The sequence below is a fragment of the Pyrus communis genome, chromosome 3 (genome assembly GCF_041283825.1).
Source record: "Pyrus communis isolate YQ-2024b chromosome 3, ASM4128382v1, whole genome shotgun sequence".
NCBI classification, from domain to species: domain Eukaryota; kingdom Viridiplantae; phylum Streptophyta; class Magnoliopsida; order Rosales; family Rosaceae; genus Pyrus; species Pyrus communis.
The window spans coordinates 22,897,387-23,022,659 of NC_142567.1; the positions used below are offsets into that span (position 1 = coordinate 22,897,387).

The following is a 125,273-nucleotide window of genomic DNA, read 5'->3' on the forward strand; positions in this document are numbered from 1 at the left end:
AAACAAAATTGATTTGTGAATTTCAAAAATAAGCTCATTGGACAAAGCAATGTGTCAGCGATGTACACAAGTTTGAGCTCTCTCCTAGTATATTAATTACAACATTTTCGAATATGTCATTGTTCAAATATACGCATTGTTATAGAACCCCAACTTGGTTTTTCTGTCCTAATGTTGTTTAGCAAGCTGACATTTTTGTCTATGTGACCTAATTAGAATTATACGTAATGCTACTAATTCATTGTTTTATAACAATACATTAATTAACCACATTCAATAGTTCATAAATATATGAAACCGTATCATAGGATAAAATCAACATAATCAATGATGCATATAAAACGCTCTAACAAGAAAACACTTTTCTTAATCCATGCACCTTTGTCAGGTTAAACAATTTTAGCCTGCAAAAGTGCAATATCGAGCCCAGATCAGATCAAATACTAGCTCAAAAACCATATCTTGTCTTTTTGCTTTGCCCAAAAATTTAAACAAATGTAATTAAAATCTGCTTCTATTGAGGAAGGTTCTTGATTTCTGCAGCATATCGCCTTTAATTACATGTGTTTGTGTGCTAACAATTACACACTCATCATGAAAGTATACAGTTTAATTTTCTTTCCTTTTCCCAGTCAAGTGTGTGAGACTTGTCTGTTTTCTTGAAATCAATGCCTCATTCTCAATGACCTAGCTGAACTCGATACACCGTATCACTATTACAGTGTTGTCTTGATTTAATATCATCATGTCATATGAAGTGAGATTAATGTGACATTATGTTATTAGATCAAAGCGCCAACTGGACGGTTTACCTGATCCAAATAAAGTCGCTCTTCTCACTCTCACGAAACACCAAACAAATTCTTCTTTGTTTTGTAATATTCTTGAATAGTAAGCTTTATTGACATCAAAATCACATATGACTAAAGCATGTTTGGATGCTACGTATGTAAACGAAACAATTTTTTGTCGTTTTCCACGGTCTAACATCAACTTTCTTGCTCTAGAATTAAAATCTAGCTAGATCATCATTCCTTAAATGTAAATTATTAGCTCACTAATTGGCTTGATTTATTAAATAAATTTAAATTAAGCTCATCATTATCCCGATTTTGTTATCCACATGCAACCCACTTATGATGGTAAGATCGATCATCCAATCAGGTGATGATCTAACGGTTCGTATCTAGCCATCTTTACATGTGTAGAAATATTTTCCATTTATGGAAAAATATTCTTGGAGTAGCTAGCGGGAAACACAATGTTCAAACAAGATTTCAAGTATATTGTGCATGTTAAAATCTGTCAGAAACAATATAATAAACAAACAATGATTGCGACCACCATGATTTAACCTTTGGATCCCATGAAACAAATTTTTTGGCTTCAATCGGCTCCAACCATCCATTCCAAGAAAGAACATTGATCACCATTTTTATAATTAATTAAGGTAATTTAAGGTTGAATAGGATAATAAATTCGATGAGAAAGGAATTTAAACATCGGATTTTCAGCGTGATTGCGAATGAATAAATACGTTTAATCGCTTCAGTTGCAATTTGCAAATATGTTGCATTTGATATTGATTGATGATGTTGTTAAATAAAAAAATTCAACAAAACTTCAGTATATGACGTACGACAAATGAATGAGTGTTGAATGTGTTTCATAAAAAATTCAACAACCTGAAATATGACAACTAAACATCTCGTACTATAAACCAGTACATACTAATAAAATATAAATCACTGATTTGAAAGTTTTATAAACTAGTTTGAATAATATAATTTTTTTTAGAAACAAAAAAGGACTGGCTGGTGGCTTTTCATGGTAATTCACTCTTTTAGTAGCCTAGAAGACTCATAAGGAAACTCAGCCTCCTTCTGACCATTATTATGCAATTCACTAGAATCAGAAATTAAACTTAGAATGTACCCTACACACTTAAAATTTGTCCCCAATTACCAAGTCACCAGGTAGTTTGAAAATTACGATTCACAAGCAAGCATTAGCACTCTGTGGGTGTAAATGCAAACATTGCGATGGGGCCGGGGAAGGAATGTGGGGCTAAATTTTGAAATGAATATCAGTCAAGTTAGTTGACCGGTCAAATGGAACGGTCAAAGAAAATGCTGAAGGGAGCAAAATTTAGAAAAAAAGAAGTAAAGTGGGATAGGAAACTGTGCCTGCAGGGACAAAAATGATAGATCGTAAAAATATAGGAGGAAGAGGAGGTGGAGGAGATTGCATCTCGTGTGAAGAAAAGAATCTAGCATGCATTCTCATTTGTCACTTAAAGACTTTGTTGGTTGAAGAACAATTGGCAATGAACACGTTTTGGGGCTACGTTTTCAAATGGTGAGACTTTTAATTCGATTGGCTATGGAAAAAAATTTTAGTGATGATTTGTGATACTAATTGATATTGGATTTGTTAATTAAGTTCATCTTTTCACGATTATGTATTTTGATTTAGCCACGGTGATTTTAACATTATCTTTAATGGTTTTAAAACTTTGAGATTGTTACCGTCTTTTTAAAGTTATGAATTTACGTGCATTATCAATTAGTCTACCGCACTCAATTTCTATTGAGCAATTTAGACGTTTTGCTTGACATTTTGGAGAACCGTTGCCTTTGGTTTGTGACATAACTGAACATTGATTTCTCGATTTAGCACCACATTGTTCTTAATGCAAATGATATCCAATGAAATTATGATTTGCTTGACTTATCCTTCTCCAAACATTACCCGTTCAAAATTAGTGCATGCAATTTATAGTACACACGTCACATCTTAACCCGAAACCCAATTTCTCCGTAAATTTTATAAACGTGAGCGTGATTATACTCACTAAAGCAGATGTTCTACCAAAATTCAAATTCCTTTTTGTAATATAAACTATAATACTTTGGAATATAGTTTATATAAATAATTGAAAAATAACGGAATCTTTTTTGGTAAACTTGGAAGTAATGCAATGGAAGTTGGAAGTGTGAACAAAGCAGAGTCTCGTTGCTGGAAAATTCCAGATGCGGGGAAGCAAAGAAACAAGTAGGGACAGCTATAAGTGATATGGTCGGCGTAGGTGGGTTCCACCGGATACTATCCCGCCCCCTTGATTCTGACACGTGGCACCAATAATGCGGCTACGAGACGAATATTTCGGTTTACGAGGAAAGTACACCGCACCGCACTGTGACACACAGCAGTCCTTACGCCTCATCTGTCATGCCCTACTGGGCCGCCTTAGTGGGCTTTGCCTGTAGGCCCCACACTTTTCCTCCCTTATCAAGGAAAGAATGTGTGATTCCACCCAATTCTGAACTAGGATTCTCTTCTCCTATCTTTTCATCCCATTACATCCACTTTTCTCAAATATTTTAATTTTTGTCTTTCTTTTAAAAAAAAAAATTAATATAAGATGTTAACATAATTTAACCGTGACCGTTTAAATAAAAGGAGAGGGAAGATGAGAGAAAAACAGAGGGGAGAGAATCCTACTCCTTTTTTATGCTAATAAGCTGTTTTCAATTTTTGAATGTCGGGTTGAATTTATTAGTTAGAGTGTGGGGAAAGAAAAAAAGATATGTGAATAGCATCATTCAAAAATAATTTTTCACCATTTATCTGTTATTCATATTTTTTTTCTTCTATTTCTTTTATTAATTCTTATGAGTTATTCGATTTTGGACTATTGCTGTCTTAAGCTTAGTTACATTGTCATGCGCTTCACTATCCAAATAGCATAACGTAATTAGTTTAAGATACTTTTAATAAAATGTTGGTGATAAAACAAATCAACTAATTTAAATAACTATTAAGATTTTCACGGCCATATGTTTGAATACATATGAGTGACTAATTAATATAGAAGTTGATTATTTTGTTGGAATATAATACCTAATAACGAGAAGTAAAATGAATAATTCCGATTATAAGTCGTCGAAAATAACAAATGTATTTATCCTTACGGTTTTGTGATGGACCTGATGGTAGAGAAGAGGTTTTGGTTGGTTATTTGGCACGTGGGAATAACAGTGGGAAGTCACGCGGGTCACGAGAACGGAAAGGGTAGACGTCATCATGGCCTGAATGGAGCTGAGAATCTGAGATCAGAGAGGATTCGGTAAAGGATTGGGTTTTATCGGACTCGAAGGAACGGGTCGGTTTTGGAATATGTTACGTGCAAGAGTCCAAATTTGATTTAACTTACGAGGTTTTGCTAACGTATAATTCAAGGGAACATTTTTATCAAGTCCATCAAGACATATAATCTGGGGAGTGTATTTAATTAAGAGTTTGAAAGATTGTTATGGATTTATAAATCTATGAATTTTTATAGAGTTTAATTGTTTTGTAGAGATTTCATATAAAATTTTGATTCAATTCCCTCGAAATCTCATAGGAAGAGATGAAATTTGTGGATACTTAAAATATACTACGAAATCTCTCAAACTCCCTCTAATTCCTCAACTTTCTCAAATTATTTAAGGGGAGTGTATTCCATTGGGATTTTGAGGGATTTTAATTCTTTTAATGAATCTAGTGGTATTCAATCAGGATTTTAAGTAATTCTCTTAAATTCAATGTGTATTCAATCAGGATTTTAAAATAGCTTATTAAAATCCTTAGAAATTTAGGTGTATTCAATTAGGATTTCAAAGAAGTTTTCAACATTCTAGGTATATTCAATTAGAATTTGATTGTAAAGAATTTCAAAAAGTTGAGGAATTAAAGGGAATTAGAGAGATTTTTTAGTGTAATTTTAAGCATCCACAATTCTCACATTTCCCATGAGATTTCGAGGGAATTGAATCAAAATTTTACATGGAATCTCTACAAATCAATTAAACTCCGTAAAAGTTCATGGATTTATAAATTCATTAAAATCTCTCAAATTCTCAATTGAATACACCCCTCTAAAATCAATTTCTAATTGAATACACCTAGAATGTTATAAACTTCTTTAAAATCCTAATTGGATACACTCGGAATTCTAATAATTTTAATAACCTATCTTAAAATTCTCATTGAATACACCTTAAATTTTAGAAAATCACTTAAAATCCTGATTGAATATCCCTAGATTCATTAAAAGAATCAAAATCCTTCAAAATTCCAATTGAATACATCCTCCTTAATCCAATGGCTACAAATAGGGATCTACTTTGAAAGTTATAATAACTTTAGTCGTTGGATCAAATTTCAAAGATCCAGATTGTGTGCCTTGGTGTACTTGGTAGAAAGAATCCGGAGAGAATCATTTCCCATAATTCAATACATGCATTTCATGATCTTAGCTCAATCTTGATGCATGCATGGACATCATGCATGTTACTATAGCCAAATTCATCCCCGTCCCTCACAAAAAAATGGCAACCCTAAATTGCATAAATCATAAATGTGATGCGTGTAACGTATAATTTTACTTATACGGTAAATAAAATTTGAATAATACGTGCGTGGCTAAGTTCGTTGTTACTCGTTAATGTTAATTCAGATCGAACTTTCCATTTAATTTTCCTAAAATTTAAACTAACTAGAGTAATTGACGTGATTGATCATAAAATGCTCAAAGTTTACAGCTGAAAATTCCAAATTTTTTTCAGTCCGTCAATTTCTTTCTTATCATTTTCCTTTTCATTCCTTAAGTATTAAAATTGTCCCATCAAGTTTTAAAGAAATTTTCACGTGATTAAATGCAGTTCTTTAGAGGACTTCATAAAGAATGTGAAGACTACAACACATATAAGCATGTGAATGAAAAATAATATAAATTCAAGTCAAGTGGACAACATATATAAGGTAGTGATATCCACACACTTATTTTTACTTCTCATATATTTTTCTTAATTTTTCGGTTGTCGAATAAGATGAATTAAAAATTAAAAAATATCAATGACAAAAATTTAACAAAGATATGTGAGAAGTAAAAATGAATGTGTGAATAACACTATTTTATATATATTCCCTCTTTTTGCTAAATTAAATAAATAAATTTTCTTATACGTTCAAAAAATAAACGGGAGAGCATGGATAACGCATGGATAACTAGACGATCTGATATAGGATAGACTTCAAGAATATTGGGTTAAGGGAAATAAAATCATCACACCAGTTTTGTTGAAACTTGTCACATAATGCGCACTTTCCACAAATTAATATATATATATACTGCTAGATAAACAGTCAAAAGGCACAAAAGAACTAGAAGGGAGGATGAATTGTATCATTCTTCGTGATGCTATCAATTTCTATATTTTTTTTGTAGGTAAAATGAAAATCCGTGATTTAAGACATTGGAGGTAACTAATATTAAGCGTTCAACGATGAGCAAAAATCGGTTGAATTTGGCTGGATTCGTTTGTTATATATTTCATTGTGCTAAACTAAAATCTTGCTAATAATCATATTCGGACATAATAAAATAAACAAGCATTGATATTTTGCAGACAATGGATACGGTTGTTAAGAAAAATCTCGCATAGTAATAACAAAGTCATTCTAATAACACTACTAAGTGAGATGTTTTGATGGACTCTTGGTAAGTGGGATCTGCACTTATTATTGTAATCATGAACCTCAATTTTTTGTTTTGGCTAGTGATGCTCTTCGTGGTATAAAAGTTATTGTGAGTATCTGTTGATCCTAAAAATTACAAAACCTACGTGGCGCGCAGGCCGAGTAACTAATAAGCTAACTACGTCCTTCGGTCGAATGCGGGGCGTGCCAACTCGTCGGTCGAGCCTGGCCGAGGAGTAAAATCTGTTGATGTAGCTTTGAGCGCGTTGCGGACTTCTTTAACTTGCGATTGCGACCGAGGAAGGAACACTCTCGGTCTCTGGGTTCTACAGCCTGAAGACAAGGCTGCTACTTCTGCGGAGTTCACAAATCGTCCGAGCCCGATTCGGTCACTGTGATTATATTCGTGAGAGTATAAGCACGTCGAATCGAGACCAAGGTGTATGGGCACAGGTACTCGAACGTGATATATGTCTTGATGGTAAACGTAGTTCGGCCGTCGGAATGCCGAACCCTGAAACTCACCTGTGAGTATCCAATCATAAAACCACTCGGCAACCAGTACGCCGAGCAATGTAATTCGTAACACCTAACTATGCCGAGAAAGCTTAGTAAGGTGACCTCTGCCAACAAAGGTTCGAAAACCTTCCTCGACCGAGACTTGGATAGATAATCGGTCGGCCTCGACGCAGTGCTGTTTATCCAAACTGAAGATGCTTCTTGGTCGGCTGATCCTGCGGCAGCAGTGCTGTTTATCCAAACTGAAGGTGCTCGCCGGTTGCTTCCACAGTGCTGTTTATCCAAACTGAAGGTGTGTCGGCAGGAAAAAGAAAAGGAAAAATCTCAAGGTGATTGAGAGGTTTTGCGCAGGGCAATTGTATGCTGAGTTGAAGGTCCTTTTCCGTTTGCATGATTTCTTGTATTTATAGTGCCCCATTCCTTGAATCCGGCTCCGATTTGGATTGGGAGTCCTTGTCCCACTTCGCCTCTTCCTCGAACAAACCTACTCCCACTGGGATTCTGAATTTTCCTTCTTTTCGGGACTTCATTCCTTGCTGGTCGAGAATCCTAGTTGTACCAGGACTTCCTCGACCTTTCTATTTATCTGGACTTTTTAGGATTTGGCTGACCCTGCCAGCTGGCCCGGGCCTTATTATTCGGCCCATATTATTTGTCATCACCTTGGGCCGAGCGCATCCTGCTGCTCGGCCCAGCAATAATATTTTAGGCCCAAACATTGCCCCCTCGCTTCTGAGGTCGCCGACCGTTAACTCTTGGTCGGGCCTCGACCTTGAAGAAGCGAAAACGTTTATTGCTTTTTGGATTTTACTTCCTTAATGACCGTTATTCCTGCGCATTTATGAGACATGATTGCACTTTCCTCGTTGCCCCCAACGCGTGGCCACGTGTCGATTCTCCGCTGCTCTTAAAACTTTCAATCGTGAGCCTCGAAACCGTGCCCTAACTGGAACGTCTTATCCTCATTAATGCTTTGAAACTGGCGCCGCACGCGATCGTGCGTCCTGGATTTTCGACTCCTCGATCCCCTCTTCGCAGGTTCCCAACATATCCGAAATGATTGGAATCTTTCCGGGTTAAGTTTTCCCCAAAATTAAACCAGTGCTTTTTTAATTCCAGCGCCTTCCGAATTTCAGACGTTTGATATTCATTCTGAAAAGCCTATAAATACCCACTTTTCCACCATTCGCATCTTACGCTTTCAGAAACTCCAAAATCCCAATTCTCTCAGACCTGTTCAAGCCAAAACCCTTCCCGTTCTTCCTTCTGCGATTTCTTCACCAGTTTTCCAAACTATCTCCTATCACCTTTCCAAATGGCCTCCTTTATCTCGAAGCTCTCTGACGAGATCAACAAATGCAAAGATTTCATTGATCGGAATGCGATCAAAACACTACGCTTTGAGAATGACATGGCTACCTCTCATCAGATTCTGGGCCCCCTCTTCAGGGATGCAGTGCCGTCGTGTATCACCAATCTTCTCAAAGAGCAATGCCTAACACCCCTGCTCCAGGGGTTCGACTGGTCCAAATGGTGCTTGGCTCGGCCTCAAGGAGCTTGGCCTTCGACCACTACAGCCTGGGCTGCCTGGGTGGATCGAATGAGATCAACCTTCGGTGAGGAATGGAAAGCCCTCGGCATCTATGATGCCATCCTGTTATCGACCATGGAGATTACCATGGATAAGGAGCTGCTTATGGCGGCCTTGACTCTATGGTGCTCGGCCACCAACACCATGGTCCTTCCATTCGGACCCCTCGGCCCTACTATCCTCGACATCTCGGCTATTCTTGGGACTCCACCATCCGGCCTCCCAATTGACGCTGCTCTTTCTGGATGTCCCTCCCTTCTTGACCTGAAGGCACTTTTCGACGAGCGGGCCGTCGAAACGCTCAGCCGAGGAGATCGAGAGCCTTCCAGAGAAGAAGTTCAGAAGCTTCATAAGAACTTCTTCAACTACAACACTCTGATTCTCCACTTTGCCGGCCGAGGCGAGGAGAGTCTCAAGAAGGGAGAACACGAAGCCTTCCTTTTCTATTGGTACAACAAATTTATTTGTTGTACCAAGTCGAACAAGTGCTTGGTCGAGAATATGCCGGTGGCCCAGGCCCTGGCTAGTGGTCATTCTCTGGCGCTCAGCTCGGCTATTCTTGCCAACCTCTTTCGTTGCTTGGCCGAGACGACCATCAACAAGATTGACCCGCACCAGAATGGGCCCCTCTGGGTTTTCCAACTCTGGCTGCAGGTCTATTTCTCCACCCTTCGGCCTGAGGTCCCCGCCTTTCAGCGCTCGGCCGCCCTCGGCCCCCAACTTGCCTCTCGACCGGCTCCTCCTCACCGGGCTGACGAGGTCCTCAAGCACTTTTTCGGCCTTGACGTCCTTTCGGACGACGAGTTCCTGGTGTGCCGGCGCCAGGAGTATCCTGCTTCAATCGGGCTCCCGACGGCAACTTGGGCCGCGGCCGAGGACGCAGGCCTTCGTCAGTCCTGGGGGTCAATCGTACTGGCTCGCGACCTTCCCCTTGGTTGCGATGCCCGCCGAGCCGGTTGGGAGGTCTACCAGCCTCACTTTGTTGCCCGACAGCTCGGCTACCTCCAAGGTTGCCCCGTACCCCTGATCGTCTCTCGTTCCCTCCTGAGCCGGGGACGTCTTTCTGGTTCTTCCGAGAGGGAGTGCCGGTCGATGGAGCAAGAGTTTCAGGATCGGTGCAAGAAGTTCCGTCTTCGGCCAACCGTTCCGGAATCCTTGGGCACCGACACATTTGGGGACTGGTGGGACGAGTACACTGGCGACTTCTTCGGTGCCTCGGCCGAAGACGTGGTGAGCAAAGTGTTTGGTGACCGGCCAAGACCAGCGCCCTCGACTCAAACTAAGGAGTCGGTCCAAGGTATATTGTTGACTAATTACTTTGCTACCCCAGAAACAGAGAAACTCACTTGTACTTGTTACTAATTACTTTGCTATTTCAGGGGGTCGCGGGTCGAAAACGGTCGAGGTGGTCGCCGCGGTGGCAAGGGCAAAGAAGCTTGTGCCCAAGAAGAGGACCCTTATCACCGAGCGGACGGTCCCTTCCAAACGCCCCCACCGAGAGGCCGAGCCGGCGGAGGAGGCCCATCGCCCTTCTAAACGCGTCAAGAAATTTGCGAAGAAGGGCGACCGGGAAATTCATGTCGTCCCCAGTGACACTACTGGGACGCCTACTCCCGCCGGCTCTCCTTCTGTGCCGGCTGCCCCAGCCGATCCAATCGTTGCACTTGCTGCAGCTTCGGAGCCGGTCGTGGCGCCTGAAACGGGGAAGTCGGCTGCGCCTGCCGAAGCTCCCTCGACTCCAACGGTCGTTTTGGAGGTATAATTCTGCTCCTACTCTTGGTTGGTTAGGTTTCCGGTCGTAATGCTAAATGATCTCTTTTGTTCAGGATGTCGAGAGCGAGAGTGATGAAGTTCCGTTGGAATGCCGTCGTCGACCAGTCAACTCTCTTCCCGTCCATCCTCCTTCGGTCGTCGAGGCGACCGCTCGACCACGTCCTACTGCGGCGGATCGTGGCAAGAGACCTGTTGTTGATCTTGAGGCCACGGCTGAAACGCCGATCCACCCGCAGGACGAAGACCCTCCCATTCCTCCGCAGGAAGTCTCTTCGGCCTTTGTAAGTCTTGCTTTTTTTTTTTTTTTTTTTTTTTTTTTTTTAACTATTAAATGTCAGGTGCCCGAACATTCATTTCACCGGCAATTTTACGCGCCGAGGGGCGTTGTTTACATTTCTTGGCCGCCATCGTGGCCATCAAATGTAGATGACCTCCACCGGCCGCGTGAATTGCGTAGCGGTCTAAGGCACTGGGCTCGGCCATTAAGTTCCCTGGGTTCGAGCAATGACCCAGAGGGCATGGCCGAAGTCTCTTCTCGGCAGGTCTAAAACACTTCCCTTTTTTATGCATTATATCACGTTTTTCTTTCCTTCACTAAGTTCTCTTTTTATGTGCAGCCGTCGTGGGAAGTGGAGCTTGACGCTCTTCTTCAGAGCACGACCGGTGAGGCCGGCTCCTCTGCAGCTCCGGCCGAATCGGCGGGAGCCACGCCCGCCGAAGTCTTCGTGAAGCTGTACGAAGTCTTGTCTCTGACTGCCTCCCAAGCTCTCCGGTGCAAGGGCCTTGACTCTGTTGGAGAATGTCTTAATGACCTCGCCAGTGGTGGTCACCTGAGCCCGGAGGGCATCTCTTTCCTAACCGACCTCCTGGAGCGGACTCGGCAACACTTTCTTATCTTCGAGCGTGCCCTACAGGCCGAGGACGATTTGAAGGTGGCCAAGGTCGCGCATGAGGCTGGCCAAGTAGAGATGGAGGCTTTCAAGGCAAAGAAAGCAAAGCTGACCGAGTTTGATCGCCAGATCTCTGACCTCCAGCGTCAGATTTCTGACCTTCGACGCCAAAGGTCGGCTGCTGCTTCCGAGCTTGAGAAGGATTTTGAGGCTAACAAGGCTCGGCTGACGGCCTTCGCTGCCGGCGCACGGCGTATCCAGCAACTGCAGTGCAACAAGAAGACGCGGCAGGCTGAGATAATTTTGAGCGAGGCGAAGTGGCTGGAGCTGAAAGCTGCCCTTGAGACTTTCCTCCCCTCGACCCCCTAGGAGTTTAAATCATTGTATTTGTTCTCTTGTAATGATTCTTTTTGTTATCAATACAATGGTTATTTTGCCATCAATACAATGGTCGTTTTGCTGTCAGTATAATGGTCTTACTCTTGCATTTCCCATGTAATTGGGTAGTACTTCTTTAAAAACTTTCCATTAATCGGCAATTTGTGAACTGAACCCGTCCGATCTCGTAAATGATATGCCCCCTTGCCGAGGACTTTGTGAACGATGAATGGCCCTTCCCAATTTGGCGACCACTTACCAAACCTGGGGTCTTTGATTCCAATAGGCAACACAGTTTGCCAAACCAATTCTCCTTCGCCGAACGTTTTTTGTCTTACACGCTGGTTATATGCTCGTTCGGCAATTTTCTTTTGCGCAATCAACAAGTTACCTGCGTCGATTCGACTTTCTTCTAAGTCTTCCAACTCTTGTCGCATCGCTTGACTGTATTCAGTACTGCACAAATCATTCTGCTCGATTACTCACAACGAGCTTATACTCAACTCGACCGGTAACATAGCATCGTGTCCATAAGTTAACGCATAAGAAGTGGTTCCAGTGGCCGACCGGGGTGAAGTTCGGTATGCCCATAATGCTTCATATAACTTTAAATGCCACAAACCAGGTTTCTCTTTTACCATTTTTTCAAGGATGCCGATCAACACTTTGTTGCTTGCCTCGGCCTGTCCGTTTGCCTGTGGGTAGTACGGCGTAGATTGCTCGAGTCGGATATTCAAACTTGCCGCGTATTCCCTAAATCTATCGGCCGTGAATATAGTGCCATTATCAGTTATGATTGTTTCTGGCACGCCGAATCTGGTCACAATATTCTCCTCTACGAAGTTGCATACCTCTTTAGCAGTTAATTCGGCGTATGACCTTGCCTCGACCCACTTAGTGAAATAGTCGGTTGCTACAATTATCCATGCGTGCTTCGCTGCCCCTGATGACGGCGTGATTTTGCCAATTACATCCATTGCCCAACCCCTGAACGGCCATGGTTTAGTAACCGAGTGTAGCAATACGGCCGGGGCTCTTTGCACGGGTCCATGAATTTGGCATGATACGCATCTCCGTGCATATTCGATGCAATCCTTTAATATATTGGGCCAAAAATAACCGTGTCGTCGGAGCAACCAGTGCATCTTTCGTCCAGATTGGTGTGCTCCGCAAATTCCTTCATGTACCTCGGCCATTACTTGGGCAGCCTCGTGTGGGCCGAGGCACAAAAGTAGTAAACCATCCTCGCCCTTGCGATATAATTCATTTTGATACGACACATAATTCGTGGCGAGCACCTTCGTTCTTCGTTCGTGTTTCCCATTGGGGTTATCGAGGTACCGTAACATCGTCTTTCTCCAATCATCTGGTTCTACTTCGACGGCACATACTTCCATGGGATCTCCTCGTTCTAGTAGGGATGGGAGCGACATTACCCTTGTACGTATTACGTGAGCGCGTTGGAGAGTTTGTTGATTGATCAAGGCGGGGTACGATCGTTGACCCGTGGTCGCAATTCCCACAATTCGACCTAGCTTGCCCCCCATGAGTTGTGCTCCGGAGGCGATCTGGGCGAGTTCGTCGGCGTCAGTATTGTGAATACGTGAAATGTGTTCAAATGTGATTCGTTCGAATGACTCGGCCAGGTAGGTGGCGACCATGTGATAGGGAGCTAAAGTACAACTCATGCAGCGAAACACGCCGTTCAGCTGGTTAATCACAAGTTCAGAATCACCAAGGACGAGAATGCGGGGGGCCCGCAGATCGTGTAAAACATGGAGGCCGATAATGAGGGCTTCATACTCGGCCTGATTATTGGTGCAGCTGAAATCTAACTTGAGAGAAAAATACCATCGGCAGTGGTCCGGCGACTGAATTGCGATACCGACCCCGGCCGAGGTCGAAGTACTGGAACCATCAAAATGCATAGTCCAATGGTTATCGCGTGTGGTGACGAAACCGATGTCGACGTCGCCCCCCTCAAAACCATAAGGGGATAGGTGTTGTGCCAGGAAGTCGGCGAGGGCTTGTCCCTTGACGGCCTTTTGTGGTACATACTGAAGGCTGAACTCGGATAAGGCGAGTGTCCATTTCCCGATTCGGCCTTTGACCATAGGCCGAGTCAGCATGTAGCGAATTACGTCGGTTTGGGCGATGACCTGCGTAACTGTGGGGAGCATGTAATGCCGAAGTTTGGATGCGGCAAAAAACAGCGCTAAGCAAAGTTTTTCGACAGGTGCATAATTAATCTCTGGGGAATTCAGGTTTCGGCTAAGGTAAAAGATAGCTTGTTCACGCCCGACATTATTATCTTGCGCGAGGAGGCAACCAATGGATTCCTCGGCTGCCGAAACGTATAACTTAAGGGGTTTGTTGCGACAAGGTGGAACGAGCACTGGTGGAGTGGAAAGGGCCACCTTGATCTGCGTAAACGCAGTTTGATGCTCTTCGCGCCATTCAAATCGGTCGGTCTCCTTCAGTTTAAGGAGCGTAGAGAATGCCTTCATTTTACCGGCCGAATTGGCGATGAAACGCCGGAGGAAATTTATCTGCCCGAGTAACGACTGGAGCTGTTTCTTTGTCGTCGGAGGTGGGGCGCTGATGATGGCGCGGGCTTTATTTTCATCGACCTCGATGCCACGATGGTGTACCAAAAATCCTAGGAAATTACCGGCCGAAACACCGAAAGCACACTTGGCCGGGTTCATCTTGAGGTTGTTTTTGCGCATGCGAAGGAACGCTTGCCTTAGGTCGTCCAGGTGTGTTTGACGACGTTTGGATTTTACGACCACATCATCGATATAAACTTCGACGATTGTACCGATTAAGTCGTGGAAGATCATATTCATGGCTCGTTGGTATGTGGCGCCGGCATTCTTGAGGCCGAAAGGCATGACTACCCATTCGTAAGTACCAAGTTCCCCCGGGCAATGGAAAGCCGTCATGTGGACGTCAGCTTCGGCGATGAAAATCTGGTTGTAACCCGCATGACCGTCCATAAAAGATAGCAGTTCATGATTAGCTGCGACATCAATTAATAAATCTGAAATCGGCATCGTATATTCATCCTTGGGAGTAGCCAGATTTAGATTACGGAAATCGATGCAAATGCGAAGGGCACCGTTTTTCTTTAAAACGGGGACGATATTGGCCAACCATTCGACATACCGAGCGGTCTTAATAAACCCGGCTTTCAGAAGCCGAACTAATTCTTCCTTAATGCCGAGTTGTACTTCGTTTGAAAATCGGCGAGGAGGTTGTCGAAAAGGCTTACACCCCTCCTTGATGCGTAGCTCATGTTCTACAAGGTTTCGGTCGAGGCCAAGCATTTCATGATAACTCCACGCAAAGCAATCTTTAAACTCATGGAGTAGCTTACGGAGTTCGACCTTCATGGACGGTGGGAGTAACGCACTAATAAATAATGTTCGAGGATCCTCGGCCGTGCCTACGTTAACTTCCTCTAACGGGTCCTTGACTTGAGGTCGATGGTCTTCGAGTTCGGCCGGCGCAGCCTGAACTTTATCGAACGATAGAACGGGGCCGTTATCTGCTTCGGCCAGAAATTCGATCAAATTGATGCCAGAATGTGGTTGCTTGGTAATGGCGTACCAATGGGCCAGCAAACGTTCCATTGTAGACGAAACCGCGGCCTGACGCCGTTCTTGCGTGGTGTGCTCAATCATCGGCACTGATGACCAAGTTCGCCAAGCCAAGTCTCGCCGAATCCTGTTGGACAGTCTCGGCGCCGACCTCAATCACTTTTTGTACCGAAATTCTCGTCGGCCGCCCATCCTCGTTAAGGCCTTGGAGGGTGATGTAGCCGACGTGATCATCATAATAGCGAGCCTGAATCATGTTGGTTTCAAATGGTTGGTTATCGGCTGGATGGACTACGACCGATTTGCCATCCCAAAAGATGAGGACTTGGTATAGTGAGGAAGGAATGCAACTGGTTTGGTGGATCCAGTCGCGGCCAAGTAATGCGTTATAATCGGTCTTGGAATCAATGATAAAGAATGCCGTCATGTGTTGACGGCCGGCAATGCTAACTTCCAACGGGAGTACCCCTTTGGTCTGAGATTTGTCACCAACAAAGCTGCTCATAGTGATTCCTGATGGAATGAGTTCATTATCAGAACGACGTAAAGCCTTCATGACGGATATCGGCATAATGTTGACTGTGGCTCCACAGTCGACAAACACTTTAGAAATGGGAAATCCTTCGATGTGAGCCGTGACGTACAACGGCTTCAGGTGTTGGAGATTAACCGAGGGGGAGCGGGGAAATAGCTCGGCCAAAACGGCTTTAAGGTTGTCCCCGCTCTGGTTTTCTCTATCGTCGTCGTTTGCGACGAAGTCTACTTGTGTTGCTTCCTCGGCAACTACGTCCCCGTCCAAGAAACTTGACTGGTGGGTACTCGGTTGGAATTCAGCCGGTAGGACGTGGACCATACTGATCTCCATATGTTCGAGGACCGAAGGGCCCATGGGGTCATGGTCGTCGTCTTCCGGAGAACTATCCTCTGTAGCAGTCGTCGGAAAATCTTCGATCAAACTTTTGAGTTCCTCGGTAAAAGCCGGTATCCGAGACGTGGGAACCAAATCGAGTGCGGGTGAGCCATTTCCTTCGGCGATGTGTACTGCCGAAGATTTTCGTTGGTCCTTTGTTACACGGGCTCGTTCTTCATATGCAATACGGGCGTTTCTTGTGTCTAAATAGGTATCCAATCGTGCTATCCGTTTTTCCTCGTCGGCCGTGAGGCCGAAGAGCGATACAGCCGAGAAGACTTCGAAATGATATCGTAAGTGCTGAAGGTCTTCGAGCGAAAAGGGTAATTCGGCGGCGTCGATATCTGTATAAGGATCGACCTCAAAACCAAGGACCCGAGCCTCCCGGATATGTTGAAACCTAGCTTTAATGGCTGGATCAGAAGTTTTCTGGATAATTTGCTCGGCATCAGGGCAAGTTAGCGCCAAGTCGAGGGCTTCCTGACATGCCTTGGGGAGCCCGTACAAGTCATTTGCGGAGTACTTCTTATGAAATTCTCGCATGTATTCCATGGATGCACCGAGGAACGGAGGGTGTAAGTTGCGCCGTATTTTGATAAGCGGCTCGCGCGGTGGTAACGGAGAAAGTTTCCTTTCGGCCTCTTTTGTAAAGTACTCTAGACGAGCTCTCGTTTCCCCAGGCCGGAGAAGGATCTTAATACGTTTCTCAGCCTCCTCAATGGTGGTTTCGAAATCAGCTTCCGCTACTTTCTTCCCTTCGGCTAACTCGGTCATGATAGTCGGGGTTGGCCGTTCGCTACTATCTTCCACGGCCTGTTTTGGTTGCCATTGATTGGCCGGGCTGGCCTGCGCTCCTCGTCGCCGAGCCATGCAATCTATTCGTTGACGACGACGTTTTTGGGATTTGGACAGTGCCGTATACAAACCAGTCGGAGAATTGTAACTGTACCAGCGTTGATCCGATGTCCTTGGTGGTTTGAAAGTTTTGCGATTGGCCGGTGAGGCCGAACTATTAGCATTGCGCGAGTAATAATCCTCATTGTAGAAAGGTGCGTCGAAATCCAGACGCCGCCTGACCGAGGTCTGGTCTTTCGGCCGTACTTGTGGGCCGAGTCGATCAAACACTTGATGCCGTGGACTTAACCCTGTCGACGATGTTGTAGGGGCCGCAGGTGGTGTTGAAGATATCTTCCTTCCAGGCTCCACTGGTGTTTTACAATGGTCACATAACACCTTCGATCCATAAGTTCCGTCGGATTTTGACCTTGTCATCGGCTCATCGGCGGGTTGCGCCGATTGTTCCGTTGGTGGTGCATTTGAAAAGATATCAAGCTTTAGTCTTGTTTGACCATTTGGTCGACGGATATGCTGCACCGGGACATATTCGGCCTTCCCTTTGTTTTTGGGAAGGTGAGCATCCACCATACCAATCGTTGTTGAAGGGAAAGGACTAACGTCGACCGCCATCTTTTCCGGAAATTTCAACTTTCCTTTTTCAATCCAGCTTTGAATTGTGTCCCGGAACACAACACAATTATTGGTTGCATGCTTATTAGAATTATGATATTTGCAGTATATCTTTCCTTTTAATTCATCGGCCTTAGGGATAGTATGCCCCGGCCGAAGCTTGATGATTTTTGCTGCCAATAATTGATCGAAAATTGCGTCAGCTTTGGTGATATCAAAAGTGTATACTTTTGATGACTTAGCCGTTTCCTCGGCGGTCAAACGTGTTTTGGCGTCTTTGGTATTTACTTGTGCCAAAGCCTTGCAAACATAGGGTTTGTCTATTATTATCTCGGCTGCATCCACGCTAGCGTACTGAGGGTCTTCACTTTCGGCCGATGCATAGCTCACCGTGGGGTTCTTATACAACGTCCCCCGGGATGGTGACTTTGATATCTTCTCTTCTCGGAGCAGATACTCATATTGTTCGACGTGTTGAGCAAGTTCGTACATATCTCGAATATTTGCCCCCAGAAACTTCTTTTTGTATTCCACGTCTAATCCGTTGAGGGCGATCCTGACGAATTCGACTTCGGGGAGTGGTACTCGGCACCAATTCCTGGCCGATTTAAACCTTGTTAGGTATTCCATTGGAGATTCATCAGATGCTTGAGCCATCCTGGCCAAGGAGGATACGGACATCTCCATCCCTGGCCGATAAAATTGTTCATGGAACTTTTCGACCAACTCTTCCCAACTCTGCACGGAGTTGGTTGGGAGATTAATGTACCAGGCGAAAGCTGAGCCTGTCAGTGAAAAGTTAAACAGTCGTAGTTTGTAAAAATCACTATTGACGTCCCCACACTGCGCTGTGAACCGAGCCACATGTTCTAGTGAGGATAATGATGATTCCCCGGCGAAGAGGCTGAAATCGGGGATCTTAAATCCTCGTGGGTATTCAAACCTTTCCACATAAGCCGGGTACGGGTGAATGAATTTTGGAAACTTCGGCCCTTTTTTTAGGGCCGAATCAATCATTCTCTGGACTTCGGTCACGTTTATGGAGGCGACTTCTTCTCCCTGGCTTGGTCCCTTGGCTCTATTCCCTGGTCCTCTTCTTTCTAAGGGGACTGGTTGTGGCCGAGCGGACCCTCTCTCGGCTGGTATGGGCACATTCGTCGGGAGCTGCCGCGGTTGGCCGACCTGGCCATCTTCGAAAGCTTTACTGACTAGTAGTTCAAGCATTCTGGTCTGTGTATCGCTATTACTACGTATTGCGTCTAGCAAATCATTCATCTTCTGACCAATCGACTGCTCGACCTGACGATATTGTTCATCCAGTCGTCTCCGAAGGAATGTCCTAGTTGGTGGATCGGAACCTTCTCCACCATCGTCATCACAATCTTCTACAATCCCTTCCATGAACATTCCAGCTGTTTGATTCGGGACTGTGGGGTTGTAAGGTTGTCCGCCGAGACAGACTTCACTCTCCCGGCGTGTTATACTAGTGGCCTCGGGCGGCGCAATTATGATCGGATTTTTTGTAGAATGCAAATCCTGCCCAAGGCCTTGCACTGGCAAGTCAGTTGTTGACTTTCCCATGGTTGTTTTCTGCTTCGTAGACCGTGTCTCAATGGTCATGAACTCCGAAGGTTTAGCACAATGGTCCCACTGGGCGTGCCAAAATGTTGATCCTAAAAATTACAAAACCTACGTGGCGCGCAGGCCGAGTAACTAATAAGCTAACTACGTCCTTCGGTCGAATGCGGGGCGTGCCAACTCGTCAGCCGAGCCTGGCCGAGGAGTAAAATCTGTTGATGTAGCTTTGAGCGCGTTGCGGACTTCTTTAACTTGCGATTGCGACCGAGGAAGGAACACTCTCGGTCTCTGGGTTCTACAGCCTGAAGACAAGACTGCTACTTCTGCGGAGTTCACAAATCGTCCGAGCCCGATTCGGTCACTGTGATTATATTCGTGAGAGTATAAGCACGTCGAATCGAGACCAAGGTGTATGGGCACAGGTACTCGAACGTGATATATGTCTTGATGGTAAACGTAGTTCGGCCGTCGGAATGCCGAACCCTGAAACTCACCTGTGAGTATCCAATCATAAAACCACTCGGCAACCAGTACGCCGAGCAATGTAATTCGTAACACCTAACTATGTCGAGAAAGCTTAGTAAGGTGACCTCTGCCAACAAAGGTTCGAAAACCTTCCTCGACCGAGACTTGGATAGATAATCGGTCGGCCTCGACGCAGTGCTGTTTATCCAAACTGAAGATGCTTCTTGGTCGGCTGATCCTGCGGCAGCAGTGCTGTTTATCCAAACTGAAGGTGCTCGCCGGTTGCTTCCACAGTGCTGTTTATCCAAACTGAAGGTGTGTCGGCAGGAAAAAGAAAAGGAAAAATCTCAAGGTGATTGAGAGGTTTTGCGCAGGGCAATTGTATGCTGAGTTGAAGGTCCTTTTCCGTTTGCATGATTTCTTGTATTTATAGTGCCCCATTCCTTGAATCCGGCTCCGATTTGGATTGGGAGTCCTTGTCCCACTTCGCCTCTTCCTCGAACAAACCTACTCCCACTGGGATTCTGAATTTTCCTTCTTTTCGGGACTTCATTCCTTGCTGGTCGAGAATCCTAGTTGTACCAGGACTTCCTCGACCTTTCTATTTATCTGGACTTTTTAGGATTTGGCTGACCCTGCCAGCTGGCCCGGACCTTATTATTCGGCCCATATTATTTGTCATCACCTTGGGCCGAGCGCATCCTGCTGCTCGGCCCAGCAATAATATTTTAGGCCCAAACAGTATCACTAACTATTAATTAATTCGCTTAATTTTTGAGTAATCTGTTATTCAATTGACTTTTTATAGTGAGAAATTACTTGGTTAGCCTTTCATTAGTCCTATTGTAATTTTTCATTTGATGTTCTTCTAATTTTCTAAGTGGCCTTTCAGTAATTGCATTTACATGAATGAATTATTATTGACCCAAAAAAGGTTTTAGATAAGGAAATCAGATGAAAATAAAAGGGTATAATAGGATGTGGAATGGATTTGATTTTAGCAAAAAAATTTAGCAAGTTTTACTTAAAATTATCAAAATATTATTTTAGAAGCTATCTAAAATAGTTGTACTTCAGTCATGTTTCCTACTTCTTACTTTAGAGAGTCATAATGACTATGAGTCAATATTTAGCCAATAAGAATTAATTATCTAAACTCCATATTGATAAAACCCCATTTGTCAACAAAAGTTCCAGCAAAATACAACTCTAACCCTTACACACCCCGACCTAGAATGTCCACTTGGACATCCGAATCGCGATGTGCTAGCAGACACCTGGAATGCGACGAAGCCATAAAATGTAGTGATATGGAAAATGTGAATAAATTGAAACCTAAAAGTGACTAATTTAGAGTGTGCATGTGAGCGGGATTGAACTTATATCACATAAGCAATGTCAGCATAGATAAATTGCAGTAAAAGAAGAGTAAGGGCATTTATACCGAAAGGAGAAGTCTCCTACGTGACAACTTTTACCAACAATCATTGTCGTCACGAAACCTCTAGCACTAAAATTCTTGAGGGGAGAAAAACAAGGGTGAGTGGGCCTGAAAATAAAGTTTTGTAAAATATTTTCGAAAGGTGTAACCCCTCGCTGTAAAATAAGTATATGGTTTCCCAAAAATATTATAATAATAGTATGTAATAGGTACCCTGCAACACAAGTGAGCTAAATGACGTAGGCACAACCACAAGGTATCTCAACATCAAATCTTAATTCGTTATTATAAGAAATCAATGCTCATTAATTTATGTCGGCACACAAGTCCACTGCAAATATATTCAAATAATGAAACATGATGGATGTATGTTTTACATTCTAGTACTACATCACGTGAGCTACGCTAATTGCATCACATACGAGTCCAAAACATTACACAAAAAGACAGGCTAGCACATAACTCTGAATACAAAGCAAATGTAAATGGTGCATGTAAACTACACGTGAAGTTGATCCTTAGCCCATGACAGTACAAATAACTAAGAGACACCGTGCAAACATGTAATAATGAGCAGATAACACACAAGGATATCATCCCACAAGTTTATGCTCACAAATAATATTCAAAACATAAAGTGTATGAAAAGCCTATTTGTAAGGCTAAACATGACATATCACATCATAATATATAAAAACAGTTATTGGAAAAATCACATATATATATATATATGTAAAAACGAAAAGACCCACTCATAGGTACTTGCGATGTCACATCCTTTCAAGCTAAGAAAGTCGTAGTTCCCGATAGTGGTCATACCTAAACATAATATTGAGACCCATTAGTAAAACTCAACTTAAACGATCAAATTTGAGAAAACGGTGTGCAAATTAGAAATCAGAGCGTTGAAATACTCTAAGAGGGGTCTCAAGCAAATTTTGTAAAGATTCAACGGTCAACCCTAAAAAATCAATCGAGATGCCCCGATGGTCAACTATGTTAAAACTTCAGCATTTTCCTAAACAGATGTCAAAAATAGACTCGGAACATCGAAATTAGCCTAGAAGGGTTTCTGAGAAAATTTCATAAAAATCAACACAAAAAATATTCCAGGCAATGAATATTCTTAGAGCATTCTGAAATATTCCATATGCATTTTATAACCGGGCGGGGCCGGATCCCAGATTCGGATCTTGATCCGGGTCGCGGATCTGGGCTTCCCCATTTGTTTTTTCTTCTCCAACAGGTTGCCTCTGCAACCGCCGGAATTTGGAAAAGAGATGGCCGGGATAAATACCAGCTTCGACCAATCAAAAACTTCACTAAATCTGGCCTTCCAATATGTCAAAGCGAACCTCAGAGAACAAGGAATCGGAATATACCAATGGGGTTCCCGTCCGTGATCGCATTTGGCCCGAAAATGGCCTGCAAGGGTGGAGTTTCTCGCCGGATTCTGGAAAAATTCACGGACAGCATGCATGCAGGTCAAACTCAATGATCTTTAATCAAAAACCGAATGCAACAAGGTTACTAATTACCTGGGTTCGATTTCAAAGGGGTCCGCGCACCCACAGTATGAACTAGCCGGAGTTCGTCCATTCACGCTCGTCGAAAACTGGAAAAGGGATATAGATGTGCATGCAGAGGTTAGGGCTCGAATGCCACTTCAACATTTCACCCAATTTATCATAGAGACAAAGAGGAAGAAATTTGATGTAATAGGGACACCCACCAACTTTGAACTCGACGGCATTGCGCCGGAGTTCGTCGTCGGGGTTGGGCTCGAAGTACAGAAAATGACAGAGGGTAAAACCCTTGAGTTTTCTCATGAAATCAACTTAACAGATCAAGGAACAACAACACTATCCCAGAAATAATGAAAAGGAGGCATAGTTTCACCTGGGTTCAAGTTTGAGAGTTATGAAGCTCTCGGTTTCGATGGTGGATCACTCCACGATGACCCTATGATGCATGCAAACACATATTCATGTTCCTTGAGTCACAAAGATGTTCCATATTCGCGAAGGAATTGAGGTCGGATTAAAGGTTGAGCTCTCGGCTTAGAAAGAGACGGAAAATGTCGAGAGATAGAGAGATGTATTTCAGAAATAGTGAGGGAGGGTTGAGTGGGGTAGAGAGAGAGAGGGAGAGAGACATGAGATAGTGGGAGAGAGAAAAAAAATGAAAAAGAAATGATGTCTCATGAGATAGTGGACAATTCAATATTGTTTTATTAGGGGGAGTTGAGTTCAACGGATGACGGCTCAAGAGTGGGTTTTCAGAACCTAATAAAACCATATTAAATTATCCACTTGCTGCACACTTAAACCAACTTTCTTGGTTTCCAACGTACACAACCCACAAGGCTAATCAGAAAATCTAACCAAAGCAGTGGCACACTGCACAAGATTTTTGAATTTGAAATTACCTCAGGTATTTTTACATAATTTTAAACATAACTTATTCGTTATAACTTTGAATGGAGTTTTGTCGCGGCCACATGTTCCAAAAAAAATAAGTGCTATTTGAAAATAGTAAAAAAGACTGAAAAAGTGAAAAGAAAATTGAGGTCTACGTAGAAGGCCTACGCGACATCTTAATGGTATTTTAATAATTTCACTATTATTGAGAATAAAATATAATAAATCTTAAGACGGGATATCACAAACCTTCTCACCAGAACTGGACCAAAAAAAAAGACGTGGACAATTTAGTAATTACGATAACACAAATTTTACCAAGATCACAACCGTATGTAAATATAGCGGATCATATTTAAAAATTTAAAAATAAACCCCAATGTTCTCCTCCTCTTCATGTTTCTACGTTCCCCACGTTCTCATACCTTTTCTTTTTCCGTTTTTTATTTGTCTTTTTCGTTTTTAATTGTCATCCATGCTCATTAATGATAAGTCGTAGTGAAAAAAAAAAAAAAAGCAAATTTAGTTGCACACGTGGAGTATGTGTGCCGATTGCTAGTTTGTTTTAAAGAGCGACTAGGAGCTCCTTACAGGTGAACTCTTATCTTAGGATATGGATATGGAGCATGATTGAAGTTCATTTTTTTTATTCTTTTTTTAAATGCTTCCTAAATTCTAGTTAAGAATTCATTTAGGGAGCCCATTGAAGATAAACGACCATCGATATGTACAACATTAAAATCTAAGATAAATTTAAAAAAAGAAACTTCCTATCACAAACACAAAATAGGATATACAGTTCAATTCCAGCATATAGTTGAAAGCAAAATACTAAGGGTGTGTTTGTTTCACCTCCTTAGGAGGGACTGACTTGAATTGCCTTAACCGAGATTATTATCTTACGTTTGATAAGGTATTGGACTGCAATAAATGGGACTCGCCTCGACTACGAGGCCTTCCCCACTTTGCTAAAACCCATTATCTAGTCCCATACTTTCGCTTGGAATTAAGCGGGACTAAAAGAAAATTGAGGCCGAGATTCAGACCCCAGCTTTTGCTTGCTAAACAACAACATTCAATCCTTGGGCTTCCTTCTTCTTCTGCGGCGTCATCACCATGGCCAGCAGTTTGCGGTGCTTGTTCTTCCTTTTTCCTAAAAAAATCCCAGATGGCTAACTTTGTGGATGAATAGAAAATTTCCAAAAAACCCTTGGGCTTTGCGTTCTTCTTCTACCCATCTCTAAAAAACCCTTTTCTCTGTTTCAAATAATGCTCAAAGCTTTTTTCTTTCTCGATCGACACTTTGACCAACTCATCAGAAAAGGAAAATCAAGAAATTGGAAAAATTAATGGAGTTAGTCAGATAATTGATAGAGATGATGATTGATTGGTTATATAGATTATAGAGTTCAAAGGAAAGATGGGAAGGATCTGGGTTATGTAGGAAAAAGAGAAAGAAAAGGAGAGATGTGATGGAGCTAAAGAGGGGGAAGAGGAAAGAAATTTCTAGAAAGGGGTAGAGATTTTTAGAAAAAAAAAGAAAAAAAGAAAAAAAAAGAAAGATGTTGAATTAATAATGATATATTATAAGAAATGTGTTAAATAATATAATATTATAATTTGTTAATTATCCAGTTTTTTAGTTCGACGCTGCACTAAAATTTTCACTAAGTATAGTCTAAGCCTGTCCAACTTAGTCCCTGAAGCTAGTCTGGTACAACAAATGCATCCTAATAGTATTGGGTTGGAACCTAGAGCAAGTCCTATTCATTTTTTTAAGTTAGATCCAAAGTGGTTAGATTTATATTAGACTCGTCATCTATAATATTCAAATCTAAGATATCTTATTTACAAGAGAATTATTATTAGCACTTCAAAAATCTCATTTTACACTCCTCACAAATATATTTCTTTTTCTAATTACAGAAAATTTAAAGTGCTAATTGAAATTTTTGGAGTTCCAATATTAATTGTCATTTACAAAAGGAATTATTAAACCGTAATATTACGAGAAAACCCTTATCAGTGTGGTTTGATTCAAAGAATACGGTCAATGAAGGCGAATATTGGACCTAAATTTGGTATGGGCACGACGTCCGTTTGATTTGTTTGGGCTTTCGGAAGCCGAAGCCCATAACAGTTCAAGCCCAATAGTTTTCTCATTCGTTATTGTTTTTCTGAATCAAGAATGAATAAGGAACGGGATATCGGAAATATATATATTTTAAGCAAGCGCATCCAACGGTCTTTAAAAATATCTCAGACGCCGTCTGAATCTTCCCAACCGGCGCGCCATGGAGGCATCTTTGGTTGCACGATCCGCCACAACCCCACTCCCACGGCACGTGGTATCGAAACCCTCTCACGCCGATCACCTCCCCAAAACGACTTTAAGCTTCGAATCTCGCTCCGGACGCCGTCGTATTGTCCTGGCCCTGGCCTCTGATCGGTCAGACGACAACACCAGCAAAATCGACGGCGGCGGTCACAGAAATCCGGTTGGAGGTGCTAGCGAATTAAGGAGCGCCTTGGAGGACTTCCCCTATGACGTAGTGTCGAAAGACCTCCACACTCTGCCGAGTACCACTTCTGCCCCTTGCGACCTGCCATTGTTGTCCTTGCTCTGTAATTTTGTGGAAATCGGGTGTCATTTTTATATTTCGTTTGTTGCTTGGTTCAGGACCTTTGTCTTCAACCGACCTCTCCAATCCGGTCTCTGATGGCTCCCGCCTTCGCGTTGCGTATCAGGTAGTACTATGTAGCTGCAACAAGTATTCAATTCACACTGAAAGTAGCAAACTTTTTTTTCCTACCTGAAAGTTAGTTAAGTTAGTTATTTAGAACAACTGATATTCAAATTCTGAAATTGGGTTTGTTATAAAAAGAAAAACAATTAAAGATGGATGAACAGGAACGGATTTTGATATTTATGGATGAGTGAAAGATCATGATTGTATTATATATATATATGTGTGTGTGTGTGTGTGTGTGTGTGTATTGTGTATTTTATTTTGATTAAAATTACAAAGTGCACCTGTTGTAAAAGTAGCTGACTTTATACTTATATCAGTAACTTTTATGTTGTTGGTTTTATTAGAAACCAAGCTTTGGTTGAACATTCTTCTTATATCGATAATGTTTTTATTTTTATTTTTTCAGATGAGGAGCTGTCTTACCTAAATGTGTATGACATTGTTGTTTAGTAACATTTTTTTTTTTTTTTGTTATATAGATAGGTAAAGTTAGATTGGTAGCGGTATCCAATTTGACTTAAAACTTGCTTCTCGTTCATTGGAACAAATATGGACAGCCGAAGTCTCACCTATTGTGTTTCTGAAGTTATTAACTATCTAGATTTGATGTAATTGCTGAGAAATATATCCTTACTTAAGGCTTTTGTTATCTGAACGGTTGATATAGACCACTAGGGTCGTCATTAATTTATTGGCCTGAACTTGAGAGTCTTCAGTTTAGGTTCTCAGTGGATCTTCTTTATGTGTGTATGTATGTGTAATTAATTTGAATAATGCTAATTTTTGGCCTTAGTAATTTGAGTTTGGAAGTGGTTTTAGAATGAAATTCTGACAATTGTTTTGACATAGTTGAATGTTTAAATTTCAGGGGGTTCGTGGAGCATACAGTGAATCAGCTGCGGAGAAAGCGTATCCAAATTGCGAAGCAGTGCCTTGTGAACAATTTGATGCTGCTTTTGAGGTCAGTACCTACTCATTTTTCATCATCACCATCTTTTTCTTATTTTTGGATTAAATTGTGCAATTAATTTCACCAGCATTACATTCTATTTATGTTTGCAATATTTGTTGATGAATAAGACGGACTTGGATTATGGAAATAAAATGATCACCAGGCTCTCAGTTATTTATTATAAAGAGAAACTACATTTGTAAAATTTTATGGATGTGGTTCTCGTAATGCACATATTTCATGAACCTGAAGCCATAGGACCTTGCTAAGTTGGGCTGCAGGCAAAATGGTTTTCTTTAGGGGCATGATTTTGGGAGAAGTAATTGATAACGTGATTTTAAAGAATAGTGAAAATTTGCTTATCCTTTTCTTTAAATTACCATAATTTCCAATTCTGCCATAAATGTTGGCTAGAAGCCTTAGATTATTTGAAATATGGGACCATTGTGTATTCAAAATGATTAAGATTTTACGTCAATTGTTAAAGTAGGGAAGGAGCTTTGACAACATTATTTCTATGCTCTATATTTCTTCCCTTTCTTGTGTTTTTTTTTACTTGTGCATATTTTGATGGCACAAGGAGTATGGTTAGTAGTTTCGTCTCTGATAGAAACACTGTTAAACTGTCTATGTATTTTCAGTCTGGAATGTCGAATCTTTTGCTTCTTAATTCTTTTTCAATTCAACTCAATGCAGGCTGTTGAACGCTGGCTTGTGGACAGAGCAGTCTTACCAATTGAGAATTCATTAGGTGGAAGCATCCACAGAAACTACGATCTTTTACTCAGGCACAGGTTGCATATAGTAGGGGAAGTGAAACTTGCCGTTTGGCATTGCTTACTGGCCAACCATGGTGTTGAAATTGAAGACCTGAAAAGGGTTCTTAGCCATCCACAGGTGTATAAAGCATTTCTCCTAGATTCTCTGTTCATACTGTATTTTATCATGGTTCTCCCCTGTAACTAGTCATATTTCAGGCTCTTGCTCAGTGTGAGAACACGTTAACAAAGTTGGGATTGGTCAGAGAAGCAGCGGATGATACTGCTGGTGCAGCGAAGGTAAGCCCTTGATCAGATAGTTGGACAACTGATTTTCTTCTCAGTAAGTCCTGATGTCAAGTATACCTCACGAGTCAGGATATGCATGTAGTATTTGCTTTTGGTCGCAACTCCCTGAAGAATGTGGACTTACATATATAAATTGTAACTATCTTGACTTTTTTATTAATCTAGCTGACCATGCATTTTATAAATTGTAGCATGTTGCTTTCCACAAATTGAAAGATACAGGAGCTGTTGCCAGCTCAGCTGCTGCAGTCATATACGGTATGCAAATACTTGCGCAGGATATTCAGGTTTGTCTCGGAGAGCATTTGGTGTTTTCATGACTTATGCCGCACTCTCGTGGTTACTTATTTGAAATGTACAGGATGATTCTGACAATGTTACTCGGTTCCTAATGCTTGCAAGAGAACCAATTATTCCTGGCACAGATAAGCCATTCAAGGTTAAGCCCTTTCAAGATTAACAAGTCTTGGCTGTTGTATTGTTTACCTCCTTTTTGTAAATTGATTTTTTTTTGTTTTGTTAATAACATGGTTATTGGATTTTAGACAAGTATAGTCTTCTCACTAGAGGAAGGTCCTGGGGTCCTTTTCAAGGCACTTGCTGTTTTTGCTTTGCGTCAAATCAATCTTACGAAGGTGGGTCCTGGGGCTTTTCCTTTCCCTGTGCCCTTCCTATAGTTTGTTTTGCAAGTGTGGTGCACCTAACAATTACTGAATTTGTTTCGTTAACCAGATTGAAAGCCGTCCTTTGCGTATGCAGCCCCTGCGAGCATCTGATGATAGTAATGGTGGATTATCAAAGTAAATACAGTAACCATATCAACTGAATTATACGTCCATGTTAATGAAATACACACTCACACAGAGTCTATGGCATGAATATTATTGACAGGCCTCAATTCCCTACCCAATTTGATTTTGGCACCAATACATAACTGTTTTGATCTATTTAAGAGTTGTCTAGTTTCACCTTTTATATCTTTTCCTGATCATGTCCCATATTTTCTTACAGGTACTTTGACTATCTTTTTTATGTGGATTTTGAAGCATCAATGGCTGATCAGAGTGCACAAAATGCCCTTCGGCATCTGAAGGTTTTTGTTTTTGTTTTGCTTATCTTATGTTTAGGGCGGTTTTAGCCTTAGTTGAACAATTTCTTTAAACTACGAAGGAAATAAATCTTAAAACAATATACATTTCCTTGCAGGAGTTTGCCACATTCTTGCGGGTGCTAGGGAGTTACCCAATGGATACAAGCATGACATGACTGACTGACCGACCTACATTGTGGTAAGAAACTTGTGAATCTATCATACATATTATACACAAAGTTTGAATCCCAACAAGCTTTATTAGCACCACAAAGTCACACAATAAAAACAAAATCAAGACTGTATAGTCCTCACATTTCGTTTTGATACTTATCATTTCAAAGTGTTACCGGCAATTATAAGAAACTTCCTCCAATTTCAGTGTTTTTCTTCTTGGTGCAAGTGGTACAAATTACAATACATGTTAGTTGAAATTTTGTCACTGCCATCTTTCTTCTTTGTTTTTATATTCCATAGATGTCCAAGTTCAAATAATTGATCGTATGCATCAATGTTTTAAGTATGTTATTGTAACTATTAAAATCTACGTTGACATAAAAAGTTCATGTAGTTTTTGGAAACGGTAAGAAGTTCCTTATAATTTTCCTAAACCTGGATGTAGCTTGATGTAATTACTATATATAAATATTTACAACAGAGACTGTCTGTAAAAGAAAGCAGCAAGTGTATTTTTTCTTCTTAATAGCGACCGTCTGATGTACTTTCATTCTGATACTATTTTTTTCTCTATTGATCGCTGGTGTTGCTGTACAGGGTTTATATTTTCGAAAAGGTTGATTTTCGTTGCGCAGTTTTATCTTCCATTATCGTCAAATTTGATGAAAATTTTCCAAATAAGAGCACAAAATTTCTAAAGTTCGTTTTACTCGCTGTTATGCGTCCCTGCAAGTGCAGAAGTTGGGAAATATCTTGTATTCTCTTACATTTTTTTTCTTTTCTTTTAATTGTTGGAACTACCTAGGTTTTCATTTCATTAAATTTCCCCGTTCTTGAAAATTCAGTTCTCTCCCACCCCAGCATCATTTTCTTCTCAGTTTTTGTTATGGTGAATGCCGGTCGTATGACGTCTGTAATTTATACTTCTGACGTCAACAGTTTTATTGAAATGTACGGCGAGTTGAATCCCAATCAAAATCCATGTGGATGGGACAATGGAAGATATAAATCGATAAATATTTCATACACCAATGGATGTTATTGCGAGAAGTATTCCCCTGTATTCTACTATTCTGTTTGTAAAAATTCCCTTTAATTTGTTTTTATATAAACTTGCCAACCACAAGTTATTATTAACGTGCCTTGAATTGCAAGTAAAATGCTCCAAAGTCACAGGGCTTGTTATGAAGTACTTTTAAAATGACAAAACGTTTTTAGTGAAAATGTTTTGGAACTAGTCCTTAATACAAGTGCAAGTTACGTGTCTGTTGCGGGAAGCACTTGTGGGAACACAGAAACCTCTTCTCTAAAAGCTCTTTCAGTCGTTTTAAAATTACTCCCAAACGAACCCTATGGCTGGTGCGCCATGTTTTCCAATTTTCATTTCTCCCTTTGTATCCTGGTCAGTTTCTGGAAGTAATCCAAAGCCAGAGGCAGCCGGAAGTCAGTTCGCCTGGGGCCATGGATGCTGCCAATTACCGGAAGATACATCATATGGTGGGTGCGCTGCCACACCGCACACTGAGTCGTGTAACCAAGAAGCATGGACCCGTTATGTACCTTAAACTGGGTCAGTTAGATGCTGTGGTCATTTCATCCGTCAACGCCTCCGGGAGGTGTTCAAAATGCATGAGCTTACATTTACTCAAAGGGCTCTGGTTTTGGCAACAGAGGTTATGTCCTTTAGGTCAAGGGAGTATTTTCTTTGCTCTTATGGACATTTCTGGTGGAAGCTGAGAAAGATTTGTTTTTTTGAGCTACTGAGTGAGAAGCGCGTGCAGTCATTCAGTCCGTAAGAGAAGAAGATGCGTGGAATTTTGTTCAGTCCATTGAATCAATAACTCACAAGGGAGTTGCCTTCAATTTAAGTGACAGGTGCAGCAGCTTCACAAGTGCCGTAGTGTCAAAGGGCAGCATTTGGGAAGAAATGCAAAGACCAAAAGGAGTTCCTTTCACTACTAGGCGAAAGCATCAAACTTGCCGGTAGATTTTACATTGCCGATTTGTTTCCTTCATTCAGATTTCTTGAGTTCGTTACTGGGACGATCCCTGCTATGAAAGACATACAAGAAAGCTCAGTACAATTTTCGAAAGCATCCTCGACAATCATAAGATCAAAAGGTCCAAAAAGAACGTGATGATCACTAGTACTAGTACCAGTACTACTACTACTACAACAGGCAACGACAGAGCGGAGGAGGGCGAGGATGTCTGAGGAGGAAGATTTTGTCAACGTACTTCTAAGACAGCAAGAGTCCATCAGACGGGGTTCAATTTCACAACCAATCAGATCAAGATATCATTCTGGTAAGAATATAGGTTTTATTTGTAGTGTTACTAACTGCAGATATTTAAGTTTAATCACAAATGGTCGCTTATATTTCGAAAACTCATGATTTTTGTCCCGCCGCACATTGAAAATCAATCATTGTCATCCTGCACTTGCACGTGTCAATATCATCCTTGCCGTCTAACTCGGTCAAAATTTCTGTTATGTGCAGGACATCTTCTTTGCGGGAAACGTGACTTCAGCTACTGCCATAGAATAGGCAATGACCGAGTTGATGAAAACCCCAAAAATCATGGAGACGGCCCAAGCTGAAGTGCGACAATTAGTTGAAGGAAAGAAAAGCAAAAAATGGACCACTTGAAATCAGTGGTGAAAGAAACTCTTGAGGTTCCACTTTTCCAGTCCCTTTGATCCCACGAGAAGCAAGGTAAAAGTGTTGAATCGCCGGATACAAAATACCAGCTACATCAAGAGTGATCATCTGTTGAGTTTAAGGGTTTCGAGTTAATGGCCACCTTAATCCAAGCACAAAACCATATTACAGAGAAGAGTAGAATGATTGGAAGTCATGGAGGGAAAAGTTCAGAAAGAAAAGGCATGAGAGAGAAAGAGTAGGTTGATGAAACCACATAAACAATAAGGTAACCTTCAAATCCATATTACCCAATTACATCAAGCTGTGTTTGTCGACTGTAACATTCATAACTACCATCATTACCGGCGGCAACCCTCATTTCACCTCCCAGAAGCTGTCCCTGCACCAGCACCACCAACTAACTGTCACAATTACCACAAAACCGGACAATAAACCCTCCGGCAATACTAGAAAGCACCCATGAAGATTATATATAAACATTCATACTTTCATGGTATCAAAGGGGCAGCAACTTCAAACTTCATTGTCACATATGCAAATCAACTTCACCATGGCCGTTTTATAAATGCTACCAAAGCATGATCCACTTAATCGTTACACAATTAATCAACAACCATTTCCGTAGTCGATGCATCTACAGAGAAACGCCTCTCCACCATTTCTGTGCATCTTGTATTCTCCCCATCTTGCAAAAGCCATCCATAAGAGTGTTGTAAGTAACTGTGTCCGGAACAACTCCCATATCACACATCTCCAGAACAAGCATTTGGGCCTCATCTACCCCTTTATGCTTGCAATAGCCATTTATCAGTACGTTATAACTACGAGCATCAATCGTGGAGCCCTTGCTAAGCATTAGATCAAAGACTTCTTTTGCCTCATCCATTTCTCCTCGCAAGCAATAACCATCCATGGGCGAATTGTGAGTAACCGTATTAGGTTCAATATCTCCTAGAGTCATCATTTCTACCATGTTTTTAGCTTTCCCGACCAAGCCCTCCGTGCAGAATGTATCAATCAAGACATTGAAGGTGTGCAGATTTGGAAGGATACCTTTGCTCACCATTTCATCGAACAGTCTCGCAGCTTCTTTCCGCTCCCCTAATTTGCATACTCCATGAATCAAAGAAGTATAGGTAATGACGTTGAGAGCAATACCTTTGCTCGTCATTTCTGAGGACAGCTTCAAGAAGAAATTGTTAGTGGTTAGAGGTGTGGTTAGAGGCCGGTGCCATAACAAGAAGAAATAGTCCGCAGCATCTCTGTGAGTTCCAGCGAAAATTGAGTGGTTAGAGGTGTGGATAGAGGTTGAAGGGCCACAAGGGAATCCATTTCTATATTTTGTAAAGGCTAAAGGCCCCTAATGTGTTAGGAAAAAAAAAATTTGTTAGTTTTCCAAATCTTTTGAGAATAGTGAGGAATTATCTTAGGGACGGTTTTATAGCCGTTTTATACTAATGTCCGAGAGAGAGAGGGTTACGATGAATAAAACGATAATTCAACCCCCCTTGTTTGCCACCGGAATTCAAGATTGCAGCTTCTCTGTCAACAATAAAGATGCATCCATGTCACAACTCAACTGCAAAAACTAAATAATTCAATTTGAAATAAGAGGGAGTTATAACATCTTGAAAGGGGATAGAAACTGCTTCTCATGAGCAATTATCTCTACTAATTAATAAAACTCTATTTGTCAATCAAAAGAGGATGAAAGGACAAATTAGTCTTCTATCACAAAAAAAACATGATGGGCAATAATGTAATTTCATAGGTCCAAATTTTACTATTTTTATTGAAACCTTACCTACAGGTGATGTTAAAATATCTTCAATATTAAAAAAAAAAAATTAAAAAACCAAAATAAAAAACCTCCCGCTCCCCCCACATTTTCTCTCTCCCTTTTTCCTTCTATAGACAAAGTGTGTAGACAAATGCTAATATTCCTATAAAGACATGTTTTTGTCTCTCTTCTCAGTTTATGTTGTTCATTACGTGCTCGTCCTATTGAGAGCAAGGACTACGTTGAAACAAAGAGAAGAGAAGAGCAAAGTTTGAATTGAACCACGTTGAGTTCTTTTGCAGTTACGGGCTAATATCAATCTAGGTTAATTTTTTAAGAAAAACTAATTAAAAGGGCTTGAAAACTTTGAGTTTTAATGATAAGAACAAAATAAAGGGTAAAGTGAGTAGTATTATGATTGACTTTTTAGTGTAAAAATATAATTTTTCGTTAAAATGAACAGTACCGTGAGTTTTTTATTAAAGTTCCTTATTTTTTATTGGATATTATGACTAGTTGAGCATGGTTTAATGGCTTTGTTGGTTTCGATACGGCTCAGTAGTGTTGATATTTGGTTTTCATGTTGTATCAGAAACAATCAATCAAAGCATTAAACTCGTTATTTACGCTGCATTTTATTTATCCAATAATTCTGCATGCTTCGTATTGTATCGTTTGTCGTGATGTTCATATTAACTCTCAATCATTTTCGTCTTGTAAAAAATCGTCCTTATAACTAATCGGTGAGTTCTGTCTTGTCATCAGGATACTGGATTGGTTTTTTGTTAATATGGATGATATTGTAGACCATAATTCTGCACGGTTCGTATTATATCGTGTGCATGAACATCCTAAATATATAATGAAAAATATATGCAATATATACATATACATACATATATATATATATATAATAGTAAAACTATATAATAATGTACTAGGATTTATGCATTATGGTGAATGCTTTTATGTAATCAGAGGTTGATAAAATATCAATCTGTGTTTTAAAAGTACATGAGTTGCTGGAAACAAAAGAAAGCTTTTGAATGTTAGTTTTAGAACATCTTTATCCAATGTCGGATTTTCATCTTTAATGCATTGTATCACGTTTAACATAAAAGAAGAAATTGAATCAACATCAAGTATATTACTTTAATAAAAATAAAAAATTAATCATAGTGTGAATAATTGAAACCTAATACTCCTCTGATTGAAAATTGACAAAGTCTTTTTATTGCAGCGCACAGGACGTAGCCTATTTTACTAAGGAATTTAATACAAAGAGAGGGAAGACATGCAGAGAGAAAATAGAGAATCAGGTGGATTATGTAGTGTAATTTTTCATACTTTATTATAGTCGTAAAGAAGGAAGCAAACATTACAATCAGAAAATTATCTAAAAAATATTATAGAATCTCATAAAAATTTACTCGAATTTACACATTTCTTAACTAAATTAAGAATGTAACATTTTTTAAATAATACTAAAATGTAATAGTTTGTCTATTAATTAAAATATTTAAACTAACATGTTCACTTTAACGAATATAGGAACTTTTAACGAAAATTTTTAATACTATCCACTTTAACAAAAAAATTTTATTTTTACATTAAAAAATTAATAATATACTATTCACTTCATATTTATTTCGTGTGATAATATATTCAACTCCACAACGGGGCATGAAAGTGGTGCGATTTCTCCCGATTCCATTGGCAGTTGCCAAAAACACAGCGAAAACCAGGAAATGAAAGTCTCCGAATAACGCACTTCCAAAACACACACTCTCTCAGATAGAGGCACTTACAGATCTGAACGAGGAGTTTCGGATCCGGAGGCAAAGAGAAACGAGCCGAGAAAATGGAGAAGTTCATCGACAACTTACCCGCCATGGATCTGATGCGCTCCGAGAAGATGACCTTCGTCCAGCTCATCATCCCCGTCGAGTCCGCCCACCGCGCCATTTCTTACCTCGGCGAACTCGGCCTCGTCCAATTCCGAGACGTAAGTTTTCGGAAACTCAGATCCGACTCGGTCTTTCGTGAATTCGGTTTGATTTGGCATTGTTCAGTAACGGGAAGTTGGGATTGATTGATTGGCTTAGGATTGATGATGATTTTTACATCAGCTTGTGCGAACGCGTGCTCTAAGTAGTTGAGTTGATAGCGGGAGTTAGTAATTGAGGAACTTAATTTTGGAATTCATGATTTATTTAGTTGAATTCATCCTAAAGTTTTATTTTTTTGGGGGAAAGATTGCGGATTTAGATTGATCTTAATCGGAACACACACACATTGTATTTGATCGCTTTTCGTTTAAATTTTCTTATGCTGGTAATACTTTAGATATCGGTGTGCTGCATGAATTTCACTGAGGGGTTTCCATGGATGCCAATTGTGCTTGATATTAAGAAGAATAATAACCCCTGCATCCCAACTGATGATTTTCTGTGTAGGGTTGAGAAATGCTCAGTTTGTGCTAAGTTGTTGATTAAGAGACCCTCTCCGTAAGGATAGAAGATCATTGTGTACGATATACAGCCGCATGTTTTTCTTACTTGGATTAATTTCCTTTTAAGTTTAAGTTTGTGTACTTGTCATTTGTCAATATTAAGTTTCTATACCAGCTTACTCTATTTACAATTAGATTTGAGGGATTATAATTTTAGATCTTTATTCCATTTGAGTTGACCTAAGTCCTTTATGTTTATATCCTATTATCATTTAGATCAGGTTAGCTAACTTCATGTGATTGACAAAAGTAATAAAGTACTTTTGGGTCTGTGAAACATTAGAACCATTGTGGCTTTGGCTCAATTGCTATGGATTCACATTTCCTAGTTGCCAAGTTTTGCCGATTTTCGGAATTGATTTTTTTTACAAGCCTAGTTTTCCCAAAGGTTTTATCCTGTCATGTAGATGGTTCCCTGCACATCCACATGTATTTGTCGAACTAATTTGAATTATAATCTTTTTGTATCTAGGTTTTTCTCTATCGATCATGTAATTAGATTTATTTGGGTCCCCATATATTATGCAATTAATTTTGTGGATAATTTGAACGATTAGCTATACACGTTATAGTTCCAAATGTTATAGGAAAATTGAGGATGTACATGGTTGGTTGTTAATATTTTAGAAGTATATTATGCTCATAGTCATAACTAATAAGTGGTTTAAGAGTTTATTTGTCGTTATCTTTAGAGATTTACTGGGCTTTCTGTAGCACCTAACTATTCTAAGACTTCAGATTGGACATTGTCAAAATTTATCTTAGTCATTCCAGGGAACCAATTCTCGATTCTTTTGAGTGTTGTGGTATGTTTTTTCAATTTTAATAGCAGTAGGCAGGAAAAGAAAAAGCAAAATCCTGAAACTGAAAACTTTAAATCATATGATGTCCAAATTATAAGTGGTTTGAGATTTCTTTTGTTGATAAAGCTTCAAACCACACGTGGTCTAAATGGTAAGTGGCTTGAGAATTTTTTTTGATATATCTCTTTGAAATCAAAGAATGTACCGGACCATTTGAAGACTTAGAAATAGTTAGTGAAATTTGTCTAGTTTGACCTCTGTTTTCAAGGCTTGAAACTGAATAATTCAAAACCACAGCAGCTTGCAATGTCATAGGAGAAATAGGATATAAATTCCAAGTTTTAAAGAACCCAATGCCCATGAGGAAGAGAAATGATTTTAACATTCCCGTTTTCTCCTTGTGCAGTCCTCCCTCTTTTCCTGGCCTTAGGATTGAATAGAACAATGAAGAATCAACTGACATAAAAAGGAAAGGAGTGTAGAAGGAGAAAATGGGAGTGTGAAATGGAATAGTACTTAAAACTTTCCTCAATCTCCTTAACTGGTTATGTTTAAGAAAATTCTAACCACAATCATTAATGATGCCAAACTGTTTTAAGTTTAGATTATGAAGTAGTGTTTGGCTATTCATACTTTGCTGAGCAACAAAGAGAGCATATAATGTAGTTTTTAGCACTATATGGTGTGTTCCCAGTTTCAGCTTTGCTCTGCTCTGTTTTTACTATTTATTGGTGAAACACCTAGATTGTGTATTGGATATAAGCAATGTTATGATAGCATTGAGATTATTGGTTATTTATTTTCTGGTCTCTGCACATACATATAAGTTCTTAAAATGAATATGCAATATAGTCCTTTTTTCTAATTTTGGTATCTACTGATTGTCATATTTCTTTTCCTCTCTTTTATGTTTTTGCAGTTAAATGCTGATAAAAGTCCTTTTCAACGAACATTTGTTAATCAGGTATATACTCGGATTTGATTAGAACTACAATTGCATTGCAATCTGAATGTTTAGGACTGCAGCATCTATCTTTCTTGAATTGTGGTGGAAGATTTTGCTAATTTAATATTTTAATGTTTAAACCCTTAAATTTCTGATGTTTTAGAGCCTTTATGCTTTCAGTTTTTAGTGTGCAATGTGCATATTCTTAAATCCTGGGTAAATAAAACCTATGCCCCCCTCAACTTTGTGTTCCGTTCCAATTTGTTCCCTGAGAAAATGATTCATTCATTTGCCCTCTGTTTTGTGAATTTGTTGCAATGTGGCTTTTGTGCAACCTCGTCCAAAATTCTTTAAAAATGTGGAAGTTTAATGCAAGGGCGCTGACAGAATCTTGGACGGGGGTTGGACAGAAGATCTACATTGCAGAAAATTCATAATATACTGGGTAATTGAGTCAATGTCTTTTTAGGGAATAAAATAGGATCGATTCCATAGTTGAAGGGGCATAAGTAAATTTTTACCGTATGATTGTAAATTTAAATGCCTGGTCTTTCCACTTCTCAGTGTATTGTGTATGACATGTTTTCATAACTTCATTATTCAACATTAAGACTCGATTGTGCATGCCCCATTTACTTGTTATTTACCAGAAGATAGAAAGGTATGGATCTTACACTAGAATAGTATTCTACGTTAATCCTATTCTCTGCCTAGAATCTGTACAAATTACCCTGTATAGTTGACCTCTATATATTCTCAAAGTGACGAAATTTGGAAGTTGGAATTTAAATTCTTAGAAGCTGGTGATTATAGTTTTATTCTTATAATTCTATAGTTGATAGTGGTGGATCACGGTAATCAATTGTCATTAATTTTTGTTGTATATCCTCTTGAGGAGTTCCGCAGGTAAAGCGATGTGCGGAGATGTCAAGAAAGCTGCGGTTTTTCAGAGATCAAATTAGTAAAGCTGGTCTACTTTCATCTGTACATCCTGTTTTACAACCAGATATTGACTTAGAGGAATTAGAGGTCTGTTTCTATATCAGCACTCTTGCATTTGTTCGTAATCTGAAAATTAAAGTCTAAAATTGCACCGACCAATTGTGCCCTTGTTTAGGGAGCATTTGATTCAGTAAACTTGATAGTCTGAATTGTACGTTGCATGAATCATTTCCAGATACAATTAGCTGAGCATGAGCATGAGCTTATTGAGTTGAACTCTAATAGTGATAGAATTCAACATTCATACAATGAACTCCTCGAGTACAAGATGGTATTGCAAAAGGTAACTGGCTTTATCTTCTCCCTTCAGTATTCGTGATGTATTAGCAGCCTTTTATCAGCTTCCCTTTCTTTTAGTATATTTCATTAGGTGCCTCTTGTGCATGCATGTGTTGTGTTGTTTGAAGCTTGGCCTGTGGTCAGGTTTTCTCCAACACCATTTCGTTCATGAATCTCCTGTATATTGAATTTATTATTTTTAGAAAAGAATTAATTATAAAATCTTACTCCCTTACTCTAGTTTCAATGCTATTTCTGTGCCTTCCTATATGTTGAAGCCACCAATTTTAGAAACGAATCAAATTATGATTCATGAACCCTTACTCCCTAATTCTAATTTCATATGCTTTTATTCGGCGTCTTCTTATATAAATTTATGTGGACATTTTCAGGCAATTGGCTTTCTTGTTTCAAGTAATAGCCATGTAGTTTCGGAGGAGAGAGAACTAGATGAGAATATTTACTCAAATGATCATTATGGTGATGAAGTTTCATTACTTGAGCAGGTACTTGTTGATTATCCCTTACTAGCTTTGATGTGCTTTTGGTGCAAAACCTTTTACTGTGGTTTCATTTATAATTGATTTTGTATTTTACAGGATATTAGACCTGGACCATCAGACCAGTCTGGTTTGAGATTTGTTAGTGGAATTATTTGTAAATCCAAAGCTCTCAGGTTTGAGAGGATGTTGTTTCGTGCTACAAGGGGCAACATGCTTTTCAACCATGCCCCAGCAGATGAACTGATGATGGATCCTTTATCTACTGAAATGGTTTTTTTTTTCCGCCTCTATAAAAAGTCTTTTATTTATTTTTTCATGTGGTTTCTCTTAGTTTTTTTTATTTGTAGAATGAGAATGTCGATGCACTTCTTTACTAATTCCTCAAAGTTGTGCAGGTTGAGAAAACAGTGTTTGTAGTGTTCTTCTCTGGGATGCAGGCAAAAACAAAGATTTTGAAAATTTGTGAGGCCTTTGGTGCAAATTGCTATCCTGTTCCTGAAGATATAACTAAGCAGAGGCAAATAACTAGAGAAGTATATATTCTGTTAAGAATGTTGGAGGTTCATTTATTTTTATATTGGAGACAAGTTTCAAGCTTTAAGAGGGAATCCATTTCTTTTGAACATGTTTACAAAACTTTAATATGTTTCAATGTGTTTTTTTGTATCTGATGTGTGTTTGATGGCATCATTAGCAACTACTCCCCTTAATATTTTTTGTGGTGTTTTAGCCTATACTTGCAGGCCGTGCTAATTGTAACAACAGAAGCTCTATTCTGTTTTGTTGAAAGTTGAGGTTTTGTGTTGCAGGTTTCATCACGTCTTGCTGAATTGGAAACAACCTTGGATGCAGGGATTCGTCACAGAAATAAGGCCCTTGCATCTATAGGGTTTCACCTAGCAAAATGGATGAACATGGTAAGAAATTTCTGCGGCTTGTCTCTGGTTAACTGTTATTTCTGACAAAAAATATTTTGCTAATGTATGACTAATGGCTGCACGAGTGATTTAGTTTTATCCTGACAACTTTGTCATGTTTTCTACCCTCTCTCCTAGGTAAGAAGGGAGAAAGCTGTATATGATACATTGAACATGCTAAACTTTGATGTTACAAAAAAATGTCTTGTTGGAGAGGGCTGGTGTCCTATATTTGCAAAACCTAAGGTAACTTGTGTTGCCTTCTTCATCAAACATTTTTGTTATAAAGTGGGTATAATATATCAAGTTCTATATTTGCAAAAACTGAGGTAACCTATATGTTTTATGGTTCAACAGATTCAGGAGGCACTGCAGCGTGCTACATTTGATAGCAATTCGCAAGTGGGAGTAATATTTCATGTGATGGATGCAATAGATTCACCTCCTACATATTTCAGAACCAACCGCTTCACAAGTGCATTTCAGGAAATTGTTGATGCATACGGGTTAGTTAAAATATGCTGCTCACCACTTTCTTCTGTTTTTTGAAAGGACATTGGCTTTAAATTGATGCTTCATTTTCCTCGTAAGTGATGGATATTCGGGATTAAGAATTACATTCTGTTTTTACATGGTTCACAACTGGTAGGTGTTTATGGTCGACACATTTGGAAGGAAGCCAATATGCTGGTACAATTGATTTAGTACACATCATAGTTATTTTCAGTTGACATTTGAACTAAGAAGTAGAAAATATCTGCTGTACAACGTACTAAAGGGTGGAGCTTTGATTGTTAGGGTTTTGTTTAGGTATGGGATGGGAGGGAGGGGGAGGTGGTGATTTTGCTGCAAATTGTTAAAGAAAATATGATTAGGCAACAATTCTCCTCTTTAGTAGCAGTTCTGTTAGCATTTTTCATACCCTTATGAAAATTGTAAGTGAATCAATTTAAATAAATCAACCCAATAGTTGTTTTCCGCAATGGTTTGTCAAAAACCCAATAGTTGTTTAGCTGCCCAGCAATACCGGAATTGTGGTCTAGCAATAGAACTGATATTTGTCTAAAAATTTGGCAGTGTTGCAAGATATCAAGAAGCCAACCCTGCAGTTTACACTGTTATTACATTTCCGTTTCTTTTTGCTGTGATGTTTGGGGACTGGGGTCATGGAATATGCTTATTGCTTGGAGCATTAGTTCTTATAGCTCGTGAAAGTAAACTCAGTGCTCAGGTGTGTCCTTACTATCCAAAGACATTTTATTTGATTGTAATGAATCATTATTGCTATGGTTAATAAAAAATATTATTCTTCTAGATGCTTCAATCATGAACCATTTTCCAGTTCACAAATGTTGACTATTAGCTTCTATTAAAAATTTAAAAGTACATCTTTTGCACTCTCTGGAAGCAGTCGAATGATATGTTGTAATCCTAACCACTTCACTATCGCCCTGAGCTTTTTCATGGCTGCCAATGTTACTGTGTCTGTACTATTCAGCAACAGAAACAGTGATAGCCACTATCAATATAACAGAGCCCGCATTTATTGGGGTCCAAGGCAACACTGCAGCTATGGTTTAGTTAGCAACCTACCACCAATATGATATCTTGACTTAGATTTGCATATCCCGCATCTTGGCCATTCTTATAGAGGTACCGATGATACAGCAAATAAAAGCAGTAACAGCAGCAGTGGTAATAATATATTTTCTATGGGAGCAAGTAGGATAAGCTTTCATTTCTTATCAAGTGAATTGCTGAAACTATCTCTAGTACTTGTAGCTATTGTTTGAGAGGAATGACCCTAAAAGGACAAGGACTTGATGATAATGCTGTGATCTTTTAACACATGATTTTGATGTTTCAATTTTCGTCTTAACGAAAATATTCTTGTGTCTCAAATGCAAGGAAAAAACATGCATTTAACATGTGAAATAGAAATATAAAATTATCTTTCAAACTTTTATTAACGAAAGTTTTCATATTATTTCCTACCAGAAACTTGGGAGCTTTATGGAGATGTTATTTGGTGGGCGATATGTACTACTCTTGATGTCCCTATTTTCAATCTACTGTGGGTTGATTTACAATGAGTTCTTTTCTGTTCCTTTTCACATATTTGGCGGGTCTGCTTACAAATGTAGAGATACTGCTTGCAGGTAGTCTCTCTAATTTAAGTCTTCTACTTTACAATTGTCTTAATATGTTGTATCTTGTATTAAAGTCACCTTCAACTGGGTTGTATGTTTGACATTGTACTGCTCTGTTCTATTCTTTTAGAGAATTGAGGTTTCTGGAATCTATGTGCTTATACCTGTCTGCTTTTGCACTGCTTGCATTGGCTTAATTACAGATCAATGCTTATAGAATTTTCAATATTTTCCACGTAATCTGAAACTATCAAAATATTCACAAAAATTAATTCATTAATCTAAAGTTATGCTTCACCATTGTTTTGGATGGATTTGGGGTTTCATTGCCTCATCGAGGGGTCATTTCTAAGGCTGAAAGGGGTCATCCCTTGTTTGATCCATGGGGGTTCTCTCCACTTTGATTGATGGAGTTTGGTGGTGTTCTTTTGGAGTTTTTGTCTGGGCCATGGTGCACTATTGCTGTGTCCTACAGAATGTCCAACTGGTTAATGTGCGTCACTGTGGCACTTGCACTCCTTTCTCCCCTTTTACACCCCTGCACTTCTGTTCAAATCTATTACTGACTTTTGATATACTTAATTATAACTGTTAATTTGTTAAGCATTTCTAGCGTTCTATTTGTTTGACATTTTCTCTCTCACTTTTATGTGTAACACTTGAAAACTATCCCATCTTTTATGATAGATAAATTTATGACTTTCCTCAGAAAACTGTATACTTATCATCAATTTGTCTTCTTGTGAGCAGTGAGGTGTACACTATTGGCTTAATCAAGTACCGAGATCCATACCCATTTGGTGTGGATCCTAGTTGGCGTGGAAGTCGTTCTGAACTGCCTTTTCTGAATTCTCTCAAAATGAAAATGTCAATTTTGTTGGGTGTTGTGCAAATGAACTTGGGAATACTACTAAGTTACTTCAATGCAAGGTTTTTCAGCAGCTCGCTTGATATAAGGTGCTTCTCTGCTCTTCAAATGATTTTATTTTATTTTATTTTTTTTTCATTTTGCCATGTGTTTACACTTTTACTTCGAAATGAAGTGTACACAAGTATGACTTATTCTCCATCCTGTTAGGTACCAGTTTGTCCCACAGATGATCTTTCTTAACAGTCTTTTTGGATATCTTTCACTTCTTGTTGTCATCAAGTGGTGCACGGGATCTCAGGCAGACCTCTATCATGTAATGATTTACATGTTTTTAAGTCCAACTGATGATCTTGGTGAAAATCAATTATTCTGGGGCCAAAGACCACTTCAGGCATGGATTCTGCTCCTCTTTTTTTGTTACTTTGTATGTGCAACTTCTTATGTTCGTATTGTGGTTAACAAACCTCTGGTTTTGCAGATCATTTTGTTGCTTTTGGCTTTAATTGCAGTTCCATGGATGCTCTTTCCAAAACCTTTTATTTTGAAGAAGCTTCATACGGAGGTACTGTGGAGTAACTTGCTTAGGCATTTGTTCTTGAGTTTTAAGATGGCAGTGGGATAAAATTACTAGTAAAATTCTCTTTGACGTTTCTGCATTTTTAAATATTTTTAAAATTTGATTAACTAGTGATTAGTATTGTCAACTGGTTATGGGGGACTCAGTTTACTTATGAGAGGTATACTTGTCTTTGACTCACATAGGTATTTGAGGCGAGATATAAGGAGCTTGAGAAGATATGATACGTAATGTTTTTCTTATATTTGTTTCCAGAGGTTTCAAGGTCGTGCGTATGGGATGCTTGGCACCTCAGAGATGGACCTTGAGGTGGAACCTGATTCTGCTAGGCAACGTCACGAAGAATTTAATTTCAGTGAGGTATTTGTACACCAGATGATACACTCCATAGAGTTTGTTCTGGGTGCTGTTTCAAATACGGCTTCATATCTACGACTATGGGCTTTGAGGTATACCTATGTTTATTTTTCTTCTTTTTCCGTGGTTTTCTTTCATCTATGGGGTAGCTTTCGTTTCATATCTGTTACTGCTATTACAGCTTGGCACACTCAGAATTGTCAACCGTTTTCTATGAGAAAGTTCTCCTTCTTGCTTGGGGGTGAGTTCCAACCCTCTAATTCTTTATCGTTGCATACATGTGCATATGAATGGTAGTTCTCCTCTTTTTTTTTCCTGCTTTTTGGATGCACGAAACCTAATCCAGGTTGTAGTCTAGATCTACTGTGATATTTGACTCACACATTATGGAGCTCCAGAGTTTGATTCCCACCCCAAAATCATCTCCCCGGGCCTTAACTACATGCTAGCCGTAATCTGACTATTGCATTTTCCTCAGTTTCTTAGTGAGCATGTTATTTGTCTCACCGTCTTATAGGCTTACTCAAGTTCCTTTTTTCCATCTGGCACTGTACCATATTTTAATTCTAATTTGGCTAGCCATTCCCCAGTGTGACACAGACTGTATTGCATTTGATGCTGCACATATTGGTCAATTGTTAACGTAATTCTGAAAATTTATAACAGTTATGACAGCTTCATTATCCGGTTAATTGGGTTATCAGTTTTCGCCTTTGCAACTGCATTCATACTACTCATGATGGAGACACTAAGTGCTTTTCTCCATGCCCTGCGTCTTCATTGGGTAGAATATCAAAACAAATTCTACCACGGAGATGGCTACAAGTTCAAACCTTTTTCCTTTGCCTCCATAGCCGAGGATGAAGATTAGTCCACTTGTATGTCAGTTTTCTTGTTCTTCGGAAGGAAAGGTATTTAGCGCAAACAAAGGCAGAGCTCTATCTCCAGCCTGAAATGGAATTTGAGAGAGCCATATTTCCTCTCAGGCGGTATAGAGGAGGAAGATGCTCGATTTTGACCTAGAAATGTAAAGTCGTGGCTCATATTCTTCGGTGTAATATTGGTGCAAAAGGTTCCAGATAAGAGTCGCGGTTAGTTCCCTTCATAGATGTAGTTACTTTGTTTTGTATTTCGTTTATATCTAATCGAGGAGGGAAATTAGATTCACCGATTGTAAAGAGGAGCTGGGGAATCGTCTTACAGTGTAGCTTTTACGGGACTTTAGTTTCTTTAGCTTACACACACATGCACAGTAAGTGCGGATTTTGCTGGGAATTGGTCCTGGACCCTTTACAGTTTCATGAAAAATCACAGATTCAAGGGAATTGGTTTTGTAAGGATATGTATAATTTGGATAAGGGGTGTGCTATCCATACACCCTATTTTACTTCTCACACACCCCTTGATAATTTATGTTCGTTGATCTTCAATTCATCTGATCCGACGGCTGAAAATTAAAAGGGTGTGTGAGAAGTCAAATGGGATGTGTGGATATCACACCCTTTTGGATAATTCCAATCTCAAATAAATCTTATTGCACCTGAAAATTGATAGCTTATTGTATTTGTCCATTCTTAGTAGTGACCAAAAGGTCATGGATTCAAGTTGTGGACGCACTTTTTGCAAAACAAGGGTAAAATTGCGTATAATAGACGTTCCTCCCAAACTCGTAAGTTTCATGAGAAGTCATGCATGCTAGTTATAACCAATGAGTTTCGTATCTGGACCGAAGCTTATTTGTTGGCACCCAACTATATAGTTGACATTCACTTTCAATCCAGTGTTATGGGTACCGTCTCTCTTTCGTTTAGTAAAGTTTAAAGCAATAATATCGTTTATATTAAAAAAAGGTTCATGACCCTTTAGTTTTAACCAACTCATTTAAAATGAAAAGGAATTTGAAGCGAACCGATGCCTCCATCAAGTCGCGACTTATGATTGCAAAGCTCGTCTCTTTCTTCTTTCCCTTCATACTCTAAATTTAAAAATTTTACGAAATTCATAATTCTTAATTGATGAAACATATTGGGTAATTTCAATGATTAATATGCCGTGTTCCTTAGCTTAATGGGTTGTGGTTGCGTAAATTCGTTAAGAAAACGGATCATGTCACCACGTTGGAATAAGAGAAATGACCCGATGGAATGATCGATATAACGATCCGTACTTCCATGTTGGCGGTGAAATCACACTTATGCCTAGATTGATCGTCTTCGACTCAAAGTTGACCACAAGGGCGCTTTCGTCATTTCCTCTCAGTAGTCACGTGCTCGCACGGTCTATTTGTCCCCACCCCTCCCCGTTCAGACTTTTGCCGCTCGTCGACCCTTTGAAAAATTGAAGATCCACAAACAAACACACACTCTGCACACTCCATTACTCTACTCTGCACACCCATTTGATTCGACCGTTTCTTCCATCCGTAACAACTTCCTCCAATCATTCGATCTTTCTAGATATCCACACAGAGAGGGAGAGAGAGAGAGATGGAGTCCGACGTCCCACTCATCGAAATCGCAGGAGAAGACGACTCGCTGCTTCAATTGACCCACGGTGACGCCGTTTCAAGCAGCAGCACCAGAAAAATCTCCAAAGACGACGCCTTTTTCTTCTGCTCGCCTCTCCAAACCCGCAGATCCAAGCCACTCGGTTAGGGTTTTCTCTTATACTTTCGTTGAATCTATGCTTCGTCTCTTGTACTTTGTTTTGGCTGTCTAGGGTTTATTTTTCCCCTTTCAATTTGAATAATGTGGATTCAATTTGACCTCTGATTCGCTCAGTAGTGCGAAATCTGTCTGCTTATTGATCAATATTTACTTGTTTATATGTATATTTACATAATTGGACCTACATTGCATGACATATAATGAAAAATCATTGAATTGTATTGCAGAAGGTGTGGTGGTGAGTAAGAATTCCAAAAAGCCGAGTTCTACGCTTTGTAGAGAGAGTGTGAATGCGAATAAAGAGAATACAGATGCAAATAAATTAGAAGAGCAAAAACTCAGCCTCCTGCCGCAGCAAATGAAGAGGAAGAAGAAGGGGGGTGGATACAATTTGCGCAAAAGCCTTGCTTGGGATCGAGCCTTCTTTACCGATGAAGGTTTATATTTTGGTTTATGACCTTGAGAAATAATTTTTGATAGAAAAGAAAATTAAAGATTGGATTTTTTTTCTTTCCCATTTTGGTATTCTGTCAGGTGTACTAAATTCCGAGGAACTATCCATGATTAGCGGGAATGCAAATTCTAATGGGTTGTTGTCAGTTATTGAGGAAGACACAAATAGCATTACTGATTCAGCAGATCTACATGTTATTGAAGAAAATTTATTCAAGGTTTTGCCAGAAAGTCATTCAAGTAAGAAGGATAGGACTGTTGCCAGCAGTCCATTACCAAAGCATGACTCATCAGCTAAAGATAAAGTAGCACCAGGTTCCGCGGTTAGTTCTCAAATCTCTTATAGGATGGCAAAGTTTTCTTTTAAGTGAAGGTTGTTTGATTGGAGTTGTGTGAAACTAACTTCCTGAGTGTTTCAAAATTTTAGGCCAAGCGGAAGGTGCTTTCAGCTCGGGATATTAATAGAAGTGGCTCAAAACGCAGTGGTTGCCCTCGACCTGTGGCCTCTTCTTCATATCCTTTTGATTAATTTTCTTTTTGTAGGAGTTTTGTTGAATCTTTTGTTACTAAGATGAGATTTAGGGAAAGTTGGCCTTGACTAATGTGAACTGTTAAAAGGCCTGCAAATGTGAATACCATGAAATCACCAATTAAAGAACCAAAAGTTTCTAAAATACCGGTTCCAAGACCAGATTCCAGTCTGCTTTCTAGGACTTCCAAGAATGTTACAGTTGGTGCAAATGATTTAAAGCGGAATCAGATTGCTCATCCTGGTAACATTTTTATAGACATTGTTACTACAATTAATTACCAAAAATATTTTGCTGTGGTGAGATATCTGAAGAAGATTTGTATATTTGACTACTTCTAGAGGGCTTTGTTGTGTAATATGTTTCTAGTTTCTTAAAAGTTAAAGAAATTAAATTTTCACATTTGAATAAGAAGTAAATTATTTGTTTATATTCTGTTAACTACTACTTTCTCATACAGCAGTGAAATTGAACAACACCAAAAGTGGGCCAAATAATGCGAAGGTCACTCCTAATGGAAATTTTTTAACTTCCCAAAGTTCTGTTCGACAGGCCAGAAGGAATGTGGTGAGAACTTGTAACTTATTGTAGTAGTCTGTGTAAATTAACTACTAGATATATTTGGGACTATAACTGGCTGACATTTCCTTAGTATTGTGTGCTGTTTGTTATTTATAAGGATTCATATGCTTCTTGTGTTGTGAATTTCCATAATTTTGCAGGCCAGCTTGGTGAAGGGTTCTCCAACCAAAATATCCTGTCCACCAACTTTTGAAGCAAATAAGGGCTTAGAGGGGATATCAAAACAAGCAGTTCCTTCAAATGGTCATGCAGCATATGGCCTTGGTGACAGATCCAGAAAAACTGCAGTTCCACATATGATTCCAAAGCAAGCCCTTCCTTCTACTGCTCATGCATCACGTGGCCGTAATGACAGATCCAGAAAACCGGCAGTTCCTGAGGTGAACTCAAAACAAGCACTTCCTTCGACGAAGCATGCATCATATTGTTGTCATGACAGATCTAGAAAAACTGTAGTTCCTCTCCCTCTTTCTGGTGTGGTACATCCTCAACCCCCAACATCAAAGCCATCAGGTTTGCGGATGCCATCACCATCACTGGGTTTCTTTCATCAGGTATTTTTCTAACTGCTCTATTGCTGCATAAAAGAATTATGATACTTTCAAATTTCAATATGTCTGATTTTTATTTGCTGCAATTTTGATTATTTGTTTGCAGCCAAAACCTTCTTCTTTGCCTAGTCCTTTGAAGGCAAGCTCTCAATCATGCATTATTCCTAATTTGAGTCAAGCGGGCCCTGTAGATCCAATTCATGAATTTCAGCTGCCCTCTTCAGTTGGAGAAAAGAAAAATGTGACCACGGATGGCACAATAACGGGATATAATGATGTCACAATAACAGGAAAGAATGATGTCCATTGCTCAAGTTTGGATTGCTCCATTTTATCTATTGTGAACCCTGCCACAAAGAAGATAGTGGAATCATTCTCGCTAGTAACAGATATGCAGAAGGCAGATCTGAAGGTTAGGTCTAGCTCAAGTAATTGTGATATGACAGATAATAAGCAGAAGTTCGGTAGAATTCCTGTTCATGAAGACCAAATATCTATGGGACAGGCAGAGCCATATATTTCTGAAAAGGTTGTTCACATGGAAGAGGTAGAATTTCAGAGGAATGACAATAAACTTCTTTCACAAAGGGAATCCTGTGAACAATTGGATGAAGATGATAATAGCATGAATGCTGCTTTTGTACTTCCTCCAAAAATTAAAGATACTGATAAATCGCAGGTTACATCCCACCTTAGTTCCACGGTGAAATTTCCTGGTGTTTTTGGCAGAGTCATAACTGACCATCAACTTCTTGAAGACAAACCCATTGTTTCTCTCCAGAAGAATTGCTGTGTTTTTTCAAAGTCCAAGTCTGAAGATGCAAGTTCTGTCAATAGTACTTCAGTATCATATGTTGATCAGTCTAGCGGTGATCATGACAATAAATTGCATGGGGAACAAGTTGATGATCTGTCTAAACCTTTGACCAGTGAAGGAGATCCAATGGTATGGGAAAATAGTGGTAGTTTCACCAAGGAATGTCAAACTTCTGAAGAGATGCAGACCTACAGTTGTGTGAAGGTTGCAGATGTCAGTCCAAAAGTCCAAAATTCTAGTGCAACTGACTCTGAAGCTTTGTGTGACTCTGGATTTGGTGACCGCTCAAATAATGGTGGTACATTTGACAAAATGAGTGAGAACCCACAGGAGGAAGATGCACCAATGCTGAGTCTAAGTGGAAGATTAACAGATGAAATGGATGACGCTGACCGGAGGACTTCTGCTCCAGATAATTGTCAATTGGTGATAACTGATTGTGGAAACAAAAAGCCTGAACAGCTAGACCTTTCAAATTCCTGCTATACCAGAGAACAGGTTTTCCAGGAAAATATATTGCGCTTAGATGATTGTGTATTGGATAGATTCAGTACTATCCCTGAAGAATCCCAGCAGAAAATTGCTCTTCAATGTGTTGATTTAAAAGAAACACAAGGAACTGGTGCCTGCAGAAATGAATCAGAAGTTTCTAAAGCCCTTTCTCTAATGCCACCTGCTATGCCAGATTGCAGGTCCAATGGGGCAGCAATAGTGGAGTCCCAGGACAATTTTGCTTCAGTGTCGGAAGACAAAGCAATGGTTGAGAGTTGCAACCTTGACTCTAGGAATGGCTCTCAGCTTAATTGTCAAGATTGTTTGGAGTTGGAGAGTGTGGATGAAGTTCAAGCCATAGGTGCAGTGACTGCTATGGATGCCAGTTTCTTGAAAAGTGCAGATTTCACATCCCAGCTAAACCTGAAAGTGCTATTTCAAGATACTTCAGTAGAGCCGAATAATTTGATGGGTGATAAAATCAATTTCAGTGGAGAGGAAATTGGTGTGATGAGTGCAAGTTGCTTAACTGCAGAAGATAGAATACTGAATCAGAGTCCAGAGGTTCATGTGAGTTCACTTGAAGGTAGAGAATCTTTTGAAGAGCCCCTTAGAGATAACACTGGGAATTGTGCAGATATCAGCTCAAAAGTGAATGATTTAGTTGGAAGTGGTTTGCAAAGTCCCCATGGTTTATCTAAGCATAAAATCTTGGATGAAGAAAATGAACAAGTTGATGAAGGTAGTGACATAATTAAGGAACTAGCTCTTGGAGATCTGCGAGAACATACCTCAGTCTCAAACTACACATGCTCAGCAGTTGTTAATAATGTATATGAAGAACTAGCTGAATGTCTTGAGCTTCATCATCCAAATATTGATGTTATACGAGTGTCCCAGGATATTAACCCTGGGTCTTGTTTGAATGGTACCTTGCTTGCAAACAACAGTTCCTGTAAGGATTTTGTGGAAACTGTACACGAGGTTGTTTTTAATGACTATAATGCTTGTGGAAGCGAAAGAAAGAGTTCCAAAGTAGGACCAGCAATGCATGATTGCACACCTGATTTGGAAGAAAAGGCTGACTACTTACAGATGGAAGTTGCAGAGGGTTTCAGTCATGACTATAAGCTAAGCAACCAAGCTGCTTCTCTGGAGGCTGATTCGTGTGCAACAACCACCACTGGAGAAACTTCAGTGTCAACTTTGGCATTAAATGCCTGGGGAGGAGAATTATGCTCATCTGTCATTTCTGATCGGACATCATCAAGTGGAAGTATTCTGCAGGATAATGAAGTTAATGCACTGAGAGGCAATTTAGCAGAGGAATCCGAAATTGTTTTCAATAATCATACTTTTAACAGTGAACTGCAGCATGAATTAGAAGATTCCTTGCACCCCGCAGAAGATAAGGAGGCAATAAACGAGCTGTAAGTTCCAAAAAAACATAGATCAGTTTATCTGCTTATATTTGTGTCAGTGTGTTGTCCTTGTGTTCCTTTAAGCCATTTGGTGCACAACTTTTATAGATTGAAATTTCCATGCGAAATTCAGTTATCCCGTCTCTTTTTGCAGTAAGAAGCCTGGGAGTGATAGGAAGCCAGAGGGCCTTGTAATAAAGCCTCCATCAGATGCTGTTCCATTCTCTGACGAATGGTTAGCTGCACTTGAAGCAGCCGGAGAGGTAATACTTGTACTACTAGTCTTTCATCTGCACACTATAACTTATAACATGCAAACTGCTTTTATTATCCATGTCAGCATTTTATAACTTCTTGTTTTGACAAACCAATTGTCCCCTGAGACTACAACTACTTAATTTGGTTTGGATCTTCAAATGTACGTGATAATGTAATTATTGCTTTTTCTTCAAACCAATAACATTACACACTACTAACCACATTTATGAAGACGAAAACAAACCGTAGCAAGTAGTTCTGAACTTCCGGTTGATCCAATGCCTGTGGGTTTTGGATGCCTCTATTTCATTCTGACCGAACATTTTGATTATTCTCTAGTTCTCGGTTTTGATACAATACACATTTTGTAGTCTTTAGCATGATAGTAGTTATCTTATACCATGTGTTTCTGCAGGAAATTTTGACAAAGAAAAGTGGCGCTGTACAAAATTCACCCCCCAACAAATCTCAACCTCAACTGGGTCCATGGTCTCCGGTATGGTTTTGCTTCCTAGACGATCGTCTATTGATTGTTTACAGATGTACCAATGAGCTGATGCGCTTACACTGTTTTTGAATTTCAGGTGAAGCGAAAAGCTAATCAAGTAATCGGACCATTTGATTGTACAAAACATACCAACAACGTCCCCTCTAATTCTCAATAACCTTCGAGAGTAAGAGGATTCCATCCGCCTAATCATTCCATGTCACACTAACCATTTCGCACCATTCTTTTTCTTTGATCCTCTTCTTTTGTTGTAGTCGTGCTAACTATCTATACAGACATTTTCTTGTTCTGAAAACATTCAAAATCTAGAAATTGTTTCATTTCTTACCTTATACCGCCATGGTTTTGCCTTCATTTTATCGATATAATGTTAGTTGTACACAATCATGTTACTCTCGTAAACATGGAGTTCAATTTTGAACCTCTTCCGAGGGAGGTTGCCGATCTATCTGTGTACGTAAGTAACAAGTAGAGTGTCCTTTTTAATGCCACGGATAATGCGCTGCTTTATTTGAGCTTCAAACACTGATTCAGCTCGATGTAACAAGGAAATTTCTGAACACTGATTCTTAACCTTAAAGTAAAATTTAGAGATTGAGAGGTCACCTTGAGTTGAATTTGCCAATTCATTTTACAACATTTGTCCCCTTTCGATGTCTCCCGTTATCCGATATATCCATATCATAAGCATGTTCAAACAACATGTGAGAAACAAATCTCTTCAGCACAACCTTGGCTTTTACTTACAAGAATCTTTGCTATTACCATACTAGTGAACTAATTGCAAGAATCCGTGATATGAAAACAACGATATAACCCCAGACATTACTAGGTGGACAACCCAACACACCTTTGTCATTCGCAACTGCTGAAGTGGACCTTAATTTTCAAGGGTAAAAACGTCAAACTGCAAAACAGAAAATCCATTAAGTTTAAGGGAAGATTAGCACCAAAAAGGGTCTTCACAAAACTAGATCTATAACATTACAATAAAGCAATATTAAGCAAATTTTTAAGTACTTTGTTGAAAGCCAAGCTCATAAAAAAAAAAGTAAAATGATTATTAGAATCGTTAAATCATGTGTTCATGTGAGAACAACAACACTCAAGTCATATTGGGATCAGTGTTCGAAAAGTCGCCCTAGGCGCTAGGGGGTGGCTAACCGCCTCGATTTTTCCATAAGCATTAGGTGGGCTTATGTGCAGAATTGAATCTAAAAAAATTTAGTTGCAAAGCTGCGGCAGACTCGCTAAGAAGATGATGATTTACCTTTGATATGACTAACCTAGACAATGTCGTTCCTCTCTTAGACTTATCATTTTGTATGTCTCTATCCTCTGTAAATGGACTCCACCATCTTCCTCTTTGCTAACCTTTTGTTTTGGATATATTTTTGCTCACCACCCTATTGATTACCATTGGATAAATTTGATTTAATTTATCAACTGCACAATTCTCGAAATTTAAACTAATCTAACAATAATTAATAAGGTGGTTAACATCTAACAATAATTAATAGAGTGGTGAGCAAGATGAAAACTAAAATGAAAGAACTCTCCTAGAGAGAGAATCTAAAATCAACAAATTCTGAGTGAATTTCTTGTAATTATTGAAAGAAATCAAAATAAAAATGGCAAAATAGTGATGCCGCTCCACATCTTCCCGGCTAGGTTCTCGAAAAGGGATTTGGATCCTCTCCTGAGCTAATGAAGAAGATCCTCCTGACCAATCATCGTGGGCCGTTAGATTTTTATCCAACGGTTACAATCATTATAACTTTAAAGGAACTCCCTGTTTGTAGCCATTGGATAAAAATCCAACGATCCACGATGATTGATCATGAGGATCCTCTCCATTAGCTCAGGAGAGGATTCGAATCCCTCGAAAAGCGCCATGTCTCACAGTTCCAAATCTATAAAATACCGTGACAATATCCCTAGTGTTAGTTGTGTGCGTGGGCCAAAAGATAGGAAGAGAAGGAAGAGAGACGCATAAGGATTTTCGCAACCTCAAGGCTGAATGTAGGGCCGACCACAGAATAATTTTCTTTGTTTCCTCTTCAGACGTCTAGTTTTATTTTTTATTTTTTATTTTTTATTAAGTGATTAAACATTGGTGTTAGCTTAGATATTGTTTGGGAACCAAAAAGTTTAGGATAAATTATATAAAACTACATTAACTATTAAGTCATTAACAATTTCATATCTTGTCTTTAAAAAGTTTCAATGTCATATCTTATATTCGAATTTGTTGCAATGTCATACCTTTCGTTAGTTGTCTGTCAATTCCTCTATTAAATGTTAACGTGGCATGAGATATGCCCCATTTTTTATTTAAAAAATTCATAAAAAATTAATTTAATATTAACTAAATATTAAAAAATTAAAAATAAAAATACAAAACAAAACCCAGATTCCATCCCTCCCCCCCCCCCCCCCCCCCCCCGCGTGCGCGGGGGGAAAACCCCATCCCCTTCATCATCTTTCCCATCCGTCATTCCCCACCCCCCTCCCAAAGAAAGCCTTCCTTCCAAACCCAGAACCCCACCCCCACCTTGCAACCCACCCTTTTCTTCCCCCTCACGTCTTCCCCAAACCCACTGCACACCCATCCTCCACCTCCTCATCTGCACCCACCCTTGACCCATCCTCCCCCTCCTCCTCCGCACCCGAACCCATCCGCGGAGGAGGAGGTGGAGGATGGGTGCACGGTGGGTTTAGGGAAGACGGGAGGGGGAAGAAAGAGTTGTAGAGAAGGGGGGTCGGGGAAGATGAAGATAGTTTTTTTTTTTCTTCTTCTTCTTCTTCTTCTGGGTTGTAGGTTGGGCTCGGGTGGGGTTGGGGAGGGGGGGGTGGAAGACGAACTGGGGTTTGGGAAAGACGAGAGGGGAAGAAAGGAAAAGGAGGGAGGGTCGGGGGGGGGGGTGGGGTGGGGTGAGGGAATGATGAATGTGCAGAGGAGGGAGGGAGAGGGAGAAGGGCAGAGGGAGAAGGGATGGTCGGGGAAGATGATTGAGATTTTTTTTTTAGGGTAATTTATTATTTTATTAATATTTTAATAGAAAGTGGATCCCGTCTCAAGCCACGTCAGTATTTAACAGAAAAATTGATAGACAACTTACGGAAGGTATGACGTTGCACCAAATTCGAAGATAAGGTATGACATTGAAGCTTTTTAAAGACAAGGTATGAGACTATTAATGACCTAATAGTTGAGGTAATTTTATGTAATTTACCCAAAAGTTTAGTTAACAATTTGGGGATTATAGCAGTATACTAGAAATAGTGCCCGTTGCTGCGGGATTACAAAACGTGCAAGCATAATATATACAGATATTTAAAGAATGATGAAGCTTGAATCAAAGGTGTATAAGGGCTTGTGAAAATGATGTCATTCAAACAAAACTCTGAATGAAAGTAAAGGAATAGAAAGAGAAAAATATGACACATACCATTTGTTTGGTGTTAACCAAAGTCATTCAAGAATGTCCATTAAACCGTAAACGACAATAGAAATTGAGGATCAGAAATAATTAGACAAAATCACATATTTGAAATGAAAGATCAAAGCTATCCAAATACCAAACTATTCATTAAAAAGACTGAAAATTTAAGAATTAGATGAGTACATCAGTGAGTTTTGTAAAATCAAAGCAAAAAAACTTTTTCTTACTTCAAAATTTGATGTCATTGAATTAAACTGAAAGTATAGTAATGTTATTAGATTTTTTTACTTCAAAATTTGATGTCATTGTTTAGGAAACCACTTTTATATGTATGAACTTCATCCGATTACCAAATAGTTATTGGAAATGGTTTGAGTTATAAAACCTGACTCTTATCAATAGCTAGGAAAAACTTGAAATCATATATGTAAGAGGTGTGTTCCTTTTGGCAGATAAAACTGAGAAAGGCAAAGCTTTTCAAAATTCTAATAACTTTACATATTATCAATTTCCCAACAAAATACATAGATTCCAGCACTAACAGCATAAAAACTTTTAAAATTGCAATCTAAACTAATGTTTTCTCTCTTCCTCTCCCTGTCCGTATTCCCTTTGTCACATAAAAGGCAGAAAGACAAAGCTTTCTAAAATTCTAATGACTCCTCTCATTTCTTCCCAAAAAATACAAATCCATTTTAATCCAACAATTATCAGTGCATCCCCAAACTGGAAAAAAGCAGAAGGACAGAAAACGTACCCAAAATATAACAGCAGTGTCATAGATGCTAACAAATCTCAGATTTATTAACTGAGCAACCAAAAATACTCTTTTAGCCAAGAAAGCCCAATAAAGCCCCACAACTGACAGCATAACGAAAGCATGTGTGTGCGCGTGCATGTTATTTATGAATACTTAAATATCCATAAATGTATAAAGAGAGCGAAATCGTTAGGGTTTTATCCAAATTAGCAAAAATCCAAAATAAAAATTGAAAGACAACCATTGTAAAATACACCTTAGCTGAATAACATCTGTTCTGCAGCATCTGATGACAGGCCGCGACCAAAATAGGCTAGAAATCGTCCAAAAATCCGGCCACAACCCAGAAATCTCAGACGGAAAAAAAGACTAACACTGTGAATTCTTGGCCCCACCCCGATCGCAACTTTGGAAACCTTGGAAACCACTTTTGTGAGTCTCCTAAAAAAACTCCAGGTTTAAATAGATGAAGAACAATCGTCGAAGCAGAGACCACAAAGAAAATCCACGAAATTAGGAACTCTTCCTGCGAAACAAAGAACAGAATATCGGAGAGAATCAAGGATTTGAAAAAACAATGGGCAAGACCAAAAGGGTAGAGCAGAAATTAGGAAAGCAAACCAACAGAGAAAAGCTTTAGTGGGGAAGAAGACTCTCGAAGTCGAGAGAATAAGGATGACGGACACGCGGACAACACGGGTAAAAACGTCTTTTCAGCGTACGAAGCAGGCCAGACAAAGGAAAACAAAAGATTGACCCAGGGGCAGTTCTGCTCTTTTACTATTTCTGAATAGTGCTAAAACTCAGTTGAGTTTTAATATATATAATATCCAAACAACTACGAAATATAAAAACCAAAATAAAAAGGACTGGGAACTACCTGTCGATATTTGGATACTAAGGGCATTGACACCCCAATACAATAGTAAAAGTGCAAAGCACTTTAGCACGTGGAGAATTTAATTGGGTCACAAATTATAGTTCCCCTTTTTGGTAGCTAATTAGAATTATTATATAACAAGGTGCGCTGAGAGGGAAAACCATGCTTATCACTGCAACTTAAAAAAGAACACAACCATTAGGCCGAAGGACCAACATCGAAGGCCTTTGAAACCGTAACCAGCCCTATGAAAACCAAACACTCCAAGAGCACTGGCACTTACATCATCATGCACTTATCGTCTTACAGAGCCTTTGAAGAGCTAAAGCTATTCCATTCAATCGATCCCACAATATATGTTCGACTGCTGGGTTTACGTTTTGATCCTAACCAATATAAGCTTGTCACAGCCTTTAGGTATTTTCTGGACACAGAAACTCACTACAAGTTTATGGCGGGCACGTCAGATTTATATGACTCGGACCTGTATGCTTTAGCGTGCGAGTCGATCATGTACTTACACTATCTGCATTCAAATTACGCTCCTCTGGCGTCGGAGGAAATTGATTGCCAGTTCCGAACATTGTGTCTTCTTCTTCTTACCAAAAATATTCCACTTCAGTTTGTGTTTGAGAACACGGAGAAGGCCAGGGAAGAGATGAAGAGATTTATCGACAATGTCTTCGACAGAGCTTTTTGGGATATAATTATAGTCCCATCATATCCATATTTGGGTCATATACCCAGTGGTTTCCAGCTAACCAATTTGTTGAATGGTCCAATATATAGTACAAGAAGGGTTTCAGCATAATTATTCACTTAACCAGCAGGGTGATAATATTGTTGAGGCTTAATTAACCTCCTCTATTGCCACCCCAAGAAGCATATGATGATGTGCATCAACCTAGTGTTGACAACAATGATAGAACTTTATTCTTGACATTCTCAAAGGGTCATCCTGTTTCAAAAGAAGAACTCAAAAGCTATTTAAGAAGACGACTTTAGTCTAGTCTCATTTTTTCATTGATTACTCTAACTTTTATTGAATGGTTATACATCTAATTGCACCAAGGGTTTTTGTGATAGAAATTCAGCAATCGCCGAGATGTGCATGTAGTTAAGTTTGGACAATATCGGTGTGGGTTAGTAGTTGACTGTTGACTAGATATTGAAATTTAAACAGTTTGTACCATCTTAACCGACCATAACATGTCGAATCTCTAATTCAGAGATGGCACAACATATGGTTAGTTGAGATGGTACGACATATGATCAGTTTTATGTGTCAAGATATGTATGGCTTTACTATTGATTTATTATCATCATCTTCAACAATATTTAACCCATCATGTATATGCAAGAAATGTGGAGATTGTATAGAGTCAATCTTTATGAAGAAGCCTGTTCATCCGAATGATCAATCACTGTTTGCTCAAGTTGTTGTTCAATCTGCGCCAGACGCTACAAGAATTCTTGATAAACCGGACAACGAGGGCAAAGTCAAATTCTCAGTTAATGGGAAAAATGTTAAAGCCAGGCGACATAAGTCATGTCAGAATAAGCAAGGACGACGGAACCAGTCACAAGACTCGAAGGGCTTTAGCAGCCAAACCCAACAAAACAACCCGGAACGGCTATAGACAAGATAAGGCAGTTGGACTTGAGATTTTGTTCAGAACATAGAGATACTTTTTGAGAGAAAAATAACTTTCTGGTTTTAGTCTGAAGATAGAAGTAATAGATGCCAGTTCTGCAATTGATCACGCATCAACGTTCAAAATTAGTTTGTTGTATATATAGACTAGATGATATTTTTGGTTTAGAGAAACAAAGGCAGGTTGGTTGTATATGTCTTATTATTATTATTTTTTTTGGTAAATAGTGTATACTATCAGATTTATATGTTGTGTGACTTTTTTTTAGTACAACGATTTAGTTTATTGCATTTCCGACATTCTTTGTTTGTTTTCCAATTTATATAATATTTCATTAATTTGGAATCAAATTGTTTACATTAGCTTTCAATGCCATAGCCAGCCACTCGACTCTTCCTATCTATGAAGGCCACCCACACGTGAAACAAAGACGTCGCTAGATATATTATCCTATTATATTCTGGAAGAGAAAAATAAAATCTTTTGACCTCAGTTGTTTTAAAAAAATTCTAGCTTAAGGGCTGATTTGATATTGATGTGCTTTGAAAAAAGTTGTTTTTGCTGTGCTGTGAAAATAAGCAGCTGTGAAATAAATCAGCAGAGTGTTTGGTAAACTTTTTTGTAAAAGTGCTTTTGAAAAAAAAAAAGTAGTATTATAGTGTTTGCTAAACTTTTATGTAAAACAGATGTGAAAAAAAGCCGGTTTTTCAAAGCTGGGTTTTGTAGCTTCTTGTTTTTGGTTTTTTTTCACCCAAAACTGTGAAAAAAAGCTGAAGCTGAATGTTTACCAAACACAAAAACAGCTCCCAACTTTTTTTTTATACTAACTTTTTTTAGAATCGCCTCAATACCAAACCAGGCCTAAATATGAAACTAGCTCTTTGGTTCAAATTATGTTTATTACTTTCTCAATACTTGTAAAAATGGGACATATCAGACAACTTATAACCAAGATAAAGTTTCTTTACTCACCAACGAACGCTAATCACTTATCACTAGCTATCAGGGTCAGGACTACCATTTGCACCCTTTACATTTTGATACTTGTACAACTTAGCACACACCAAATAATAGCCAAAGTTTATCACCCCCAGCACAGCTAGCATCCAATAAACATTGTCCAGCTTCCCATTGTTTAGATTGTTTGGTAACCATCCAGTAACCCTTTGGACCATATTAACCACACCTGTGCTTAAATAATATGCAATCCCAATAATCAATGAGATCATGGCCGTCGACGTGCTTCGCAGCGACATGGGAAATTCTTGATAATACAATGCAACTTGTCCTGGAAAATGAAATGCTTCTCCAATGCCTACCAAAACTAACTGTGGGAAAAGCCAAAAGATCGACATTGGAACAATAGTACCAGGCTGGTCTTGGAGTTGGTGTTCTTGCACTATTTTGAGCCTTTTGGACTCCATCACTGCTGAAACAGCCATGCTGAGAATGGTTAACAAGTGTCCTACTCCTACACGCTGGAGGGGCGACGGAGACTGACCAGTGAACTTCTGCCACATGGGGCATAAGAACCTATCAGTTAGGGTTAGAAAGATGGATGTGGAGAATAAAACAATGACTATAACAGAACTAGAAGGCAATTTAAAATGGGGGCCAATGTGACGGTCCATGGTTAGAGCTTGCAGGACTGACATGCTGGATTGGATTGCTATTGGGGTAGCTAAGAATAAAGCTGTAGACCATAGTGGAAAAATTCTTATAACGGTCTTGAAATCTTCCACCTGTTGCGTTGTGCATAAGCTCCATGGTTTCGCAATTGAGCCATCTGATTTCATGTCTCCTTCAATTTTCTGTGCTGCACGGTTAAGGAATCTGCATGCAAATATTAAGTCTTTTAATGTCGTTTTAAATAGAACTCAACTTTACTTTTTTTTTTTTTTTTTTTTTTTTTGTACTATAGCGATGGTGAGGGAGAGGGAATGGTACTAGGAACATCAAATTCATTGGTAAATGGTTTTAGCCAACTCAGCTTCCAGGTTTCAATTTTACTTTAGTAAGCAAGCAAAGAGCAGAAAAAATAAGTATCAAATTGAACCAAAAATAGGTTGAAAAGAATGTCAAATTTCGTAAAATTTGATCATAACCTCTAAAGAAACTGGAAGTGGGTAGAGAGACTCATTATTACATATACTAAGTTAGGCTCTTTCATCTCCTATAATGTGGCACAATAATCTCAAAACACCTTTCACATGTAAGTCTTCTATGCCTAACATGTGTCCGTTTGGTCTCACACATGGATAACTTGACTCTGTGACCGAGATTGAATTTGAACATATAATTTGAAAACAATAGATATCGGTGGTAAAAACCATCATATTATATTTAACCTGTATTTCCATGAAATCTCTACTATTGTTCCATATTGACAAAGGCGAAGTTTTTCTTTTTTCTTTTTGAGGAACGAAAAACTAAATTTAAAGAAAGATCAACAAACTAAAAATAATATTAAAATACATATGATAAGAAATGCACTTTTGTTATACTGATCTACTATATTGATTATATTGATTCTTGCGCAGGAGAGGTTCTTAGGTAGGAAACCAAATTGCGGCTGGTGTGAGGAGAGGGTGGGACTAAATTGGGATAAGGTTAGCATAACAAATCAGGATGGTTGAGGTATGTGGTGCTGTGTTTGGGTCCGCACGGACACATGGTTCGATTGTCAGATCTCAAAATTTATCCTTGCGCAAAGGTAAATGCTCATAACTAATTGTTTGACAAGAAAACACTATCTAGCGTATATAATTTGGTTTTGAAATCGCGCATGTTTCTCTCTCTATCTCTACCTTGCGTATATATTAACCTATACTGTTTGTACCTGAAACTCTTGCTAAGTGTTGCTGCAGCCACATTGTTAGTCACTCCATCATGTCCATAATGATAATCCTTTCTTTCAGTTGATAGCTGTAGACTAGTTTTCCGAACAGAGGCAACAATAACACGACCTAAACCAACAAATGGACTCCCTTGTGGCTTATCAAATTTATAGAAACGGCTTCCAGAGAAGAAAATGGCCATTCCGATTAGGTTGGCGATGACACAAAGGCCAAACCCCCATTTAAAACCGACGTTGTCTTCAATGTAGACAATGACTGTCAGGGCTACCACTGTACTAGAGTATAGAGTGAAGAAGAACCAGTTGAAGAAACTTGCTTGATGCTTAGGCTTATCAAATTGATTGGCTCCCAGTGTTGCCAAGGTATAGCGGGTACCTCCCAAGCCAAGAGATGCGAGAGTTATGCCGGTGTAGAAGACTGCATACTGTACTGCCGAGGTCGGTTGGCATAACTTTGAGCCGGTAGCACAAGGTTGAGGCTTCAACGAATTCAGCGTTGCGGTTAAAACTAAGAGAACGATGCCCTGCAACGAATTTATTAATTATTTGGAATGCTAGCCTAGATCATATATGTATGGGAGATTATCTAGTAAACATTCGTATATGATATATCAGCTAGCATGCTATATTGTTGGCTTGCCAATCTAATATTGAAGGACAGTTCACATAATCAGTGGATGAACAATCTACATGATCTCAGATCAAATTGACAAGAAATTGTATTATCCATAACCACAGAAATCATGTACGTTTTAAATAGGGTGAAAGCATGTAGTAAAGAAATTGACTTTTTATTACCAGCAAGGAAATGCATGAGGATATTGAGATAACGGAGAACGAGCCAAAGAAAGAGTCAGCTATGATTGCTCCAATGATTGGGAAAAAACTGAAAGAACCGTTAACCACGTTTGCGATCTGGGCAGCATCAATGCTGTTTATATTGAACTCTTTAATTAGAAACACAATCAAATTTGAGATCCATCCCCCAGCTGCAAGTGTCAAGCCTCCCAAAGCCCCTGCTCAATAAACCAACTATTTGAGACTGCTTTATGTAGGGAGCAATTACTCGTAAGTGTTTTTTCTAGAAACACTTTTATTAGAAAAGAGTTGAAATTTTAATTAAAAATTCAAATGTCACTTGTAAGTGTTATCTGAAGAAACATCTAGCAGGTATTCTCTATAAAACGCTTCTCAAATTTTCCATCAAACACTGTTAAAAGCGTTTGTCGCTATTACAGAAGCAATCACAAAGAAGCCCATAAATATATGACCTGTCTTATTTCTGTGTCCATTCTCATCCTGCACGTAAAGAATGAGACACATGTAGGCAATGCAATTGAAAATCGACCATGCAAATTAATTGATTAGTGATTAGGACGTGTGTGTGTGTGTGTGTGAGAGAGAGAGAGAGAGAGAGAGAGAGAGAGGGAGGGAGACCAATGATGAACGGGAAAGTGACCCAACCACCGCGTCTTTTACCAGAATCTGATGAGATATGTGCTTTATCAGTGTGGGAGAGGGACTCATCCATGGCGGAGGGTCATTTACTAATTAAGCTAGCTCAAAGTGTGATATTCAACATGAACTCACTGCATCGGTTTATATAATCCTTCAATTCTATTTTTTTTTTTGGTCGAAATATAATCCTTCAATTCTACGCGACCATAAACCACGTGCGTTTGCCATCCTCCATTAGTGAAGAAATTTAAATTCTTATTTTTGTATGTGAACATATACTCTCATACATGTTATCATACTTCTTTCATTGATTAAGAACTTCATCACTTGACAAAATTTTTTTTTCCGTTAATATGTCAAACAATTCAATATTATCTATGTCTTCATCCATTTTCCTCCTTAAACTTTAGATGCTTCTTATGAAAATGAAAACAATGTGCTCGTGGAAGGGACTCATACAAAATATTGAGTAAATATTATAAGCATCAAAGCAGATCCTACATCTCTAAAAGTGGTGAATAACCGTGGCTTTCCACCAGTTGTCCCTATTTAAAAAAAAAAAAATCTAGATTTTTAGACACCAACTGATGTGGCGAATGAATTTATTTGTTCATATTTGGACCTTGCTTTTCATCTTATTTACTTTTATGTAATAATTAAAACACTCTCATGTCATTTTGTCCAAAACTTGAAAAGCATGCATTTGCTTCTTGTAGCATTTTCATGTGAAATATTTGCATACTAATTGTACCACTACTTTCAGCTTAAAGTATTTACTACTGTATAACACTAGCAATATAATTTCAAGCCAAATGGATGAAAGGAATTTTCAAACACCATAGGGGTACGAAGGATTTGAAGTTGGGATATGTTCTAAAGGTTTAATTGAATTCTAAAACTTGGTCATTAGATAAGTTGAGAAGCCTATTTTACGAATCAATATCAAATACAACATTAAAAATTATTGACGGATTCAAGATTTTGTCTGTGTACATGAAAAAAAATATAATGTAGATAAGTTCACAAATCCTTTGGCAATCTGCTTCACTATTAAGAAATACAGGGAAGTAAACTCAACATCTCTTTACTTAAATCTTTTTTATTTGTAAAGCGTATAATTCATTTCATTCTAAGTTGGTTTCAAATCAACGTTAGGAAAAGTACGTGACAAAACATTGCTCAGTAGAGGCCATCATCCCCACCAACAAAAAGTTGCTCAGTAGGTCCCTTCAGCGGAGCCGTCATTGTTAATAGAGATTATAAAGAACTAACTTAAAAGATGTTTTAAGTCAAAATTCATCAATTACTTTTGATTTAGTAATGTTTTTTTTTCTTTTCGTGCTAGAGAAGTCTAAAGTTCGAACATCTTTTGTCATTGATTAAAAACACACCAATTGATTGTTAAACTTAGTTTAAAGCTACATATCATGCATGAAGAATATTGCCCATGGAAGAAGGTGGCAATATTCGTTGATATACTAAGATGAAGTCTTAAACACGTATTGCAATTTGCAAATAATTAAAGGATGCCATACCTAACATACCGGAAACATGTTTTGTTTATTTATTTCATGGAAAGATAGAGACTCAAAGAGTCCTCAGACATTAGTCCCACCTCGTCATTGTGTTTAGAAAATGATTAAGCATGTTTTGCAAGACAGGGATTCAATGAGGGAGTATTATAATTTGAAGGGTATTTTAAAGTTTTTTTAAAATTGACTGGCAAGACGGGAAGTGCTCCAACTTTTTTAATTTAGGAAATTTTAACGAAAAGTTACCGGTACTGTTCATTTTAATAAAAAATCATATTTTAATACTAAAAAGTCAATCCTGAAACTATTTAATTTACCTTTTATTTTTTCTTTATCGTTAAAACTCAAAGTTTTCAAATCATTTTCATTAGTTTTCCTTTTAATTCAAGCACAGTCAACAGGGTTATTTCTTTTATTTAACCCAACATTTATGTTGTTTGGATTTAACCCAAAATGATGAGTTGTGGCCCGGTGCTGTGCCGCCGGACCTGGCTTGGCCTGAAGCCGAGCCGCGCCGCACCACTTCATTGAGCCGAGCCTACAGCTCTGACCGCTGCTCCAAAAGGACACCGTTTGGTGTTTCGAACTGCATCCCTATGTTTGGGCTTGTTGTGTGAGCTGAGCCCAAACCTAACCAATTGGGCTTCTCCCAGCAGCCTGCAACTGCCATGCTGGCCACCTGCCTCTCGGACCGCCCTGTCTTATGGGCCACCTTCCTTTTCTTCAGCCCGATGCTGCTGGCCTGTCCCTTTCCTCGGCCCAAGCCAATCTTTTGGCATGTTTTGCTTCCACACCGCACCCAACCATGTTGAGGTGCCCACGACTAAGCCCATTTTTGAGCTCTATTTCTCACTTGTTTGGCCCGCAGCCATCCAAAATCAATATGACCTGAATGTCCATATTTTCTTGCTTCTACGCCACACTTCTGTTTTGTCTCAATCCATTGACAAAAAACAAATTCCTGGCTAGCATCTCGGGTGTGTAAATTAACCATTAAAATTTTTATTATTTATATTTGAAGCGTTGACATCTTTTGTTATTCCGAAGCTACTCACACTAGGTTTTCGAAGCAACTCCAAATTCACTATACTAGGATTGTATATTGTATTATGTGTTCTTGTAGGTACCCTTTTATGAATTGAAGCTCATCTAAAATCGAATTATGTAGTTTCGAATTTAGTGTCTTTGAAACTCGAAGTTTTCACACAAAACATACACCCATGAAATCCGAAGTTTTTCATGAAAATTAAACCAAAACATATATGTAGAACCTGAATGTTCTGCTTTATGTCTATGGATCTTTACTTTTTCATAAGACTAACTACTTGTTTCCACCATTGCAATGACGTGTCGAACTTGAACAAATTCGACGTTACCCTTCTATAAGTGTCTGGCAGAAACTACCTAACGTGAGTTCAAGATGTGAAGCTCCATCTAACCGCCAAAAGTCTCAAAATGACTTTTGAATGTCGATGTAGAATAGATTAGTCAAACTGGAAACAAGCAATCTAGGTTGAACTTGATCGATCACTTGCAAAACGTAAGGTGTTTGGGCAGTAGCTCTCTAAGCAATTGGGAAGAATGTATGTATAAATTGTGTGTGGATGGTATGGTTGTCTAGGGGTGGGAACGGGCTGGGCCGGGCCCAAGTTTGGAGGGACGGGACCTAACCCGGCCCGTTAGTAACAGGCCGGTTCGAGGTGGGTCCACGGGTCCTTTTTTTTTTTTTTTTTTTTGAAGAAGAAGAACAGTTTAACAATTATAGAACTTTGAACCTTGTAAACAATCTCTAAATTACAGAACTTGCTAACAGTTTCCACTATCAATAAATACTCAACGTTCCTTCCAGGTTTGTGGATTCAACTCAAAGATTGCACATGCTTCTGAAATGCCCAATAGGTTCAACACAAAGCTTGTAGATTCAAGCAAGTCTGCAAATTTAGACAAAACATAAATAATAAATTCCCATTTCAAATTTCAAACAATATGAAATGCCCAATAGAGTGAACATTTGAATCCTAATCCCTAAATCCCAAATTCCCAATTCCTATGAAGGCAAATTTATGAACTGGGTTTGGGGTATTACGAACTGCTTGATAAAGTGAGAGATTGCAGAAAACCCTAACTCCAAAATCTAGAGAATTAATCAGAGAATCAGAGATTGAGGGAACCCAAAATCCCTAAATCCAGAAAATTAACAAGAGTTCAGAAATTATATTACCTTAAATTGGGAGGAGATGAGAAGATGGTTGTTGATTTCGATTCGCAATATGGTGGCGTTCTTGATAGCGGTGATGGGGGTGGTCGTAATATGGAGAGATGACGATGATGATGGTTGTTGATGGTGGCTGCCACTCACGATTTGCCAGAAAGAGGGAGACAAAGACGAAGTCGAAGGCTGTGGTCAGAGATGGTGGTTGTTGATGGATGACTGCGGTTGAGGACTCGACTGGGCTCGAGTCGTGAATGAATGGAAGAACGGGTTTGAGACTCAGATTCAGAGTCTGAGATGAATGAAAACTTCTAATCATAAAATCCCATCCAATTACCTCAAGTTAGAAACGGGCCGGGTCAGGGGCCCGTTCCCTCATATTTTTAGATCCGCCCCGTCCCGTTAATTTTTTATACCCGTCCCGTCCCGTCCCGTTTTGTGTTTTGAAATTTTGGACCCACCCCGACTCGCGGGTACATGACTCGTTTGCCCACCCCTATGGTTGTCTCCCTTGTGGGAGAATTAACCCTAATTTTCTCCTGCTACTGCTAGTCTTCTCTTTTCTTGAGTGCACGTACGCAAGGCTCCTTAATCATAGACTCTTTCTTGCTCACTAAGCCAATCTTTCAATCCGTAATGGTGCTGCTGCAGTTGTGACCTCTATCCAGAGACTTCAGAAAAGGTTGTAAGGACTCCATATAATTATTGCTTGTGGAATTTTCTTAATTTAACTTTATTTTATGTTCATGACATAAGTATTATTTAATGCATATTTGTATATTATATAGTCAATGTTATTAAACTAAAAAATACATCTAGGCCTCTGCCTAAGCCTCTAAGCGTTGGGCCCATGATTAGGCCTCTTTCCGCAACTTGACTACCACTAATGATTTTTAGAACATTGATTAGTACAAAGTATAATGTGTTTAACCGCCTAACCTAATCACCACCATGACCCTAGTATACCAAATGAAGTAGATCTAGCTAATCAAACAACCTTACCTTTTCACATATAGGAAAGAAATCTAGCACATCGAGAAGAAAACTAAAATAAAAGAACTCTCCTAAGGAGAGAATCCAAAACCAACAAACTCCTAGTGAGCTTCTTGTAATTCTAAAACAAAATCAAAATAAAAAGGACAAAATAGTGATGCAGCTTTACATCTTTCTAGCTAGTTTCTTGAAGAGCGCCATGTCTCGCAGTTCCAAACATATAAAAAAACCATGACAATTGCAGCTTGTGTTAATTGTGTGAATGAATAAGAGAGAAGCATAAGGATTTTCGCCACCCTCAAGGCTAAATGCAGGGTCAATCGCATAAGAATTTTCTTTGTTTCTTTTTTAGACTGCTAGATTTATTTATTTTTATTTTTATTTTTATTTTTGTGATTAAAACTTGGTAAATATCCAAACAACTAAGGAATACAAAACCAAAATAAAAAGGATTGGGAATTGCCTGTCGATATTTGGATAACAAGGGTATTGACACCCTAACACAATAGTAAAAGTGCAAAACCCTTTAGCGCGTGGAGAATTTAACTGGGTCACATAATAAAGTTTCCTTTTTTGGTAACTAATTAGATTTATTATATAATAAGGTGTGCTGAGAGGGAAAACCATGCTCATCACTGAAACTTCAAAAAGAAAACAACCTTTTAGCCAAAACCTCGAAAGCCTTTGAAACCGTAACCAGCCCTGTCAAAAGCAAACGCTCCAAGAGTTACTGGCACTTGTATCATCATGGACTTATCATCTTACAGAGCCTTCGAAGAGCTAAAGCTATTCCATTCAATCGATCGCACAATATACGTTCGACTGCTGGGTTTACGTTTTGATCCAAACCAATCTAAGCTTGTCATAGCCTTTTGGTATTTTCTGGACACAGAAACTCACTACAAGTTTATGGCGGCCACGTTAGCTTTACATGACTCAGACCTGTATGCTTTAGCATGCGAGTCGATTATGTGCTTACACTATCTGCACTCAAATTACACTGATCCTCTGGCGTCGGAGGAAATTGATAGTCAGTTTCGAACACTGTGTCTTCTTCTTCTTCTTACCAAAATTATTCCACTCGAGTTTGTGTTTGACAACAAGGAGAAGTCCCGGGAAGAGATGAGGAGATTTATCGACAATGTCTTCGATAGAGCTTTTTGGGATATAATTATAGTCCCATCATGTCCATATTTGGGTCATATACCCAGTGGTTTCCAGCATTCCAATTTGTTGAATGGTCCAATGACTTCAATATTACAACATGGGTTTCAGCATAGTTATTTACTTAATCAGCAGGATCATAATATTTTTGAGGCTCAACCTCCTCTATTACCACCCCAAGCAGCATATGATGATGTGCCTGATCAGTATCAACCTAATGTTGACAACAATGATAGAACTTTATTCTAAACATTCTCAAAGGGTCATCCTGTTTCAAAAGAAGAACTCAAAAGCTATTTAAACAGGTATTTCTCTCTAGTTTCTTTTTTTCATTGATTACAACTTATATTGAATGGTTACACGTCTAATTGCACTAAGGCCCTTTGCGATAAAACCCTACACTTGCAGGGCTATGACCTGATTTAAACAGTTAAGTTGAGACAATATCGTGTGATTAGTAATTGACTGTTGCTCGATTTTGAAATCTAAATAGTTTGTACCATTTTAACCGACCATAAATTGTCGAATCGCTAATTTAGACATGACACAACATATAATTAGTTGAGGCGGTAAGATATATGATCAGTTTTATGTGTCTAGATATATATGTATATATATATATAGCTGTACTATATATTGACTTATTATTATCAGCTTCAACAATATCTGGATTAACTGTTTTAACCCATCATGTATATGCAGGAAATTTGGAGATTGCATAGAGTCAGTCTTTATGAAGAAGCCTGTTCATCCAAATGACCAATCACTGTTTGCTCAAGTCGTTGTTAAGTCTGCGTCAGACGCTACAAGAATTCTTGATAAACCGGACCATGAGGGCAAAGTCAAATTCTCAGTTAATGGGAAAGATTTTAAAGCCAGGCGATATAAGCCATGTCAGAATAAGCAGGGACGGAACCAGTCACAAGACTCGAACAGCTCTAGCAGCCAACCCCAACAAAACAACCCGGAACGGCTATAGACAAGATAAAGCAGTTGCATACAAGATTTGCCCAGTACAGAGAGCAACTTTATGAGAGAAAAAAATTACTTTTATTGTTTTAGTCTGAAGAAAAATAGATAACAAGTCATCAAGTATCCATGGTCAAAATTAGCTTGTTGTATAGACTAGATGAAGTTTTTGGTTAGACAAACAAAGGCAGGTTGGTTGTATATGTCTTATTATTTTTTTCTTTTTGGTAAATAGTGTATACTAGCAGATTTATATGTTATGTGACTTTATTTAATACAACAATTTAGTTTAATTAAAAATAAGACACTCGTTTTTTTTTCTCTCTCCAAATGATAGAAGATTTCATTTGGATTCAAATTGTTTACATCTGCTTCAAACGGCTACCCACATGTGAAACAAAATACGCACTAGATGTACTGCCCTATTACATTCTAAGAAAGCAAAAATAAAATCTTTTGATCTCTATTGTTTTAAAAATTTCTTGTCTAAATGCATATAAGATACTCTTTGGTTCAAATTATGTTTATTGCATTCTGAATATTTGTAAAACCTGGGACATATGAGACAACTTATATAATAACAGCAACAACAAAGTCTTATTCCACTAATTCAGTGGGGTTAACGCCACTTTCTCGGTTTGTGCCAAGACTTATGACCCAGATAATTTCTTTAATCACCAACCAACACTAATCACTTATCACTAGCTATCTGGGTCAGGACTACCATCTGCACCCTTTACATTTTGATACCTGTACAACTTAGCACACAACAAATAATAGCCGAAGTTTATCACCCCCAGCACAGCTAGCATCCAATAAACATTGTCCAGCTTCCCATTGTTTAGATTGTTTGGTAACCATCCAGTAACCCTTTGGACCATATTAACCACACCTGTGCTTACATAATATGCAATCCCAATAATCAATGAGATCAAGGCCGTCGATGTGCTTCGCAGTGACATGGGAAATTCTTGATAAAACAATGCAACCTGTCCTGGAAAATGAAATGCTTCTCCAATGCCTACCAAAACTAACTGTGGGAAAAGCCAAAAGATCGACATTGGAACAATAGTACCAGGCTGGTCTTGGAGGTGGTGTTCTTGCACTATTTTGAGCCTTTTGGACTCCATCACTGCTGAAACAGCCATGCTGAGAATGGTTAACACGTGTCCTACTCCTACACGCTGGAGGGGCGACGGTAACTGACCAGTGAACTTCTGCCAGATGGGGCATAAGAATCTATCAATTAGGGTTAGAAAGATGGATGTGGAGAATAGAACAATGACTACAACAGAACTAGAAGGCAATTTAAAATGGGGGCCAATGTGACGGTCCATGGTTAGAGCCTGCAGGACTGACATGCTGGATTGGATTGCTATTGGGGTAGCTAAGAATAAAGCTGTAGACCATAGTGGAAAAATTCTTAGAACGGTCTTGAAATCTTCCACCTGTTGCGTTGTGCATAAGCTCCATGGTTTCGCAATTGAGCCATCTGATTTCACGTCTCCTTCAATTTTCTGTGCTGCACGGTTAAGGAATCTGCATGAAAATATGAAGTCTTTTAATGTCGCTTTTAAATAGAACTCAACTTTACCTTTTTATTTTATTTTTTGTACCATAGCGATGGTGAGGGAGAGGGAATGGTACTAAGAACATCAAGTTCATTGGTAAATGGTTTTAGCCGACTCAGCTAGTCGCTTCGAGAATTCAATTTTTCTTTAGTAAGGAAGCAAATAGCAGAAAAAAATAATTACCAAATTGAACCAAAAATAGGTTGAAAAGAATGTCATCGAACATTCTAACCTCTAAACGAACTGGAAGTGGGTAGAGAGACTCATTATCACATATACTAAGTTAGGCTTCATCTCTATAGCGTGACTTAATAATCTGACCACGCCCTTCACATGTAAGTCCCTAACAAGTGTCCGTTTGGTTTGACACATGGATAACTTGACTCTATGACCGAGATTGAATTTGAACATTTAATTTGAAATCAATAGATACTGGTGGTAGAAACCATCACATTATATTCAACGTGTATTTCAATGAAATCTCTACTATCATACCATATTGACAAAGGCGGAGCTTTTTTTTTTTTGAGGAACGAATTAGGATGGTTGAGGAATGTGGTGTTGTGTCTTGGTGCGCGCGGACACATGGTTCAGTTGTCAAAACCCGAAATTTCTCCTTGCACAGAGTTATATGCTCATAACTAATTTTTGACAAGAAAACACTACCTAGCGTATATAATTTGATTTTAAAGTCGCATATTAATTTCTCTCTCTATCTACCTTGCGTATATAATTAACCCATACTGTTTGTACCTGAAACTCTTGCTAAGCGTTGCTGCAGCCACCTTGTTTGTCACTCCATCATGTCCATAATAATAATCCTTTCTTTCAGTTGATAGCTGTAGACTAGTTTTCCGAACAGAGGCAACAATAACACGACCTAAACCAACAAATGGACTCCCTTGTGGCTTATCAAATTTATAGAAACGGCTTCCAGAGAAAAAAATGGCCATTCCGATTAAGTTGGCTATGACACAAGGGCCAAACCCCCATTTAAAACCGACGTTGTCTTCAACGTAGACAATGACTGTTAGGGCTACCACTATACTAGAGTACAGAGTGAAGAAGAACAAGTTGAAGAAACTTGCTTGATGCTTAGGCTTGTCAAATTGATTGGCTCCCAGTGTTGCCAAGGTATAGCGGGTACCTCCCAAGCCTAGAGATGCAAGAGTTATGCCGGTGTAGAAGACTGCATACTGTAATGCCGAGGTCGGTTGGCATAGCTTTGAGCCGGTGGCACAAGGTTGAGGCTTCAACGAATTCAGCGTTGCGGTTAAAACTAAGAGAACGATGCCCTGCAACGAATTTATTAATTATTTAGAATGCTGCCCTAGTTCATATATTTATGGAGATTATCTAGTACACATTCGTATATCTTATATCAGCTTGCATGTTATATTGTTGGATTGCCAATCTAATATTGAAATGACAGTTCAGATGATCAGTGGATGAACAATCTACATGATCTCAGATCAAATTGACAAGAAATTGTATTATCCATAACCACAGAAATCATGTGGTGAAAGCATGCATGTAGTAAAGAAATTGAATTTTTTGTTACCAGCAAGGAAATGCATGAGGATATTGAGATAACGTAGAATGAGCCAAAGAAAGAGTCAGCTATGATTGCTCCAATGATTGGGAAAAAACAGACAGAACCGTAAACTACGTTTGAGATCTGGGCAGCATCAATGCTGTTTACATTGAACTCTTCAATCAGAAACACAATCAAATTTGAGATCCATCCCCCAGCTGCAAGTGTCAAGCCTCCCAAAGCCCCTGCTCATAAACCGACTATTTGAGACTGCTTTATGTAGGGAGCAATTACTAAGAAGTGTTTTTCCTAGAAACAGTATATTAGAAAAAGTTAAAATTTTGATTAAAATTCAAGTGTCACTTTTGAGTGGTTATCTGAACAGGTACTTCTCTAGAAAACGTTTCTCAAGTTTTCTGTCAAACACTGTTAAACGAACTTTTCGCTATTCTAAAAGTAATCACAAACGACCTTGTCTTATTTCTGTGTGCAGTCTCATCCCTGCACGTAAAGAATGAGACATTTGTAGCCAATACAATTGTAAATGGATCATGTAGAAAAAGGTATGTAGGCTAAAAAATATATTTGTTATTGATACGTGAATATGGAAAAATGGAAGAGAATGCTTTTTTTCTCATTGTATTTCTCTACAAGATTACAAGGATATATATACATGATACAAGTGTGTAGGTAGGACAAGGTAGCCGTCCTAGTGTGTAGGTAGGACGGCTGTAGGACGGCTAGTGTGTAGGTAGGACAAGGTAGGACGGCTGTAGGACGACTTATTCTTCCAATAATAATATTATATACAATTACACAAGGACTCCAACCATATTCCTTATTTGTCTAACACTCCCCCTCAAGTTGGAGAGTGGATGTCAAGAACTCCCAACTTGCGTAACATACCCGAAAACTTTTCTTTCCCAAGAGGTTTGGTAAACAAGTCTGCCAATTGTTGTGCCGTACCCACATGCTTGGTCTCTATTGTGCCATCTACAATCTTATCTCGTAAAAAGTGACAATACATCTCAATGTGACGAGTTCATTCATGAAAAACAGGATTGGCAGCTATATGTAACACTGCTTGATTATCACAAAATAAAATGGAAGGACCATCCAAAGGAATGTTCAAATCCTTCAACAAAAAACGAAGCCAAACTATCTTGCAACAAGCACCTGCCATGGCCCTATATTCCGCCTCTGCTGAAGAGAGCGAAACGGTTTTCTGTCGTTTCGTCCGCCAAGAAATCAAAGAACCGCCCAAGAATACACAATACCCAGTAGTCGAACGGCGAGTGATAGGGCAACCTGCCCAATCAGAATCACAAAACGCAGTTAACTTGGTCTAGTTGTCAGAACGAAATAATAAACCTTGACCTGGAGTAGCCTTCAAATAACGAACAATACGAAGCGCAGCATCCATATGAGATATCCTTGGCCCGTGCATAAAACGGCTTAGAACATGCACAGAATAGGTGATATCCGGCCGAGTGATAGTGAGATATATTAACCGACCTACTAATCGTCGATACTTTTCAGGATCCTTGAGAAGTTCTCCTTTATCAGATAATTTTGTGTCATCCATAGGAAAAGCAATGGGTCATGCTCCCAAAAAACCATAGTCCTTGAGAATCTCTAATGCATACTTGCGTTGAGAAATATAAATCCCTTGTTTGGAACGAGAAACCTCAATACCCAAAAAATATTTTAAATCACCAAGGTCTTTTATCCGAAAATGATCACGGAGAAAAGACTTCAGAGAATTAATGGCACTAGCATCATTGCCTGTAATCACAATATCATCCACATAAATGAGCAAAGCTGTGAAAGAAATACCAGACTTTTTAGTGAACAATGAATGGTCAGCTTTGGATTGTTGAAAACCGGCAGAAATGATGGCACTAGTGAATTTGGCAAACCATTGGCAAGAAGCCTGCTTAAGACCATAAAGTGACTTGTGAAGGCGACACACAAGATTCTCCCCCTGTCGCCGAAGACCAGGAGGAGGAGACATATAGATTTCTTCATGTAAGTCACCATGTAAGAAAGCATTATTAACATCAAGCTGATGAAGAGACCAAGACTGACTAGCAGCAAGAGCAAGAAGACAACGCACCGTAATCATCTTAGCAGTAGGAGAAAAAGTGTCATGATAATCAATACCTTCAGCCTGAGTGAAGCCTTTAGCAACCAAACGAGCTTTGTAGCGGTCAATAGAGCCGTCGGAATTGTGCTTGAGTTTGTACACCCATTTACAACCAATGGGAATTTTGCCAGGGGGCAAGGAAGTTAAAGTCCAAGTACCATTAGTATGTAAAGCTTGAAGCTCCTCAGTCATAGCACGTTGCCAATTGGGGTCAGTGGCAGCCTTGGCAAAGGAGGAAGGCTCACAGTCCGACTGACAGAGTTAATGTAAGAAAAATGCCTGGGAGAGTAACGGTGATAAGAGAGAAAATTACAAAGTGGATATCGCGTACCTTGTGTAGAACCGGGTTGCGAAGTCGAAGATGGGTGGGATGGCAGAATCACCTGCGAGCAAACGTAGTCTTTTAAATAGGATAGAGGTTTATGGGCACGGGAAGAGGTGCGGGGAAGGGGAGGATTGGTAGGTAGTGGGGGGGGTAGGGATGTCCGTGGGTAAATGGGTGAAAGGTGGAGGAGGGTGAGGCGTCGGGGCAGGAAGGGGTGGGTTATATGTAAAGTCCAGAGGGGGTAGGATGGGTAGGGTAGGCGAAGAGGATGGGATAGGAGGGTGAGAAACGACATAAGGGAAAGTAGTTTCGTGAAAGATGACGTCTCGACTAGTGAAAATGCGGTGATTGTCGAGATCGTAAAGGGTATAGGCCTTTTGTCCATGAGGATAACCGAGAAAAATGCAACGATGAGCCCGAGGGGAAAATTTGGTGGTGGGAGTGACAGAGGTGGCATATGCCAGACAACCAAAGACGCGGAAGTGGTCATAAGATGGGGATTTCGAAAAGAGAACCTCAAATGGGGATTTATGATGGAGAAGACGGGTAGGGAGACGATTGATGAGATAAGTAGCGGTAAGAACACATTCCCCCCAAAACTTGATAGGAAGATGGGATTGAAAACGAAGGGCGCGAGCGGTTTCAAGAAGATGACGATGTTTTCTTTCAACAACGCCATTTTGTTGGGGGGTATAAACACAAGAAGTTTGTAAAAGCACCCCATGATCAGAGAAAAAACTACGAAGAGATAAAAATTCACCACCATTGTCAGTACGAATGCATTGGATGGTAGTGCGGAATTGGGTAGTGACATAAGCAAAAAAATCCTTAATTAATTGTTGAGTGTCGTATTTATGTTTCATGAGGAAGACCCACGTAAAGCGAGAAAAATCATCCACAATGGTTAAGAAATAATGAGCACCAGAAAGAAAAGATTGACGATTCGGGCCCCAAATATCACAATGAATTAAAGCAAAAGGGAAAGTTGATGAAATTGAACTCAAAAGAAAAGGTTGACGAGTTTGTTTTGCCAACGGACAAACATCACAAATATGACTAGAATCAAAAGTACAATTAAGAGAGCTAGATGCTAAAGCTTGCAAACGAGTGGAGGAGGGGTGACCAAGATGCCTATGCCAGAGGGAGGAGGGGATGGTAATGATGTTGCAGAGAGGTTGACGAGTGGGGAGAGAAGAGGTAAGGGCCACAAGGTAATACAGATCGCCACGTCGCTTACCCACACCAATTATCGCCTTCGAAACCAAGTCCTGCAAAACATACCAAGAAGGAAAGAAAGTTATGGAACACGATAATCCATCTGTAAGTTTACCAACCGATAAAAGGTCCACTCGGAAATTAGGGACACATAAAACATCCTTCAAAGTAACTGATGAATTTAAAGGAAGAGTGCCGGTAAAAGTAATGAGAGCGGAAGCACCACTAGGCAAAGAAACAGGCGGCAAATGTGAAGGAGAACGATTAACCAAACATGAAGCGGAAGAAGTAATATGATCCGTAGCACCACTGTCAAGAATCCATTGACCATGACGAGAGGTGACAGGTAACAAACCTTGGGCAAAATCAGTAGTGAGCACGGCATTGGCCTGAGGAGGGGTGGTGGTGTCACGTAGAGTAGCTAGAACACAGGAGTGCTGCTCGGCAGAGAGGTCAGGCATGGCAAGCTGCAAGTCATGCAAAGTGGGCTGGGCCCCGTGCACTTGGTGGGTCGCTGGAGTAGAAGAGGAGGCGGGGGCCTGGGTGAAATTATGGGGCCGGGAAGCAGAAAACCGTGGCTGCCGGGGAGGACTGGAAGGTGCATGGCTGCGGGAAGAACTGGAAGCAGTGGCACGGCGCGGTGGTCGCCACGGTTGGCCATGGAGGGGATGGCCAACGGGATAGCCATGAAGTTTATGGCAGGTGTCTCGGGTATGATAATCAAAATTGCAGTAGATGCAGTGGAGGGGAGGACGAGCAGAGGAGGGACGGGACGGGCCACGAACAGCCATGGCAGCAGGTTGATCGACAGAGCGGAGGACGCCCAAGGAGCGTTGTTTTTCAGCTTGAGACACCGAGGAACAGGCCTGACGAACAGTGGGAAGGGGATTCATTAAAAGAATCTGGTCACGAACAACAGCAAAGGATTCGTTGAGGCCCATTAAAAATTACATGAGTTGTTGACGGTTATGCTTGGCGGTGCAAGAGCACGTGCAGCCATCATTATAAGAAGCAAGCTCATCCCAGAGAGCTTTTAGGCGAGTAAAATAGGCGGAGATAGAAGAAGAACCTTGAGAAATTGTAGCAAGTTCCCGGTTGAGTTGGAAGATGCGTGGAGCATTACTCTGAGAGAAGCGTTCGCGAATATCATCCCATATAGCTTGGACAGAGGTGGAAAAAAACACAGATTCTTGAAGGTCAGGTTCCAAGGAATGCAGAAGCCAAGAGAAAATCATGTCATTGCAACGACGCCAAGCCGCGTGAGCATCAGGGTCGTCGGAGGAAGAAGGTTCTTGGATATCGCCAGTGATGAAACCAAGTTTATTCCTGGCACTCAAGGAAAGCTGCATGCCACGGGCCCAGGATGTGTAGTTATCACCATTCAACTTCTTGGATACAAGGACAAGATTCGGGTGGTCGGAATGATGAAGGGAAAAAACACCATCGGAAGAAGAAGAGTCAGCCATGGGAACGGCAGAGAAAGCTGCCGAAAAAAAAATTTAGGGCTAGGGTTATAAACCTGCTCTGTATACCATGTAGAAAAAGGTATGTAGGCTAAAAAATATATTTGTTATTGATACGTGAATATGGAAAAATGGAAGAGAATGCTTTTTTTCTCATTGTATTTCTCTACAAGATTACAAGGATATATACATGATACAAGTGTGTAGGTAGGACAAGGTAGCCGTCCTAGTGTGTAGGTAGGACAAGGTAGGACGGCTGTAGAGGACAAGGTAGCCGTCCTAGTGTGTAGGTAGGACGGCTGTAGGACGGCTAGTCTGTAGGTAGGACAAGGTAGGACAGCTGTAGGACGGCTTGACGGCTGTAGGACGGCTTATTCTTCCAATAATAATATTATATACAATTACACAAGGACTCCAACCATATTCCTTATTTGTCTAACAGACCAAACAAATTAATGGAATAGTGATTAGGACATGAGAGAGAGAGAGAGAGAGAGAGAGAGAGAGAGAGAGAGAGAGAGACCAATGATGAACGGGAAAGTGATCCAACCACCGCGTCTTCTACCAGAATCTGATGAGATATCGGCGTGGGAGAGGGACTCATCCATGGCGGTGGGTCAAGTACCAAGCTAGCTCAAAGTGTGATATACAACATGAAGCCACTGCATCGGTTAATATAATCCTTCAATCCAACGCCACCACAAAGCACGCACGTTTGCCATTCTTCAATTCTCCATTAGCGGAGAAATTTTGATTAGTATTTTTGTATTTGAACATATACTCTTATACATATTATCATACTTTCATTGATTAAGACATTTTTGTCACTTAACACATATTTTTTTCCATTAAAACAGGTACTTACTACCCACTCAATTATTGTCTTCTAACCCTTAAACTTTAGATGCCCTTTTTTTTTTTTTTTTTTTTTTTTTTTTTGTTTTTTTTGTTTTCCAGAGAATGATTAGGCGAGATTAGCTCTTCTTCAATAGTCGCGTGCGAGACATCAACCCTCCCTCAAAGGAAAAAAGATTGTTGCAAATGAAAACAATGTGCTTGTGTTAGGGACTGGTGTAAAATATTAAACTTTAGATGCCCTTTTTTTTTTTTTTTGTTTTTTTTTGTTTTCCAGAGAATGATTAGGCGAGATTAGCTCTTCTTCAATAGTCGCGTGCGAGACATCAACCCTCCCTCAAAGGAAAAAAGATTGTTGCAAATGAAAACAATGTGCTTGTGTTAGGGACTGGTGTAAAATATTGAGTAAGCATAAAAACAAATCCCAGATTTTTAGACACCAACGGATGTGGCTAATAAATTTATTTGTTCATATTTGGACCTTGCTTTTCATCATGTTTACTTTTATTAGCTAAAATACTTTCATGTCATTTTGTCCAAAACTTGAAAAGCATTTACTTCTTGTAGCATTTTTATCTGAAGCATTTGCATGCTAATTCTCTATTACTTTCAGCTTAAAGGATTTACTAGTGTATAACACTAGCAATATAATTTCTAGCCTAATGGATGAAAGGCATTTTCAAACACCATAGGGCTACGGAAGATTTGAAGTTGAGATCTCTTCTGAACGTTTAAATGAATCCTAAAACTTGATCATTGGATTAGCCGAGAAGCCTATTCTATGATAAGTTGAAAGTTAATTAATATCAAATACAACATTAGAAATTAGTGGCGGATTCAAGATTTTGTCTACGTGAGCATAATAAAAAATATAATATAGATAAGTTTGCAAATCATTTGGCAATCTGCTCCACTAGTAAGAAATAGCGGGGAAAAAACCCGATATCTTTTGCTTTTGGATAGTGATGTTCAAACACTCATTTTTATTTCTCATATACTCTTGTTAATTTTTAGTCATTGATCTTCAATTTATTCGATTCGACGGTTGAAAAATTAAAAAGAATGTTTGAGAAGTAAAAAAATATTTATGTGAATTGCAGAACTCTGTCTTTTCTCTAAAATTCAGCTGGGACCGTGAAAAAGTTTCCCTTCTTCTAAATCATTTTTATTTGCAAGTCTATGATAATTTCATTCAAGTTGGTTACAAATCAATGTTAGAGGCCATCATGCCCATCGACAAAAAGATGCTCAGTAGGGCCCTTCATTGAAGCCGTCGTTGTTAATGGAGATTTTAGAAAACTAACAGAATATTGTTAAAAGATGTTTTAAGTTCAAATCGTCCTTGTTCGCCAACTAATTTTTGATTTAGTAATTTTTGAATATCTATCGTCATTGATTAGAAAAAACACTAATTGACTGGTAAACTTGGTTTAAAGCTAAGTCCCATACATACGCAGGGATGGAGCTAGATACTTTTTTGAATGGGGACATCCTAAAACAACAAAGTAAAATTAAAAAGTTCAACCCAATATACAAACGAACCACTTATATGTTAAGTCATAATGTTTTATGTTTGTGGAAATCACTGTTCTTTATCAAAAACAACCAACATTATCAAAATCATTTTAAAATCCAGTATTAAATAATATGCGCAAACAAGAAGAAGAAATACAACAAATAGAGCAAGTAAACAAAAATGATAACATAAATCAATTTGAACGAAAAACTCCGAATTATAATAAAATTATAATACTTATATATATTTAATACAAATCACCCACCTTGACGGTCAGATAGTAGTGATTCTATTAAATACATTTAACTACATGAATTATATTGATCATCAGATGGTTATTGTATTAAATACATGTAAGTATTGTAACGAATGCCTACAATCATGTCCATTATGCTTCATCTCTATTGTATATGGCATAAAATAATGGATCGGGGTGTTGTTGGCAAAATTTAAGTTCTATTTCAATAGAGTGGTTATTAAGTGAGGTTTTAGCTTGAAAGTTGATACTACATGTACTCTTTTTTGTTTAAGAACCAATGTGAGTGGGGGCGTCCGCCTCCGGTAAGCCTAGGGTGCATACATAAAGAATATTGCCTTTCGAAGAAGATGACAATATTGCATGTGGTTCATAATTTTAGTGAGTAAGGTATTGAGTTTTCATCCATATATCTCGTGTTCACAACTATCCATCTCTTAAATTATTGTGATAATTTCGAACCCTCTCTATCTCTTAATAATAATATTTATATATAAAAAGAAGATGGCAATGTTCCTTGATATTGATTTATTTTAGCGGTCGCGATGCTAACGGCTCACCTCTCTGTTTTCTTTGCTTTTTGGCTTGGGACCTTTATGTTTTGGGTGTAAGCATATACTTATCTTTTACTAGAAAGGTAAGCAATGTATATGCTTAAACTAAGATGAAGTCTTAAACAAGTTATGCAATTTGCAACTAAATAAAGGATGACATGCCTAACATACGCAATGTAAATGCTTAAACTAAGATGAAGTCTTAAATAAGTAATGCAATTTGCAAATAAATAAAGGATGCCATGCCTAATATATTGGAAATATGATTTATTTATTTCATGGAAAGATAGAGATTCAAAGAGTACTTATACATGAGTCTCATTGTGACAACCCGACCCTAATTTTATATGTAATTTCTTCCGAGATGTGTAAATTGACATTTATGCCCTTGTTGGCAAAGTGAAGTGGACGTGATTATGCATCTTTAAATTATTTTCCTCACTATCTGCACTCAAATTTCTAGTCTAAATGCATATAAGACACGGTGTTGGCAAAGTGACGTGGATGTGATTATGTAGCTTTAAAGTGACGTGGACCTGTATGCTTTAGCATGCGAGTCGATTATGTGCTTACACTATTTGCACTCAAATTACACTGATCCTCTGGCGTCGGAGGAAATTGATAGTCAGTTTCGAACACTGTGTCTTCTTCTTGTTACCAAAAATATTCCACTCGAGTTTGTGTTTGACAACAAGGAGAAGGCCCGGGAAGAGATTAGGAGATTTATCGACAATGTCTTCGACATAGCTTTTTGGGATATAATTATAGTCCCATCATATCCATATTTGGGTCATATACCCAGTGGTTTCCAGCATTCCAATTTGTTGAATGGTCCAATGACTTCAATATTACAACATGGGTTTCAGCATAATTATTTACTTAATCAGCAGGATCATAACATTTTTGAGGCTTAACCTCCTCTATTACCACCCCAAGAAGCATATGATGATGTGCCTGATCAGTATCAACCTAATGTTGACAACAATAATGGAACTTTATTCTTGACATTCTCAAAAGGTCATCCTGTTTCAAAAGAAGAACTCAAAAGCTCTTTAAACAGGTATTTCTCTCTAGTTTCTTTTTTTCATTGATTACAAATTATATTGAATGGTTACACGTCTAATTGCACCAAGGTCCTTTGCGATAAAACCCAACACTTGCTGGGCTGTGACCTGATTTAAACAATTAAGTTGAGACAATATCGTGTGATTAGTAGTGGATTGTTGCTCGATTTTGAAATCTAAATAGTTTATACCATTTTAACTAACCATAAATTGTCAAATCGCTAATTAATTTAGAGATGGCACAACATATAATTAGTTGAGGTGGTATGACAAATGATCAGTTTTATGTGTCTAGATATATATATATATATATATATATATATATATATATATATATATAACTTTACTATATATTGACTTATTATTATCAACTTCAACAATATCTGGATTAACTGTTTTAACTCATCATGTATATGCAGGAAATTTGGAGATTGTATAGAGTCAGTCTTTATGAAGAACCCTGTTCATCCAAATGACCAATCACTGTTTGCTCAAGTTGTTGTTAAGGCTGCGTCAGACGCTACAAGAATTCTTGATAAACCGGACCATGAGGGCAAAGTCAAATTCTCAGTTAATGGGAAAGATGTTAAAGCCAGGCGATAAAAGCCATGTCAGAATAAGCAGGGATGGAACCAGTCACAAGACTCGAACGGCTCTAGCAGCCAACCCCAACAAAACAACCCGGAACGGCTATAGACAAGATAAAGCAGTTGCACGCAAGATTTGCCCAGTACAGAGAGCAACTTGATGAGAGAAAAAAATTACTTTTATTGTTTTAATCTGAAGAAAAATAGATAACAATTCATCAAGCATCCACGGTCAAAATTAGCTTGTTGTATAGACTAGATGAAGTTTTTGGTTAGACAAACAAAGGCAGGTTGGTTGTATATGTCTTATTATTTTTTTTCTTTTTGGTAAATAGTATACTATCAGATTTATATGTTATGTGACTTTTTTTAATACAACGCTTTAGTTTAATTGCATATAAGATACTCTTTGTTTGTTTTTTCTCCAAATGATAGAAGATTTCATATGGATTCAAATTGTTTACATCAGCTTCAAACACCATAGCCAGCCACTCTTCCCATCTATGACGGCTACCCACACATGAAACAAAAGACACATTAGATGTACTACCCTATTACTTTCTGCAAAAGCAAAAATAAAATCTTTTGACCTCAATTGTTTTAAAATTTCTAGTATAAATGCATAGGACACTCTTTGGTTCAAATTATGTTTATTGCATTTTGAATACTTGAAAAAGCTGGGACATATGAGACAATTTATACAATAACAGCAACAACAAAGCCTTATTTCACTAATTAAGTGGGGTTGGCAACGTCACTGTTCTAGGTTTGTGCCAAGACTTATGACCCAGACAATTTCTTTAATCACCAACCAACACTAATCACTTATCACTAGCTATCTGGGTCAGGACTACCATCTGCACCCTTTACATTTTGATACCTGTACAACTTAGCACACACCAAATAATAGCCAAAGTTTATCACCCCCAGCACAGCTAGCATCCAATAAACATTGTCCAGCTTCCCATTGTTTAGATTGTTTGGTAACCATCCAGTCACCCTTTGGACCATATTAACCACACCTGTGCTTACATAATATGCAATCCCAATAATCAATGAGATCATGGCCGTCGATGTGCTTCGCAGTGACATGGGAAATTCTTGATAATACAATGCGACTTGTCCTGGAAAATGAAATGCTTCTCCAATGCCTACCAAAACTAACTGTGGGAAAATCCAAAAGATCGACATTGGAACAATTGTACCAGGCTGGTCTTGGAGGTGGTGTTCTTCCACTATTTTGAGCCTTTTGGACTCCATCACTGCTGAAACAGCCATGCTGAGAATGGTTAACACGTGTCCTACTCCTACACGCTGGAGGGGCGACGGAAACTGGCCAGTGAACTTCTGCCACATGGGGCATAAGAATCTATCAATTAGGGTCAGAAAGATGGACGTGGAGAATAGAACAATGACTATAACAGAACCAGATGGCATTTTAAAATGGGGGCCAATGTGACGGTCCATGGTTAGAGCCTGCAGGACTGACATGCTGGATTGGATTGCTATTGGGGTAGCTAAGAATAAAGCTGTAGACCATAGTGGAAAAATTCTTAGAACGGTCTTGAAATCTTCCACCTGTTGCGTTGTGCATAAGCTCCATGGTTTCGCAATTGAGCCATCTGATTTCACGTCTCCTTCAATTTTCTGTGCTGCACGGTTAAGGAACCCGCATGAAAATATATATGAAGTCTTTTAATGTCGTTTTTAAATAGAACTCAACTTTACTTTTTTATTTTTATTTTTGTACTTTATTTTATTTTTTGTACTATAGCGATGGTGAGGGAGTGGGAATGGTACTAAGAACATCCCATTGGTAAATGGTTTTAGCCTACTCAGCTAGTCGCTTACAGAATTCAATTTTACTTTAGTAAGCAAGCAAAGAGCAGAAAAAATAATTACCAAATTGAACCAAAAATAGGTTGAAAAGAATGCCAAATTTCATAAAATTTGATTGAATATTCTAACCTTTAAACAAATTGGAAGTGGGTAAAGAGACTTATTATCACATATACTAAGTTAGGCTTCATCTCTATAGCGTGACATAATAATCTCAGCACGTCCTTCACATGTAAGTCTCCGTTTGGTTTGACACATTGACTCTATGACCGAGATTGAATTTGAACATATAATATAAAATCAATAGATATTGGTGGTAAAAACCATCACATTATATTCAACGTGTACTTCAATGAAATATCTAGCTACTGTCATACCATATTGACAAAGGGGGAGCTTTTTTCTTTCTTTTTGAGGAACGAATCAGGATAGTTGAGGTATGTGGTGTTGTGTCTACGTCCGCACGGACAATGGTTCGGTTGTCGAAACCCAAAATTTCTCCTTGCGCAAAGTTATATGCTCATAACTAATTGTTTGACAAGAAAACACTACCTAGTGTATATAATTTAGTTTTGAAGTCGAGCAAATCTCTAGCTACTATCATACCATATTGACAAAGTCGGATCTTTTTTTTTTCTTTTTGAGGAACGAATCATGATAGTTGAGGTATGTGGTGTTGTGTCTGGGTCCGCATGGACATATGGTTTGGTTGTCAAAACCCAAAATTTCTCCTTGCGCAGAGTTATATGCTCATAACTAATTGTTTGACAAGAAAACACAATCTAGGTACATAATTTGGTTTTGAAGTTGAACATATTAATTTCTCTCTCTATCTCTACCTTGCGTATATAATTAACCCATACTGTTTGTACCTGAAACTCTTGCTAAGTGTTGCTGCAGCCACCTTGTTTGTCACTCCATCATGTCCATAATAATAATCCTTTCTTTCAGTTGATAGCTGGAGACTAGTTTTCCGAACAGAGGCAACAATAACACGACCGAAACCAACAAATGGACTCCCTTGTGGTTTATCGAATTTATAGAAACGGCTTCCAGAGAAGAAAATGGCCATGCCGATTAGGTTGGCGATGACACATAGGCCAAAGCCCCATTTAAAACTGACGTTATCTTCAACGTAGACAATGACTGTAAAGGCTACCACTGTACTAGAGTACAGAGTGAAGAAGAACCAGTTGAAGAAACTTGCTTGATGCTTAGGCTTGTCAAATTGATTGGCTCCAAGTGTTGCCAAGGTATAGCGGGTACCTCCCAAGCCTAGAGATGCGAGAGTTATGCCTGTGTACAAGACTGCATACTGTAATGCCGAGGTCGGTTGGCATAACTTTGAGCCGGTAGCACAAGGTTGAGGCTTCAACGAATTCAGCGCTGTGGTTAAAACTAAGAGAACGATGCCCTGCAACGAATTTATCAATTATTTAGAATGCTACCCTAGTTCATATATTTATGGAGATTATCTAGAAAACATTCGTAGATGTTATATTGTTGGATTGCCAATCTAATATTGAAATGACAGTTCACATGACCAATGGATGAACAATCTACATGATCTCAGATCAAATTGACAAGAAATTGTATTATCCATAACCACAGAAATCATGTATGTTTTATTAGGGTGAAAGCATGTAGTAAAGAAGTTGACTTTTTCATTACCAGCAAGGACATGCATGAGGATATTGAGATAACGTAGAATGAGCCAAAGAAAGAGTCAGCAATGATTGCTCCAATGATTGGGAAAAAACTGAAAGAACCGTAAACTACATTTGAGATCTGGGCAGCGTCAATGCTGTTTACATTGAACTCTTCAATCAGAAACACAATCAAATTTGAGATCCATCCCCCAGCTGCAAGTGTCAAGCCTCCCAAAGCCCCTGCTCAACAAACCGACTATTTGAGACTGCTTTATGAAGGGAGCAATTACTCAGAAGTGTTTTTCCTAGAAACAGTTATATTAGAAAAAGTTAAAATTTTGATTAAAATTCAAGTGTCACTTTTTAGTGTTATCTGAACAGGTACTTCTCTAGAAAACGTTTCTCAAGTTTTCTGTCAAACACTGTTAAACTAACTTTTCGCTATTCTGAAAGTAATCACGAACAACCTGTCTTATTTCTGTGTGCAGTCTCATCCCTGCACGTAAAGAATGAGACATTTGTAGCCAATTTAATTGCAAATGGACCACACAAATTACTTGAATAGTGATTAGGATATGTGTGTGTGAGAGAGAGAGAGAGAGAGAGAGAGAGAGAGACCAAAGATGAACGGGAAAGTGATCCAACCACCGCGTCTTCTACCAGAATCTGATGAGATATCGGCGTGGGAGAGGGACTCATCCATGGCGGCGGGTCAAATACCAAGCTAGCTCAAAGTGTGATATTCAACATGAAGCCACTGCATCGGTCAATATAATCCTTCAATCCAACGCCACCACAAAGCACGCACGTTTGCCATTCTTCAATGGAACTCCATTAGTGGATAAATTTTAATTAGTATTTCTGTATTTGAACATATACTCTTATACATATTATCATACTTTCATTGATTAAGACATTTTTGTCACTTAACACATTTTTTTTCCATTAAAATAGGCACTTACTACCCACTCAATTATTGTCTTCTAACCCTTAAACAATGTGCTTGTGTTAGGGACTGGTGTAAAATATTGAGTAAGCATCAAAACAAATCCCAGATTTTTAGACACCAACGGATGTGGCTAATAAATTTATTTGTTCATATTTGGACCTTGCTTTTCATCATATTTACTTTTATTAGCTAAAATACTTTCATGTCATTTTGTCCTTTACTTCTTGTAGCATTTTTATCTGAAGTATTTGCATGCTAATTCTCTATTACTTTCAGCTTAAAGGATTCCCATTCTTTACTTCTAAATCATTTTTATTTGCAAGTCTATGATTCATTTCATTCAAGTTGGTTTCAAATCAATGTTAGAGGCCATCATCCCCACCGACAAAAAGATGCTCAGTAGGGTCCTTCATTGAAGCCGTCGTTGTTAATGGAGATTTTAGAAAACTAATAGAATATTTTTAAAAGATGTTTTAAGTTCAAATCTTCCTCGTTCACCAACTAACTTTTGATTTAGTAACGTTTCACTTGTGCTACAGAAGTCAAAACTTTGAATATCTATCGTCATTGATTAAAAAAAAAAAACACTAATTGACTGCTAAACTTGGTTTAAAGCTAAGTCCCATACATACATGCAGGGATGGAGCTAAATACTTTTTTGAACGGGAACATCCTAAAACAACAAAGTGAAATTAAAAAGTTCAACCCAATATACAAACGAACCACTTATATGTTAAGTCATAATGTTTTATGTTTGTGGAAATCACTGTTCTTTATCAAAAACAACCAACATTCCTAAATCAAAATCATTTTAAAATCCAGTAATTAAATAATATGCACAAACAAGAAGAAGAAACACAACAAATAGAGCAAGTAAACAAAAATGATAACATAAATAAATTTGAACGAAAACCTCCGAATTATAATAAAATTATAATACTTACATATATTTAATACAAATCACCCACCTCGACGATCAGATATTGATTCTATTAAATACATTTAATTACATGAATTATATTACTCGTCAGATGGTTATTGTATTAAATACATGTAAGTATTGCAGTCAATGCCTACAATCATATCCATTATGCTTCTTCTCTATTGTATATGGCATAAAATAATGGGTGGGGGTGTTGTTGGCAAAATGTAAGTTCTATTTCAATAGAGTGATTATTAAGTGAGGTTTTAGCTTGAAAGTTGATACTACATGTACTCTTTTTTGTTTAAGAACCAATGTTAGAGGGGGTGTCCGCCTCCAGTAAGCCTAGGGTGCATACATGAAGAATATTGCCTATGGAAAAAGATGACAATATTGCATGTGGTTCATTGTTTTAGTGAGTAAGGTATTGAGTTTTCATCTATATATCTCGTGTTCACAATTATCCATCTCTTAAATTATTGTGATAATTTCGAACCCTCTCTATCCCTTAATAATAATATTTACATATAAAAAGAAGATGGCAATGTTCCTTGATATTGATTTATTTTAGCAGTCGCGATGCCAACGGCTCACCTCTCTGTTTTCTTTGCTTTTTGGCTTGGGACCTTTATCTTTTGGGCGTATGCATATACTCATCTTTTACTAGAAAGGTGAGCAATGTATATGCTTAAACTAAGATGAAGTCTTAAACAAGTAATGCAATTTGCAAATAAATAAAGGATGACATGCCTAACATACGCAATTTAAAAAAAGATGAATTCTTAAATAAGTAATGCAATTTGCAAATAAATAAAGGATGCCATGCCTAATATACTGGAAATATGATTTATTTATTTCATGGAAAGATAGAGATTCAAAGAGTCCTTATACATGAGTCTCATTGTGATAACCCGACCCTAATTTTATATGTAATTTCTTCTCGGATGAGTAAATTGACATTTATGCCCTTGTTGGCAAAGTGACATGGACGTGATTATGCATCTTTAAATTATTTTCCTCGCTATCGTAATAAATTGTACTCATTGTTACAATCGCGTGAGCATGAACTAGACTCGAATCAGATTTATAACGAAAATGTTACGTTACGTTAAAGTACGTTAGCAACGGATAGAGTTGTACATGCGTGCGTTAATAATTTATTACTGGAAACTACTGTTTTAGATAGGGTACGTTAGATTTCGTATGATTACGATTGTACAAACCCTATCTGTTTTCTTCTTTAAAATTAGACCCATGCCCTTAAATCCCTCACCACCGATCGGCGATCACGTCGTGTTTGCTTGTTTGTGTTATTTTTGTGACATACCCGATATCTTAACATATTTGTGTCATTTTGTGATATTTGACATATTTAACATCACATGGTGAAGTAACAATTCACATCATGGATAGATCAGCTTAACAATCAACATGATCGATCTAATTAGGTACACAATTATATCATTAACTATGATAACGATGTAATTAGGTACCTAATTATATTAAATATTTCATTGAATGAACCTACTGACTATATTGATGACCTTCTCTCCAAGAGATTTTTTAATGTGCCTAGAGCACGGGATAATATGCCATATGTCACTATACAAGTTGAGAGATTTTCTTTTTCAAGTGTCATTCCAATTGTATAATGAGATATGATGTATGTATCAGTGTTCCAGGAACACTGAAAGATTTCTTCTCCTCTCTAAACCTCTCACACATACTCAGACCAAAGAATAAAAAGCTCTCATATATAGTGTGTATCTGGGGTCCACCTCTATTAAATAGGTGCGTAGTTAACAAACAATATGTGATTAGTATATACGTACGGTACAAATAACACTTTCTATTATATTTTGTCTGGAGAGAAATCATGAGCACAACAAATAGGCATGCATTGAGACAAATATACTAACAGGGTTATGTTAGGCAGGTATGTAGAACTCCATGTGTGCAACTATGTAAATTAACATTATAAGTGATTGGTAGGAAATAATTAAGTGTCGGATGTTTAATCTATTAGTGAAATATTAGAATGGTAGACAAACTAAATCGTACGACGCTGCTTTTGCATGCCCTTTGTGCAATGAGATTTTTTGTTTTTTCTTTTCAAAAAGTAGGAATTAGTTGTAAGACTCATTCTACATCAAACTTTAATATTTCAAATTTTCTATTTTGTAAATTTCGATTCATAAATCATTCTTATAAAATTTCTATTTAATCCGAAATGATTTGTCTATTTAATTATTACGATGAAATTTCATTGGTTCTTATAGATTAAAGTGTTCGTTAATTTCTGTGAACCCAATTAGATGTGCCAAATATTTCCAATTTGGTTAATAATTTGCAAGAATGATGTATGATGTGCAACTTGAAAAATAGACTGTTCAAATTATTGAAATTCAATGTGGTGATGACCCCACAACTAATCCTTTTTTTTTTTTAAAGGGATCCTCTATATATCGATATGGAAAGATGTAAATTGAATCTAAAGGTGTTCAAAAAAAAAAAAAACTTAGGGCCGTTTGATATTTAACTTAAGTTCAACTTTTTAAACTCAAAAACACTCTTCAAGTCTTAAACTTTGAATTCTTGTTTGGTATGACTATTTGAAAAGAATGAGGATCCTCTCCGGATCCTCTTTGTGATGATCTCGGGAATCCTCCAATCACGTTCATTCATCGTATATCGTGCAATTAATTTTCATCAGATATTATTTATATTTAATTTTAAATATAAAAAAATTACAATGATTTATGACCGCACAATATATGATGAACGAATATGATTAAAGAATTTTCAGAATCTTCACGAAGAGAGATCCTTGCGAAGAGAATCCTCATTCATTCTAAAAAATTTGACTCAAGACTAAATATCAAACGGGCCCAAAATGGTATTAGAGTTTAATCTGAAAAACTTTTAAACAAATACGATACCCATAGTCAATCATGACAAGTGCATCACCTGCATGTAGGTATTTAACCCTCGATCCAATTTTAGAAGCATGCAGCCAACTAATACAATTTACTCCTCTAGCTATAGTCTACATGGATGCATATGATGATAAATTTACATTAGGTGATTGCTTGATGTCTTGGGATCAAAAGCTCAAGAGACAACAAGATTAGACTAAACGATTACATACAAAATGTTATACTTAAGAAAATTACAGACTCAAGCATTTGAATTTTGGTTTGAGTTGTCAATTTTATACTTACAATACCATATAACACCGTGTCTGCTACCAGAATCTGATGATAAATGGGTTCATGATCCTTGTGGGAGAGGGAGCTATCCATGTTAGAAAGTTCGATCAACAGTTATTCTAGCTCAAACCTCAAACTTTGCTTTGTGATGTTCAACATGAACCCACTGTTTATAAATAGTGTGAGAATCCTTCTGTTTTACACAAACACAAATTAAAGGGTGAAGTTAGAGACATTATTTATCTTAATTATATTTTATAGACCACATGATGTGGCAATTGATAGTTGGATTCCTTATTTAAATCATTAAAGAAAATATATAATCATCAACTGCCACAGTATATAATCTACAAAATATGGTCAAAAACATAATTTGCTTAGCATTTTCCCAAATTAAATATACATACACATTTACCATCGTTGCGTTGCTATTATAAAATGCAGAAAGAAACCCTGTTTATTTCGAAGAACTCTCTCATACATTATAGTACTTGTTTCAAAAGAAAGTAGCTAGTTTTGTCACTTAACACAACCTTCCTTCTTCAAAACAGGTACTCACTACCCACTTAATAAATTAATCAATAAGTCACCAAATTTCACAGACTACATCCAGATTTGTTACACATTTTTGGTTAATGTGATTTGTCTCGATTGCAATTTTTATTAAGATAATACTTGCATTTTTTAGGGGGAAATGTACATATATATTACGTCCCTTGCGAATAACGTATTTTTACAATATAAATTTTATAACTGAAATTATTTTAATCTTTATTTGAAGACAATCTCTACAAAAATGCATTCAAATTAGAGATCGTTTATGCATCTAATTGTATGAAACAAATCGACGGTGTGAGTATCAATTAACATATTCATGATGAGTTGTTCATTTATTTGATTCTCATAAATGATTAAATGATATTTGATTTGAATGATTTTTGTATCAATGATTTTCAAATTAATGAAACAATAAAAAATTAAACGGTTCTTATTATGAAATTTATATTATGAAGACACGTTATGCACAATGATTAAAATATGTGCATTCCCACATATCCATTCTATTTTGTTCTTTTAATTACCAATTAAGGACAATTTTTTTTTCCTCGAATTATTGGCTTCAAATAACAACCAATAACTTTTTTAAGGTCGAATACCTTAGGCATTCATACCCGCCTTTCAATTAATCGTGAGAAGGGAACCTACGAGGTTAGTTTGTCCAAAACAGTTTTTAAATAAAAAAACCTGCAACAACTTTGCCATTAGCTTTAACTTATCCAGCAAGATTTATTTTAGTATAATAATTATTAGGTGTTGTCAACTATAGTAAGAAGAGGAATGTTAGAAAGACTAAATTTATAGATAATATTTTGTAAATTTAATGACATGGAAGTTGAGAAAGCATTTCTTTTTCCATTTTTTTAAAGTGACTTCACTTGCTTGTCAATAATCTAATAAATAATTCTTAAAATGTAGAACAGATGCTTGTATATTAGATTGTTGATTTTTAAGTACTAATTTATTACGTAAATTCCATATTTTATTGGGATCAGATTTTGTGGGTTAAATTGCCACCCCCGGAGGTAGGGGTTGGCATTGGATAGGTTAGTCAGCTTTGACTTCAACTCGTTAGCCAACCAATAGGCTCGGGTTGAGAATACCTCATTCCACACAAGAAAATGGACAAAACCAACCCACCAAAATTATTCTAAGGCGGGTTTGGTCGGACATGTTTCACGAGTTGAGATTATTTACTTTATTTGTTATTCCTAAAGTGAGTATGTGTGAGAAATAATCCAAAATACTTGTCATACTAGCCTTAAATTATGTGAATTTGGTGTTTAGGAATCATTATTTGTTAATATATATATGTCACATCCCAACTCAGGTCCCCCACCACATCTCAGGTTCGACTCCACCATTGCACGATATTGTCCGTTTTGGGTCTCGACCACGCCTTCACGGTTTTGTTTCTGGAAACTCACATGAGAACTTCCCAGTGGGTCACCCACTGGGAACTCACACGAGAACTTCTCAGTGGGTCACCCATCCTGAGATTGCTCTCGTGCGAGCTCGCTTAACTTCGAAGTTCTGATGGAACCCGAAGCCAGTGAGCTTCCCAAAAGGCCTCGTACTAGGTAGAAATGGGAATATACATATAAGACTTACAGGATGCACTCCTCTAGGCAATGTGGGATATTACAATCCACCCCCCTTAGGGGCCCGATATTACAATACATATAAGTATTGTTGATATTCGGGTGGGTGGGTTTCAATTGGATTAAAAATATTTCAGCCCAACCCAATCAACCTATAAACTAGGTGGTCGAATTTTATCTGAAAATAAATTTTATAATTTACAAACTAACCCAACCCAATCAATTTCGGTTGGGTTGGTTGAGTTAGTTGGTAAACTCACTAAAGTACTCACCCCTACGTGGAAGACTCAGTAACTTCGCTACGAATAAAAATGGTGGGTAATTTTCACTCTTTTCTTAGCTTCTCACTTATTTCTATTTATTTTTGGCCATCGGGTTGAACAAGTCAAATAGAATCAACAACCAACACTAATAAAAGTGTGGAAGAAGCTAAAAAAATTGTGTAGTTATCATTCCCCATAACATTTCCATGTTAAGGTCTCACTCACCCACTACCAAATACAAATTAACGGGGTGTATTTAATTGAGAATTTGAGAGATTTTAATAGATTTATAAATCTATGGATTTTTGTAGAGTTTAATTGATTAGTAGATATTCCATATAAAATTTTGATTTATTCTCTCAAAATCTCATGGGAAGAGGTGACATGTGTAGATGCCTAAAATACATTACAAAAACTCTCCAATTCCCTTTGACTCCACAACTTTTTCAAATTCTTTAAAATCAATTTCTAATTGAATAAACCCGGAATGTTATAAACTTCTTTAAAATTCTAATTGAATACATCCGAATTCCTAAGGATTTTAATACTCTGTCTTAAAATCTTGATTGAATACAGGTTGAATTTCAGAGAATCATTGAAAATCCTAATTAAATAGCCCGAAATTCATTAAAAAAATTAAAATCTCTCAAGATTCCAATTAAATACACCTCCAAGAGTAGCTCAAAGAAAAAGCTTTCAACCTAGCAGGTAGCCATATAATAGTAAGCCACGAAATATTTACCCCGAATCGTAATCTAATGGCCAACCCAATGGGTCGAGCTGACACTACATCAAACCATTGCCGCCTAGACAATAGGCAGACCAGCCCACCCAACCTCTTTTCGGGCGAGTTGGGCCAATCCTAATTGCTTGATTATCAATTTTATTGAGCGCGTAACAAACGTATTTAGGCCAAAATCAACAGTAAATTAGTAGTTCTGTGATGATTAAAAGAAACCAACTTTAATTTCAGATCAACACATCTAAATCCCGGGTTTGTAAAACCATTTCCAATCTGACAACATTCGGTTTGCAATCTAAAACAGAAAAGTTGAGCTCAAAAATAATGACCGGATGATAATATGATAACAAATCTTGGAAAATTAAAAGTATCGGCTGGATGTTCATGAGCAGCTAGCAACTACCAACATCTCCAAGGATGGCAAAACCTTTCCATAAGGCCTGTCAACAAAATAAGCAACATCCATCGTCAACCGCTATACCGATAAATCACGAGAGCGGATTACTAAAACAAGAAGCATAGAAATAGCTTAACAAGCAAGTTGCAGCTGAAAGCTATTTATCAGACAAGTAAAAATGCAATTTACCCAGAAAATAAAAGAAACTACAAGTAGTTATAGTTACCTTGCATCATTTTCTCATAAAATTGGATCTCCAACACAGATGGTTCAACTCCTATTTATAGTCGAGGACTTCAACCAATTTTGCGTGCAAACTAATGCCTCTACCATCTCCGGGGCCAGTGAACTCCTAAATGTATCAAGTAGACGCCCTCTAGTGCTAAAGGCAGACTCATACGCAACTGTAGAAATTGGTATTTGCTAAAACATCACTCGAAATGTTTGCCGCAACTTTAAACAGTCAGATTCAGAGGCAACTCTGCGAACTGCACATCCCTTTTGGATACTCTGACTTGTTAAAAGTGACTAGAAATCTGTTAGAGATAAGTTAAAGAGAGAAAAATTATTAGTAAGCGTGTTACTAACTTTATTTTAATACCAGAATTAAGACTATTTTTAAGTTGTTCCCTGTAAAAATGCAAGTAATTACAAAAGGGGATGATGCAAGTGAGGAGGCATTTTGACATACTTCATGTGGTGCTTCACTGAGTTCACTCAATATGGCCAAGGAGGATCAACATTTGACAACCACATTAACAATATTAGTAAGCATGTTACTAACTTTATGTTACCTCATTTCTACTATTTTCTGTTCTTTCGATACTTTTCAAATGTTGGAGCGAAATAAAGATTTCTAAAGCAGGAGGCAATCTTGTTTGAATTTGGTAGTGAACTGACCACTGACCATAATAATTTCATGCTTGTTAGAGGAAAGCAGCTTGCGTACTAATTTCTTGCACTGTAGGTATGGTACTTTTTTCGGCTGGGGCGAAGGAGTGCACTTTCATTTTCCATTTTCTAGTAGGCGACTCATGCTAAAACTCAAAAATAAATTTCATAATAAAAGAGTTCAATCAAAGTTCAAGTAAAATCAAGACAGTAAAGGATCAAGGTCCAATTAACGAAAGAAGATTGCTTAAAAAACATTACCGAGCCTAAGAATCATTCCAAAACAAAGTAATAACAAAAGTTTTGCACACCCATCAGAAGCTTGTGGACTGCCATCCTTCCTGTCACCTACATTATTTGGCAATAATCCTCGAAACTCGAAATAAGACCGATCAAAGACCCGCTAAAGTAAAAAGCGGTGCCAAGAAACACAGCAGTAACCTCAGTCCAGTGAAACAATGAGTCCTCGGAAGTGGAATGTACGCAGCATGTCACATTGGCCCAAAGTTCTAAAGGGTAATTCCTTCTCTTTTTTCCAAAAAATAGTATCACATATGTAGCATAATATCTTCTAGCTATTTGTCCTTGCAGTTCAAAAAAGAAGAGGCATGCATTTGGAACTAAAGCACCAGTTACACAACGAGAAAATTAAGAGGCTTATGCACCAACAGCTTTTAAGGAAGACAGAAAGGTAAATCAATGTGAGGATTCATTGCATGACTTCTGTCTTCCATAGGAAGCAATGCATATTCATATCACTTTTAAATAGGCAAGAAAAAAATTTTCTGTTTTATACCATGGGGTAAATCTTATCCGAAACTCAAAGTTGTAACTTCTGCAACCAATACATTGTTCTATTCTTTAGCGTTCTACTGATGCATGCAACGGTTAGAGATTGCTGAATAGATTTCTTATGAGATGCAATGACATAAAGGCAGTGACTAATCCTGTTCGGGCAGGAATGTCGTTGGGAAGGGTCCCTGGCTCAAGCACACAGCTCCTTGAGGAGTTGGCACTTTGGTTGTTTGTCAGCCTCCTGCTTGTCGGGATGCTGCAAGAGGAGGACACAATTAGTTCTGAAATGTGCCTTTGTGGGGCTTTAGGTGTAGGCCTTGAGGCTCACAATCAAAACTAATTAAGTGCGGAGGCGTGCCACTGCCATCTCTGTATGACAGACGTAGAACAAGTGTATTTAAGCCGATTACATGCGCCCCAAGTTATTCTGACTTCTTGTTATTAAAGGATTGTCGTGGATGGGTTAATTCCACATTAAGTTCTTTTCTATGCCTTGAGACCAAGGACTTTTAGTTCGTTATCTTGTATGCTTAAAGGGTGAAGGTCCAGATCTGATTAAGTCATTAGTTTAATTTACTTTTATGATAGTAAAAGTACTAAGTGAACTAGATCTGAGAGTTAATGGAACTTTGGATCATAAACTGGAATATAAATTGGAGAATGCATTATAACACCAGATCTATTAATTGAAAGACAAAACGAAGAGAGTCGAGCAAAATTTCACCTTGTCGGGTAAGGTTAAACGTCTTGTGGTTTTTTCTCTTGGCAGTTATGAAAGGATTGTATGTTAAAGGGGATGACTAGAAAAGAGTTTATACATGGGAGATCGATACTACAACATTTAGGAAAAAGGTAGTTGAGCTTTTATATAGACAAGGCATGTCTTTCTAAGGAAATCTAAAGCTAAAAGGGTGCATAGTCTAGACAAAGCACGGCTTTTTGGGTATTTGTTTGACTGAGAGGCAAGTTGTATATTTGTTTGTTTGATTGGTTGAGTGTCCTTGTCTTTGGGCTCTCTTCCTCTTTTTATAGACGAATTAGCCCGACTGCCTATAGCTTTGTTCTCGTCCGAAAGCAATTGAAGGGTAGTGACTCATCAATATTTTACTTGTATTGCCACTGAAAAGTACTTTTAGGCTGAGAGTCGGTTGATTTCCATTAGTTGACACTTCTCTCGTAAGCACCTAGCCTTTACATTAATGGGGGAGCGTCAATTTGTCTTGAGATGGACGGTCTGGGCTTGGTGCTGGGCTCCGGGTAAAACCTCTTCTTATTGAACTCTTTTGGGCTTTCTCTCCTCAAAGCCCAAAGTTAAATATTAACCCAAACAAATTAAGTTTCCCTACGAACAAGAAATAGGTAAGGAAGGGCAATACACATGGTTATTAGCAAGTAAATATGAACATTTTGTTAATTCAAAGGGGCACCTGAAGCTCTTTGAAGGTGTTGAGGGCACCATCTTTGCCGCTCCATCACTATGGCTTCTCGTGATGATAGACATGGGTCCCATGGCAAAACAATTAAGTCAGCATGAGCACGCAGGCCAAATGCCAACCCCCAAATGACATTTGTTCAACCATAAGATCTCATGTGTCAACCCACAAGTTGCCGAGGGACTTCCTGGTATGAAAACATGGAATCGGCGTACTGCATCTCTAGCATGAACGTCTTTTAGGATTCTGATGTTTTGAGTGAATGTGACCTTTGGATCTTTAAATTTTTCATGTCCCTCGTGTGTTAGTACTGTTTCATGAAGAAGGGGAATGAAATGTAATCAAGAGAGATGTGCTATTGTTCAGAGATGTTTCGAATGAATGTGACATTTGGATCCATAACTCTCATGGGCGGGTTTTGCAAAGTAGATAGAATACATGATCCACAAAAGTTATTCTCGCACCTGCAACGTTTTGCCCATCTTCCAGATGTTCAAACGTATGGTGTTTTACTAGATGGTCCACGTAAAAACGAACATTTCTCAAGGTAGTGGAATTGTTCAGACAGATGCAAGGTATGAAGTTGGATTTGAATATTGTGATTTACACTATTATCATTGAAGGTTTATGCATAGCTGGAGAAATCGAATCTGCAAGATATCTCTTTTCTGGTTTACCATCAATCAAAATAGTATAAATCACAACATTCAATCCAACTTCGTAACTTACATCTCTCTGAATAATGTCATTGCCTTGGAAAATTGTTTGTTTTTACATAAACCATCTAATAAAACACCATAAGTTTAAAAACATCTGGAAGATGGATACGAGAACAACTTTTGTGCAATCATGTATTCTCCCTCCTTTGCAAAAACCTGTATTCACACTTCTCCAGAAAAAACATTTGCGCCTCATGTTATAACTACGACCAACAACACGGAGCCCGTGCTAAGCATTAGATCAAAGACTTCTTTTGCCTCATCCATTTCTCCTCGCAAGCAATAACCATCCATAACGTATTGTACGTAACTGTATCAGGTTCAATATCTCTGAGTCATCATTTCGACCTTGCTTATTGCTTCCCCGACCAAGCCTCCTTGCAAAGTAAACCTATCGAGACATTGAAGGTCAATACATCTGGAAGATACCTGGCGTTCGTCCTCAAGTTTAATGATTTTCACAAGCAAGCGTGGCTGGTTGTTTCTAGATTTGATTGATTCAGAAGGACGAGCGTGAAAAGGAGCTAAAATATTATTGTTGACGAAACGAATAATAGAGGATTGAAGGCAGGATACCTCTCACAAGCTGCTGCTGCTGCCGCCGCCTCTTCCATAACAAGAAGAAGAAGAAATAGTCCGCAGCATTTCTGTGAGTTTCAGAGAAAATAGAATGGATGACGGGGGTTAGAGGTGTGGTTGGGGAGAACAGAGGGAATAGCTTATGGATGGTGCAGGTGACGAAAATCCACCGTTGATCGAAGGTTTCGAATTGTCCCGTGCACTCAGGCGATGAAGAATCAGACGGAAGTGTGAGTGTTGAGTTGTGAGGGACGGAGGAGGGAGAGTCTCAACGAGGGACGAAGAAAATGAGAGAGATTATAAATATGAAAAATTACTAATGTCTGGCTACACATTTTGTGTGTGAATATTTTTTAGGCTTACTTTTAGCTAAATTCTATGGAATTTTATTTTAATTTTACTTTAACTTAAAAATTATCATTTTACTTTTTAAAACTCAAAATTCATTCAATTTTAATTTGTGGACGTTCTTTTATCTCTGAAACTTATAGGTTGCCTCTTAAAACATATATAAGACCCAACACCCAATAAGACTATATCACATGTGCAATAATTTTGATGATAAATCTCTATTGTGCATCACCATTCAACAATCAGATATTTTATTTTTTTTTAACAAACAATAAGAAACTAACAGATCTAAAGTAATGTGGAGCAAATTTTGAGTTTTATAGAAACGATTTTCAAGTTTCAAGAAGCAAACTGGACTAAATCGAATTTCACATGGGCAAAGTGAAACAAATTTTCAGTTTTAGGAAGTAAATTGATGAATTTTAAGTTATAGGAAGTAAAGTGAGGTTAAAATTAAATTCCAGAAGTCGTAGTTAAAAAATAGGGAGGGAGAGAGAATGTGGCAATGGGAGTGGGAAGAAAGTTTTTGTTTTTTATTTTTTTACTTTTAATATTAAATATATTCTAAAATTACAAGTAGGTAAGACTTAAAAAAAAAAAAAAAAAATTTCATCTGGTTTGTCAATATAAAATTACATTAATGTCTAACATTTTTTCTGTGATAGAACACTAAATAGTATTTTTCACCTTTTTTTTAGTTGACAAAAAAATTTCTATTAATAATTAGTTTAGATAAATAAAATAAAATAAGTTATTATACCATATTTCTTTAGTTATTTAATACAAACTCAATCACAACGATTTTATATAAAAAGTTATCAAACATTTAGACACTATTTTTATCATGAAAAACACTTTTATTATATAAAAAGCATACTAAACACATATACAAGATTGGGAAAAGGATCATTGCCGGATTTTTTCTGTGGATCTTAGCGATCTTGTAATCGTGATCATTCATCGTGTATCATGCATCAATTTTCATTAAGTACTATTTATATTTAATTTTAAATTTTAAATTTAAAAATAATTTATAATCACATGATGTATAATGAACTATCGTAATTATGAGATTACTAAGATCCCTAAAAAAATCCACCGATTTTCCCCAGATTGGCACCAAGGAACCGTGAGCTGTTTTGAGATGCTTTGACTATGACTAATGCAGAAACAACCATTCTCAATTTTGGAGGGGAGTGTGACTAAGACTAGGACTAGGGATAGGCAAACATGGGTAATCACGGTTATCTATCTATTTAAATTTGACGGTTACGGTTATAGGTAATCGTTTAGATAAATAAACGGTTATAGGTATAACCGTTTACCCGTGAAATTTAAATTGGTAGTTATGGGTATTACCGGCAGTTATAAACGGGTACCCATTTAACCGTTTATTTTAATATATGTAAAACTATAAAATAATATAAAAAATTAGTTTCTAACTAGGCTTAGTATCCGGAGATATATTTGGTTATAAAGGGCCATATATATATATATATATATATATATATATATATATATATATATATATATATATTTGTTTTGGAGTCTTTTGGAGTTTTGACCAATTCAAGATAATGATTACCTTGAGTATTTAGAAACATGTTATTATCAGATGATGCATACCTATATATATTATTAGAGTTGTTAGAGATTGAAGTGAAACAGGAGCCATGTATTATTCTGTTTATTTTCTTCACTAGTATCAAATAAGAGAAATGAACGTAGAGAGGGGAAAATGAGGAAAACATGATTATTACTTTCTGCTTTTCATCTTTTTGTACTACCCATACGATACAAGCATACGTCTCTTTTAATGCATGTAAAAAGCTTACACACCAAAACAATAAAAACCAAACTTCTACTATTTAAGCAATATAATTTTGACTTCTATTCTTCCACTTTCCACCCTTAGCCATGTGTAGTTGTTTTTTTTATGTGGGCATTCACACCAATTTCACAACAGAAATCATTACTTGAGTATTTATAGTCTCAACAACTACTAATGTTAGTGAGAAACAATTCAAGAATTAATTACAAAAAACAAAAAGGCACAACTTTGAATTACTTGTAGGGCAAGTAACCCCATTATTTTTCTTTAAAAAGACACAAGGTACAGAGAAATATCATCACAGTAAATCCCAAGCCTATCTTTTCTCTTTATGTAGCTCCACCCCTCTCTCTCTCCTTCATTTAAATTTAGGCCACAACGCATTGTTAAATACGCTCCTAAGATTGAGCAAAAGGAACTGAATGCTTGTTTACTACAAAGTCGTTCACAATATTCATCAAGCAATCCAAGTAATCTATAAAACATAGTTTCAATTTCGATATTTTTTTCAACAATGATTGCATGAAACATTCACCATGAAGCATGAATTCTAATTTTACGGTTTTTTTTTTCTTTTCAAATTATAGATTTAGTTTAAATTTATTGTTCTTATAATTGTGGTGAATTGAATACGCGTGAATAAGAGAAGGAAAAAAATGGGATTTTTCAAACCCTACACGCATGAGAGCCGCAGCCTAAAACCCCGTTGCCCGAGCCACCAAGTCGTTCCTGCTCCAAAACTTTAAGGTCCAAAACAAAGCCATTTTGCATCACCTTTCTTACGAACCTGGGCTGCTTGCAATCGACCCGCAACCCAATTAGGCATATGCACCAAACCGTCCCACTTGTTTTTTTTTTTTTTTCCTCTTTTGGGCCTTGTTTTTTTTTTTTTTTTGGGTCACATGAAATAACAAGCCCATGGGTTAGGTCTTGTTTTTCAATTTTCCTTCTTAGCCCAATAATTGGGTATATAATATGTTAACCCATTTACTTCTCCTTTGTTGCCCAGCAACCCAACAACCACTCTTTTGGGCCTGTAAACCACGATAACCCCATATTTTGGCTCGTCACTCATTTTTTTCATACATAGATCTCGAAGTTATTCTCGTTCAGTACATATGTATAGTGTGTTTGTTTGCAGGTATATAAACCTAAAGTTCTTAAACTCGAACTTGAAGTTTTGAAAATAAGTGTCATAGAAATTCAAAGTTTCATAAAACAATACACCCGTAAAAATCCAGAGTTTTTGTAGGCGATTTGTTAGGATTACATGTAGATGATGCTTTTAAAACAATTGTAAAATTTAGTTTGTGCAAATTACTTTATTGTCAATAATTTTATTTTGTGATAGAAGACAAAAATATTTTTTCACCCTCTTATAGTTGACAAAAAAAGTTTCATTAATATGTGGTTTAAATTAACTTCTTTCTTACAAATCTATTATCTGTAAATAAACTAGCTTGAAATAGGTCCAATTTTATGGAAAGAGATCCTCTCCGGATCCCTTCCACCAAATCCACCCAATCAATCAATCAATCAATCGAGACCCTTGAAATTTAATCCAACGGCTACAAACAGGGGTCCCTTTAAAAGTTATGATAATTTTAGCCGTTGGACTAAATTCAAGATCCGAATTAGGTGATTTAGTGGATTTGGTGAAAGAGATCCGAAAATGATCTATTTCCCAATTTTATGGCCTAACAATTAGATTAGTCCAATTTTTAGTTATTTTTTTATTTAGGTCCATGAATAGGACTCCATGTATCAACACTTTTTGTTGTTAGGTTGATAATTTGCATTGTGATTACTATTTTACTCTACTATAGCTATTCAATGGAAAAAGAAAAAAAAAAAAGAAAATGATACGATCGGTACTTTCGTAGCTATTCTTCTTGAGGATAATCGCTAAAATGATAGCGACTAATACTCCAAAAAGTCGCTACCTTGAGACCGATCATTTCTTAAAAAGTCGCTACCTTTGTACCGATCCCTCCCTTTTCAATTTTTTTTTCAGTTTTTTATTTTATTTTTTTAATTTTGTTGATGTTTCTTTTATTTCTCTTACCATAACAACAAACTATCATATTCATGTTTTTCAAAATATATTTTTCCATGCAAAATATATTATAATTCATTTTTAAACACTTATAATCAATGATTTAAAACCGAAATTTAAAGATATTTTTCTATTTTCTCACTTTAAGAATCAATAAAAAATAGTTTCATGACCTAATAATCGGTAGAATCACATCCAAAGATTTTGCAATATTTTCCTTAACTCCAGCGCAAAATATTTCTTAAAGCTAAAAATTTCAATTTTTTTTTTTTAACAAAAAACTGTGTGCTATAGCCAAAGTTAGAGTCATTCTATTCGCACCACATATTTCCTAAAATTAATTTAGGACATTTCCAAAATTTCAGACACCTATAAATCTCTTAGGGGGCCTCACTATTAGTTATATTATTTTTCTATTTTTTTTTTTTTCAACTTAGGTACCCTTTTAGTCGGCATAAACCCAGATTTCAACTAATCTTTTACAATCTAAACTACCTATCATAAGTACTTTTACAGTCTAAACTACATAAGTATTTGTACAAGCTAAACTACCTATCATATTATAATATTAGTCGGCATAAACTTAGATTTCAACTGATCTTTTATAATCTAAACTACCTATTATATAAGTAATTTTACAGTTTGAACTACCTATCATATAAGTACTTGTCCAAGCTAAATACATATCGTACTGTAACTACCTATCATGGTGGAATAAGTAATTCTACATGATTCTAACAGTAAGATGTAGTCCTCCATCTTGGTAATGTTAAAAGCCCCCAAAGCTAACACAATCAATGTCAAAAGCCTCTTGAGAAATTACTTACATAAGACAATCAATGTATAATGGTCGCGAATCATGTAGACTAGAATCACTAACAAATACCAGCAAAAATGAAGCTTACTGTTGTAAATGACTCAACGAAAACATGTAAAATTACTTGTAGTTCTCATAGCTTCACGCGAATTCAAATTCAAATTTGGACACTAATCTACAGGAATCATGAGGAAAATTCAAAATATGAGTCGGATAGAATTTTTGATGAAACGACGAGATTTGATGAGTAACTTTTTTTTTTTTTTAATACAACAATATATTTTACACTAAAAAAGATGAGATTTTTTAATGAAATGATGAAATTTGATGTGTAACTTAAAGTTCCATGTTAATTCTGGAAGAGTCATGATCAAACATTGAACGACAGTCGATGCAATTTTGTTTTCAAATTATGAACACTTTAATTGCTCTACTTATTAGACCATACCTATGACTATGCAATACATTAGACTCATATCAAAACATACAGATCAGGATCCTCTCTTGAGCAAAGGGTGATATTCCTCCTGACCAAGCTCATCGGGCCGTTGAAATTTTAGCCAACGGCTACAAACAGGGGGCCCCTCCAAAAGTTATAATAATTGTAGTCATTGGATAAAATTTCAACGGTTTGATGGGCTTGGTCAGGAGGATTCTCAGTGTAGGACACACGCAACTGAGACTTTAAAATGTGATCCAATGTGACGGAGAATATTTTTACCAAATTGTCAATTAATTTAGGTTTTTGAAATTTGATTCAACGATTAAAATTATTATAATTTTTAAAAGAGCCTCATGTTTATAGTCGTTGGATCATATTTTAAGGATCCAGATTAATTAATGGGGGGGGATTTGGTGGAAAAGATCTGAAGAAGATCTGTTTCCCAATGTGACGGTCCTTAGGAGAAAATTTTCATTATGACAAGAACATGAGTGGTACACCACGTATTTTTATATAAGTGGTAAAAAAATTTATATTTTAAGTTATTAACTTTTTAATACACATATCTCACCATTTATATTGTGACATAGGATGTACCACCCCGTGTGTCAGTCACGCTGAAAAATCTCTCATTCTTTAGAGCTTAGAGGACCGTTAAGCTGCTTTGATTCGCACACAATGTCATTAGTTATGTTCTGATTATCTTTCTTATTTGGCCTCGTAATTCAAAAAACAAGAGGCGTGCAATAAACAAGACACCAAGGTAAAGATCAATGTGAGGAAGCGGAACATGTGGAAATTCTGGTACCTGAAACTCTTTTTAGTGCTGCAGGAGTCGTCTTTTTAGGTGCTAAAACTCCTCTTTAATCTTAATATAAACTCCAGATATTTCGAACGGACAAAAATCCTAACGAGCAAACCCTACCCACAATGATAAGCACATCTAACATCTTCATGAAGTTCCAACTGTCAAGTAATATGTATCTTTTTGCAATCTATAAGATGGAGAAGCTTTTAGATTTCAAAAACAAAATTATAAAAACAATTTCTAAGTCTTGGCGCAACGGAAAGGCTTAGGGTCGCCCATTTAAGTATTCATATAGTTTAATTTGCAATATATATTTTATATATACACACACACTAGCCTTCATGCACGTGCTCACGCGCGTGAGAAAATATTTTTTGAATCACAATGTGTTACGCGCGATTTACACGTTTTAAATGTATTTATATGCTTAAATTAACAAAAGGAAAGTCAAATATTTGAAGTAAATAAATAATCTTAGATCAAGCTAGAAAAAAACCCCTCACAAACCAATCAAAACATCTGAATTCACATAATAAAATCGGTCTTTCAATTTTCATCTACATTTTATTGAATTTGCATTAAGAATACATAAAATAATATTTAATAAACAACTGATTGAATCACATTATTGCTAGCCCATTGTGAGGCTAAGCTCATTGTGAGGCTAAGCCCATCTTCTCTCCTTTAGTGTAGATAATATCGTTTTGGGCGCATTTTTGTTCAAAATTTTTTGGTGAAGCTTGTGACTCCAAAAGGGATTGTTGACTTTATATATAAAGATATATTATATGGAATTCAAGTTTCAACATTGCTGCTTAACCAATGAACATTTTAAGCTTAAAACCTAAAATTGGTCAAATGAGCCAGTGAGTTTACAAAAGTAGTGTAGAAACCAACGCATGAGCATAGCCAATGGAATTTTACATTACCAGCGATTTTTCCTTCTAAAATAATGCAAGGATGAGCATAGGGGCAGACCTCTATCACACTCATTTGACAGAAAACTAAATTTGGAACGGTGAAACTTTTATACGTACCAAGAGCGACAATATGACATTTACAACCGGAGAAAATGGACTCAATCTAATTAATCGCAAGCGATGACAATCGTTAGTTATGCTGATTCATGAATAAAGTGAAATGCGAACAAAATATTATTAGACACGTAATGTTTTCACAGACAAAACAAAAAAGGCATAGAAAAAAAAGCATATAAACACTTTCGACTGAATGATGGGAAATGATAAAACGTTTCAGAGATCAAAATACCTTATGTAAGTGAAAGAAGAGCAAAGATCTATAGCAAGAATGCAAAAGACAAATGATCGCAAATGAAGATGAAAATATTAGGTGAAGAAGAAAAAAGAAGTTAGAAACAAGTGGCTCTGTAAACACAATTCAACATAACTAACTCTGTGCTAATGATTACGGTATTACGGCATGGTTATCCATATCACAATAGCCAGAGTATTTCTTTTATTATTTGGTTTATCAATAACAAGAGATTCGCTAAGGCTCAAGCCATTATAAGTGCATACAAATGTTGTTTGTATCTGAGTGTCAAGAGTTGCAGTTAAAGCAAATAGGACCAATCCCTGCAAAGAATACATGTGTTAAGTTTGTTCAACAGGAAAATTAAAAAATGTGACCATGTGTGAGGGAGGCAAAATTGTGGGCGTGACGGCCACAATTTCACGTGGTGGTATTATTAATCCACAAGTTACAACATAGATTTTGATATAAAATCTTTCTATTGATCAATGATACAGAATTATCCTTTTGGTGAACAACAAACTAGAAAAGAACTGAACAGCAGTAGAATGTCACAATCATAAAATTAATCCATCAAAGAAAAGATCGATAATTTGCGAACAAAACTCCCAAATTTGCCTCACAAGGAATAAAGGTATTTATTGAATCGTAGTTAGGTCCGTCAATACAATCGTGATATACATGATACATCTTTGGTACAGCAAAACAAAAAACAAAACAAAAAAATAAAGATACAAACAAGATAAATAGAATACAAGTTCAACCGCCAAAAAGAAAAGAACAAAGAGGAACTGACCTCAAAAATAACATAGAGGTCTATTAAAATCGACGTGTGATCATTGTTGAATAATCAACAAACCCACCTTAGTAACGTTAATGAAATAGGACGATCGCAGTTACTTGATCAGCAGCCTACTGATGATTGCAACATTTTGGTCATAAGAACCTTTTTGATCAAAGACCACTGGAAGTGCAACTCTTTCTACTTTATAGATGTATAAACCAACTGCTAATGCTGCTTTTCATCAAGCATACTCTGGATTGAGTGCTATAGCCTCTCTGTAAATCATATCTTTCATTTGCTCTTCTCCCAAGGGTTGTTGCTCGAAATCAAAGGAGAACGGCTTGGTGCAGATTGGTTCATCAGCTACGTCATGTAGTCTTTCCAGGTAAGGATGAGCTAATGCTTGTTCAACTGCAGAAGCACAGGTTGCACAATTAAAACCCACATTCAGGACCTCAACGCAGCAAACATTCTATGCATATTTTTGTCGGAAGCACCAAAACATTGACATAGGAACAGAAATTACCAGTTATCCTTTTAGTAGGATCAAACGTCAACATTCTGTCAATGAGATCAATGGCCATCGGATGAACATGTGGGAAAAGCCTCTCCAGTGGCTGACGGGGAAGCGGGGCGAGCTGCCTTATATATCTTCTAGCATCCTCATTCCGAACGAACCCAAGATCAGACTCAGTTGGTGTTCCAAGAAGCTATAATAGAAAATAAAAAGTATGTATTAGTATTCATCCAGCAGATATTGCTTTCCAAAAATAGCTAAATAATTTAGTCATGTACGAACATGGATGAAAGCAGAAAGTAGAACTCAACTAACTACTATAGATACGTAGATGATTTCAATGAAGCATTCAATACTGTAACATCATGGGTTTTATTGCTATGTACTTAATGCACGTGCGGCGGCCACTCTAAATTGAGCACAATACTTCACTACGACAAATTCCGAATGAGTACCTTAAGTGATTTCATTTCTTCTAAACTGTGATTGTTCAATAATGCAGTCAAAGACTCAAAGTTGGGTCATTTCGAATTCAAATTTTATTTCTACTTTGTCTGTAATTCACCTTACCTCTGTCAATAGACGCATCTGATGCACATGATCTTTGCCTGGAAACAAAGGCTTCCTATTCATAAGCTCCATAAAGATGCAACCCACAGACCACACATCAATTGCAGCGGTATAGTCTGAAGAGCTCAACAGAAGCTCAGGTGCCCTGTACCATCTGGTGACAACATACTCTGTCAATAACTCGTTTTCTGCAGTCGGACGAGCAAGGCCAAAATCACATATCTTAAGATCGCAATTGGCATTCAGCACGAGGTTGCTAGGCTTCAAGTCTCTGTGAATAACATTCGCCGAGTGTATATATTTCAGCCCTCGCAGAATCTGATACAAGAAGTACTGCAAAGCATTCCGGCATACACCAATCAGTCCTCAAATAATACAACCATTTATTTCACTCACTACCAATGGAACTTGGTTGATGAAATCAAAAAGTAAACACTAGCAAGTACCTGACAATGCTCCTCCGATAGACCCTGATTCGAGCGAATAATTTGATGCAGATCGGTATCCATGAGTTCCGTCGCAATGTACACATCTGAAAATTCTCTCCTTAGAGGTGGAGGAATCACATCCTTGATAGCTATGACCTGTTTGACAATCGTAAAGTTTCTACTTTTAGCAAGTAATTCTTACAAAATTCTCCAAATATTTCCAAAACCTTCTACTTCAGCTAATGAACTAAATACAGTAATTTTCCCGTTTTAGAATCTCTAACCAACAAATGTAAAACTAGAAATAATAAAATCTAAAGAAGGCAACTTTCTCATTAATACAAGAAATTAGCATTAATTACAAAGCAATTTAATCTCACATTTTCGTGATCCAAATGGCGAAGCAGCTTAATCTCGCGGAGCGTGCGCTTGGCGTCCATGTGATTGTCGAAAGCGTTGGCGATTTTCTTGATCGCCACCCTCTCCTTCGTCTCCGAATTCAAAACCGAGCTGGAAAGAAACTCCGATGATCAAAAACCTAAATCGCAAAAAAATAAAATAAAACAAGAAGAAGAAATTGATACCATGAAAAAACGACGTACCAGACGATGCCGTATGCGCCGCGGCCGATCGGCATGATCGGAGGGCGGTACTTGTTCGTGATCTCGAAGAGGTTGCCGAAGATGTTGTACTGGATGTACTGGCCGCCGTGCGACGGGACCGCCGGGAAATCGCCGTTAGCGGGAACGAGGTCTGCCATTTCGAAATACTCTGGGAGTCCCAGACGCGACTTTCTCTCTCTAGGAGTCTTCAGTTTATCTCTCTAGAAATTTTCTGCTGATGTGTTGAGTCGGTGGTGGTGGAGGTGGTGGTGGTGGAGTTGACGAAGAAGAGAGAGGAGCGCTATTTAAAGCAGATTGGAGGAAGAAGAAGAAGGCGACGTGAAAGGGCGCCAGAGAGAACTGCGAGGACGCGTTTGGGGGAAAGGATCGGAGGGCTAGGATTTCGGCCGCCTCTGATGGACGGATGAGAATCGTTCAAAGTTTTCAACGGCCATCATTTTGGTTTATTTTATTATTTTCTTTTGTGACTGCTGTTTGGAATTTTATTTTATTGGAGTATTTTAAGGGACAGTCAGCGTTAGTGGATTTGGTTATAGACGAAAATATGTGTTATTATTCGCATTGGTTTTGTTTTTTTTTTTTTCAAGTAAAGAGAAAGAGTTGTTTGAATTTCTTTTTTAATACAAGAGATGTTATTATTTATTTTATAGCTTACGTCAAGTGAAGAGAAAGCAAGAAATAGGATCTATACGCTCAATTTTTTGTGGGGATTTTATAGTTTAGTTCCTTTTAGTAAAGCCTTACGACCCCAATGTGTGATTTTGTCTTTCTAATAGCAAGGTTTTAAAAGACGATAAGCGATAGTCGGTTAGCGGGCTGAGACCTAATGCCTAGACGGCTAAACAGCACCTAGGTAGTTAGACGGTGCCTAGACGGATTTAAGTAAATTTATTATATGTTGGATGCCCATTATACTTTAAAAACCACATAATCGTATTAGATACATAAATTGCAAAATAAAAAGACATACATATTATAAAGTATTAGAACACATTGAAACATGGTGAACAACCATATAATGAGTGTTCATCTAAGTATTCAACAAGTTTCCTACATTTTATTGACAGAATAAAATGCACAATAAAAGTTATCAATTTTCTACCTAAGTGAAAGTCGCGACTTAAGCGGATGCCTAGACAGGTTTAGGCGCGCGCTAAGGTGGGCTAGCGTCCACCTAAACGGGTCTAGGCGCATTGTCTAAATTTTCAAACGTCTGGGACTCATAAGGATGGTAACCAATCGCCCATCGCCTAGGCGAAAATTTTTAGAACAGTATGTAATAGTTAAGATTTACATACTCTTTCCATTATGTTAGATAACCACAATTTTTCGTAAACTTAAAAATTGAGATGCGTGGTCTAGGGTTCATTACTTAAAGTTTAGAAATAACATAATAATTAGTTAGAATTTAGAAGCCTAGTAAAGAAAAATTAGTATAAATAATTCCCTTTACACGGTTTTAAACTTTTAGTATTCAACATTCAAGCGTTAACCACTTTTTTGAGTCAACTACAAACGTACGTACCTCATAATTCTAACTATTCATCATCTTTTAGATCATGATCATTCAAACTAAGATAGTCTTTACCCAAAAAAAAAAAAAAAAAAAAAAAAAAAAAAAAAAAAAAAAAAAAAAACACTAAGATTAAAAACGTTGGATTATCAAAATATATTTGTGGAAATTTGAGGCATCTACAAGACTACAACGGTGCTCGAAATATATTAATTTGTGGAAATTTTTGCATCAACCGTCTATAAATTTAGATTCAAAATTTGAAGAGTTTAGTAGATAGCGTTATTTCTATTTTATTTCAAGTAATTTTTCTTAAAAAAGTATTTTTATTGAGACTCACTGCAACAGCATTTCATGTGTAGCTTGATGTTTTAGAACTATTTTAAAGAGAACTATTAGTTTTTGAAGAATTTTTGTTTGTTGGAAGAGAGAGATTGAAGACGCTCGTGCATTTCTTCCGTCTTTATTTTGATTAATTTATAAAATAATATCTCGTAAAAACAGTCAACTTTTAAGAAAAGGAAAGAAAGATGAACAAATCACTTGCTTACGTGTCCATTGGCATCGACAAGAACAGGATAAGAGTTTTACTGCAATGAGCTAAGCCACGTGTAATCACACAAGGACAAGATTCGAAAGATGACAGCGAAAGAATTTGCGTGTGTGCGTGAGTAAAACAATCTCGTACAAAAAAGTCAACTTTTAAGAACACGTTTTTCAGCCAATTATTCCACCAGAGATTTTTTAATATGATCGATACACGATGTGGTATACTACGTATTATTATACATGATGAGATATATGTGTTAAAAAGTTAATAATTTAAAAAGTAAAATTCCCCAACACGTGTATAAAAACACATGATATAACATTCGTGTTCCTATCACAATAAAAAATTTCTCCAACTCCACATAGGCACATACCACAAGTGAGATTTATTATTAAAGAATAGAATGTCGCATCAAAGATATAATTAAAATATCGCTCATTGTATGTATGTGACTTTTCATTTTTAATATCATGAGACGTTTTGTGATAAATCTCTTTCTAATGAATTTTGATACAACAGTAGTATTGGTGGTGAACTATTCCAAGCTTAAAAGTTTATCATTTATAAAAAGCGACTTTCTTGGAAGATTTTAGGATTTCGGTTTGGAAAACATTTTGGACTAGGGTTTGCAGAATTCTTCATTCAAGGAAGTGGATTTCATGAGGAAACTTCTTATCCATATTCCCATGTCACGACTAATCACATAGAAAATTAGGCTAGAAGAAGCGTGTAAGCAAACAGATTTGGTCAAAGTAATTTGGTTTTTTTTTATATATATTATCTGGTACAAAAAGGAATGGAAAAGGAGGAATGAATTTATTTTTTCTTTTCCCTTTATTTTATTTTAAAAAGTCAATTCCCAGATTCATACAATGCATGTAGCTTCATTTTTTTTTCTTATTTTTTTGTTTTTTTGGGGAAGATAAGCAGATCATGAAGCTACATGCTAAAATTCATGGTGAGCAATTTACTTTGGCAAGCATTGGCACTTTTCCAAGCACAAAAGTCAAATATTTTCAAACTCTCTTTCTAAATCCGTTTTAAAAAGCTCGACCATTTGAGCAAAGAGGTCATTATTATATTCCCTTCTATGTGATTTAAAAAGTCTCAATCAATTATAGTCTATCTTGAAGACTCAAGCTAGCTAGCTAGATTTGGTCTAATGATGGTATTCTCCTTTCGATTTGGAGAGGTTTGAGGGTTTGCTCTGTTAGACCATCTCCAACCCTTATGCTAAAAGCTAAAAATTTTAGCTCTGAAAATTTAGCTTTTAACTTAGAAAAAGCTTTTCTATTCCAACCCTTCTGGTAAAAAAAATTTAGCCCGAGATTATCAAAGAATAAATTTAGGCTAATTTTTTGTTTTAAATTAGCTTTTTAAAATAAAAAAAAAAATTATGTACACTATCATAAATTAATTTTATGAATATTTTAACCAAAAAATATTTAGATTCCAATAAATATTGAAAAATTACTAAATCGTAAATTATTCTTGAGTTAAATAAATTTTTTAATTATTTTAGCCGTTGGATTTAAATTTGAGCCGCTACACCTTTTGTTTACCGTTTGATTTGATTATATTCGATCTCAACCGTTGAATTCAATAAATATATAAATATAAAACTAAAAAAAATTGTTTGAATCTAGGCCGTTAGATTAACCAACGGCCATTTAATCCGGCCGTTGGATCACAAATATAGCCATTAGGCTATCCAACATTCGAGGGACAAGCCCACGTGGGTGGGGTCCCACTGTGATTGTCTCTGGCGCGTTCTGCGCATTGGCAAGTGAGGGATCGGCAAGTGGGTTTCACAACCCACTTTTCAATCACACTGGTGGGGCCCACACCGAATCCTGGGCTAATTCTTCCCCGGGGGGGGGTATTTGGTTTTTATTTGGCATTTGGCTTTTAGCCCAAACTTTTAGCTTGGGTTGAGTTGGTGTTGGGAGGGGGAATAAATGGGAAAATTTGACCTTTAACCTAGGATTGGGTTTGGTCTTAGAGAAATGACGATGTATGTTTGTGAGAATTTTAATACCTATTGGTGATTAACCTTGTATTAGTAGACACTTTTGTTGTGGTATATGCTCATTGTAAAAAGAGGCATACACCGTAGGGTTGTATAACATGTCGGTTGCGCCACATAACAAGAATTTTTCATCACGTGGCATATTAACATGGAATTGAAATTAACTAAAATTACAGTACATTTACGATTACTAATATAGAATCCTAAACTCTAAATTACAATTTAGTATGTAATAATTTAGGGAATTCGTAACATTACATCAGCATATCACATGGTATTGTCGATCTGCTCATGTAATCATTACCTGGAGTGAAAACAAAGTTTTACACCATATATGAAGAAAACTCGAAACTGTTTTGCTCTTATAATTTAGGAGAGAGGATCCTCGCCAAATCCTCTTTGTGAGGATTCCGAGGATTTTTCAATCATATTCGTTCATCGTATATCGTATAGTCAGTTTTTATCAGGTATTGTTTATATTCAATTTTAAATAAAACAATTTACAATGATTTATGGTTACACAATGTACGATGAACAGATTTGATTGAATAATTCTCAGGATCCTCACAAAGATAATCCGACGAGCTTCCTCCTAGATAATTTAGGGCTTTATTTGACTCCTAGTTAGGTTGAGATCGATGCTTAAAAGTGGCACGTGGCCTCAGAAATCTCTCTTCATTCAAGATCGAAATACAACGCAGAAAATGGGGAAAGTTGACCAGTCTTGACCTTGACATTTATGCTTGCAAGTCGATGAGCTATTTTATGAGATGGATCCAAGCAAGCATGCATGAAGTTTGTATCGATCAACGATTGCTACTCCCCTCCATACACACACAACTTTTTATGGTGTTCGGATACTCTGGACTTTTGAACTGTTAAATTTTTAGGATAATTACTAATTATTATGAAAGTGGTGTTAAGATATAAAAATATATGACAATACTATTCTTACCGTATTTGTATCATTTCTCAAATAAAGATGAAATTGACATGTGTTTGTTGACCTTACCTTTATTAGAAAGGTTGTACAAATGCAGTATAAAAATAGCATTACTAAAATTTATATGCAATTCCTTGATATATCCAAGAATGAATCTGTATTCATTCCTCTCTTATATATTCAATATTCCCTTATTCACTAACTTTACTATTTGGGTATACCAATGAGACTATAACTTTATCACTTAATACTACGATTTAGTAATATTTATCTTCAGTTGTAAATAAAGTCTTGAGTTCAAATCTCGTGATGACGAGTTCAAAACCAATTTATTCTTCCACCCTTATTGTAATATATTGTTTGCATCAAAATGAGACTATGCTTTCAATAGTGGTCTTTCCCTTTAATTAAAAGGAAAACTAATGAAAATGGCTTGAAAACTTTGAGTTTTAACAAAAATGACAAAATAAAGGGTAAAGTGAATAGTACCATGATTAACTTTTCAGTGTAAAAATATGATTTTTCGTTAAAATTCTCTTTATTAAATTAATAGATTAGTCATTGTTTATTATCCTAAGAGATTCCTTTTCTATGATTGGTGACCTCCAATCATAAATGTATGAATACTTTGTGCATGAAAACACAACGGTTTGGTGAAGTATCATGTTTTCGAAACATTATAGTATGATAGTGGACACTTTTTACTAGTTATGGATGAAATTCAATGAGGAATGTATCATATTGAAAAAAAAAATTATCAATAAAATTATACTTCAAATTGTCATTCTAATTAATATTCATAAGGTTTACATTCTAATTCTCTATCTTTTACCATAGTAATGTGGAAAATAAATTCCTTGACCAAATTGTCACCACATTACACTATTGGATAAGTTTGATTTAATCTTACCATTCTGTGTGTGTTTTGTATTACGCTACTCAATACAAGAAGCAGTCACACAACATTTACAAAGGGAAATATTTACATGCACTTTTCAAGATGTCACCATGACGCTTAAAGTTAATAATACAATGTTATGTCTGACTTTCTCTTCCAACGATAGATTCATGAATCATACAGCATGAGTTTTTAATATAAAAGTTCAAAACTTTTCTTTGAAAAAAAAAAAAAATTTGTTGGCGGCGTGCAAAATTTTTTTGAATTCATACGGTTTCTGCTATGTATGTCAATAAGGCATTTTGTCAAGCACATAGTGGAAATGTCGAGATCTGCCGGGGCCATGTGCCTGGCCTATCAACCTGCCGAGTCCTGTCGATCATGTGATTCGGAGATCTTCCTAGCCGAAAAGGTTTTGACTTTGCAGCCCAAATTAGAAGTGTGAAAACGTACAGCCCAACCCAAACCAGAAAGTGTTCGCTCCAACAAGAGGAAGTAGTAGTGGTTGTACGAGACCGTCTATTGGTCAACCTTGGTAGCCTCGAGCTGCTTTTAACTGTATCGTTATCCAGTCAGCTTGACATTGTTGAAAACCCAACAGGATCCTCTTCGCATCTTTTGATGAGGATCTGGAATTTCTGAACAGACATCATACGATCAGTTTTTATTAGTTACTGTTTATATTTAATTTTAAATAAAAATATTTAAAATGATGCTTGACATTGTTGAAAACCCAACAGGATCCTCTTCGCATCTTTTGATGAGGATCTAGAATTTCTGAACAGACATCATGCGATCAGTTTTTATTAGTTACTGTTTGTATTTAATTTTAAATAAAAATATTTAAAATGATTTCTGACCGTATGATATAAGATGAACAAATATGATTCACGAATCTCCGAAATCCTTATTGTGAAGATCCGAATTCATTGAAAACCACCCCCTAGCTCCCCACCCTCCCAAAAAAAAAAAAAAGCTTTGAGTTCAAGCCACACGAATCAACTAAGAGAGCTTACATGTACAACGATACTACAATAATACAATAACGACTCATGAGAAAAACTTACATGACACAAATAAAATAGTACAATAACAGCTTGTGCCAACAAAATAAACACATGTAATTTGTGTAAGTTTTTATCGACATTTTTTTGTTTCATTGACAAGAAACATCCCGTTGCAATGTACTTGTGCTACATAAATTTTTCTCATCAACTAGACCAAGAAGTTGGCAAAGTACATGGAAAATGCAACTTCCAACACTTTTTTCTTTCTTTCAATGAAGTAGAGAAGATAACACTACCATTATATGTTTTACACAAGAACGTTTCAGGAGTTTTCTGTTCAACGAGCCTATCTATTTACTTGTTATGGTCTAATTGGTTCCAAATTATGAAAGCCCTTACGGCGCCTTTCTTTCATTTCAAAGTCGATTGAAACATAGTAGTAATACCGGGTACAATGTTTCACTGAATACTACAATCTAGTGATACTTCTCTTCACTTATAAGTAAGAGGTTTTAGATTTGATTCTTGCCAAAACCTGATAGAAAAAAAAAATAGAAAAAGAAAAACACCAACTGCCTAAAACGCAAGGCGCACAGGCATTGGCATCATCCCTTGTAGTTCTCCGGCTCTGCTTAGGCCTCAGCAAACCTACAAAATTCGAGCAACAAATCGTATTCAAAACCAATTCCACACTGATTAGAACATTAAGAAACCAAAACTACTCGTGAAAAATATTGTAATTTAAAAATTACCCAAGCTCGGAAAGCTTCATGTGAGCTTCAGCATAGTCGGCAAAGAAAGCATCTTCGTCCTGAGAAACAAAAAGGATAAATTTGACAATCAGTAATTGCACGTAGGTGATGAATAAGAACACAGAAGAATAAGTTCTACTGAAGACACGCACCGCAGCATATTTTTCCACAAGAGGGCGGAAGACAGGGTCATCCAGAGGAGCCTTGTCACTTGGAAGCATCAGAAGACCCTCCTGGTCTCCACCGAGAAGCACCCTATATATTCGAACAGCATTATACATGATTTTTGTAGCTCAATGCAGCTAGACTGAGAAAACACAGTAGGGAAACAGAACTTACTTGAAGTAGGAGTTGTCAAAGATAAGGGTGTTGGGAGTCCAAGGTCCTTCAAATCCAGATCGCTCCTTGTGGCACCTTCCCCTGCAACATACCATATTGCCATCGCACAAATAGAAATCGGTATTGTCATTGACCAAATAACAACGGATTTCCGATCGACTACATAACCTGGCACAGTTTTCAGAAAAGAAATCAAGAGAATAAAAGTTAACGTACCAGGGTGTGACCACCGGAGAGAGCAACAATATCCTTGTCGCTGATGCCCATGGTTTTGCAGAAGACATCCCTCAAATGGTCATTACCTACAGCATTTCAACAGTAATTTTTAACTCAGTGTGGACAAAACATCCTCGCCTAGAATACAAGAGAAGCATAAACTAAAACAATTGAGATAAGATCATGTCAAAATATATATTTACCCTTGGTCGCGTCAGGATGACGGGCCTCTGGTGATGGCTCGGGGGCATCCTGGCACAAGAAGAAGAATATCAATACAACTAGTACTGTACTAATATTATAATATGATAGGTAGTTTAGCTTGTACAAGTACTTATATGACATGTAGTTTAGGCTGTAAAAATACTTATATGATAGATAGTTTAGATTATAAAAGATCAGCTGAAATCTGGGTTTATGCCGACTAATAGGATACCTGAGTTGAAAAAAAAATAGAAAAATAATATAACTAATAGCGAGGCTCCCCAAGAGATTTATAGGTGTCCGAAATTTTGGAAATGTCCTAAATTAATTTTAGGAAATATATGGCGCGAATAGAGTGACTTTAACTTTGGCTTATAGCACATAGTTTTTTTGTGAAAAAAAAAAAAATTGAAATTTTTAGCTTTAAGAAATATTTTCGCTGGAGTTAAGGAAAATATTGCAAAACCTTTGGATGTGATCCTACCGATTATTAGGACCTAAAACTATTTTTTATTGATTTTTAAAGTGAGAAAATAGAAAAAATATCTTTAAATCTAGATTTTAAATCATTGATTACAAGTGTTTAAAAATGAATTATAATATATTTTGCACAGAAAAAATATATTTTGAAAAACACGAATATAATAGTTTGTTGTTATTGTGACATCCCGTCCCGAAAATATCGAAAACGTACGTGTGAAATGACAATTTTGCCCCTAGTTCGTTTCTTTTACGTTTATTGGTTGTTTTTGTGTTGTTGGCATGCTTTGAGCCACACATACCTTCCCACACACCTCACACCCTTTCTCTCCTGTTTCCCTGCTCCTCCCCCGTGTTCCCTTTCCTCCCATTTCCCTTGAAAACGTACGGACATACACACAAGCATACCAAATCTCCACAGATCGAGGGAACCAAGACCATAGTCGAGCTCGTGAGGCTGAGAGGAGTGCAGCTGTACCATTTTCAGGTAAGAAAACCACCATTTTCACGTCGATTTCACGAAGTCAGTTTTGAGGTACTATTCATGCAAACGTGAATCCTCACGTTTTAGGGAAAATGAAGCTTGTAGGTAGCTTGGTGAGGTCCCAAGGAGTCTTGGAGTAGTTCGTTTGAAGGAATTGGACGTTGGAATCGCCGTGTTCGAAGTTAGCCGGAATTGGAGTGTGGTGACAGGTGAGATCTCGTGATTTTTATCCCTTAAAAGTGGTATATTTATGTTCTCTTAGGTCTAAGCTTCATTTTGGTGCAAAAATCATGAAATTTGGGTGAAAAACGGACGAGATATCAACGTTTGAAATTTTTCCAGTTTTTCGGCGCCGGCAACGGCGCCGGAGTCTCGCCGGAGAAGGAGACAGAATATTCCGTCAAGTCTGACGGAATATTCCTGACGCTGTTAACGGAATCTGTCAAAATTGACGGAATATTCCTAACGGCGTCAGTTGACGCCGTCAGCGTGCCAGGCACGTGCTTGCGCGTGGCCGGCGCGTGGGGGCGCGTGCGGCGGTGGAAAATTTTTCTAAAAATATGGGGATGTTCCTGAGGTTGAGTAGGTCACGTTGGTATATTCATTTGTCCAATTTGAGTAATGTATGAGAAGTTATTACGAGAAGTTGGTTATGTGCTTTAAAACTTACGTTTTTATAGTTGTTTCGCATATAGGTGATACGTATCCCGAGGACGAGCGAGGTTACTCGAGGCAGGGGGGCTACGACCCTTCCACATACCAGTGAGTGGGCTTTTGGTTTTCCGTATATACCTATATACTATATTTTTTCCCAGAAATTGATTAAATGGTTATCAGTTATATGCCATGCATTACATTATCGTTAGTCATGCATTGTTGGTTGCATTAGTAGTTGCATATATATATATATATATATATATATATATATATATATATATATATATATATATACATATGCATATTGGGTGCTGTGGACGCACAAGTAAGTGCCAGGTAAGTGTTAATCATGTTTATTTTCAGTAGTGTTTGAGATGCTTAGAGAGCTCATAACCTGCACCCCCGGTGTTAGTGCTCCCGCCCAGAGTAGGGCACAGTCCTTCACGTGATGTTCACCTCCCGCACCACATGCTCAGCTTGGATCCAAGTTAGGTGCACAGTCCTGTCGTACAGACCACATTAGGTGGTTCCGACTCGTAGGTGACCCGCGATTATTCGCACAGCCTTCACGTGATCGTAGCACTTGAGCGTATATATATGTTACACCCAGGCCTGTCGTACAGACCACTTTAGGTGGTTCCGACTCGTGGGCAGGTTCAGTTATTGAGTTTGAGATTTGAGCTCTACATGCAGCCGTACAGGTCACGTTAGGTGACTCCGGCTGCCAGATTATTTGTTATTGATATGATTTTATACCTGAGCATTTGCATTTCATTCTGAGGTTCCGACATGGCATATTATTGAGCATGATTGGCATATATACTATTCGTATATTTATTTTTCTGGGAAGTATACAGGTTTTACGGCGAGGGGTTAGAATGTATTTTACTAAATGGTTTTCGAAAATCTTTGTTTTTGCCCACTCACGCTTTTGTTTTGCGCCCCTCCAGGTTCTAGTTGTCTAGCAGGTTCGGTGGTTTCCCATAGGGCTTTTCCGGCATTTCTGACAGACACTCACCAGCGTAGGGTCACCTTCGGGTGTACTGTTGTTGTATCACTTTCTTTTGGACTGCTGTAGGCTTATGCTCTGAACTTAGCGTCTCACTTACGCTAGCACTTGTTTTTATTACTTTGTATGCTAGTTTTTAATTATTCGTATTTTTTATATTACTATTTTATTAGCTTCCGCACGTGCACATGGTTACGTCACCTTCGCGTGACGGCCAGCACGCCCTGACCTCGGTCGGGGTGTGTCAGTTATGGTAAGAGAAATAAAATAAATATTAACAAAATAAAAAACTGAAAAAAAAAATTGAAAAGGTAGGGATCAGTATGAAGATAGCGACTTATTTGAGATTAGTCGCTATCTTTGTAGCGATTATACAAACAAGAATAGCGAGCAAAGTACCAATCGTATCATTTTCTATTTTTTTTTCTTTTTCCATTGAATAGCTATAGTAAAGTAAAATAGTAATCACAATGCAAAGTATCAACCTAACAACAAAAAGTGCTAACACATGGAGTCCTATTCATGGACCTAAATAAAAAAATAACTAAAAATTGGACTAATCTAATTGTTAGGCCATAAAATTGGGAAAGGATCATTTCCGGATCTCTTCCACCAAATTCACCCAATCACCTAATTTGAACCCTTGAAATTTAGTCTAACATCTAAAGTAATTATAACTTTTAAAGGGGCCCCATATTTGTAGTCGTTGGATCAAATTTCAAGGGTCTGTATTGGTTGACTGGGTGGATTTGGTGTAAGGTATCTAGAGAGGATCTCTTTCCATAAAATTGGACGTATTTCAAGTTAGTTTATTTACACATAACAAATTGGTAAGGAAGAGCTTAATTTAAACCACATATTAATGAAACTCTTTTTGTCAACTATAAAAGAGTGAAAAAACATTTTTGTCTTCTATCACAAAATAAAATTATGGACAATAAAGTAATTTGCACAAACTAAATTTTACAGTTGTTTTTAAAAGCATCATCTACATGTAATCCTAACAAATCACCTACAAGAACTCTGGATTTTTACATGTGTATTGTTTTATGAAACTTTGAATTTTTATGACACTTATTTTCAAAACTTCAATAAGTTCAAGTTTACGTACGAACTCTAGGTTCATGATACATGCAAACAAACACAATATACATATGTAGTGAACGGGAATAGCTTCGGGACCTATGTGTAAAAAGAATGAGTGATGACCCAAAATATGGGGATGTCGTGGCTTACAGGCCCAAAAGAGTGGTTGTTGGGTTGCTAGGCAATAAAGGAGAAGTAAATGGGTTAACATATTATATAACCAATTATTGGGCTATGAAGGAAAAGTGAAAAATAAGGCCTAACCCATGAGCTTGTTATATGCAAGCCAAAAATAAAACAAGGCCCAAAAGAAAAGAAAAAAACAAGTGGGACGGTCTGGTTCATATGCCCAATTGGGTTGCGGGTTGACTGCAGGCATCCCAGGTCCGTAAGAAAGGTGATGCAAAACGGCTTTGTTTTGGACCTTAGAGTTTTGAGCAAGAATGACTTGGTGGCTCGGGCAGCACGGCTTTAGGCTGCGGCTCCCATGCGTGTAAGGTTTGAAAAATCCCTTTTTTTTTTTTCTTTTCTTATTCACGCATATTCAATTCACCACAATTATAAGAACAATAAATTTAAGTTGAATCTATAATTTGAAGAAGAAAAAAAAACGTAAAATTAGAGTTCATGCTTCATGGTGAATATTTCATGCAATCATTGTGGAAAAAATATCGAAATTGAAACCACGTTTTATATGGATTGCTTGATGAATATTGTGAACGACTTTGTAGTAAACAAGCATTCAGTTCCTTAGCTCAGTGTCAGAAGCGTGTTTAACAATGCGTTGTGGCCTAAATTTAACTGAAGGAGAGAGAGAGGGGTGAAGCTCATAAAGAGAAAAGATAGGCTTGGGAATTACTGTGAATATTTCTCCGTACCTCGTGCCTTTTTTAAGAAAAATAATGGGGTTACTTGCCCTACAAGTAATACAAAGTTGTGCCTTTTTGTTTTTTGTAATTAATACTTGAATTGTTTCTCACTAACATTAGTAGTTGTTGAGACTATAAATACTCAAGTAATGATTTCTGTTGTGAAATTGGTGTGAATGCCCACATAAAGAAAACAACCACATATGGCTAAGGGTGGAAAGTGGAAGAATAGAAGTCAAAATTATATTGCTTAAATAATAGAAGTTTGGTTTTTATTGTTTTGGTGTGTAAGCCTTTTATATGCATTAAAAGAGACGTATGCTTGTATCGTATGGGTAGTACAAAAAGATGTAAAGCAAAAACTAATAATCATGTTTTCTTCATTTATCCCTCTCTATGTTCATTTCTCTTATCTGATACTAGTGAAGAAAATAAACAGAATAATACATGGTTTCCGTTTCACTTCAATCTCTAACAACTCTGATAATATATATATAGATACGCATCATCTAATAATAACATGTTTCTAAATGCTCAAGGTAATCATTATCTTGAATTGGTTAAAACTCCAAAAGACTCCAAAACAAAACTGCGAACACTCTAATGCTTTAGCACATTCAATCACATATATTAAATATTAGACCGTTCTATCAACTATATTTTTCTCTCAAGTGAGGCATAAATATAAATATATATATATATATATATATATATATTATATGGCCCTTTATAACCAAATATATATCGGGATCCTAAACCTAGCTAGAAACTAATTTTGTTTTTGTTTTTTTTTTTTAGTTTTACATATATTAAAATAAATGGTTAAATGGGTACTCATTTATAATTGCGGGTAATACCCATAATCGTCCATTTAAATTTTACGGGTAAACAGTTATACCCATAACTGTTTATTTATTTAAACAGTTACACATAACTGTAAC

General features: G+C 37.8%; 8 protein-coding genes and 3 long non-coding RNA genes across 19 annotated transcripts; 4 read left to right on the plus strand and 7 right to left on the minus strand.

Moving 5' to 3' along the window:
* Positions 1-21,703: 21,703 nt before the first annotated feature.
* LOC148698152 (uncharacterized) lies at positions 21,704-23,335 on the minus strand. 3 transcript variants are annotated; one of them, XR_015960894.1, is made up of 4 exons: positions 23,039-23,335; positions 22,678-22,754; positions 22,522-22,592; positions 21,704-21,958 (listed from the first exon to the last, which is right to left on the minus strand). It is a non-coding gene; the product is annotated as an uncharacterized LOC148698152 (long non-coding RNA). The 3 variants fall into 3 exon arrangements; XR_015960895.1 differs by having other exon boundaries at positions 22,872-23,335; XR_015960893.1 differs by having other exon boundaries at positions 22,678-23,335.
* A 2,425-nt stretch (positions 23,336-25,760) lies between these two features.
* On the plus strand, positions 25,761-33,769 carry LOC137716494 (arogenate dehydratase 2). 4 transcript variants are annotated; one of them, XR_011065683.2, is made up of 13 exons: positions 25,782-26,139; positions 26,240-26,307; positions 27,181-27,273; positions 27,961-28,161; positions 28,242-28,322; positions 28,523-28,618; positions 28,693-28,770; positions 28,877-28,966; positions 29,064-29,131; positions 29,343-29,424; positions 29,538-29,620; positions 31,006-31,905; positions 32,100-33,769. XR_011065683.2 is itself a non-coding variant. In XM_068455951.2 (12 exons), exons 1-11 carry the CDS (start codon positions 25,854-25,856, stop codon positions 29,595-29,597), a joined length of 1,203 nt encoding a protein of 400 aa, XP_068312052.2. In that variant the 5' UTR covers positions 25,761-25,853; the 3' UTR covers positions 29,598-29,620; positions 30,196-30,630. The 4 variants fall into 4 exon arrangements, 3 of the variants coding, with proteins under 3 accessions (XP_068312052.2, XP_088547496.1, XP_068312053.2); XM_068455951.2 differs by lacking the exons at positions 31,006-31,905; positions 32,100-33,769 and adding an exon at positions 30,196-30,630 and having other exon boundaries at positions 25,761-26,139; XM_088691370.1 differs by lacking the exons at positions 31,006-31,905; positions 32,100-33,769 and adding an exon at positions 30,538-30,630.
* A 1,946-nt stretch (positions 33,770-35,715) lies between these two features.
* On the plus strand, positions 35,716-46,508 carry LOC137715776 (V-type proton ATPase subunit a1-like). 2 transcript variants are annotated; one of them, XM_068455124.2, is made up of 18 exons: positions 35,716-36,049; positions 38,279-38,323; positions 39,212-39,334; positions 39,483-39,590; positions 39,979-40,092; positions 40,186-40,359; positions 40,485-40,622; positions 40,899-41,006; positions 41,145-41,252; positions 41,364-41,512; positions 42,084-42,237; positions 43,005-43,165; positions 43,907-44,113; positions 44,235-44,418; positions 44,506-44,589; positions 44,860-45,053; positions 45,143-45,202; positions 45,628-46,508. In XM_068455124.2, the coding sequence occupies exons 1-18, from the start codon at positions 35,906-35,908 to the stop codon at positions 45,830-45,832; spliced, it is 2,460 nt and encodes an 819-aa protein (XP_068311225.1). In that variant the 5' UTR covers positions 35,716-35,905; the 3' UTR covers positions 45,833-46,508. The 2 variants fall into 2 exon arrangements, with proteins under 2 accessions (XP_068311225.1, XP_088547497.1); XM_088691371.1 differs by lacking the exon at positions 39,483-39,590 and having other exon boundaries at positions 35,718-36,049.
* Positions 46,509-47,274: 766 nt separating this feature from the next.
* Positions 47,275-53,571, plus strand: LOC137716532 (uncharacterized). 2 transcript variants are annotated; one of them, XM_068455987.2, is made up of 11 exons: positions 47,275-47,610; positions 47,855-48,064; positions 48,162-48,403; positions 48,508-48,593; positions 48,690-48,853; positions 49,071-49,177; positions 49,333-49,746; positions 49,850-52,482; positions 52,628-52,736; positions 53,147-53,227; positions 53,316-53,571. In XM_068455987.2, exons 1-11 carry the CDS (start codon positions 47,448-47,450, stop codon positions 53,394-53,396), a joined length of 4,290 nt encoding a protein of 1,429 aa, XP_068312088.2. In that variant the 5' UTR covers positions 47,275-47,447; the 3' UTR covers positions 53,397-53,571. The 2 variants fall into 2 exon arrangements, with proteins under 2 accessions (XP_068312088.2, XP_088547499.1); XM_088691373.1 differs by having other exon boundaries at positions 47,303-47,610; positions 48,508-48,592; positions 48,689-48,853; positions 49,074-49,177.
* A 7,289-nt stretch (positions 53,572-60,860) lies between these two features.
* On the minus strand, positions 60,861-64,398 carry LOC148698153 (protein NRT1/ PTR FAMILY 2.6-like). The gene is made up of 4 exons (XM_088691374.1): positions 64,275-64,398; positions 63,636-63,853; positions 62,820-63,361; positions 60,861-61,813 (listed from the first exon to the last, which is right to left on the minus strand). Exons 1-4 carry the CDS (start codon positions 64,366-64,368, stop codon positions 60,976-60,978), a joined length of 1,692 nt encoding a protein of 563 aa, XP_088547500.1. The 5' UTR covers positions 64,369-64,398; the 3' UTR covers positions 60,861-60,975.
* Positions 64,399-67,578: 3,180 nt separating this feature from the next.
* Positions 67,579-68,332, minus strand: LOC148698154 (uncharacterized). Its single transcript, XR_015960343.1, has 2 exons — positions 68,049-68,332; positions 67,579-67,758 (listed from the first exon to the last, which is right to left on the minus strand). It is a non-coding gene; the product is annotated as an uncharacterized LOC148698154 (long non-coding RNA).
* A 1,447-nt stretch (positions 68,333-69,779) lies between these two features.
* LOC137714293 (uncharacterized) lies at positions 69,780-71,175 on the plus strand. The gene is made up of 2 exons (XM_088690391.1): positions 69,780-70,402; positions 70,899-71,175. The coding sequence occupies exons 1-2, from the start codon at positions 69,780-69,782 to the stop codon at positions 71,173-71,175; spliced, it is 900 nt and encodes a 299-aa protein (XP_088546517.1).
* A 635-nt stretch (positions 71,176-71,810) lies between these two features.
* On the minus strand, positions 71,811-80,140 carry LOC137714720 (protein NRT1/ PTR FAMILY 2.7-like). Of its 2 annotated transcripts, none has more exons than XM_088691375.1 (4): positions 79,943-80,140; positions 74,439-74,515; positions 73,490-74,031; positions 71,811-72,704 (listed from the first exon to the last, which is right to left on the minus strand). In XM_088691375.1, exons 1-4 carry the CDS (start codon positions 80,025-80,027, stop codon positions 71,867-71,869), a joined length of 1,542 nt encoding a protein of 513 aa, XP_088547501.1. In that variant the 5' UTR covers positions 80,028-80,140; the 3' UTR covers positions 71,811-71,866. The 2 variants fall into 2 exon arrangements, with proteins under 2 accessions (XP_088547501.1, XP_068309964.2); XM_068453863.2 differs by having other exon boundaries at positions 71,824-72,704; positions 74,298-74,515; positions 79,943-80,133.
* Positions 80,141-84,934: 4,794 nt separating this feature from the next.
* On the minus strand, positions 84,935-88,573 carry LOC137714729 (protein NRT1/ PTR FAMILY 2.6-like). Its single transcript, XM_088691376.1, has 4 exons — positions 88,358-88,573; positions 87,762-87,979; positions 86,964-87,504; positions 84,935-85,921 (listed from the first exon to the last, which is right to left on the minus strand). The coding sequence occupies exons 1-4, from the start codon at positions 88,440-88,442 to the stop codon at positions 85,083-85,085; spliced, it is 1,683 nt and encodes a 560-aa protein (XP_088547502.1). The 5' UTR covers positions 88,443-88,573; the 3' UTR covers positions 84,935-85,082.
* A 20,414-nt stretch (positions 88,574-108,987) lies between these two features.
* LOC137715895 (mitogen-activated protein kinase 3) lies at positions 108,988-111,765 on the minus strand. Its single transcript, XM_068455257.2, has 6 exons — positions 111,276-111,765; positions 111,054-111,183; positions 110,692-110,829; positions 110,246-110,578; positions 109,685-109,868; positions 108,988-109,569 (listed from the first exon to the last, which is right to left on the minus strand). The coding sequence occupies exons 1-6, from the start codon at positions 111,431-111,433 to the stop codon at positions 109,400-109,402; spliced, it is 1,113 nt and encodes a 370-aa protein (XP_068311358.1). The 5' UTR covers positions 111,434-111,765; the 3' UTR covers positions 108,988-109,399.
* Positions 111,766-118,782: 7,017 nt separating this feature from the next.
* LOC137714292 (uncharacterized) lies at positions 118,783-119,409 on the minus strand. Its single transcript, XR_015960896.1, has 4 exons — positions 119,328-119,409; positions 119,141-119,243; positions 118,989-119,047; positions 118,783-118,884 (listed from the first exon to the last, which is right to left on the minus strand). It is a non-coding gene; the product is annotated as an uncharacterized LOC137714292 (long non-coding RNA).
* Positions 119,410-125,273: the final 5,864 nt, after the last annotated feature.

Bases quoted from the DNA above. Each gene is read 5' to 3' on its own strand.
- LOC137716494 (XM_068455951.2), top strand. From the start codon at position 25,854: ATGGAGGCATCTTTGGTTGCACGATCCGCCACAACCCCACTCCCACGG. The intron at 28,162-28,241 runs GTGTATAAAGCA...GTCATATTTCAG, and splicing joins GGGTTCTTAGCCATCCACAG to GCTCTTGCTCAGTGTGAGAA. The intron at 29,425-29,537 runs GTTTTTGTTTTT...ATTTCCTTGCAG, and splicing joins ATGCCCTTCGGCATCTGAAG to GAGTTTGCCACATTCTTGCG.
- LOC137715776 (XM_068455124.2), top strand. From the start codon at position 35,906: ATGGAGAAGTTCATCGACAACTTACCCGCCATGGATCTGATGCGCTCC. The intron at 39,335-39,482 runs GTCTGTTTCTAT...AATCATTTCCAG, and splicing joins TTGACTTAGAGGAATTAGAG to ATACAATTAGCTGAGCATGA. The intron at 44,419-44,505 runs GCATGGATTCTG...CTGGTTTTGCAG, and splicing joins GGGGCCAAAGACCACTTCAG to ATCATTTTGTTGCTTTTGGC.
- LOC137716532 (XM_068455987.2), top strand. From the start codon at position 47,448: ATGGAGTCCGACGTCCCACTCATCGAAATCGCAGGAGAAGACGACTCG. The intron at 49,747-49,849 runs GTATTTTTCTAA...ATTTGTTTGCAG, and splicing joins CACTGGGTTTCTTTCATCAG to CCAAAACCTTCTTCTTTGCC. The intron at 52,737-53,146 runs GTAATACTTGTA...GTGTTTCTGCAG, and splicing joins CACTTGAAGCAGCCGGAGAG to GAAATTTTGACAAAGAAAAG.
- LOC148698153 (XM_088691374.1), bottom strand. From the start codon at position 64,368: ATGGATGAGTCCCTCTCCCACACTGATAAAGCACATATCTCATCAGAT. The intron at 63,854-64,274 runs GTCTCCCTCCCT...TTTATTGAGCAG, and splicing joins CACTTTCCCGTTCATCATTG to GGGCTTTGGGAGGCTTGACA. The intron at 61,814-62,819 runs GTACAAACAGTA...ATTTGCATGCAG, and splicing joins ACACTTAGCAAGAGTTTCAG to ATTCCTTAACCGTGCAGCAC.
- LOC137714293 (XM_088690391.1), top strand. From the start codon at position 69,780: ATGGACTTATCATCTTACAGAGCCTTCGAAGAGCTAAAGCTATTCCAT. The intron at 70,403-70,898 runs GTATCAACCTAA...ATGTATATGCAG, and splicing joins TATGATGATGTGCCTGATCA to GAAATTTGGAGATTGCATAG.
- LOC137714720 (XM_068453863.2), bottom strand. From the start codon at position 80,027: ATGGATGAGTCCCTCTCCCACGCCGATATCTCATCAGATTCTGGTAGA. The intron at 74,032-74,297 runs GTAACAAAAAAT...AATTCGTTGCAG, and splicing joins CCTCATGCATTTCCTTGCTG to GGCATCGTTCTCTTAGTTTT. The intron at 72,705-73,489 runs GTACAAACAGTA...ATTTTCATGCAG, and splicing joins ACGCTTAGCAAGAGTTTCAG to ATTCCTTAACCGTGCAGCAC.
- LOC137714729 (XM_088691376.1), bottom strand. From the start codon at position 88,442: ATGGATGAGTCCCTCTCCCACGCCGATATCTCATCAGATTCTGGTAGA. The intron at 87,980-88,357 runs GTCTCTCTCTCT...TTTGTTGAGCAG, and splicing joins CACTTTCCCGTTCATCTTTG to GGGCTTTGGGAGGCTTGACA. The intron at 87,505-87,761 runs GTAATGAAAAAG...AATTCGTTGCAG, and splicing joins CCTCATGCATGTCCTTGCTG to GGCATCGTTCTCTTAGTTTT.
- LOC137715895 (XM_068455257.2), bottom strand. From the start codon at position 111,433: ATGGCAGACCTCGTTCCCGCTAACGGCGATTTCCCGGCGGTCCCGTCG. The intron at 111,184-111,275 runs GTACGTCGTTTT...GTTTCTTTCCAG, and splicing joins GGCGCATACGGCATCGTCTG to CTCGGTTTTGAATTCGGAGA. The intron at 109,869-110,245 runs GTAAGGTGAATT...TTTCTATTATAG, and splicing joins AGATGCGTCTATTGACAGAG to CTTCTTGGAACACCAACTGA.